This window comes from Pempheris klunzingeri, chromosome 10, assembly GCF_042242105.1.
Source record: "Pempheris klunzingeri isolate RE-2024b chromosome 10, fPemKlu1.hap1, whole genome shotgun sequence".
Classification (NCBI taxonomy): domain Eukaryota; kingdom Metazoa; phylum Chordata; class Actinopteri; order Acropomatiformes; family Pempheridae; genus Pempheris; species Pempheris klunzingeri.
In genome coordinates, this window is record NC_092021.1 from 3,893,073 (window position 1) to 4,037,251 (window position 144,179).

The following is a 144,179-nucleotide window of genomic DNA, read 5'->3' on the forward strand; positions in this document are numbered from 1 at the left end:
GCTTTTAGCTTTAACCCCCCCCCCCCCCGGACACCCGCACACTTGTCCCTGTGTTCGTGTGAAAGGTGACAACAGACCAACACTGGCGACGCTGGAGCCGCGTGAAGCCCCGTTTCCGCCAAAGTGCTGAACGAAACTCCCATGAATGGAACACTTCCCCGAAGCAGTGTGACAGTGTGTGACAGCGGTGACGTGCTGCTCTCTCTCCCCCCCTCTCCCCCCTCTCTCCCCTCTCTCTCCTCCTCTCTGCTCGGCCGCGGGTTCCTTGAAGCTGCAGACGTTTCTGCGCAGGACGGAGTTTCGTTTCGGCGGACTCTCCCTCCCCCCTCCCTCCCCCCTCTGTTGGTAAACGGTACCAGGAAACACACACACACACACACACACACACACACACACACACACACGGACAGACAGTTCAGAAGTGAAACACTCAGCTGGATCAGCTGAAGTGACACAGGAGCCTTTCGGATAAACATGTCCGCCGCCACCTGTGTCTTCGTCCTGCTCTCTACACTGTGCGGATCCACAGGTAAAGCCTGTCTGTCTGTCTGTCTGTCTGTCTGTCTGCCTGTCTGTTAATCATTGAAGTGAGTGTGGGGTTCATCAGAGGAGGAAGTGTCTTACCTGTTAGCTGGACAGGCTACCTCAGCCCACAGACAGTCAGTAGGACTTCACTCCTGGACCGGATTCACACGGAACGAAGAAAAGGCGACGTGTTGAGAGAGAGACAGCTTGTGAGAGAGAGACAGCTTCTGAGAGAGAGACAGAGAGTCAGAGAGAAATAAACAGAGATCGCCAGGTTACTTCTAGAAGTTCCTTAGGAGTTGAGCAGAAGTACAGCTGGACCTGTTGATGGTGCTTGGAGATGTTCCTCCTCCCTCTGAAGGACTGAAGGACTGAAGGACTGTCCAGCTGTGACCTGGATCACTGAGGACCATCACAGACAAACTTCTAGAAGGGTTCAAAGTGATATTCTGAAGATGAAAGAGTGAAACAGTGATGGTCATAGTAGTAGATGTACAGGTGGATTTAACCCTTGGATGGGTAGTTCGGCTCATTTTGATGAGTCTGAGTTTGAAAAAATAAAGACCATGAAAACGGATGAACGCCATACAGGGGTTAGTACTGATATGAGTTTATTCAGAGGAAAAGCTTGAAGTGCTCAGATAGTTTATGGTCTTCTCTGTTCAGGAGTGTATCCTACCAACTTATTAGTGCGGTACTTCAGCCATAATACTAACTTTGCGTTCTGTTTGGATTTGGGCTGTGCAGTGGTGTCAGGACTCCTCCACAGGCCCACAAATGTCCACTTGACCTCCTATAACATGGATCTGGTGCTGAAGTGGGGAGCACCTGAAGGGGCAGCCAGCAGCGTGGTCTACACCGCAGAGTACAGGTGAGTCACCACTGAGCTCAGTCAGTCAGTGTGTGATGGTGGAGAGCTTCATTTGGAGATCATGCATTGTCAGTTAGGTTTATCAGTGTGTCTACAGCATATCAGAAAATAATGAAAATCACTATTCTCAAAGCTTGAAACACTGATTTTCATATGCGGGTGGCTTGTTTTGTCCAACCTGCGGCCTGAAACCCAAGTTACTATCATAAGATCAGCAGAAAACCAGCAGATGAAAACTGAAAGAGCTGAAACCAGAGAATTTTGGTCATTTTAGCGTCAAACATGAGGCACAGCTTATTAAACCGACTCAGTGGAGGTCAGCATTCATTAAAAGTCACTAAACAATTCATCTTCTTTTAGAAGTAAGACTGAGTTTGGAGAGCTACATACAGCAGTAACTAACAGTGAAAAGTTCTAACTTTGTACACACACACACACACACACACACAGTATGACTTCACACAGCTATAAGCTAAACCACGTTGTAGGTAGGCTGCCATCACTGCCAGATTCCAGATTCCACTATTCTGACAAACACAGTTGCTGAATTTGCATATGAGTAAAGTATGTCCTCCACCTCCTGGTACCGTTAAATGACTCTGTGGTGCTGTGATCAGGCCGCTTACAAGCAAAACCTAATTTTCATCTGCCACTGTTGCTACATGGTGGACATCAGCAAACACATGGTAATCACTGGAGAAGGGTTTGTGTTTAAAAGTGGTTGATGTGGTCTCAGAGCTTCCTGTTTGGATTGAGGGTTTGGGTTTAACAGATTCCAGATTTTATCAGGAGCATAATTTAACTAACTGCCAAACAAGTAAGGCAAATTAGCAGTACTTGCAGAGAACCCCCCCCCCCCACCACCACCAGTGACACTTCCCTCTTCTCAACAACAATACGAGTGGTGTTGTGTAAAAGCACCCTCTCTCATGGGGAAGAGGACTGACACACCCAGTGTACTGTGACTGAGCACATGTCAACATTACACTGTTTGAGCTTACAACTTTGAGCTTAGTTTCATTTACTTCTCCATGTTAACTGTAAAGTTCTAACTTGTGCTGTGTGAACTGGGGTAACATCAGCAAGGATGTTATATTGATTAAATATTATAGTTGTATAATCCATGTAATAATAATAATAATAATAATAATAATACATTTTATTTTTAGGGCACCTTTCAAAGCTCACAAGGTCGCTGTACAGAATACAAATAAAACATATAATATAATAGATAGAAATGGCATGATGTGTATATATTCAATTCAAATACAATGATGTTATTATGTTGTTGTTATTTACCTAAAGCAACAGGCATGACCAATTTCTGTCAAATGTGATTTATTTTAGAATGCGTTTTGGTTAGAAGGTTAAAGGATAGCACCGGCACTACGGCTGTAATGAGGCCCTGTGGTGCAGCTGCTCACAATACAGAAGTCAGTACAATACTGACTACTGGCCGCTGCTATCGACAGACTTAGATTGTGATACGAGGTGTGCGAGAACATTATGGATTGGATCCATACAGAGATCAACCCATAGATCTTTTTTGTTCAACCACAAACAGCCATTACATTCCTCTTTTCAAAGCAACCACACTCTATTGACAGAAACCGTAATTTCAGGAGGTAGAACTCGGCAGTTGCCGGTCTAACGTTGCCTTGATCGGTTAGTTAGTTTGTGTTATTGTGTGGTGCACAAAAACTCAGTCGGATCCAAACTAACCCTTTAAAACGCCAAAGCCACACAATAACATAAAGGAACTACTGTAGGTAATACACTGACTGTGGATAAACACCTCACACAGCTCAACCTCAAATAATCCAAAGTATCCCTTCAAGGTTCTAAGATGTGTTAAGGTATAAAGTAGTAATAATGTGTTTACAGCACAAACAATGCAACGTTAAAGAAGTAGAAGAAAATATTTTAAGCAGAATTTCTAAGATTTATTAATGTGTCAGAACAGTATCTATTAAAAGACTCACAGATACACATAATGGAACATGAAAGGTTTTTTCCGTTGCCTTTCAGTCTGTCATCAAAAACACGCCTGAAACTGAAATCACATACATAACACGAGTCCTGTGTTCTGTTCGCAGAAGCACCGTGTCAAACTACAGAGCGGGCTGTGTGAACATCTCCCACCTCGAATGTGACTTCAGCCGCCTCAACACCTCCATCAGCCAGTACGGGAAGTATTCAGGCAGAGTGCGGGCGCAGCTGGGGGCAGAGAGCTCCGACTGGGTGGAGAGTAACCAGATTAACTTGGACAAAGACAGTGAGTAGAAACCCTCTGTGTTACGTGGCTTTTTACTGCGAAACAGTGCATGCATGTTCATTTGTAGTGCAAAACTGCACCGTGAAGATTAGCAGCAAATACAGATGATTTTAATTATAGACGAGATCATTTCTTACAGCTGAATATAGACAAAACGGAAACTTAAATGATGTCTAAAGCTGTCACATCTGATGACAAACCCACAGAAAATTAGAAACCCAACCCTGTGGTTCCTCTCTGACTGTTTTAGCCTCCATTGGTTCATTTTTCTAATTTTACCGTCTGCAGCTCAACTGCTCTGCTTTGTTGTCATGGCTTCATTTTCAGCAGCTGTTTTCCGAGTAAAAGCACTGATAAACCTCCTGTGCATGACCTGCCCAGCAGGTACTGGCACAGACAGAGGCGGCCCGGTGAACATAGTGGAGCATTTAGCTGCTTAAGAGCCAGATATTTTTCTCAGGAGTTGGTGGAGAGTGAATGTTGGACTTTGTGGTGGTAAATAGGCAACTGTTGTGTTCACAGCTCACACATATCAATTGTTTAGTTGATCTCCACCAACTTTACACATCAGAGTGTGTTTCCACTGGAAACTAAGCCGCAGCACTACTGCTTATTTGAAGAACGCGTATAAAGCAGCAGATATTTTTCTCAGGAGTGGAGGCCAAAAGCAGAGCAATAAGAGAGTGGCTATTAGGTTAACATTCATCAGATAGATACAACTCCAAATGAATGATAACATTGCTCAGTGATGATATGTCAAATGTGTTGTGATCTTTAGCTTGTTGTAAAATTCTTTGCTAAGTGACAAAAATGAAAGAAATAAATAAAACTGATTAATGCGGCATTAAGTAATTGATAATGAAAACAGTTGTTAACGGTAACCCCACATTCTCATGGCCGCAGTGTGTATCACCTCTTTATAAATAGAGAAATTGCCCTTTTCAGACAGACATCACCTTCCAGATAGAACAGCAACATAAAACAGACTTATTTAGCACTGAGAACTGAACATTAACCGTTAAACAGTAAGCAGTGAGCATTCAACAGAAATCAGTCTGACAGCCAAAGCTATAAACTCTCTAAACTAGTGAATTAATTGGGATTCAACTGGCAAAACAGAGCTAATTGTGTGGATGTGGCAAAAGAGAGTTAGGTGATCAGAATTACCGGAGAACAAGGACAATCAATAACCAATTTATGAGGGATGAGATTTATTACCACAGGCATTAGGGCCTGATAACTAATAATGTCATAAAGATTTTGATTAATTTCAAAGCTTTACTGACACTCTTAATCGATATAGGCAGTTGTCATTTATTTCGCCTACATTATTGCAGCAATGTTTCAGGGTGAGCAGCTATTTTGGCGAGGCCCTCGGGTGGCTGTCACAGCCTCCCAGCCAGGTGACACCAGCTGGATGCAGTAGTTGTGGCTCAATGACTCAGACAGTGGCGGCTTTGGTAGCTGATGGGCCCTTTCCTCCAGCCTGTGATGGTTTGGGCTCGTGGTAAACTGGTCGTCGGATAACGCTCCGAGCTTCATGTCCGAATAAACTAGTTTAAATGAGCTTAGAAGTGATCTCGCTAACCAAATGAAAACACTTACTGAATTACACAAAGGATTCAACTGAATCAGGTGATTCAAGCGAGTAAGAAAAACTGTGAAAAGAAGAAAAATTAGGAAAGTTAGTGATCAGTCATGAACTTCTGGACAAAAAGAAAGAAAAAATAACTATAATAAATAAGTAATATATTAATAATAAATTCGTCTTCAACATCAGAACTCAACTGTCAGAGTTTAATACTCCATCTTACTAATACTACTAAATAAACTAATGAACAAAAGATTATGGAAACTTTATTAGATTATGTAGCAGGTTAAAGGTCAGATATTATGCAAAATGCACTTTTTAATGTCTTTTCAACGTAAATACATGTCCTCGGTGTGCCTTGAGACTGTCAAACTGTGAGAAAAGACCATCCTCCTACTTTTTTTTCCTGCTCTGCCTTTCACTTAATGTGTGATAACAGGCTGTTTAGATGTCATTAAGGGATCTGTTGAACAAGGGATGCCTTCCAGTCCTACAGCAGGCTGACTGTCCTCCTTGCTGTATGCTTTTGTTTTTTCCTCACTAACACCAGCTCCTGGTAACGCAATTGGCTGAAGGCTGAAAATGGCTGCAGCACCCACGTCATGTAAAATACACTGTTGCCCATAAAGTTGGAATCAAATGTTTTTTACCTCTTCTCATGAAATGATTGTGACAGTGTGATTTATTCTTGATAAATAAAGTGTATATCTTCTCAACATTATTGATCAAACTCTTCCAAACATATCACAGTGAAACTTAAACCACAATGAACCTTTGCAAACTGTGTATTCAGGCTTTAACAAAACTGGGGGTATTGAACAATTATTCCAGCTTTATGTACATTTACATATATTTTAGAAGGAACTCCAAATATAAGTAGGAACTTAAAAGTGAGCATAATATGGAACTTTTAATTTATTTAAATATGTGGAATCCCTGAGACTGTTCGTGTGTTTGTCACTGGATGGCAGTGTTGACACATGGAAAAAATATATTCATGAAAGTTAGATTCTGTAACTCAGTCAATTCTAAACTCAAACAAGAAAACGGAACTACTTATCACGAGAACACATGCAGATTGAACATTGGTTGATTGGGTGACTGAACACAGTCTTAACATTATTAAACTTGAGGCAGAAAAAGGGGGAATGCAGGTATAAAGAGGAGACGTTTAGGGTTTGTGTGTGTGTGTGGATGTAAGGGAGATAGAAAGGGATGCATTTTTTAAGTAAGTGAGAAAAAAGCATTTGAAACTGTTCAAATGAAGACAGTCAGGTAATGTCTGCAGAGTCTCGTGTGTGTCCTTCAGGTTTTTCCCCGTGTAAAAACATTCAAAAACAGAGCCATTCCAGTCTGATGCCAAAGGTTCACTAAGTGTCCAGTGTCCTGTGTGCTAGCTCGTTATCAAAGCAGTGCATCCATCCTGTCAGAGTGGAAACGACCACACTTTGGTTTGGAGGTATCCATTTTTGGGGAACTTTGGTTCAAAGCTCAGTTCAAAAGCCCTGCTGACACTCACACCTAGAAAAGCAGAGTTCTGTCGGGTGCCTGTTCACAACACAGTGGTGAGTGAAACCAGCTCAGAGATATAAAAGAGGGTTGTTCTCACTATATGTCCAGAATAACTGTTGATTCATTGAACACACTGTTCATCTTAACACACATTAGTCAGCTGCTCTCTTTGTGCCTGCATGCTACATTACATTACAGAGATTTTGGCTTTGTTAGCTCTGGAAGAACAGCCCCCCTCCTCACATTCTGAGCGGATGTTTTCCCACTCTTCTCCCTCTCTTCCTCAGCCGTCATCGGTTCACCCAGTGTCTCTCTCTTCTCCAATGGGGCTACTATAGATGTCAGCATTACAGATCCAGTATTCGCGGTCTCTACACTCAGAAATGCTTACAGCATTGCAACTTACAACATCACCTACTGGAAGGATGGCCAGGAGGAAAAGGTAGGATGCATACAGTACTGTGCTAACGTTTAAGGCAGGCGTGAAGAAGTGCTGTAAAGTACAGTGGAGATCGAAAGTTTGGGCACCCCAGATAAAAATTTGTATTAATGTGCATAAAGAAGCCAAGGAAAGATGGAAAAATCTCCAAAAGGCATCAAATTACAGATGAGACATTCGTATAATATGTCAAAAAAAGTTAGATTTTATTTCCATCATTTACACTGTCAAAATAACAGAAAACAAAATAATGGCGTCTGCAAAAGTTTGGGCACCCTGCAGAGTTAATACCTTGTACTGCCCCCTTTGGCAAGTATCACAGCTTGTAAACGCTTTTTGTAGCCAGCCAAGAGTCTTTCAATCCTTGTTTGAGGTATCTTCGCCCATTCTTCCTTACAAAAGTCTTCAAGTTCTTTGAGATTTCTGGGCTGTCTGGCACGCACTGCTCTTTTAAGGTCTATCCATAGATTTTCAATTATGTTGAGGTCAGGAGATTGTGAAGGCCATGGCAAAACCTTCAGTTTACGCCTCTTGATGTAATCCACCGTGGATTTTGAGGTGTGTTTAGGATCATTATCCATTTGTAGAAGCCATCCTCTCTTTAACTTCAGCTTTTTCACAGATGGCATCAAGTTAGCATCCAAAATTTGCTGAAATTTGATTGAATCCATTTTTCCTTCTACTCGTGAAATGTTCCCTGTGCCACTGGCTGCAATACAACCCCAAAGCATGAGTGATCCACCCCCATGCTTAACAGTTGGACAGAGGTTCTTTTCATTGAATTCTGTGCCCTTTCTTCTCCAAACGTACCTTTGCTCATTCCGGCCAAAAAGTTCTATTTTAACCTCATCGGTCCACAGAACTTGTTTCCAAAATGCATCAGGCTTGTCTATATGTTCATTTGCAAACTTCAAACGCTGATTTTTGTGGTGAGGACGTAGAAGAGGCTTTCTTCTGATGACTCTTCCATGAAGACCATATTTGTACAAGTATCTCTTTATAGTGGAATAGTGTACCACAACTCCAGTGTCTGCCAGATCTTTCTGGAGGGATCGTGCAGTCAAACGTGGATTTTGACTTGCTGTTCTCACAATCCTGCAAGCTGTTCTGTCTGATATTTTTCTTGGTCTTCCAGATCTTGCTTTAATTTCCACTGTTCCTGATGACTGCCATTTCTTAATTACATTCCGAACAGAGGATATTGGCATCTGAAAACGCTTTGCTATCTTCTTATAGCCTTCTCCTGCTTTGTGAGCGTCAACTATTTTCAGTTTCAGTGTTCTAGACAACTGCTTAGAAGAACCCATGGTGCTGATTGTTGGGGCAAGGTCAGATGAGTCTGGGCATTTAACACCTTTGAGATTGACATCACCTGGTCTTTCCAGACGATGATTGTGAACAATCCATGACGCTGTCAGGTCTCAGCTTTCCAAAGGGGGCAGTACAAGGTATTAACTCTGCAGGGTGCCCAAACTTTTGCAGACGCCATTATTTTGTTTTCTGTTATTTTGACAGTGTAAATGATGGAAATAAAATCTAACTTTTTTTGACATATTATAAGAATGTCTCATCTGTAATTTGATGCCTTTTGGAGATTTTTCCATCTTTCCTTGGCTTTTTTATGCACATTAATACAAATTTTTACCTGGGGTGCCCAAACTTTCGATCTCCACTGTAAGAATGCTTTCAAAAATATGACATTTTATTGTTTATTTTTATCAATTTATAAAATGCAAAGTGAGCGAACAGAGGAAAAATCTAAATCAAATCAACCTTCAGTGTGACACTTCAAAACAGCTACACTGAAATGAGTGGGGGAAAAATAAGGGATCACCAAAGTTATTCGAATTTGTCAATTTGTCAAAGTGATCGACTGCCCTACAAAAGGTTGACCAGACCACACAACTGACCACTTTTCTATTGCTTCTTATAGGCCACAAGCCTCAGCAACATACAGCAAAATCGGGTGATTCTGAGTGAGCTGGACCTCTGGACGAAGTACTGCGTCAAAGTCCGAATCAACACAGAGAGAAACCACAAAGGCAGCAACCCCAGCAGAACAGTCTGTGAGAGAACCACCAGCAGTAAGCATCTTATTTACATAAGTTCAGTAGTTGGCCCGTTGTAAATCCTTGAGTGCGCCTGTGACTTTCACCACCACCAAAAAGGATTTCATCTACAAGTCGTGTTAACAGAGCAGGAGACATTATCAAGTCTTCAAATCACACACTGTAGCAACCATGTTCCTAGAACCGTTACAACAAAAGACTGACACGAACAGATGGTTAGTCATGCCAGTGGCAGGGCTGGACAGATGGAAATGTCGGCTGGTCAGTCTGTCCATCCATCAAAGTGTTTAAAGAGTAGGAAAAGTGCTGAGAAAAGCAAGACAAAACGAGGTAAAGTTGCAATAAAGTTAAAACAAGAAGACAATGCAAAAAAAAAAATAGAGGAGACGGAAGGATGATCAAAGATGAGGACAGTAAAGGAGAAAAATTAAGATTGCATAAATCAGAATAATAGAATAGTCTATACCAGTGTGTTTAAGAGGTCACTGGTTCTGCGAGCCGACTCGGATGATGTGATGTCATCTGATAAAAGCAGTAAGAAGCCTCACTGCTGCCTTCTGGTTGGAGGCCCTACAAGTGACGTTTGGTTTATGCCAAAAAGAAGGACTTACAGTGATAATACTAATGATAAAATAATAATAAGGCTGTTGTCCAGCATCTGACTACTGTAGGTGCTGGTAGCAGCTCCCCATCCCACCTGAATTAAACTTGGTTCATCATAACAAAAGAATGTGCTCCAAAGAACCTGCTGCACTCCAAAAGTCAGTTTTGTTTATGTAGCTCACAAATTTGCCTCAGAGAGCTTTACGGTATATATAATGTACAACATCCTCTATAATGAGACCTTTGATTCCCACTTCAGGTTCATCCACAGCACGTCATTTCTTTGGTGTTGTTTCTTTGTCATTCATTTCAGCAACACTAAGCTCTGCAGGGACATTTCCTCAGGAGGTCAGCATCACTCGGTACATGATATGGTTGCTCTTGAGTCGAAGCATGGTTTGCTGGTTACCTACTGGCCTTCTCTGCTCCTCCTAAAAGCATGTGTCTAGAATTTGTCATTTGAAAGAGTTTGCCAGTCTAAAAATGGCAAAGTAGGCAATTTTGTTATTGTGTGTGTAGGTAGGAGTAGACGACACATTCAGTTTTGCTGTGACTGATTCTATTGCCAGTGCTGCAGGGCATAACTAAAACCTTCTGATTGTTTTACAGATGAAGGGGTTCCTTGGGTGGCAGCAGTGGTGACGTTTGTCGTCATGGCAATAGCAGTGATTCTGGTGGTGGTCACAGTGGTGTATCGGAAAAGTATATCCCACTTTTTCTGTCCAAAAGATGCACTGCCTCAGCACTTTAAAGAGGTGTGTATGTTAAGATGTGTCTGCGTGGATGTGTGTGTTGTTTATAATGACTAATTCACCTTCTTGGGCCATGTGGCACGAACCTGTGATCCTCTTGTATGTCAACACAATTGGCATCCTCATTTCAACTGTGTGCATCTGTTCATTCATGCAGTATGAGTCCAGGGAGTTTTATCCATGTTTTGGATTCTTTAGCCAGATATGAATGAGTTAATGTATCACAAACCTCATTCAGTTTGCTTCCCCTCTCCCCCTCAGTACCTGCTGGCACCCCCCAACTCATCCATGTACCTAGTCACGTGTAACTCCCAGCCGCCCGAAGAGATCTACCACCAGGTCAGCATCATCGCAGACAACAGGCCAGTGGAGGAAGGGTGCGCTTCAGAGACAGAGGGGACTAGCTTCCACAAACAGTCTGACATTGCAGTGGTGGAGAGATAGGAGGAAGACAGAAGGGCTGAGAAGAGCTGAAGAAGAGCTAATCTATCGGCTGCAAGGACTGTTAGGGATTATCAGCAGGGGAAACTTTAACCACTTTGAGAAACATTGAAATAATTGATTCATCCTTGACTTCAGAGTTCTAATGCAACAAATTCTGGAGTAGTCCTGCGTTATTCCTCACATGTGGTGTTACTGTGAAGTGGCATGTAGGTACAGGATTGATTCCTCATCTAAGTGGAACTATTTTTTTGCTGTACAGACAGACAACTAACGTTGCTCACAGTATTACCACAGACTGTACTCATCTGAAGGAGCATGACACACCCATTTGAGCTGCCCACACTAAAGTATTTATGCTGCTATGGTGCTATAAGATGCACATCTACCATTGACTGTGTATGATTCTCTATTGTTAGTGTGGACTTGAAGACATGCATAATCTGCCATTCAGTGGGCACATTTTGTGAAGCATACATAGTTTCAACTGCATCATTGTGGCAATATGAAGGTTTTCTTAATGAATTTAAATTCAGAATTCAGTAGTGATAGTTGAGAGAAGCTAAAACTGAATGTGTGTTTGTGGTGGTCTCTCACAGGGCTGAGTTAGCCACATACTAGTAGAGTAAGCAAGGCAAGCTAACACAATATCCTGCTCAAAGGTTTACACATTAAGGTTGTACTGAGTTGCATTTAAATAAAGTAATTATTTGAACATGTACCGGTGTATCTCTTATTGTTTGTTCTGGATTTAAGCTGACATGAGACATTCATACTGTCGTACAAAATATGGAATGCAAATAAAGGTCTTGTATTGCAAAAACCGGAGGATCATTGTGAGCAAGTGTCCTGGAATTCAAGAAAGGAAAAACAAGAGATGGACAGTCTTAAGTTTGACCAAACTCAACATGAATAACTGATAAACTATAAAACTAATTGATTTATGCCACTTTGAGGTTTGTAAAGGTTTACACAAGCATGGCTAATATTTAATGGTGAAATAATATTTCCCCTCCATCTGTATTCCTGAAGCTTGAAGATTCTTCTCTCAAAATGTTATAAGACTGCATAAACACTCAAACTCAGACTTGAATAATGACACACCTTCTCATTCAGCGGTTTTCTTTACTTTTATTATTTTCTACATTGTAGATTAATATTGAAGACATTAAATCTACGAAGGAACACACATGAAATGATGTAGTGTTAAATAAACCAGAATATGTGTTATATTTTAGATTCTTTAACGTAGCCACCTTTTGCTCTGATGACAGCTTTGCACTCTCTTGTCATTCTCTCAATCAGCCTCATGAGGACCCTCACCTGGAATGGTTTTCAGTTCACGACTACTGATCTAATCTATATTATGGCAAGAACCACTCAGCTAAGTAAAGAGAAACGACAGCCCATCGTTACTTTCAGACATGACAGTCCGTCAGTCGGGAAAAAGAACTTTGAATAGGAATAGGAACCATAGAAACAGCAGTTACACCTGATGTGTACTTGGACTGTTTTTCTCCAATTGATCTTGCTGAATTGACCTCAATAGTCTCCTCATCTAGACCATCAACATGTCTCCTAGACCCCATTCCTACTGGACTACTTAAAGAGGTCCTGCCCCTAATTAACACGTCCTTACTGGATATGACAAATCAGTCTTTACTAACAGGCTATGTACCGCAGTCCTATAAAGTAGCAGTAATTAAACCTCTCCTGAAAAGGCCTACTCTTGATTCAGGTGTGTTAGCTAACTATAGACCTATATCCAACCTTCCCTTTCTCTCCAAGATCCTGGAGAAAGTTGTAGCTAATCAGCTGTGTAATTTTCTAAACTCTAATAGTCTATTTGAGGATTTTCAGGTTTTAGAGCGAACCACAGCACAGAGACAGCACTGGTGAAGGTTACAAACGACCTCCTTGTGGCGTCAGACAGAGGACTCCTCTCTGTCCTGGTCTTGTTAGACCTGAGTGCTGCTTTCGACACCATTGACCATCACATCCTGTTACAGAGACTGGAGCAGTCCATTGGTATAAAAGGAACTGCATTAAGCTGGTTTAAGTCCTATTTATTAGATCGATTTCAGTTTGTACATATTAATAATGAATCCTCTGTCCACACTAAGGTTAGACATGGAGTTCCACAAGGTTCAGTGCTTGGACCAATACTCTTTATCTTATATATGCTTCCTCTGGGTAATATTATCAGGAAGCACTCATTAATTTCCACTGTTATGCAGATGATACACAATTATATTTATCAATAAAGCCAGATGAACACAATCAGTTGGCTAAACTTCAAATCTGCCTTAAGGACATTAAGTCCTGGATGAGCAGCAACTTTCTGCTGCTAAATTCAGATAAAACTGAAGTTATTTTGCTTGGCCCCAGACACCTCAGAGACAGCTTTTCTACTACCATAACTGCTCTGGACGGCATTAATCTGGCCTCCAGCTCCACTGTGAGGAAACTGGGAGTCTTATTTGATCAGGATTTGTCCTTTAACTCCCACATTAAACAGATTTCTAGAACTGCCTTTTTCCATCTACGTAATATTGCCAAAATCAGGCCCATCATATCCACTGATGATGCAGAAAAATTAGTACATGCATTTGTCACTTCTAGATTGGACTATTGTTACTCATTATTATCAGGCTGCCCCAATAAGTCGTTAAAGACTCTCCAGCTGGTCCAGAACGCTGCTGCTCGTGTTCTGACGAGAACTAAAAGAAGAGGCCACATTTCCCCTGTACTGGCTTCTCTTCATTGGCTTCCAGTAAAATCTAGAATAGAGTTTAAAATCCTTCTCCTCACCTACAAGGCTCTTAAGGGTCAGGCTCCATCATATCTTAAAGAGCTCATAGTACTGTACTACCCCACTAGAGCACTGCGCTCCCAGAATGCAGGTCTACTGGTGGTTCCCAAAGTCGCCAAAAGTAGTGCAGGAGGCAGAGCCTTCAGCTATCAGGCTCCTCTCCTGTGGAACCTCCTTCCAGTTTGGGTTCGGGGGGCAGACACCCTCTCTACATTTAAGAGTAGACTAAAAACCTTCCTTTTTGACAAAGCATATATTTAAGGGCTGGCTCAGGCCTTAGACCAGCCCCTAGTTATGCTGCTATAGGCTTAGACTGCCGGGGGACTCCTATGGTGCACTGAGCTCCTCTATTCTCTATCCTCCTCTTCCTCTCCATCGTTATGTCTCATGTCAGCCAAATGTCTGCCTCTAACTTGCTATCTTCCCCGGAGCGTTTCTGTGCTTTCTCATCTCTCAGGTTCCTGTGGATCCTGTGGATCCTGGTCCTGGTCCTGGCCCTGCTGATGTGGTTCTCTGGTTCCTGTGGGTCCTGGTCCCGGCCCCGCTGATGTGGCTCTCTGGTTCCTGTGGATCCTGGTCCTGGTTCTGCTGATGTGGTTCCCTGGTTCCTATGGATCCTGGTCCTGGTCCCGCTGATGTGGTTCTCCATCAGCCAATGGATGTGTGTCTGTCCAAGGCTCCAGCCTGTCCGTCCTTAGGAGCTGGATCTCTCCTTCACTGTGGTGCTCCCGGAGGTTTTTCTTTTCCCACTGGGTTTTTTGAGTTTTTCCGTCCCGAAGAAGGAGGGTCATAAAGGGCAGGTGATGCCTCGGACTGATCCATTGGCCTCATCGACTGCTGGACTCTTTATTAGATTGTTTGTTCGCTTACACTTGTTTATTTCAGTGAACTTTGTAAAGCAATGTGAGACACTCTGTTGTGATATTGGGCTATACAATTGAATTGAATTGAATTGAATTGAAAATGTTTCCTCAAGTGCAGTCGCTTAAACCAAACACCATGATGAAACTTGCTCTCATGAGAACCGCGACAGGAAAGGAAGACCAAGCCTCACCTCTGCTGCAGAGGATAAGTTCATTCGTAAGTAGTAACCAGCCCCAGAAACCACAAATGAACAGGACCTCAGATTAGAGACCACAGAAATGTCCCACAGACACATCTCAACATCAGCTGTTCAGAGGAGGCTGCATGAATCAGGCCTTCATGGTCAACATGCTGCAAAGATGCTACTACTGAGGAAGAACAACGAGAGGAAGAGAAGAACTGCTTTGGCCAAGAAACACAAGGAATGGACATTAGCCCAGTGGAGATCTGCTTCTTTGGTGTTAAATCCCTACAATGGCTGTTGGGGATGCCACAACAGTTTTTGAATGTTGTATACTAGAGAAATGTGTGTTTGTTTTATGGGTGGCTAAGAAGTTATTCTATCTCTCTGGAGTATTTTATAAATGGGTTTTCTATCTCATTTGTTTAACGCTGTCTTTGTTTTACACATTGAGTTTACCTGTCTGTAAAATGTATTATACACAAAAAAAAAAAAACCTGACCTGTAAAGCATCCTGGAGTAAATGTATGATATTGGGTTATATAAGTCAAATGAACTCGATTGGAATTTAGTCACACGTTACTTCATGTTAAAGACAAATACTTCAAAACTAAGTCATCTAATGCTTTTATGTTCGCTCGAACGGGCTGTTATTTTGAAAGTGCAACCGGAACCCGCATTCCCAAATCACTAGTTGCGTCTCCGGTTGGGTGTCGAGCTGAACCTGGTTGTTCCAGTCGACGACTGAACAGCATGAGCTCCAGTACCTGGAGAAGTATCAACCATGTCCTGTGTTCGTCTGCTCTGCCTTCTCTTCTTGTCTGCGTGCCTCCAAGCCAAAGCTGGTGAGTTATTTTGCTGGCTAACATGCCGACGTCGAGCGTGTCTGTTTCAGACGGGTGTGTAACGTGCAGTTAGCTAACGTTATTTTCACCATTACGTGTCGTCTTGATAGCTCTATGTGAATTTCTCCAAACAGGTACAAGCAGTAACTAGCTATGCTACAGGCCTAACGTTACTACAGGCTGCTAATCTACTGTGATTTGAATTGTATCCAGGAAACCAGGTCTCAGGTCTTAAATAAGCTATTAGCTTATTAGCATGTCATTTTTGTTAGCTAACGTTAGCCTTACAGTAAGAGACAACTTGATGTTCTGACTGGAACAGTTGAACAGATTAGTGTCTAACAGGGAAGCCAGCATCCACTGCTGTGCCATCATTGTGGTGTTATCAGTGGACAATCAAACTCTTAAGTATGAGACCCAAACAGTGTAGCTGCTAACAATCAGCTTATACAGAACATGCAAAGTGCAAATCCAAGATCCTTGTCGTCGGTTGTGCTAAAACAAAAACAGAAAGTAGATTCTCTGTGTGGGCCCTCTGCCAGATCAGATTGATGTTGGCTTAGAGAGAAAAAAAGAATTCAAAATGGAATCGTTTAGGCAACATGAGGGGTGAAAGCATGTGCAGTCAAATGGTGTAAAAATGGCAGTAATTACAATAATCTTTCTGGCATGATTGTGGAAACAAATGTTTTTTTTTATTTATTTTGTGAATAGTAGTAACAGCAGCTGTAACTGAAATGTGTCTGTCCATCTTAGTACATGACCTTTTATCTAAAAGTGTACCCACATTGGCCCCTGAAATGCCCAGAATGCAGCATCAAATGACATTGAATCCCAAGCTAAGTATATTTAGTGCTGAAACAGAATTTGATCACTTTATGAATTTGCCACCTCATATTTGTTAATGCCAGATGTCAGTCCATCTCAGAGATAGTCATCTGGATGTGTCTGCATACTTTGTAATGTGCTGCACAATGCCTCTCACTCATAACGCTTCTGGCACCAAACTCAATTGGTAAATTTTGGGGAAAAAATCTGTTCTAAAACTTCCAAGAAACCCTGTGGTGGGGAAGTTTTGCTTTCACCAGCCACAGGGGCCAGCTAATAAAAGCTTCTGCCCATCCTGTGAGATTGGACTTCAGTCAGTAGATTTTCTGTGGAATATATGCTCAGTCTACAGTAGGGTAAATGTGGCTTAGAAGTATGATTTAGAGCAGGGGGGTCAAACTCAATCAAAGAAAGGACCAAAATTCAAAAAAACGGTCTAAGTCGCGGGCCAAACGGGCTCAACATTTATTGAAGAGCCAAAAAGTGACTATTTTATTATAGTATATAATGTAATAATATATATTTTATTCAGAAATATGAATTTAAACAGCCAAACTTTTCCTCAATAAAATGAATAAAATTTGTAATTATTTTTTTCGTTCTAGCACCGAATGTTTTGTCTCATAGTGTCGTCTTATGTTATATTCTTTTATTAAGATAAGATAAGATATTCCTTTATTTATCCCACAATGGGGAAATTTCAACGCCTACATTACGCCTACATTACGCCTACATCAGCTCCACAAACAAGACCCACAGGTTTACCTCCGATAGACAAGCAGATAAAACTCTGCTGTGAAAGCCCTTTTGTTCAAAGTCCTCTTTTCCTTTAGCCATTTATTTTGGGGGCTAGCTGAAGTGTCACTATAAAAGCGCTGACGGTGCATTGATCCGCTGATCGGATCATTATACCAGTGGGAAGAGGGGCTGCTGCACGGATCTTGACTAGCGCGGCAGCTGTTCAGTGCATTGTGGGATTTGTAGTATGAGAGGTGGGAATGCTATTTACTGGCAGAAGTTTGTTAATAGTCACATGAAATTATCTCGCGTATATAATCGAGTTTGACACCCCTGATTTAGAGGTATGAATTGTTAAGACCTACACCCCATTAAAGCGTGACGGATTCCTTTAATTTCATGAGAAAAAGGCACATCAAGGTGCTGGGTGGAGCAATAGGATGTAAAATAATAATAAAAAGGCATGTTTTCGAGCTTGCCCTCTCTGTTCCTCTATTCAGTATCCTGTGATACAGTCATGACTCCCCCAAGGCTTTCTTCTCCTTTTTCAAAGAATGAAGTTTTATCTGGCCAAGCTCTTCCTGTCCTTGGAGTAAAAATGAAACAGGAGTGATATTAATTGTGCTTGTGTGTTTTGAAGAGGAGGGGGAGTTGGCTTTAGTTGAGCCATTCTTACTTTTTTCACATCTCTTCCAATTCTGAATAGACAAACGTGTGCAGACAGAAGAAAATCCTGCTTTCATGGTTCTTCTATGCTATGTTTGACAAAGTATGGTTACACTATTTACCCATGTCTCGTTTAAACAGAACTCTGTTTGATATACTGTCTTGACCTGAATAGAAGACGCTAAGTTTTCTGGAAGTTAATGTTAAAAGTGTTTTTGAACAGAGGGATCACCACTATAAAACAGGCTGCTACAGAGTGTGTTGCATTATGGGCTGTTTACAGCCTTATTGTTGCTGGGATGGCGAGAGTCAAGTCTGTTCTAGGCCTTCATAGTGTTTTGTTAGGCTACAGGCTCATGTAACATGTTATACTGCTGCAGAGGAAATAAATGCATGAAAGGTCATATTTCACCTTTAGGAGAGAAATGGCTTTGAGGATGAGGACTTTTTTTGGACTAATAATATCTCAGGGAAACTTGACCTTTTTCCACAAACAGGTGTTCAGGTGGCTATCACAGAATAGTGAATGTGTGATTGAACTGTGTTTTTTGTTTGTACTGCTGTACTCAGTTCTCCTTTGCAAAATATCCCTGTGAGATCATCTGATTGAATGGCAAGAAATAGACCACATGAAGTCGTGTGCATCTACTTTACCCCTTGTTGTTTCTCTCACTCGGTCGTCGTTGGGTTTCAGTTTGACGGGGCTTGTTTCACTGTGTGAGTCATTCACTCAAGATGGTGTGCCACACCTTGATAATCTGGGCCAGTGTCTTAGCGCTATAGATACTGTACGTACAGATACAGGCTCAGAAGTTGAATATAATACTGCTTTGCAAATGCCAGCGTCTGAACAATGAGATGTTTTTTTTCAAAAGTAGACACACCACAGATGTCTTGTTTTGCTCGATCAACAGTCCGAAATCCAAAGATACAAGATTCCTTCATTAGTCCCACGGTGGGGAAATTCACTGTGATTTACAATAGTGTAAAACAGAGATAAGAGGCAAATCCTCACATTTAAGGAGCTGGAACAGTTTTTTTGGCATTTCTGCTTGAAAAGTAAATGAAATGATTATTTGATTCTCAAAGTAGTTGTCAATAATCAGCCAAGCCTTTCAGCTCTGTGGCTAAAAAATGTGATTGTGTTTCATTATTAAAAAAATATTTTGGGGGGGTTTGAACTAGTTGTCAGACAAATCAAGACATTTAATGAGGTCACCTTTGGCTGTAGAATATTGTGGTGGGCATTTTTCATTGTTTTGTAATATTTTATAGACAAACCGATCAAGAAAATAATCGGCTATAACAACAAAAAAGATTGTTAGATGCAACCCTCCTTTTTCAGATGGCTGTCTTTTTGTCATTCTATAACGCCAACAGATTGATAGATGATCTCTGTCTTGCACAGGTAGCTAGCTGGTAGCTTGGTAGTTGTTCAGTGTAAGCAATAACTGGTAGGCACTTGTTGCAAACCTTACGCTTAATACCTTTATTAATTATAGGTTTTCGTAGATATTTAGTATAGAAAGATAAATAACAAAAGATTACAGTAAGGAAATGTGAAAAGTACCTAAAGACACGTTTGAAGCATAGACTGTGTGTTTGTGGGACAGTTTCAGAGTCATGTAAAGCCAAGTTTGATTTAGCATGGAATGTTGTATGGGTCATATAAATTGCGCTGTTGCTGAGAAATTGGAATGAGACAGAAATTGTGTAACTCCCATCTGCCAGAATCATGTCCATGGGAGACCCAACATGTTGAGACACAAACTTACAAGAGGAAGCTAAGAGGAGTCATCCTCCTACCCAAAAGTCCCTTTATTACTCCCTCAATTATTTCTTATTTTGTTGCATTAAGTTCTTGGGCAGTAATGCGGGAAGTTGAAACATCTTTCACGTGTGTTTTTCAACACTGTTTTTTGTTACTGAATTGCTTGTGTTAACAATGTTCCGTCAGTATAGATTAGAAAATGTTTTTCACAATTCCCAGTGGCTTTCATAAGCACACTGGTGTCTTAGTCTCTGAAGAGGTTTTTTGTTTTTTGTTTGTTCCACTTTCTTGAGGACACGGTGCTGTATGCTGGAAATGTTGCTTCACCTTCCAGCGTGGTTCATCTTTCTGAAATTCTCATCAAATATTACACAAAGACAAAATTAGCGGACTCTATTTTGTTCTCCTTTTGGTTTTCTAATTGACACTACTAATATTAATGTGCTTGTTTCTTTGTTTCGCTGTCTTTTGGATATTGAGCGCACTCTAGATTCTTCTCTAGACATCTAGAGAAGACATCTAGACATTTTTTTTAAATTGTTGTTTACAAATGTATATCTAAAAAAACATTCAAGGTCATGAATATGTAACTGACCTTTGTTTGAAAGCAACGGCAACAGTTAGATTTGTATTGCTTTGAAACAGATTATCTTGTAATTCAATCTCACAAATATGCAATAAAAGTTCATTTGCCACCAGGTAAGACTGTAAAGCCCCCATTTGGCATTTATAAGCAGTCTATAAACATTTAATAATGATTTACAAACTATTACGCAGTTGTAATCATTGATAATTGGTTATGTATTTGTTAACAACTGTAACACCTTCTGTAGGCTGCTGTGTAAATTATACAGACATTAATAAACCCTTCTGCTCACATTATAGTGCGTTATAAATTGTTATGTGTTGAATAGTGTTAGCGTCACCATTTTTCTCTCACTGCAGGGTACGTTGTTACAATCTCACTTGACATTGTAGTATTGTGTTTTGGCACAATGGTTCTTTTCTGACAGTTTCACATTAACACAAACACTGTGTGTGTTTGTGCTAATTTAACAACTTATGTCATACAAACTTGTTAAAGGATACATCTGGTGATATTCTGCAGACCCAAACCACCAAGTATTGTGCATATCAAAGCTGGATATCTCCCTTTCCTCAGTCCCACACACGCCCTCCTCACTGGAGTGCCAAATGTGGATTAATCAACCGCTAACTTTTTTTTTTTTTAAACTCTAGTTAACAGTTTTAGGAAATGACTGAGCCTTTTAAAAAAGAAACTATGTATTTGTGAGTCATTTTTAGGTATTTAGATTCTTCAGAAAGTATTGTATAAGTATAAGTGCCACAGATGGAAGTCTGAGAGAGACAGATTAACACATTGTTCACTTAAAACCCAAATACAGACTCATTAGATTACAAAAACACACTTATAGGTCAATGTTATATTAATGCAGAGCTCATTTTTGGAGCAAATTGGCCAAATATTTGCTGGTTCCAGCTCTTCAGATGTCAGAATTTGATCCTTTTCTTCATCGTGTACAATAGTGAATTGAGCACACTTGGATTGAATGATAATCATGATAATCATCAGATTAATTTATGGAAAACAATTATTAATTATGAAAATGTGGTTTATTGTGCTTTATTATTGAATACTATAGACATTGTTGTCATGTGACTTTGTTTCAGTTGAAGCAGAGCTGGACACACCTCAGAATGTGGTCGTGGTGAGCCTGAACACCAATTACAAACTGAGCTGGGAGTGGGACCAGAGTGCTGCCAAGAATCACAATGTTACCTTCACCACACAATACATCGCGTAAGTCTTACATACACACAAAAACCAGAAGTTCTGGGGCAGAACAGCAGGTTTGAAGCTCAGAAGGGGGGTGTCTACATTCAGGAGAGGTTTTTGCAACAAATGCGATGTGGCTCAAAGGACGGACACTGTCTACTGCTCCACCACTTTGTTCCAGAGTGAAAAGCCATGCAATTCGCCAACTTCTCCCGTTTCTCACAGGGCAATAGTAATAACATATAGAATGAGAATGTAAATCTTGCTAGCATTTTAAGCCTTCGTCTGAAACATCCTGAAACAAAGAAGTGGTTACAGGTTGACCACGGTAAAGTATTATTAGCATTTAGCACAGTGTTTTTTACATAACACTTGGTGAAATTGTTTCAGTATCAGTACTTTAAACATTGTCGGCACATTTTAACAATACTGTCATGTTTCTGAAAACATGATGGTATTCATCATGTCATTCATGATTCATTCAATCATTTTGGTCATTTTTTGTGATACAGAATCTTCATAGCGTATATAAGTATGTTAAACTGCTGTCTTTCTTTGAATAGTTCAATGCCCCTAACTCAGTAAACCGTTCAAACACCCTGCCTCCAATGGTTGTATTTATTCACCATGACTGGAAGAATCTCAACTTTTAGTAGTTTACAATAAGCATTACAGCCTTACCGAGACAATTGTGTTGCTATAGAAATGTGAGTATTGTTTTTTCTTAAGTCTTGTCTATTAAGTGAGACTGGTGAGAATAGAACTTTTTTTGAGCTCTGGTGGTCTGATGCGGTTTGTCAGGAGTGAAAATGTAATCCAAAGCAACTACAGGAAACGACTTGAAAACAGAAGTCTTTACTGGCAAACACACATGCGTTGATTTATTGCCAGCTGCTCCTCATGCTTGAGGAGTTGAAAGAAACAAAATGAAGTGAAGGCAATCTGCAGTTTTCAGGACTGCAGGATTACAAGAGAGCGATTTTTTTTTTGAGGGAATTCATAATTTCAGAATTTGATAAACTGAGATGGTTTTCCCTTGTGCAATGTTTCAGACTGAATTAGAAATAAATGCACTCATGACAAATTCAGACCAGTTTTTACCATGTAATGAATTAGCATTTCAGAGTTACTCAAAAAGTTGTGTGTATGAATACAGTGGGATTTTATTCTAGATTTCTCAGAGAACCTTATATTTCCTTTTACTCTTTATGTCTACTTATGTCTGTTTTGAGTTGCCATGATTGATGCTTTAGACTTAACTTTTTTCTCGTCCCTACAGGAGGTATAAACTGAAGTCCAAGAAGAACAATCCAAACTGGTTCATGGCATGTGAGAAGACATCACACAGGTCATGTGACCTTACAGCGTTCAACCTGCACTACCTGGGCATCTATGTGATACGTGTACGAGCCAACTTGAACGGGAGTCACTCTGACTGGGTGCTGAAGGAATTCTGCCCTGATAAAGATGGTGAGAGAGAGGAATGAGATGAAGGGCAGGAGTGTGAGGTGACGATGAGAATGAGAGAAGGAGTTCCTCCAAATGTTTTGGCAGACTTACAGGAAAGACGTATATGCAACCCTACGGTAACACGTGATCTCAGGTGGTGCACCACAAACCATCAGAAATGAAACAAACAGGCTTTGAGACACAAAGACGTGCAGCTGAACCAGAAAGTGATATTTGAGTGTGAGCAGCAACAGTGGCCTTTGTGTGTGATCATGCAAGAAGAAGTGATCATCTCCAACATGATCGACCACAGTTTCACCAAGTTTTAGAAAATCACGCAGGAAGACGTAGCTGGAGGAGCACATTAAAACTCACACAACTCACTGCTATTGAGAGGCTTGGATTGATTTTAACGTAGTGAACGGATAACCTAATAACATAATCAGTTAAAAAATATTAGTGTTGCCTATAAGAGTTCTTGTAGAGAGTGTACCAAGAGTATAAAGCAGCAACAATACAGCGTTATCAATGGGACTTGACATATGAGGTTGGGGGTATGATGTTGGGGTCTTTGCCAGTCTACACACACCAAAAGCGGACCATTTTGCTGCAGTAATAGAGCTTGCACCCTGAATAGTGCAAATGCATGGCAGCCCCCGGACAACACTTCAGTATGGGACTGGCAGCCGTATTACATAATGCACACACACACAAACCCCCTTCTTCCAGGGAGAAACATTTGTTGTATTGGTAGGCTAAATATGATATTTTAAGCTTGTGTGTTAATGGTTAATTGGGAACAAGGGTTTTCAAAATGTATTGAAACTGTGCATTATCATTTCTTAACATACTCTTGGCAAGAACCCACACAGTGACATACTTGGATCAGAGAAAAGGTAATGGTATTGGATGCTCATATTGGTGGAATTTCAAGCAACCAGCACAAAGCCGTAAGTCTGAGTGCCCAGACCGTCTGTCTCCACGGCCACCTGCTGTTTTGCTTTATGTAGGTGCAGTAGTGCAACATGTTAACTGGCTGGGTGAGGTGGAGTACAGTATAACAGTACAGGGTGTGGCGATTCTAAAATCATTTAACCATGGTAAATACTGCGTGTGATGTCACTGCACTCTGACAAGGCCTTTCTCCAGTTAGAGGCATTCATATTGCAGCAGGGATGTAATGAGTTGGGTGTAAGGAAAGGGTTTATTACATTATAAAGCAGCCTCGGATAACTCTTACTGCAATAATAATGTTTTGTCAGTGCAGACTGCATCACTGATGTTCCTGCTATAATCACGTTGAACAGGTTTTTCTTATATGTATCTACTGGTCAAAGAATGTTTTTATTAAAACTCTTTACTTTTTAAGCATTATTCAATTATTGCAACACATTTGCTGCAAGTATTTAAATTGCCTTCTCTCGGCTCATCTTCTGAGACCCACCAAAATACACCAAAAACGGTTTTTGTGCTGCAACATTTGAAAGAACCTTCAACCTTTACAGAGTCTACACCATGTGCGCGCCATGATCAGCTGCCATGAAAGACGCATGTTGTACTTAGAGCTAGGATTTGGGTCCAAATCCAAACTTTTAGGAACAAGCAGTCCTACGTCACTCAGTCTCTCTCTACATGGAGCCCAATGACCACCTCTCAAAGGTCAGTGTGGAGGAGTCCACATTATAGTCATACTGAAAAAGGAATGGTGGAGCTTATATCAACCTGAGCTGAATGAGTGAAACCCTATTACTGAGGGGGACCCTCTGTTGAACTATTGATTTGACACTGAATGTTAGTTGTTTTGTTGATTAATCATTTTGTCTACAAAATGTCGGAAAGTAGCAAAAAACGAAAACAAATGTTTGTCATTGTTACTCAATTCCGCAATTATTTTTCAAAGGATGAATTAATAAATCAATCAAAATAATAAAAATTGTGTTGTTGGTAGGCATAAACAACATGTCTGCACCAAAAATGCCCCATATCCATCTATTGCTCAATTATATATGTTGTCTTTCTCCTGCTTCTGCTAGCTTATGTGGGTCCTCCAACCAAAGTGGATCTTTCTCTTGCTGGAAGTTTCCTGGATGTTTTCATCTCTGACCCTCTGACAAGCACCAATGTCTCCATGAAGGACAATCTCCCAGAGCTGTACTACCACATCGTCTACTGGGAAGACACACAGGTAAGGAACGCACCCCTGGAACTTATCCCTCTGACAAACTCCAGGACCACGTGTTGGACCGATGTGAACAGTTTTAAACTTGTTTGATTTTAAGCCAAATACCGGACCAGGACCAGTAATACTGAATTTTACATTCAACTGAGCTGCTCCCCATTGGAACGTAATGAGAGCAGCAATGCAGCAATGGAGGCATGATATTCTCTGCCTTGACATTTTTATGCAGTATTTACACATTGCCTGATCTGTGTGTTTTGGCTCACTCAGCTCTTTCGTTTTCCTCTTTCCGTGGGCAGCACTTACGTGTGCCCGGCCTGTTTTGTTTTTGCACTCAAACACTCCATTTATTGCCTAAACAAACACAATCTTAGGCAAGACCGTCAAAACCAGAAACCAACCTAACCCGACCAGAATATAGAGACTGAAAGCTTTTTTATACCAGCTTTATTTAACATAAATCCCCTTGTTGCTGCGTGTATTAGAGGCTTTTCGTTAAGTGATACCTCTCATACGGATACTTTGTTCACACTTCCTATTTTCTCTTCAGCCTCAAAAGATAGCTGGTGAGACGTCTGGCGCTACAGCAGCCACATAAACAAGTCAAACTCTTGGAAGCAGCCCTGTTAGCAGAGAATTTGGTATCTGTCACATATGTTCAGTAAAAGTGTTGGTTTATTGGGTTTGACTTGTGCCCTAGCAGAGGTGTTTCCTGTCTGTGCTACAAGGCAGCTGATTCTCACATGACAGAGTACACGGTTTCCTGTCTGGTGCTATGATTTCTTTGCCAATTGCTTTTATGTAAAGCAGCATGCAGGTTCATTTAAAAACTGGTTTGACCAGGAAGGTTACTTGAGTATATCCTAAAATAACACAAGGCTGACGCAGGGCTGGCGGGTGTGTCAAATTATTCTGATGAATTTGGATAAATTGTCTGGAAAATGAATATCATCACCTGAATGTGCTTTCAAATGTATTATTGGGAGAGACTAATTATATATAATTATAATTATATATTAATTATTGGAACTTTACTTTGTTGCACAGGGTCAACACAGTACGCTGTCATATCCTCCTTGCAAGTGCATCCCAAATTGTATCCAGTTCACACTTTTAATTGGGGCAATCACATGAGCTTTTATATCGGTGCATGATCAGTTCATTTTACCATCCCCACTACCAGTAGTGACACCTGTCCACTGTGCCATAGTTGTTGTGGTCAGTGACCACCAGCTCCAGGGCTGCTGCTCAGTAGCTGAGCCTGAGTGAATGGTGAAAATACACAACCAGACACCCTTATATCTCCATGTCGGTCTGACTGTGGTACCAGTCATGAAGCTGTTTGTTGAAAGAAGGATTTTTAAAGCACAAAGCAGTTTTTTGCCATCAGACAGAACATTGTCCAGACATTCGTGGGCAGTTTCTAACAGCATGCACAGTTACAAAGTGATTCTAATTGGGATCTGAGTAGACTTGAACTCAGTTTGTGTTAGGACACCAACTAGATCAGGACAGTTTTATCTTGTCAATATGTTGTTTGGGTGTAGAAAAATGCAGAACGTTTAAGTTGAATCAGCAGAAGTGAATAATGTAGTGTAGTGAGTTCCATACCGTCTTAGAAAACAATAGGTGTGGGGAGGCATTATGCTTTCGGGTTGCCCATCTGTCCATTTGTCCCATTGTCGTGAACGCGGTAGCTCAGGAACTCCTTGAGGGAATTTCTCTTAATTTGACCAAGTGAATGCTCACTTGGACTCCGCTGGAGTCCACTGGTGGGAAAATCTCAAGGTCACTGTGACCTTACAAAACATGTTTTTGGCCATAACTCAAGAATTCATGCTAGTCATGACAACATTTCACACAAACAACTAATACAACGGAGTGAGGACATTTTATGTCCAAAAGATCAACGTTGCTGTAACATCATCATTTTCTGTAAACACACATTTCGGGCCGTTATTCAGCGCCTTAACTCAGGAACAGAAGGCAAGACTGTGACACTGACTTGTTGACACTAATCTTGTTTCTGGACAGACATGCAGTTTGACTGGTTGGTGGAGGCATGCAAAGAATTCCTTCAATAATTTCCGCCACATCCTTACAGACATCCCATCAAAGATCCAAACATTGAGTGTAACTGTAGAGTGCTGTCTCGTATATAAATGAAATTCAACGTTGTGTGTTATGTATTATCTCTCCCAATCTCCCTTCAGGCCTTCAGACCCCAGACTTTGAGCACCAGTACTAACATAGTGACCTTGCCAAACATGAAGGCGTGGACCTGGTACTGTGTGACTGTCCAGACACGCTATGACTTCTACAACAAGAGCAGCAGCTTCACTCCACCCCACTGCATGCAGACCGAAGGTAATACATGTCTCAGGACACATTTACACCTGACCACCAACAGTCAGCCTGTCGTCGAGTCAGAAGTGAGTCATGAAGAACATCTTTGTCAATCATGTTTTTTCAGTTGTAATTTATTTTACTGAATAACATTGTTAGAAAGGCTCTGGAGTTTAACGCACCGTTATACTTTCTGTAATGTGCGTCTTAAGTTGTATGTTCCTTTAAGACCGGGGCATTCTGGGAGATGTAGTTTGGGAGCGGCGTAAGCTCCCGTTATGCGAGTTAAGTTTCGTTTTCATGTAGTCCGGTCCGTGTTGATGTTGGCGTGTGAGTTGAAGCGCCAGTGTGCGTTAATTGATAAAAGTAAGTGTCATATCAGTAGTTCATTAACAGACAGGCTCAAGTTGTGTTTGTTGTCAGTCATGACATTATACCTGTAACGTTGTTATCTGTAAGATATGTGTGTCTATGGGCGCCGCCATTATGTTGCGCGATGTAGCCCGATGCTATGTTAGCATGTTGATGGGGCACGTGCATGTGCATTGCACTCATTGTTTGTTTATTCATTTACAGAACCACACAAATGAAGAACAATATATTTGCATATGTAAAGAAGAGCAATACATTTACACACACACTTCAACCTGCCTGTTGTTGTGGCCTGTAATCGCCTGTGCCTGACCTCAATATAAATCATCAATCCAACCCATCCTCTCCGTGTACTGTATCCTGACCGATGCCCCGGGGGCGAATAAAGCATATATAAATCACCATACAGTCCTTTAACCTAAGCTCATCAACATTGTGGTCCTTCGAGCCGGATGCTCTATTTACCCCAGGACAACATGGAGTTTGAAGACCATCGCGGAGCAAGGCCTAAGCGTCAGACACGCCCACCAACCTACTTAGATGACTATGAGGTTAACCTTGGCAGGCACAGGCATGAGGAAGAGTGGTCAGCAGAGGAGGGTGCAGCCAAGATGACCGCCCTCAACTCCTCTCACGTTCCACATATGGACCACCGAAGGAGGGATGCTGCTCGAGATGAGGCGGACCTGTACTACCGAGAGCGGCAGATGTACAGTCCGAAACCCCAGCTAGCCCACCTACAGTATCCAGAGCAGGACCCCAGAGAGAGGATGCGAGGACCACCTTCGCTGCCTCACGTAACCCAGGAAGGCTCTCTAAGAGAGGACCTCAGGGCAATAAAGCGAGAGAGCACCATGCTACGACAGCCACAGCACGACATGCATGCCGAAGTGGAGGGACTTCGTGGTGTTCAGGCTGAACTGAAAAGGCTAGCAGACACAATAACCAGCCTTCAATATGCTCCACCGAATTCCAGCAACCACATCGACGAAGCGCCCGTCTCCAGGGAGGATGGAGAGGACTGGCCAGAACCCCCACCAAGCGTGGACATCGGGGACTATGAGGAGCAGACAGATCAACGGACAATAGATAGATTGGATCAGCTGATGCAGGAGCTACAGCTCATAAAGAACCAAACCAGAGCAGCTAGTCGCAGCAAACCATCGCAAATGAGGCAGAGCAGTCACCGCCCGCTAGGTCATGAATCTCTGTCGCCGAGCAGGGAGCCAGATGACTACAGCCGAGAGCGGTATCCATCCTACGGAGGACGCTACGCACCTCAGCCAGCTCCAACCCCTTTCACGCCTACTGCACAGCCTCTAACACAGATGGCGATGCCCTACGTCTCGGCTTCACCATGGCAGCCTCCGCACCAGTACCAGCCTGTGGCCCAGCATCCACCCCTTAGGCCAACATGCTACTATACAGCTTATGGTCCTCAGCTTCCTCCAAATCCCCATCAGAATGAATACTCACAACCTCTACCTCCACGAGTGCCATCCTATACAGCAGCATATCAGCCGCCTCCACCGGCAAAACCCCCAGGCTACGCACAGCAAGTTGCATCGATGCAGGGACAGAACCAGTGGACCCGTGACCCACCAACTGCATCTGAACAGACTTACAGGGGGCCACGCCCAACATTACCCAACTTCAGCCACAGGGACCCCTGCGAGTGGGCAAGATTGAAGATAGCCCTGGAGAACCTCTTGCCGGTTGAGGGGACTGAGCTGTTCAAGTACCAGATCCTGGTAGACCACCTAAAGCTCGAGGAAGCAAGGTTGATAGCAGATTCCTACCTCAACTCCCCCATGCCCTACCGTGACACCATGTCAGCCCTCAACGAGAAATTCGGTCAACCACACCAAATAGCCCTCAAGAAAATAGCCAGTGTCCTAGACTCACCCGATATTCGCCGTGGTGACACTGCAGCCTTCGAGCGGTTCGCCCTCCACGTGCAGTCACTGGTTGGGTTCCTGAAGACCTTAGGCACTGAAGGGGATGCAGAACTTCGCTGTGGATCCCACGTAGTAAGACTGCTAAGCAAACTACCTCCAGAACAAAGAGCAGACTTCCGTCGATGTACCCTCAGAGAGCCAGGGACCGTCCCCAGCCTGATAGATCTCGCTCAGTGGCTACAGTATGAATCCTGGTGCCAGGACTTCGACGGGCAAACGTCATCCCGAGGGCCGAAAGAGAAGCCAGCTTTCCGATCAGAGAGTCATCAGGGACGAAGGTCCGTTTCTGTCCTCCACGGTGCTAAAGAGAACACCACTACCGGAGGCTTCAAGGGGTTGAAGGGGAGAGCCAAGCCCTACTGCCCCTACTGTGAGAATGAGGAACACTTCCTCAGCCAGTGTACAAAGGTTACAAAGCTGTCGAGAGAGCAACTCACCGAGTGGATAAAGGCAAACGAGGTGCTGGCGCTGCGCAAGGCCCCACCAAGCCGCTCAGTGTGACTTAAAGAAACCCTGCAGTCTGTGCCAAGGTAAACATCTACTGGTTCTGCACGAAGTTAACGACAGATCAGCTAGACCAACAACAAAGGAGGAGAGTTGCTTGGTGAGCTCGACCAACGAGATCCTTTACGTCAACAGGCCACCAGAGGCCACTAGGGTTCTGCTCAAGGTCGTCAGGGTGCTCCTTCGTTACGGCAATCGCACCATAACAACTTACGCCATCCTGGACGACGGGTCAGAGAGGACAATGCTCTTGGCAGCAGGCGCAAAGGAGCTTGGTCTCCAAGGCACACCTGAAGACCTGCATTTAAGGACAATACGGCAGGATGTTCAGACTCTTCGTGGATCTACCGTATCCTTTTATATCTCACCTGCTGATCAACCGAAGACTAGCTTCCTAGTCTCAAGGGCCTACACTTCAACGCGTCTTGGTCTGGCCGATCAGTCCTATCCAGTGGACCGTCTACAGAAGAGGTACTCCCACCTAGTCGGCTTACCCATCAAATCCTTTCAGAACGTCAGACCTCTGGTGCTCATTGGCTCAGATCATCCACACCTGATCACCGCCATAGAGCCAGCCAGACTGGGTCCTCCAGATGGGCCTGCCGCTGTTCGGACCAGATTGGGCTGGACCCTTCAGGGCCCTGCGAGGTTCTTACGGCACCCCCTACGACCTCAGCAGTGCCTGGTGACTTCAGTCTCTCCACAAGCTTCAGAACTTTTTAAGCATGTCGAAAAGCTGTGGCAGCTTGACACTCTCCCATACAGGAGTGAGAAGATGGTAACTAGGTCGAAGCAAGACCAGGCAGCGGTAGGACTGCTGGAAGAAAGGACCATCCGAGTGGAGGTATCAGGAGTCCTGCGCTATGCCACGCCTCTCCTACGCAAAGGAGACATGCCTCGTCTTCAGGCCCCCAAAGAAGCTACCATGCCTAGTCTGCGGAGCACAGAACGGCGGCTAGCTAAAGATCCAGAGCGGGCCAAAGCCTACAGCACAGAGATCCAGAAGTTAGTGGATGCAGACTCCGTCACTAAGTTAAGCACTGAAGACATCAATCAAGGGGGCGAAGAGTGGTACATCCCTCACCACATGGTGAGCCATAACAACAAAAACAGGATTGTATTCAATTGCTCCTACCAGTACAGAGGTCAGAACCTGAACGAATCACTGCTGCCTGGACCCACTCTGGGAGCTTCACTCCTGGGAGTGCTCCTACGCTTCCGGGAACACCCTGTTGCCCTAAGCGCAGACATAAAGGCGATGTTCCATCAAGTCCGGCTCCTCCCCGAAGACCGTTCCCTCCTACGGTTCGTGTGGCGCGACTTGACTAGGGATGACCCTCCAGCAGTGTTCGAGTGGCAGGTTCTACCATTCGGCACCACCTGCAGTCCCTGCTGCGCCACGTATGCCCTGCAGCGCCATGTTGCAGACCATAGTCAGCAAGGGGACAACGTGATGTTCTCTGTCAAGAGGTGCTTCTACGTAGATAACCTCCTGCAGAGTCTGCCGACGCCGGAGGATGCCAGACAGCTGGTAGACAAACTAAGAGGACTCCTAGCATCCGGTGGTTTCGAACTTCGTCAGTGGGCCAGCAACGTTCCCGGAGTTGTGGAACACCTACCAAAGGAGGCCAGATCTGACAGTCTTGAGCTCTGGCTCGCTCAAGACAAAGCTGACTCCCCTGAATCCACCCTAGGACTCAGCTGGCACTGTCAAACCGACACAATAGGCTACAAGCATCGACCTATAGAGTACGGGGTCCCCACAATGCGGAACATCTATAGGGTCCTAGCCAGCCAGTACGACCCCTTGGGGTTCATCGTACCCTACACCACTCGAGCCAAAATGCTGGTCCGACGCCTCTGGGAGAAACAGAGAGACTGGGATGATCCTCTACTCCCCCAAGACCTTCTACAAGCCTGGAACGACTGGATGGAAGAACTACAGTTTCTGCCTCAAGTCACACTGCCACGAGCGTATGTGCCGGTTGCAGTGGACCAGGCCAGTGTCACCCGTGAAGTCTACGTGTTCACTGATGCGTCTGAACAAGCCTATGGTTCTGTGGCGTACTTGAGAACAGAAGACAGTCAAGGCCAAGTCCACTTGTCCTTCCTCCTTGCCAGGTCCAGAGTTGCGCCAAAGCGGCTCCTCTCCATACCCCGACTTGAGCTGTGTGGAGCGGTCACCGGAGCTCAACTGGCCAAGCTCCTGGAGAAAGAGCTTACGCTGAAGGTTGACCAGATCATCATGTGGACAGACTCCACAACAGTGCTTACATGGCTACAGTCGGAGTCCTGCCGGTTCAAGATCTTCGTCGGGACCAGAGTGGCAGAGATACAGGAACTGACTAGCCCACAGGCCTGGCGCTACGTGGATTCAGCTAGGAACCCTGCCGATGACATCACCAGGGGCAAGACCCTGTCAGACCTCGTGAAGCCTAACAGGTGGAGTCAAGGGCCTCCGTTCCTTCTTCAGCCTCCAGAGGGATGGCCTGTCAAGCCCAACAGCGAGCCCGCTGAGGACACCTCTGAGTTTCGGAAGTCTACATTCTGTGGTGTCACCTCTACCACCCTCAGCACGATAGGCACAGAGGTGAAGCAGTATGTTACCTGGAAGGAGCTGTTAGAAGCTACAGTACAGGAGCTGCATGGGGCGGCAGAGCAGACCGGCCCCTGTACAGCAGAAGATTACCGCGAGGCAGAGATTCTCATACTCCAACGAATCCAGCACGAAAGCTTTCCAGATGAGCTACGGCTTCTGAAAGCCGGCAAACCTGTCTCATCCAGCAGCAGATTGCTCACCCTGTCACCTGAGATGGATGAAGAGAACGGGCTCATCCGAGTAGGGGGCAGACTCCGTCGTGCTGTAGACCTTGAGGAGACCGCAGTACATCCTATTGTCTTAGATCCTGGTCACCCATCTACCAAGCTACTAATCCAAGATTTTGACAGTCGCCTGCACCATCCAGGACCAGAAAGGGTGTTTGCTGAGATTCGGCGTTCGTACTGGATCTTACGAGGACGCGAAGCAGTACGTCGTTACCAACACACGTGCGTTGATTGTCGTAGATGGAAGGCCAGACCCTCTGTACCTAAAATGGCAGACCTGCCACCTGCCCGCTTGCGTCTCTTTAAGCCGGCTTTCTTCTCTACAGGGATGGACTGTTTCGGGCCATTTCAAGTTAAAGTGGGAAGGCGTACGGAGAAGAGGTGGGGGATCATATTTAAGTGCCTTACCAGTAGAGGGGTCCACTTAGATCTCCTGAACACCATCGATGCTGATTCCTTCTTGATGGCTCTAAGGCGATTTATCGCCCGCAGAGGGACCCCAGCTGAGCTTTACTCTGATCAGGGAACAAATTTCCGGGCAGGAGAAAGGGAGCTTAGAGAGGCGTTTGCTGCACTGTCCCCAGAACTGCAACAGCAACTTGCTCAACGGAAGATCGGCTTCCACTTCAATCCGCCTGCATCACCCCACTTTGGAGGAGCCTGGGAACGGGAGATCCGTTCTGTGAAGAAGGCCCTATACACTACAGTGGGAGCTCAGCCAGTCCCAGAAGAAGTGCTACGGACTGTGCTGATGGAAGTGGAAGGGATACTTAATTCCAAGCCATTGGGGTACGTCTCATCTAACATCGCTGACCTAGATCCGGTGACACCCAATGTATTGTTGATGGGGCGGCCAGATGGATCCCTACCCCAGATTGTGTATCCAGAGACCGAGCTTTTGAACCGCCGTCGCTGGAGGCATTCTCAGATTTTGGCTGATCATTTCTGGTCCTGTTTCCTGCGGAACTACCTGCCCAGTCTACAGACTCGCCAGAAGTGGCACTCTACACCAGCCGATCTTGCAGAGGGATCCGTCGTGATGATAGTGGACCCTCAGTTGCCTCGGGCTCAGTGGCCAATAGGTCATGTCATTAAGATCCATCTCAGCGCTGATGGTCATGTCCGGTCTGCGGATGTGAGAGTCGGCGATCGTGACTACACCAGACCAGTGGCAAGGCTGGTAGTCCTGCCGGCGGTTCCAACCGGCAACGAAGACGACAGCACAGACATCCACGCCACCCGGCAGTGAGACGCCAAAGGACCGTGCTGCCTTTCTATGGAGTGAATGTATTTCATACATTCGGGGCGGCTGTTAGAAAGGCTCTGGAGTTTAACGCACCGTTATACTTTCTGTAATGTGCGTCTTAAGTTGTATGTTCCTTTAAGACCGGGGCATTCTGGGAGATGTAGTTTGGGAGCGGCGTAAGCTCCCGTTATGCGAGTTAAGTTTCGTTTTCATGTAGTCCGGTCCGTGTTGATGTTGGCGTGTGAGTTGAAGCGCCAGTGTGCGTTAATTGATAAAAGTAAGTGTCATATCAGTAGTTCATTAACAGACAGGCTCAAGTTGTGTTTGTTGTCAGTCATGACATTATACCTGTAACGTTGTTATCTGTAAGATATGTGTGTCTATGGGCGCCGCCATTATGTTGCGCGATGTAGCCCGATGCTATGTTAGCATGTTGATGGGGCACGTGCATGTGCATTGCACTCATTGTTTGTTTATTCATTTACAGAACCACACAAATGAAGAACAATATATTTGCATATGTAAAGAAGAGCAATACATTTACACACACACTTCAACCTGCCTGTTGTTGTGGCCTGTAATCGCCTGTGCCTGACCTCAATATAAATCATCAATCCAACCCATCCTCTCCGTGTACTGTATCCTGACCGATGCCCCGGGGGCGAATAAAGCATATATAAATCACCATACAGTCCTTTAACCTAAGCTCATCAACAAACATCCTGCACTTTCATATTTTAAGGAAATAGCTCTTTAGTTTGTACGCTGTTTTTATACTACTCCATTTTACCTTCCATACAGTTAAGCATAAAAGTTATAGTTGTACATTAAGTATTTCCGACCAATTCTGTCAGTCAAAAGCTGCAAAAAGCAGACAGCGTCTCTGTTATGACCCAGGTCATAATAATACAAAGGTGTTTTTGGATGACTGTTTCTGTTGTGTTTCCTCCCTGCCTGACGGTGGCGCTAAGGTTTATTTTTTGAATGTTATTCAAAGTTCAACATTGTGGAAATCATATTCATTCATTTGGACCTAATGTTTGAGCGGTTGTGTCAGCTCTCCTGTACCATCTGAAGCACATATGTCGCACAGACGTGCAAGATTAATGTTGCTGTACCACAAGCCTGGACCATTATAGTCTGCATGATGTCTAAACAACGTTTCGATTACAAGATAAGTGGATATGCAGAGGGCCAGCACAGTTTCTCCCCAAAATACAGCCTGTCCCCAGTGGCAGCTTTCACACATTGTGTAAGCCTGACCTGGCAGCCCTCGGTTGTAACCATGAGCTCAGCTTCTACGTAGCCATTTCAGGACGCATTACAGTACATATTACAGAACATATACTACTGCTGCATAGATGTCTCATGGGCACGAATGAATCAAAAAGTCAAACGTAATCAAAGCCAGAGAAAGCTCCAGAGTCCTTCCTGCATCAGCATGTGTGTGTGTGGTTTTATAGAGGTGATAATTATAATTATACCGTGTGTGTGTGTGTGTGTGTTCACACTAACAGGTGCTACTCCGTGGTGGCAGATCTTTCTGTACTTCCTGTTGTCTCTGGTGATTTGCTTCCTGGTTATGCTGTTCTCACTCTGCGGCTCTTTTTGGTGCTACAAGAAGGTCAAGTCGACGGTGTACCCCTCCATCCAGCTGCCTCCACAATTCACAGAGGTATGCAGCCACGGCACACCACATATTTATTACAGCTTTGTCTGTGTGCAAGTCTTATAGAGATCATTTATTATTATTCATGATAATAATTATTAATAATTCTATCAATTTTTTTAAAGTCATACCTGCTAAATTTCAGGCGCACTGGTGCAACCAAAGAAAATGTTTTGTTGCTCTTGGCTCTTGGTTGCACCCTGTTTTTTTTTTTTTTTAATAACCTAGCTTTTATTGTCCTAGATCTTTAACGAACCTATAGATACAATTTTCAATTTTCAATTTCAATTTATTTGTATAGCCCGATATCACAACAGTTGTGTTGCTGCGTACAACGGACCAAATCATCTTTTAAATCTTTATATATATATCATTAAAGTTTACACATTTAATTCCACCACAGTGCTTCATCTTAATCTCTCATCCCTCCTTCCCTCCCAAACAGTATCTATGCGACTCTCCTGGATCCGACATTCCTCGCCTCCTCACCTCCGATTCAGAATCGGAGCTCTTATGTGATATGGTGACGGTCTGTCCAGTCTTAGAAATCCATGACCCCCCCCCTGAGGCTCTGGAGCCAGACAGCAGGTGGGTTTAGTCTCTAATGCTACATCAGCTTATGTATATAGAGCACAAGTGCATTTAATCAAATGACTTATCTGTTTGGCTTTCTGTTATTCTACAAGGGTTTCAAGCCACAGTGTACATATAATAATGTGTATATACTTTTTTGGCAGTGTGTAAATGAATAAATACGTTTTGGTCATTATTTTTCCAGTGGTAGACACAGTCGTCAGGACAGCAGCGGCAGTGGAGACTCGGGAGTTTACTCCGCCGGCGGCAGCTCCGGCCTGCAGCAGCCAAACAGCAGTCAATCCGATGCTTTGGCCGAAGGGTCCTGGCAGGGCCCCTTTGACTTGACGCAGATGAAGATGGGGCCCATTGCTCCAGGGCCCAAGAGTCGACTTCTGATGGCAGATGAGGGTATTGTAGATATGTGTGTCTGAGGGCATGCATGCAAAGAGACGTCTGAGAAGATTGGGAAGCGTGGATGATACTAAGGAGACAGAGGTTAATGGAAAGCGCGCCTCTCCTCCAGCTGTTACTGTCAGACACGGAGACAAACGTGTCGTGTCTACTTTCAAAAAGAAAGAACAATGTGGAGAAAACATGAGATGGTGAGTGACGCTGTGATTCATTCAGTGTTTCCAGCTTCCAAGGGTGATGGGTGTTGATGTATCCTTTTTACAGATGGAACTGCTCACCTGGCCTACTTTATGGTGCCTACCAGGAAGTAGGGTCAGTGTATAAAAACGTCTTACATTCTCTTCACCTTGTCTCAAGCCGCCACTGTGAACGCTGCATTCATGCAGTGAGTGGTTGGCAGGTTGCCTTAACCTGACAACAAGTATTTTAATGAGTCAACATAATTAGCTTATTAGGTAGCATTAAATAAATCTAAAAGCAGGTGAAGTCAGAGTGTATGATTGATACCAACAGCTGATGCACTGTTCTCAAAGTACCTCTGCAGCTGCAGAGAAGTAAGGAGCATGAATGAAGTAAACATCTTTTTCAGCTCCACTAAACTGCAGTTTTAGTGTCCGTAGAAGTGTACGTAGCTTTTGTATCTAAAAATCGAAGCCAGTGCATCAGTAACTTCTTCTGCAGGGGTCATAAAACCAAGATGGTGGTTTTGAAATGACCCAAGCAGGGATTTCTGTTGATACCCAACAGACAGATCCTCCATTTTAAGCAGTTCTGTGTTGTGTTCCTGTGTGTGAAACAAAATTACTAAAGGAGGAAGAGGTTTATTTCTGTCCTTTCTGGCTTTTTCTATTTCTCATCTAATTGCAAAGATATAGATAGATAAGATATAGCACCTTTCTAGTCATTTCAATTTCCATCACATCCTCATTCACACATCATTCATTCAGGAGGAATCTTTTTCACTCACATTCACACACTGAAGCCGTGCTTCAGGAACAAGTTGGGGTTCAGTGTCTCGGCCAAGGACTTCCTCATTCTGACTCATAGGAGCCGGGGATCGAACCAACTACCGTTTTTCGACTGATGGACGACCCACTCTACCTCTGAGCCACAGCCGTCACTATTAGTGGTCACTATCATGTAGGCAAAGTCTCTGTTTGTTGTGTGCATGTTGAAGAAGCTCATATTGATGTAGTCGTATTTGAGTACATTTATGATTCTTATAGAATCTTGATGCCATATTAGTTTGTTCTTATGCAATATTTTATTTGTATCAAAGATATTTTCCTCATTTGCATTTGAGCCACATGATTTTGACCCCTGTCTTTCATGCTTCGAAGGAGAAAGTTACTTGTGTCCCTCACAGTTGTACATACAGCTGCAGTTATTCTTGTACAGTATGTTCACATCTTACTTTTAAAGCACATTTATCTAAATCACCTATTCTGTGACTTCACCTATAGACTATAAGGAAGCAAAGCAAACCTATTTTGTGAATGGAGAGGGCTGTCTCTGCTCTGTGTACTTGTATAGTCTACTTCCATCCATGTCATCTGCTTCAGAGCAACAAACATGGATCGCCTCATCCTGAATCTGCAACGCAAGGACGTATGGGTGACATCTTTAGGCAGCAAGTGTTGGAGTGGGTCTACAGAAACCAGATCAGTATGTAGAACGTGATGGGAAGATGTCAACTACACAATATGAGTTTATGGTCATTTTGAGATTTCAAAGACCTTAAAAATATAAAAACAGCCTTCCAAAAGCTTGTAGAAATCTGTTTAACTTCCTGAAACTTGATTTAGTTTGGCTTCACGAACCTACAGTTTCCAGTCTGCATTGCCTCATTATGTTGCTCATCACTGTCTGTTGTAACGTCTGCTGAAATCGTATATATAAGCATATTGTGAATCGGCGTGCTGGTGAAGTGCGTGTGCACAAAGCCGTGGTGATGTCTGTGTTTCTGCTCTCACATCCACCAACTACTGCATCTGCAGCACCTGTGTCGACGGACAGTCATTCAGTGAAATAAATCACTTCTAATGCCAAACCTTGGTGTCAAAGTGTGGCTTTGAGTGTGGCTTCTCATCCACCCACACACACACACACACACACACACACTCACACTGAGCCCCACACTGTACACTGTTTAACGTGGCACATTGATCCCAGAGTTAGTACAAATCTTTGTAGCCATTGGCTGTAGTACACAAGTCTGGGCCAGAGACATTTTTCTCTTATCCCTGGTGGATGTTCTTACTCTGTCTCAACCATTATAGTCGGTGTTGACCAAATATAGTTGGATCTTTCAAAGAGGCAACAAAACAAGCAGCCTCATTTTATACCTGCAGCTTAATGGATGTAAAAATGACTTAAAACTTTCACTGTTAGACTTTAACATCTGAGCATAATTCATCTATATATATTTTTTTATTCTGTTTTCTGCTCCTGTCACATTTCAGACTTTTCTAAATCCTACAGACTTTACAGAGCAATTTGTTATATTGCAGTTAAATCTCCCGGAAACACACAGACTACAGTATGAACATTGTTTGGTCAATTTATCAATAGAAGCAATTAATATTTAATAGAATCAGTATATTTATGTTAACAATGACTGTAAATGACTGTAGGATGTGAAACCAACAGAGAATTACCACCACACCTGCAGTTCCTCTCATCTCTAGATTTCCCAATGAATGCTAAATTTACAGGTCTTACTTCCCTATTATGGTTTAGTCACTTAGATACTTGTTTTGAAAGATGTGTCTCTGAGATATCTACCCCCACCCCAGAACAATGGAAGTTTGTGTTGCTCACTACATTGGAAAATGACTTGAAAGCAGCTTCCTTTCTTTGCAGAACAGATGTATCCATTACGATGGACAATCCACAGTTTTCATTGGCATTACTTTCTACTAAAGCAATAGCTCCTACAGAAATTTGAGAAACGTAAAAAGACATGTTGCAAAAGCAGCACATTACAAACTACATCTTTTATCTGCTGTGAGCACCACAAACTATATTCCACCTCCATAGGTATTTTCCACAGCAGATATTTGAACCTGAGTTCAAAGTTGGAAGTAAAAGGTGTCACTAAAAACAAAATGTGGTGGAAGCAGAAAATCTCACTCAGATATTTCAAAAGCTGGACAAGCAAAAGCAAAACTACTGTACTTGCATGGCTGGATACCATGAACCACAAGTGGGAAGTACAAAAATGAGTCTGTCATCTGTTTCCATGTCATAGGCAGGTACATAGTAGAGTTACAAGGAATGTTATTTTATATGCACTAAGCCGTGAGCCTCCTCACATACAGAGGACTGTTCGTGCATTCCTTTTGTTTCATAGTTTCTGAAGGATTGAGCAGAAGACTCACTGCACTGTGCTGTAGTGTGCTGTAGTGTACTGTAGTGTAGTGCATTATGCTGGACTGCCCTAGACTGCACTGTAAGCCATGATGAAAGTAAAATGAAAGCACCAGAAGGTCCACTGAAGTCAGGGAAGTGACCAGAGGTGGTGGGAAGCGTCGACTGTCAGTGAAGAAACGTCCCGTGAACTCATGGAGAACAGTGTGCACCACCTTCTCTCTCCTGAACCCGTGGTGTGGGTTTCAGCATCCACTCGTTTTGAGAAGGAGCTCCAGTCCACTCTCATTTTATAACGTGTCTCATCGACTGCTGGACTCTTTATTAGATTGTTTGTTCGCTTACACTTGTTTATTTCAGTGAACTTTGTAAAGCACTGTGAGACACTCTGTTGTGATATTGGGCTATACAAATACATTGAATTGAATTGAATAAAGCCAACTTTGCCTTTTATAATATGACTATTTGTATGATATGGCAGCCGGCCTACTTTTACTGTGCTCCATTATTAGTATTGCTGTGAGGAACATAACACGATTGTTAACAAGTAACAAGTGTAATAATTGGTCAACTATTAACCTTCCCCATCCAAAGGAGGTGACATAACACTCTATAGCTAAGGGACAATCTGATATGCCAGCAGTCTGTTAGGTAGAAGTCAGAGCAGACGTCAGAGCTCCTGATTCTACTGATGGTAAATGTCGCCCTCTGCTGTGAAAGTGGGCTCCTTACTTTTTTCAATGTTAACTTTTTCCTGAATGCATTATTTATTATGGAAAGTGTCTTAGATAACGCTGTTAAGAATTGGCACTATATAAATAAAGATTGATTGATTGATTGATTGATTCTATGGGTCATAAACAGCAAAAAAAAAAAGCTGTTACAGCAACACAAAGCGTCATATCATTGAAGTGCTGTCCTGTATCCCGGAAGGCTGATCTTATAGAACACAAAGCGAGAGGCCCATGATGTTGTTTTTTTTAAATTCAAATTAACATGCCTATTTGCTGTGAAAATGTCAATAAACCTGAGATACGTCACAAATGCATATTTTAGTTTTGAGTTTACAATTTGCATATCAAAAGGTGTGTATACAGGATGATTTCATGTTGATTGTTTTAGGTTGTCTTCTATATTTGACATTTCTTTTTTTCAGAGAGTTTGTATTCTTCACTTTTGGAATTTTATTTCACAGATTTTTTTACTTATGAATCGATCAATCAATCTTCATATAGAAAATCTTATCTCTTATCTTTTTCATATAGACCAATCTCTTTAATCAAGAGAGATGCAATTTTGAATTGAACAATTGTAAGGATTCTAGAACCCCCAAACCAGCAAACCCTAGGCGACAATGGCAAGGAAAAACTCCCCTTTGACAGGAAGAAGCTTTCTGTCTGGGGCTGTGTTGGGTGTTGGGTGTGGGTGGGGGAGAGAGAGAGAGAGAGAGGGAGAAATTGAAAATGTTACTGAAAGCTATGAATTAATGATGAACACACGTTTGCTCAGAAAGTTGTCCTCTCATCATTTTAACTGTAAAAATCTTCTTTTTGACATCACAACTGTAAAACACAATGTAGGCCTAATGGTTTGCCATCCATTGCATTTATACACCCAGAGAACAAAGGAGTATTCCATTCTGATGATGCTTAGGCCTTGTGCTATTCCTAAGAAATGTCCAGTGTCACTACGTCTGTCTAGACTGCTCACATGCTTCTTTTAGCTCAAGACAAGTCGGCAAAATCTCGGAGAAGTGATAAAATGTATGTTTGATAATGATGTCATGACGGTGCTTGTTTAGAATATATTTACACTAATTACATGCTCGCTTTTTTCCAGTTTCTTGAAGCTTTTGATGAAGCTTGCGAGAAGCGTTCATTTTGTAAATCTGAGACAGCTGAGCCGAGCGTTAGCCATCTAAACATAACAGAATTATTAAAGCCATCACAGTGCCACAACCATTAAAGCCTTTAAAGGACCACTCCGTGTAAGCGACATGAACTACTCATTTTTCCTCACACACCTCCAAATGAGTGTGACTGCCATGAAGACTTTAGAGCAAGTCGAGTCAATCAATGTCCGTGGCTGGAGGAACACCAGATATCTATTTAAGAGCAAATCCAATAATAACACTTAAAAACACACCTCCAATTGATTGCGCCTGAATGAGCAATTTGCTTAAACTTATCCATAGTAGAACAAGAGTAAGACTGTTCCATAAACCCCAGTAGCACATCTGTTGCATAGACAAGGCTTTAAAATGTGTTTGAGGCCTAATCTCACATTCATTTCGACTAATTTGATAACTTTTATTTGACAACGCCTTTGACTTTTGTTGAGCCTCTTCCCAAAAACAAAATGCAACTTCAGTCATTCATCTCATTTAGACTGGAATACTTTACATCCCTCAAGATTAAAAAAGTCTACAAGATTGAAATATGGTCAAAAGAGAAATACACTCCCCTCCAAAAGTATTGGAACAGTGAGGCCAGTTCCTTTACTTTTGCTGTAGACTGAAAACATTTGGGTTTGACATCAGAAGATGAATATGAGACAAGAGATCAACATTTCAGCTTTTATTTCCAGGTATTTACATCTGGATCTGATACACAACTTAGAAGATAACATTATTTGTAACAGAACACCAAATTTTTAGACGAGCAAAAGTATTGGAACAGATAGACTTAAAATACATTAACGTGAAGAGACTTAATATTTAGTTGCAAATCCTTTGCTTGCAATAACTGCATCAAGCCTGTGACCCATTGACATCACCAAACTTTTGCATTCTGCTTTTGTGATGCTTTTCCAGGCTTTCACCGCAGCCTCTTTCAGTTGTGGTTTGTTTTGTGGGTTTACTCCCTTCAGTCTGCTCTTTAGCAGGTAAAATGCTCTACAGGGTTGAAGTCTGGAGATTGACTTGGCCAGTCTAAAACCTTCCACTTCTTGCCCCTGATGAACTCCTGTATTGTTTTGGCAGTGTGTTTTGAATCATTATCTTGCTGCACCATGAAGGATCTCCCAATCAGTTTGGTTGTATCTTTCTTTATATTGGCAGACAAAATGTTTCTGTAGACTTCTGAGTTCATTTTGCTGCTGCCATCATGTGTTACATCATCAATGAAGATGAATGAGCCCGTCCCAGAAGAAGCCATGCAAGCCCAAGCCATGACATTACCTCCACTGTGTTTCACAGATGAGCTTGTATGTTTGGGATCATGAGCAGATCCTTTCTTTCTCCTAACTTTAGTCTTTCCATCACTTTGGTAAAGGTTCATCTTTGTCTCATCAGTCCATAAAACTTTGTCCCAGAATTTTTAGGCTTGTCTCTGGACTTTTTGGCAAATTCCAGCCTGGCCTTCCTATTCTTCTTGCTAATGAGTGGTTTGCATCTTCTGGTGTGGCCTCTGTACTTTTGTTCCTGAAGTCTTCTGCGAACAGTGGACTGTGACACCTTCTCTCCTGCTCTCTGGAGGTTGATGCTGATGTCACCAACAGTTGTTTTAGGGTCTTTCTTTAGCTCTCACAATGTCTCTGTCATCAACTGCTGCTGTTTTCCTTGGTCTACCCGTTCGACGTCTGCTACTTAGTACACCAGTGGTTTCTTTCTTCTTCAGGACATTCCAAATGGTTGTACTGGCTATGGCCAATGTTTGTGCAATGACTGTGATTGATTTTCCATCTTCTCTCAGCTTCACAATTGCTTGTTTTTCACCCATGGACAGCTCTCTGGTTTTCTTGTTGGTTACGCCTCTAACTATAAATGCAGTCTGCACAGGCAAAACCCAAATCTGAAGCTGAACGTAGACATTCAGCGCTATTTATTGTTTGAATAATCAATGTAACAGGACACACTAGGGCAACAAAACACACCTGTCAGTCACATGTTCCAATACTTTTGCTCACATGAAAAATGGGTGGGTTCAAACAAAAGGTGCTAACTTCTAAGTTGTGTATCAGATCCAGATGTAAATACCTGGAAATAAAAGCTGAAATGTTGATCTCTTGTCTCATATTCATCTTTTGATGTCAAACCCAAATGTTTTCAGTCTACAGCAAAAATAAAGGAATTGGCCTCACTGTTCCAATACTTTTGGAGGGGAGTGTATAATGTGCGTGTTTGTCTAATAACTGCATATTTGGAAACTGAACAATCCATTCGATCCATCCAAGAGTGGTGTGAATAAGAGCATCTGTGGACCCACAGCACGTTCAGGTGGATGGGCTAGAGCGGTGGGAAACCAGCGGGCACAGGCTCACTACAACTGTAGAAGAAGAAAAACGTCGACTGGTGAAACACATCTCCATTTCTGCTGCAACATGCAGAGCATCAGAGCTCAGTGCAATGGGCAAACTGTACTCAAAGACGTGCCTCATTTGATGCTCTCATGGTGCACCGCAGGCATCAGATTTGAAATGCCAACACCACAGAACCAGCAGTTTTGGGAAAAGGTTGCTATTTTTACGCAGACAGACACATTTGTGCTTTATTATGCCATTCATTTTCTATACATCTCTACATGAGTAACCTATGAGGGTACATGAGACCGGAGGACAGATGTGCAGGCTGCTGTTACTTGGCAGAACACTGCTAAAGCCACTGGGGAGCCAGCCATCTCATTTCATCTTTTAGTTCTTCTTCCAGGTGGGTGAAAATCACAGTAAGATCACCTACTCATAACTCTATACTATGGTAATAAATTGCAGTTGTTAGTTTTATGTAGCAAGTTAAGTTTTTATGACCAGCAGATTTCAATAAAAGTTGATCACAGATGATGATAAGGGGTTGGCCTGTGCTATTAATGTAACTACCAAGGGTTCAAGCTCTCATTTTTCTTTTACTATCTGACATGTGACAAAACAGCAGTTCAGCTCTTTAGGTAGAGGTAGAGGTTTTGGCCACGGTAGTTGTTTTAGTTTAGCGTTGCAGAATTTCAATAGTATTGCACAGAGTTTTAAGCGAAGATACCAGAGCTAACTTCAGCTGTCGCGTGTTGCCATAGTAAGGCAGTCAGGAGGCTAACTAAAGGAATGAAATGATGTCTAGGATAAATGAAAACCATAGAATTAGGTTGGCCTATGTTGTAAAACCTATAGCACAGAGTACATTGTTTTGATAATTGTCCACTAGATCCTCATTTGATGCTCTAGAATCACACCGAGGTGGGAGAAGGGACATGAAGGCAGTTTGACGCGCCTCATGGTGCACTTCAAAACACGTGTCAGACACTAATTGAGCAACCAATTGAGCATGGTTGACATGCCTGAGTATTGTTGCTGATCGTGTGCATCCATTTGTGGCCACAGTCAGCCCATCTCCTTATGACTAATGCGCGGAGAAACATAATACATACATGGCATAATTAAGCAATTACCATCCAATCGTGCACTGTGGCATGGGTGCTGCTGAGCAGGCCCAGTTGATTCTGATTTTGTATCAAGAGGGCTGATTGTTGAGACACGAATGGCCAAAGGTTCATTCACAAAGACTGCTCAGATGGCTCAACAGGAACAGTGCAAAGTGACCTGATGTGCATTCAGATCTATGGGACACACATCAGTAGATAAGGTCAGAAAATGAAGTCAGCTGCGCATGATTGCATTGCTTGTGCATTGGTGTGATATGTAAGGAAAAGCAGAGGAGCAACTCCTTCTCAAGTGACTGAGAATGTCGACGTAGGACATGATTAGACAGCAACAACAGTCCACTGTCCATGACATAGAGTGTGGTATTACAGTGAATGGTCTAAGGTAAGTAGTCTGTATTTGTATAGCGCCTTTCTAGTCATTTCGACCACTCAATGTGCTTTCACCCATTCACAGAGGAGTCTAAGCTGGAGGCTGCAGTGAATCTCATTACAAAAATGAATGAATGAACCATGAAGTTCAGTGGTGCAAAACCTAAAGGCACTGATCAAAAAAGATGCAGAAAAAAGTGATATGGTGAGAGGACTCATCCTTCACACTAAAAGGACAGTACAGGCCTGAATGCTTGAAAAATGTGGGTCCACTTGTCCCCTCAGGGGGGAGGGTCACACCAAATCGATACCAAGCTCTGAAGGATCAAACATTTCTATGCTAATGCCCCCATCTGTGCCCCCAGTGTCAGGCACCTGGGGTCACTGAATGGTTTAATGAGTATGAAACTGATGCGAATCATATGGTACGGCCTTCGCAGTCACCAGGTGTCAACTCAACAGAACACCTAGTGGAGATTTTTGGGCGATTTGTCTAAACATTCTAAGATACTGATACAGTTTTTTTTTATTTGCTAAAATTGTGTACATCATGATGATGATGATTATTATTATTACTACTACTACTACTATTATTTCATATGTAATACAGCAGGGGGCATTTCAGAAGCAGAAGACACTTATCTCAAAGAATATAGGAACCGTGAAGAGACTGTAGCGACTACTGGAGACAAAAGTTGTTAGTCGCTGAGAGGCTGAGGTTGGGCTGTTTGCTGCTTGTCTGTCACGCTTTCCAAAAAGGATTCGCTGAGATCAAATGATACGTTTAACAAAGTTTATTTAAGAAATAGACCATCTTCCAGAGGTACAGTTTAATTACCAGGATTATTGTTAACATTACAATGGGTGGAGCGAAATAACCAATCCAGAGTCATAATTGCTTCAGCAGCAGTTGATTACATGACATTGGAAGAGCTTGCTCCCCCTCCCTCTACGCTGCTGCTCCCTCGGTTCTGTCTCCAAAGCCCTTCCCCACAGAGGAGGCTGGAGGAGGTCATGCACATGTGAGCGAACCATGGCAACCAAAGATACCAGGTGTACAATGGTGTCCATAATGGTACACAATGGTATAAATGCAGATAACAAGCCATCCTTGGAGCTTTGGGTCACAGGCTGATGGCTGCCGAACTCCCTGCTGTCCTCCTGAAATTTCAAAAGCCCATTCACTATATTCATTAGGAAAAGGCTTGTAACACTGCTGTTTATGATTGTGCTTTTTAAATTACAAGGTTATTCCACATACACTCCCCTCCAAAAGTATTGGAACAGTGAGGCCAATTCCTTTATTTTTGCTGTAGACTGAAAACATTTGGGTTTGACATCAAAAGATGAATATGGGACAAGAGATCAACATTTCAGCTTTTATTTCCAGGTATTTACATCTGGATCTGATACACAACTTAGAAGATAGCATTATTTGTAACGGAACACCAAATTTTTAGACGAACAAAAGTATTGGAACAGATAGACTTAAAATACATTAACGTGAAAAGACTTAATATTTAGTTGCAAATCCTTTGCTTGCAATAACTGCATCAAGCCTGTGACCCATTGACATCACCAAACTTTTGCATTCTGCTTTTGTGATGCTTTTCCAGGCTTTCACCGCAGCCTCTTTCAGTTGTGGTTTGTTTTGGGGGGTTTCTCCCTTCAGTCTGCTCTTTAGCAGGTAAAATGCATGCTCTATAGGGTTGAAGTCTGGAGATTGACTTGGTCAGTCTAAAACCTTCCACTTCTTGCCCCTGATGAACTCCTTTGTTGTTTTGGCAGTGTGTTTTGAATCATTATCTTGTTGCACCATGAAGGATCTCCCAATCAGTTTGGTTGCATTGAATGAGTTTGAGATTTTTCCTTTAATTAGTTGATCATGGTTATGATCATAATAAAACACAGGACAACGATTTTAGGCAAATAAAAATCAATGGGGAATCACCTAGGTGAAATGATAAGATAATAATAATAAAGAATAAAGAATAAAGAATAATAATCTGCATGTAGCCTAAATATAGGAATACTAATGTTCCTTTGACAGTGAACACAAAAGGGATGATAACCCTTCAGCCATATTCATATTTCAGGTTTGAGGTATATATCTTCATATGGGTATATACTGTATTTTTCAGTTCCGGTAAAATAATTCATTTCGATTTATTTCAACTAGCTAAATATATTATGACTGTCTGAATAGTCTATATTTAATCAGTCTGCTAAAATTACAAGTATGACGACCAATTACACTTTGAATAACATTAACTAATGCTGGAGATGACTAAATCTTACTTTCACTTCTATAAATCAGCTACCCGGATATTCTTGTGTACTGAACGTGGAGAAGAGAAACTGAAATTTAAGTATCGATCAATACTGATACCAACGGTGGTATCGACCTTTCGATATTTTAGATCGATCCACCCACCACTACTTACCTGTCTCATGTACTACTGTTAGGATACACTGGCAGTTTCAGCATAGATATTTTATAGCTTCTATACCAACCTTTAATACCAGGTCCCCATACATTGATTTTTTTCAGCAATTTTATGCATTTATCTATTTTGAAATAAGCCTCTCGATATTGATTACCCATTAACACGAAGAAGTTTAGCTTAGTTTTCTTCTGCCACCAACTGTTCCTCTGCCGTCCAGTAGGGGCGGTGATGCGCCTGTGACCTGCTCTGTCTACCGCGTAGAAGAAGATGTATTTCGGGAAGTTAGTTACTCAAGGGTAAAAAAACCGTCACTTCCCAGAATCTATTCGTTCTACGTAGCATGTATACCTGACAAATATCGCTGCAATGGAGACTACTGTGTTCGGGGACAGGTCAAACCCTTGAAATGACCCAGTCAGAATGCTGTTTCTTCTGCTGTGCATCCAAGCCGCCGTCCCAGGTAATAACCAGTGTGTGTGTGGGTGTGTGTGTGTGTGTGAGACAGAGAGAGAGAGACAGGGACAGAGAGAGAGAGACAGAGACAGACAGAGAAAAGGAAGGGAGATGTCCCATCCTAACACACACAGCCAAGCCACGAGTACTAGAGAGGCGTTTCGTCGTGAAGCGGGCTGCCGAGAAAGAAAGACAGGCTAGAAAGGCCGAGCTAATGTTGCCTTCAGGATCCCTTCATGGTCCTTTCATGTCGCCTTCAAGTTCTCTTCATGTTGCCTTCAAGTTCTCTTCATGTTGCCTTCATGTTCCTCTCATGTTGCCTTCATGATGCCTTCATGGTCCCTTCATGTTGCCTTAAAGTTCTCTTCATGTTCCCTTCATGGTCCCTTCATGTTGCCTTCATGATCCCTTCATATTACTTTCATTTTCCCTTCTTAATGTGGGAGTTGAGCATTATGTAGAACACGATCTAATGCTAGAAAAGACTCACTGAGCTTTGTGGTAAACTCAGCATCAAGTAACGCTTTCAAGAAATGTCAGTAATAATTTCAATAAACTGTCAATACTCGAAGTAGAACTTCACCAGGGTTGCTGCTGCTTTATCTCTGTGTGGTAAAAGGAAACCCATCAGTGTTCGTCTTAAACTGTCTTTCTGAAGTCAGTAAGATCTGTAAAGATCAAACAAGGCAACATTATATATTTGAAATCTCAAGACGACCATCGAACCTCACTGCTTCTGTTCCAGAAAGCAGTTTTCCTACAAACTGCACACTGTGGAAGTACACTGTTTGTAGTGCGGAAATCTGAGGTGAGCATGTTCTAACAGTACTAGTTAAGACTGTTGAGTCAGTGCTCAAAAGTACGCCAACGTAAAGTTGCATCAGAAGAAATGTCACTCCTAATTGCAGTTTGATGACAATACAAAAACTGGAACTTCTCAGTTCTAGTAAGACAAAACACTCTAATGTCTAATATGATAAAACTAAGACAGTGGTTTTTAATTCTTGCATCCCATCAGTACAAGAGACTCACACACACACACACACACACACACACACACACACACACACACAAATAAACCTCAATTATATTTGTATAGCTTTAATGTTAGAAGATGACACAGTGGATTGTCAAACCTAGAAAGAAAAGCATCAAATAGCAGGTGATGGTCATTAATATCATTATTAATTATTATAGTCATTAATAATTATCATTTGCTTCTCTGTCCCAGTGCTGTCTGTGGCACCGCCATCTGCACCACAGAACATCAAGGTTGATAACTGGCTGCTGACATGGACTCCTGGCGAGGAGGAGAGAGATGTCACCTATACCGTCCAGTACCGCAGGTGAGGTCTGATGCTTCTAGCGTGCTCTGCAATCTACAGAAAGAAACCTGAAAGATTCTTAGCTCCCCATCTTGTCTGAGCGTAATAAAGGTTAGAATCATGATGGTCTGATAGAAATCTCCTTTTTCTCTTGTTGCGTCATCAGCCTTGACAAAGATACGTGGGAAAAAGTGTCAGCCTGCGTCCACATATCTTCACTCAGCTGCAATGTCACTTCAGCCAAAGGAAAGGCTGAGGATGACTGTGTTATGTTGCGTGTGCAAGCAGAAAGACACGGGCTGACCTCGGGACAGGTCAAAGCCTGTAGCAGACATGGTAAGAAGGATGGGGCTGATTACTGTGTTCTCACATCGGCAGCAGTGAAGTTCATGCTCATGTCTGTTCTTCACTGTTGCAGTTTGTATGAGATGCTCTAAGTGTGCGCCATGTTTGACGCTGCTGTGTAAAAAAATACCAGTACAAAGAGAAAACCATGAAACACTCATACTGCTACAGTTGTGATAATCAGAGGTTACATGATTGTGAGAAGCCTAACTGTCAGGAAATGACTGATTTCAGCCCTTCAGGCCTCTACAATTTTAGTCACAAAGGTCACGTGATCTCTCTCCTACAGCAGAGACAGAGGGCAGATGGTTTGTCAACACATGTGTCTGCTGTGCTCCCCCAGGTGACACCTGCTCTCCTGAACCCACTCTGACTGCACGGCCAGGCTCCCTGACTGTACATCTGAATAGGAACAACAGTTTCGCTACCAACAATGCGGACCGTGCACAACACAGGATTTACTATGGCAAGGAAGGAGAGCCCCTGGAGGTCAGTCCTGAAACCTGTCCGTTCCGTCAGAGTCAGAAATCGTTTTTATGAAGTGAATAGGAAATACTGGTTTATTTCTGTAAAATCTCTCTCTTCTACAGGAGTATGGAGATACACTCTCCTCCGTGTCCATCTCTGGCCTGCAGGAGGGACAGCGTTACTGTATAAAGGTGCAATATATTTTAAGCACTGTACCCAAGGGAATGCCCAGCTGCATCCAGTGTGAGCTCATCCCTGAGTCAGGTAAGAACACGTTCGTCGTTGCTGCTGCTCTTCAGCCAGCCGCAAACCATGTTTTTGAAACACAAAAGAACCAAATTGACTGTGCCTCTCGTTTTGGCCTTGACTTGACACTTGGCCGAGGTCGGTAACCCAGTCACAGTGAGCATTCATCACCTGCAGCTGCATCTTCTTACAAAGTCTGCCGTTTTTTCTGCTGTTTTTAATGAAGCATCTTGTGTTTTGGATTTGGATGTGCATTATTACCACACAACCTTCAATCAAAAATGAAGCTGACTATATGTCAGAAACAAATCACTGCCTGGAACACAAGTAATCCCTAAAACACACAGTGCTCTTTAGAGAATGATCACCATCGTACAGTGTTTGTGATTTATAGTTGAAGGAATACACTGAAAAGCACTCTAGTGGATCATATACACTATAAGGCTCACAGTGTTGCTCTGAAAATGTAGTAGCAGCTTGTATTCACTGCAAAAAAACCCTTTGCTTTGACGAGGGTGATGAAATGGCTGTTTCTGGTTTAACAAGCAGGACTTTACAGGTCTTAATAATCTGAGCCTGTCAATGGCAAAAACAAGCACTTTCAGTGGACCTACTTTGATCGGGTGCAGTTGTCTCAAGGGACTACGTTGCAGCTAGTAGAGCCTGGCTCAGGTGATTTACTGGACTGTATCCCAAACTTTTTGTACTTACTTGTCATGTCAAACTTAAGTACAAAATAGGGCCCAGGTTTAAAAATGCTGAAGTTATACTCTAAGTGGAATCGGTTACTAACTTTTTCAAAGGTTTTAAGGCTCATGAATCCATTTCAAACGCATGATAAAGAGTTGTAATGGACTGCTTCCATCATTGCCTCTTGTGTGTGTGTGTGTGTGTATTTGTGTTTCTTCACTTTGCATTTCCCTGGAAAAGAGCCACAACAAACAGGCACGGCAGCAGCTGCGGGGGTCGGCGTCGTCCTGCTCGCTCTCATACCGGTGGTAGCGTACATCCTCATCTTCAAGCGAGGGAGAATCAAGGAGTGGCTGCGTCCCCCATATGAAATACCAGAGGACGTAAGCACCAAAACTGCCCTTGACCACACAACCACCAGATCACACTGTACACTCTATACTCTATTGGGTAGTATGTTGGGCACATGCCATTTATTATTGTCATGTGTATATTTCTAGGATGCTAGTTATCAGTGTTACTGACATTCTTCACAAACAATCGCTAAAAACATTCAGTCTGGAGTTTGATTCTTCAGCAGCAATTAAAACACACATCTTTTCACCCAGCCATATGATATATAATGTATATTTTTATTCACAATATGACTTTAATAATCAGCTTCCCATGTCTCTCGCTGTGCATATATAGTAAAAACTGGTCAGCCGATATGAAGGCACAGGGTGATCACAGCCGGCACATGTAAAGTACCAAATTAAGAGATAAACAAGTGCACTTGAAGCAATTCCTTGTTGCTGAAAAGCAAAGATCAGTACGAACACAGCACATGGACCACCAACCTGCCAGCAACTTAAAGTAAAGATGGCTTATGCACAACAGTTCACATGTATTTGTAATGCAAACAGTATCTTCAAGTGTTTGATTGCATAAACTGGACTGTTATCTTATCTCTTAGTTCTTCCTCGAGCCATTTCCTGAGCATTACATCATCTCCACCAGCATCCCCAGCGACGAGCAGTGTGATGTCATTTCCTGCATAAAGCCAAAGGAGTTGGCAGACTGAAGGCAGCCACCCTCTAACTGCTTCTGTACCACACCTCCTCTTTGTAACAAGATCTGCAGATGGAACTATTGGAGACACTCTCACACACACGTTTTGTGCTCTGCTTCTCCTCTGAAGCCAGACTTTTTGCTGAGAGGGATTTAGACTTAACTTGAAGTGAAAACTCTCTAATTTGATCTACATTTAGCATTAAGCGAGGATTTGGTTTAATATGGCTGCAAACATTCAATTTACTTTCAAATTACAGTCATAGCAAACACTGAACACTGCGGTAAATAGGTCTTCACAGGCTAGTGTGTGTGTGTGCTGAGATGAGCTTGCACTGGAAAATTTCTTTTCTCTAAGAATTTGTCTGTTGTATATTTGTGTGTGCCAATGCCAATATTGCTTATTTCTTAAAAACTTCATGACTGTACACTATTTCATCTTTTTATTTGGTGATTTAATCGCATTCCTTCCATTTTTATGCACTTTGTAATAGCACTCACAAATTGTGTGCATTAATCATTAATGAACCAGATCAGCCGCAGCTTAGAACACTTCCAGCATTAATCAGGTTAGGTTTTGTCTGACTGAGTAGTATAGGTTAGTATATATTTAGTATAGTACTGTAGTGCTCATCTTTATTCTCAAATCATGAGACTCTACTACTACTACTCTGGCACCTCTTGGCCTCTTTTTAAATAAATGACTGATGTAAAGACTGACAGCTTTTTCATCGGAACTTCATTACAGGTCAGCCGGTTGGATTAGCATGGCATCTAACATCTTTTTAGAATCGTACTTTTATTTACTCTGGATAATCCACCCAACACTTTTCGTAAACTCTTTGGATGCAGTGAGTGATGCATGAATATCTACAACTGGGGATACGTCAGAGGCTTTTTTTGTACTATTTAGTATCCAGCCAAGCTGGAGACACCACAAAGGCAAAATGTGGTGTTAAAAACACACGTTCACACACCACGTGAACGACAAAACGCTGATACAGACATTTGTTGTGTGGTTTTTCTTTTTTTTATTGCAGCAAATTACACAACATGTATTCAAAATAGCAGCACAGTAACTGGAAAATCAATACAATTCTTAACATGTTTGAAACTAACTTGACTACAAAATGCTTTAAAATCCGCCTTAATATTTATAAAGCTGGCTTCTGATGGGGTCGGCGAGTCCTGCAGATTCATCCGGTCAAACCTCAAGATGACCTCATTCACACACATTAGACGGTTCGTTTCCTGTGAGAAGGGCTGTAAAGTTATTTGTATAATAATCACAATTGTAATTTTAGTCTCCATGTTTTTTTTTTTTTTAAATGGAGTGGCTGCAGTATTGATGCCTAGTTTTTCCTGTGCCCACTGTGTTGCATCAGATAAACTCCAGATGTAATGTGAGTTTAACCCCTCTGATAATGACTGTTATGTGAAACTGATTGTTTACAAAGGACACACAGCTTGTTACAGCTTTGAAATAAAATGATTCCTTTTATACTTGTGAATTTTCTGTGTATATTTCACAAAATCTGTTCAAATGGGACATTAATTAATGTTTGAATAAAGTTGAAGCTGCTTCGATCTAATGTTGAGGTGGTAGACCACTGAGTTAAATGTTGCCAATTCTCCTCTGTGAACTGCTTAGAATAAGTGTGTATGTATGGAACTACACTGTTATTTAGCTGTAAGTGTTATTTCCTTTTTATAGATGGCCATGGGTTTCCTATAAAAAGGAAATAAACGGTCCACTGCAATTGTCCTGACTTGGAGGTCACAGTTGCTCTCTCCCAGTTGCACTAAAACGGGCTTTGACTACACTGCCCAATAAAGAAATGGTACTTTGCTGCTTTTGGACAGCAAAGTGGATGAATATGGTTTGTTCAGAAATCTCCATTGAACACGTTTTATTTATTTTTCAATTTTTAAGCTCTCAACAAGTCATAGAGGCACAGAGAAGCTGGAATGTAACTCTAAATCCCACTTTCTCAGGTTTTTCCAGCTTATTTTTACTCCATGCAAGTCAAAGATTTAGGGTACGAGGGGCAGGGTGTAGGGGTTCTTGTGAGATTACAAAATCATTGCAAATGTCTATGTGTGATAGCAAGGAGTGTAAAGTAGTCCGGTACTTTAATACTGTTACTACAGCAGTCTATTTGACAGCTTCCCAAAATGTATTCTATACTTACATACTTTAGATGGCTACCAGGAAAATCCCCAGTATCAGAATGCTTACATCTTACTTTACAGGACATTTTCTGGTAGGAACAAGAACTAAACACAGACAAAGTACAAGAGGACAAAAGAAACTATTTAGAAACGTACGCCTCATCCTGATGACTAATCTGTCAGCAGGAAACTGACCCTACTGAGAATGAGCCCTATGAAAAGAAACACTCCTGTCTCTCACCTAAAAGACTTTATAATCCAGTGCATGTATTGAACTCTGACATACAAGTATACAAGATGAGCAGCTTAAGTGGAGACAGCAGAATGGGCTTTGTTCCCCTCGTGATGAGTGTACACGCACATCCATCTCCGAATGCATTTCTATCAATAAATTAGCCAAATAAGACATGTGATTTCCTTTTCTAATTCACTACAGTGAAACAACACTGTAACCTCTTAACATGTTTAACAAATGATGACATAAATAAACATTTTAGATACAATCAGAGATACAATAAAATAAAATGGCTCCTCAGTTCTCAATAACAAACAGGGATTCCCTCTTAAAATGCAAACATTTTAAAACCGTTTGAAATGATTTTCTGAGGAACAGCAGATATATACAGTATGAACAAAATGAGTCATTTGCAAATGACTACTACAAATGACTAAACGACAGAACTATTTTTACAACAGGAAAGACTTGTAAGGGTATCCAGAACGAGAAAAAGGTGATACTATAAAACATTTGTGAATTCTTGTGTGTTTGAGGTGGAGCTTCTAACCAGCTTTTTAAATTTAAACTGGTTTCAAGTGGTTACAAAACATGTTTAAAGACTGTGTGTGTGTGTGTGTGTGTGTGTGTGTGTGTGTGTGTGTGTGTGTGTGTGTGTGTGTGTGAGAGTGAGGGAAGCCCTGCTCGGACCGAGCATTAGCATGCGTCTTGGGTTTACACCTGGCATTAAAATGTATCTCCATTTCCATCTTGAGTTTTCAGATCTCACTTCGTCTGTCTGTATGCAAATAGACACGTACATCCTTTGTACAAACATTTATATAAGACTACAGACATTTTCTTTAAAATATTGAAACATTACAAATTAAAAAAATCTATTTAATAGCAATGTCTCCTTTACAATAGAAGACAAAACAGTGGTTGCCTTTTAAAAGTCTGTGTCTGTGCTTGGTGCGACAATATCACAGCACCATGCTTCATCTAATCATTACTGTGTTGTTAATATCACAGCCCAAATCAGGTCCATAACGCTAACATTAAGGACTTAAAATTCCCTCGTCACTTGTACTGATGAATGGGGCTCAGTGCGTGGACGGCTGCTCCACATGCACAGCAGGGCGCAGGTTCTAGAGCTAAACATCTTTCAGTCCTGACAGTAAGTTTAAATTGTCTAAATATTCAGTGGACCTTCAATGTGGCTCAAGATACAAATGCACACACTACTAAAAGAATGTGCTTACATGTGGCCCAGACCACCTCTGAGTGCAGTCTGTGCGATTAGGTCGCAGTGCATCCTGGGTGCGCTCACACCTGTACTGAGAGCTGTCCACATGTGATCGGATCACAAAAAACGCATGTTAATACCAGGTCTGAACAGGGAGAGAGAGGGGGGGGAGAGAGGGAGAGGGAGAGTCAGACAGACCATCTAACCCCATAAATCTTCAGTTCGACCAAACTTGTAGATCAGGGTGCTACAGAGAGGGTGAAACAACAGCAGAACAGGACATCAGGACACAGTGAGCTCTGCAGCACAGACAACAGCTCCGGTGTTTCCCCATCATAAGGGGACTGGGAGGACTTTACACTGTGTCATCAATCAGAGTTCCTTTAATAATCCCCAGGGGGAAACTGCTTTTTGTTACACACAGCTCCAAAAGAATAAACTTCAAACAAAAAGAAACTATTTAATGGTGCTGTGCTGAGTGTTTGGGTACTGCAGTTACTATGACGCAGGTCAAATGTTTCCCCATTTTGTCTTTTTTATTTAGTTTGACTAATAGTGACTTTTACAGTTATAGTGGCTACTTGGTGTCAGTTTCAGGTTTTATGTTTGGTGTAACGGCACAGCTTGTGCTATGACAGTTGCTATGACAGTATTGTGTCATACACACAAGACTTTGCGGCACAACAGTTGGATTGGATTGCATTGGATTTTATAGTAACACCTGGTAAAGTGATAAAATTCTGTAATAATTTATATTTTTGTATTACTATATGAAGCTAAATTATTATTACATTCTCTTATTTTCTTTGAAATACAAGCAATTCTTAGTAGATTCCTTTGTTGAGTGAACAGCATATTTCTACTGTTTACTAGGGATGTGCATTTTAGGCAAAAACCCTTTTCGATAGTCACAGTGAACTATTGAAAGATTACTTAAATTCCGGCACGCACACACACACACACACACACACACACACACACAGTCTCTAGATGCAGCAGGTGCACCTCCCTAAAACTTTGCTACATTGCTGCTCTTATTATCTGCCAGTCTTTCACTTTTCTTGCTGAAGCACGTATTATGTGTGGCACGCTGGACATGAGTGTTTGGATTAAAGCAGACGTTGATTCGATCACCGTCCACGATCTAAGCCTGCTAATGCCGAAGGCTGCTTCAAGCAAATGTGCTGTTGCGAATATCTGCTGAATGAAATGGGACTCAGGCTGCCTGAGCTAACAAAAATCATAGACTGTTTGTGCCCACGTCTACAGAGGCCTGCTTCCATCTCAGCGCACCAGGTCAACCTACTGCTGCCGACGGGCGTGCTACCAGGTGCTGGTAAAAACAAAGCAAAATATGCTTCTTCAAACAAAACGATAGTGGTATAAACTATTCAATGTTTTGTAATCTAACGCATATTCAAAAATCATGACCCATCCCTTCTGTTTACGAAGCAGTCATCTTGACTGGGGGGCTCTTCAGTATGGTGAAATGCTCTCAGAGTATTATAAACCAACAAGCCTTCAAATCCTTCTGTTTCATTGTCTCAGCAGTACCTGAACTACGCAAATCCTATCTTTTGTAAAATGCCGGGCTGTTTTCAGGGCTGTACGTATTCATGTTAAAAAGGCCCCACTGACACCATTCAGCCATCAAATGTCAAATTCCTGTCGACTCCTTCCATTACATTTAAGTCAGAGGATTAGATGAGAGGTTCATCTCTGAACTGGAAAAGCACTTTCATTTCAGCCTATTGTCTGTAGGCAACAGCTCAACAAAGTAATACACCTACAACACAATCAAAAGAGGCACGGCCTGCTTACCTGCTTGGGCATGTTAGAAGCCCACAATTCAAGGAAAAAGGATCAATGAATTCAGCTGGTTTATATATGAGTCACACCCGTTAGGTGTCAATCCACTTCTTGCCCTTTCTCTCCACTTTTTTTGTAGTATGTGAAGCACTTACACGACACAACTTTTCCATGACATAAGCCAATATACAGAACATAAAACATGAGCTGGACTCAAGCTGAAGGCTGTGCAGAGCAACAAAACAAATAGAATAATATTCATCCGGAGATGGGTTCCCTTTAAAATATGGCACAAGATATACATTTGAAAAAGGCCAATACTTTACAGTACGTTCACCCTTTTTATCTGTCCAGTAATTCCCCTGGAGTTCTGCCAACAAAAGGTTGGTCCTGCTAAACTACTCCTATTAACTGGATGATCCTGCATGTACATGTTTTACCAGCTGAGTGACGTAGGTTCGCAGTCCGTGGGCAGCTAGATGGCCTATAATCTAAGATGGCCTATAGAATCTTAACAGCTTTTTTTTGGGTAGCCCTAGTTTATAGATAGGTGATGTTTTAATATTTGACTTCCATATTTGATTTCAGTCCAGTTTCATGTTATACTCACCTAAAAAAGATGAATGCATTCTGAAAGAATACTGCCAGTCCAGGTGCCACTTCTTTCTCTAAAAATTAAACAAATGACAAACAGAATCACAGTCAATAAGACAACAGTAAGCACGACCTTTTGAAACACATGCTTATGCGTTCCTTTAAACTGATGTTCTTTATGTGTGACTGAGCCATAATCAACAGTCTGTGAGCTGAAAATATCTTGTGGGGAAAAGGAAGTCACTTGATTCCAAATGGTTTGGTTCCTCAGCTGTTGTGTTGTGTAACTAATGCAGCGGGTGAGAACTGCCTCGTCCAAAAGTTAACTGTAACACAACTGTTTTAATGTAAACATGGCGTCTATAGTGCAGCTAAAGCTGAGATGGTTCTTGGGCAGTCTATGTTAAACAAATCAAATGGGTGGCTGGTATGGTTTTTTGGACCAAATGCTGTCTCTCCCCAGAGGAATATGTCCTGGTGGTCTTGAGGTTGACGGTTGAGAATAGCAGTTTGTGAAATGCAATTGACAGCTCAATTTTTTTCTATTATTACTCTGCCACTATGCTAATTCATTCACTGCACTCGACTGCTTGTTGTCTTTTGCTCCGTGTTCTTCTTCTTGCCCATGATGGGTGGGCAGCAGAAACACAAACATGGCAAATGGACAACAATTCCATTAGTAGGACAAGAGCCCAACCGGCCAGAGGACGTCAGCCCTAATAAACACCACTCTGATGGGATACTGTGAGCCTCAGTAAAGCCCCAAACATACAGTATACTGAGATTGTATAGTATACTTACTGACTGCAATCAACAATCCAAAAAAATAACAGTTAATGGGATTTGTTACTTATATTATTCTTTCTCTAACTTTGCTTCAAGTGTAAAAATAGCAGGGCTCCACAGCAGCCCAGATCAATCTATCTGCTGCCAACTGGCGTACAATCAGACGCTCACACACATCACATGAAATATTCTAATATTTTTTATGATTTAACGAATATTTGAAAACCATGACCCATCCCTAAAAAGTATGTCAGTCTTCTGTTTACAGTTTTTATGGAGCTGTTTTATACAGAAATTACTTTTTTTTTTTTTTTTTTTTTTTTTTTTTTTTAAAATGCAGCTATTTTTTGTGAATTAAATTACTGATAAAAAAAAATTACTGATAAAATGACACTTCTGTCTTCTGTAGTAATTTATTTTCCCAGTACCAGCAGGTACTTAGTTAACAGCACCATCTACAAACTACAGTGAGCTATGTAAGAAATACATTTACTAACTAACTAACCCGCTTCACAGCGTTGTGCTGGGTCCAAAAGCACAATCCAAAAATGAACCTTATGCTCGCACAACCTTATGCCGTATGCACACTGTATGTGCAACCAGTAAAAAGGTACATTGCACATACTATCTGCATATGTTACATAAGTTCTACAATTGGAGCTCTGCTGTTTTAGCTCATATTTGTTCACTTTAATAAAAATACCTTTTTGCTGAAACTGTTACTATATCCTGACATGGGACAGGTAATCCTTTGGCCCCTCCTAATGTCATCTGCAAGAATCCACCGTGTGTGTGTGTGAGGAAACAACCCATCAGAGCAAGAACAATCTCTAACACAGTGTCAATCACAGCTCATGCACACTTGTTGCACAGCCTCCTCTGTGGGGGAGAGCTTTGGATGCAGAACTGAAGCACATTAGAGAGGGAGGGGGAGGGAGCTGAAATTGTACTTTTAAATTCTGATGCTGGGAACACACTGTTTACTTCAGCAGTGGCCCTGCGTCGCAGGACCTGGCTTTCTTTTCAGCATGCATCTTCACAGGTTAGAGCAGCCACACAGCCTGCGTGAGCAGTGCAGCTCATCTAGAGGTTCCAAGTCTCACCTATTTTTTCCACAACACGTGTGGTTCACAGAAGACACTGTGAAAATGATCTGTTATGACAGAGACATTACAACTTTGGTTTGAGTGTTGCTAGTCGTGTCGTGTGGAAACAATTTTGCTAATGTTAGAAAGTTGGAAAGTTTGAAATAAAAGTGAAGTAGCTGAAGAGAACAAAGAGAAATGAAGAGAGAAACATGCATTCACTCTACCACAGTCCAGCTGTGAGTTCATTTGGCTGCATGTGGACATGTGAAGATGTTTAATGTGAAGATGTGCAAATATTATTAGAGTAACACTCAAATTAACTTAAACTGTTGAATGTTTCTATTCCTTTAAAAATGGCGCATTACTGCCGTCATATAGTGCGGAGCAGTTGATTTTTTTTTGCGGATTATTTGACTGATTTATTATTTGACAGACTGTCCTTTCATTCCGTTTTACTTGCACCATATTCAGAGTTCATACAGACATTAAAAAATGAGTTAGTATTTTTTCAAGGACTTCACTCAAAGCAAACGATTCATTTTCAAATGAATTCTGTGAAGCACTGAAGCTCAAATATTATATATATGTAATTAAAATATATTTATATTGGAGTACAATTTATAAATTGAATGAAACCATTTTTGGCCTATGTAATTGTATACATCAACTTGTCACATTCTTTTTAGGCCTATAAATCAGCATATTAACAAATAATGAAAACAAAAACAGTAGTAAAAAGAGAATAAAATAAAATCTGCAGATTAATCACTAATAAAAATACTTGGTAGTTTGAAGTAAAGGCAACAGAACAGTTAAAACAGTGGTGGGCCGTCAGGGCCAGCAAGGCCTTCTCTGCTGGCCTAAACTCAGAATCACTGACTTACGTTTTAATATTTTCCCATTAATCTTTTTAGATTATTCCTAATCGTCTATGCTCTTCATTTCATAGCGCGTCTCTGTGTCTCTGGGCTGGGGGGCTTCCAGCAGTGTATGTCTATGTTAGAGCTTTTATCCAATCATATTTCAGCCATCATGTGTTGCCAGGGTCAAAGAAGGCCTGAGGCCTTCAGAATCTAAAGTGCAGGCGCCCGCAGCTTAAAATACATCACAATGAAACTGTTGCTTTAACCAATCAGATTTCGAGTTGGTGACCCCAGGGCCATCTAGCAGACGGAAATAGCAGTGTCTGCATTTTTCTTTACAAGCTCAAACATTTAGTGGAAAAACTGAAAAATGCTTGAAGATTTAGCTTTCCTGTGAATCACTGAACTAATATTTAGCTGTATAACCACTGTTTCTGAGAACTGCTTCACATATGTGTTGCATGGAGTCAACCAACTTCTGGCACCTGTGAACAGGTATTCCAGCCCAGGACGACTGGACTACATTCCACAATTCCTCTGCATTTCTTGGTTTTGCCTCAGAAACAGCATTTTTGATGTCACCCCACAAGTTTTCTATTGGATTCAGGTCCGGGGATTGGGCTGGCCACTCCATTACGTTAATCTTGTTGGTCTGGAACCAAGATGCTGCTTGTTTACTGGTGTGATTGGAGGCCAGTCAATGTGTTCTTTGGCAAATTGTAACCTCTTCAGCACGTCGTTTTTGCAACAATGGGACTTTGCGGGGGCTTCTTGCCGGTAGCTTGGCTTCATATAGGTGTCTTCTAATTGTTACAGTACTCAGGTAACTTTGGACTTTCTTTGATCTCCCTGGAGCTGATCATTGGCTGAGTCTTTGCCATTTTGGCTGTTCTTCCATCCATTCGAATGGTAGTTTTCCCTTTTCTTCCACGTCTTTCTGGTTTTGGTTGCCATTTTAAAGCATTTGAGATAATTTTAGCCGAGCGGCAAATCATTTTCTGCACTTCTTTATATGTTCCCCTCTCCAATCAACTTTTTAATTAAAGTACCCCAACTTGCTCCTGAAGCATGGCTTCAGTGTGTGAATAAGTATGAAAGAATAGTCTCCTCCAAATTCCATTCCTCCTGTATGAATGATGTGTGAATGGGTGAATGAGGATGTCATGTAAAGCGCTTTGAGTAGTTGAAATAACTAGAAAGGTGCTACACAAATACAGACCATTTACCATTCTTCTGAACAATGAACGACCCATTTTACTCTGATTTTCAGAGATAAATGCACTATAACCAGCATGTACAACATTTGCTGCCTTTGTCCTTAAAACGGGCCACCTGTCTGACACCTGTTTTTTCACAGAATGAATGATCTCACTAATTGAACTCCACACTGCTATTATTTTGAACACGCCCCTTTTAATTAATGATTCAATAACACAGAATCAGGAGCATGCATGTCATGACTGTTGGGTCTGTTGGTTTTCTATTACTCTACTACACCTACTAGTAAATTATTTGCCATGTAGAAATATAATTTTTACCCAAAACAGTGATTGATCTGGTTAGTGATGTGCGACTGCTATTATATTGAACACAACTGTACATCTCTGGCTAAGTTTCTGTGTCTGGTAAGAATCCAGCAATCTCTGTTCTTTCTCCTCGAGAGATTTTCTGAAGCTAATAAATCTCACTCCACAGTACCTTGGATGAGAGGACCACTCTGCCTCTGTGAATGCTTTTTCACTCTCCCTTTCCAAGTGTTCAATTTCTGTTTCATGTACTGTCGCTCCTCTTCTCAGCACTCCTCATCACACCTCTCATTTTGTTTTGAATCATCTGAGGTGTATGTCTCCTCTTTTTTTTCTCAACAGAACAAGGAGGGTTTTCACAACTTGCCACACACTGTTGTACTGTTCATTATCTTTAATTTTTCACCACCAGGAAGGTGTCAAGGCACTTCAAACTGACCTATTTCTAGCACCTTCCTCTTGGAGGAAAGATCAGCATTGCTTTAGAGCAAGAACCTTTTTAGCTCGCGAGCATTTACATTTTCTCTCACAGGTTTCGGGAAAGGCTGCGATCAGCTGCAGCTGCACAGAGACAGCTGGTCAAAGAAATGTTGACTGGATTGGACTTTTCAGAATCCTTTCATTTCTTAACAAGGCTTTCATTTGATAGCCCTTACTGAAGGCAAACTCAATGTAGACAGATAGGCAGGCTGGCTGACAGCGCTGCAGCCATGTATGTATGGACAGCACACAGATGCCAGCTGCAGTAGTTCAGTGTGGTAGCTGCCACATACAGGTAGAGGTAGGCAGCAAAGGCATCTTTGTCATTGGTTGAGAATTAAGCAAGGTAAAAGGGTCACTAAGAGACTCTGTAACCTGTGATTTTAGTGCTGTGCTCATCACACTATTAAGCATCTTAATCCAACCAAGGGTCACGAATGGGACCAATTTGAAATCTTGAATATGCTCCACTGTTCTTATGAAGGTGGTGATATGAGGGAGCATCTCTAAATCTCTCGTGTCAGCATCAATATTTTCCACCCTCCCAATGTGGACAGAATTTCGTTGGGAACACTCATGAACAAGTGATCGTGCAATGGGGTCGCAGGCGCTCCCGTCAGCAAAAAAAAGGGTTAAAGCCAGGAAAGAATTGACTGGGAGAGTGCTGCAGAGTGGCATGAGATGGTGACACAAGAATTAAAACAAAAAACCTGAGTGATTCCTGATTCCGAGCAATTTCATTATGACTTGAGGAGCAAAACTTTGTTCAAAATAGATGGCATTCTATGTATGTAATTTGAATTTCAACATGTTTTAAGCACTTTTTTAAAAAAGGAGCTATTTTCAGGGTATTTCAGTGCTTGATTTTTTCTACTCAAAACCCAAGCACTTCAACTCTGTGAGTAGTTTATGTTGGTACATACAGTGCCCTCAGAACGCATTCAGATCCTTCACTTCGTTCACATTTTATCAGGTTTCAGTCTTGTGCTAAAATTGTTTCAATTTTATTTTTCCCTCATCAATCCACACTCAATACCCCATAATGACAGAGTGAAGGAGGTTCAGTGGAAGGGATGGTGGAGAGGACAGGGTTGAGGGAAAGCTGAACGGACGGTACCAAGATATTCATAATTAAAACTGGGTCCAGAGCGCTCAGGAGCTCAGACTGGGATGAACGTTCAGCAGCACAATGACCAGAAACACACAGCAAAGACAGCGCAGGAGTGACTTAGAGACAATGGTCCAATTGAACATTTCTGGAGAGACCTGAAATGACTGTCCACTAGCAGTGCTGGTAGGCTGTCTGCATGCTAAATTGTCTTTTGTAAGATAGTGTTCTAAGCAAATACCAGTTTGGATATGTATTCATTTGACAACGTTCAGTGTTGTATGTATAAGTCAGAACACTGTAAGTATGAAATGTCCGTCACTGTTGGAATCATCCAGAAAGATTATTTTTGAAATATAACATATTTGGCAAGTACACAAGTATCAGTGTAGTAAAACAGGGACGGAGACACATGATGAAGGAAAAATGAGTCTGTAGAAAAATATGGTGTTCAGGTGGACGGACACTCACTCTGCACCACGTAGGCACCAAACAGGATCCAGATGGAGGCGATGAGTGAGCCGAACATCATCATGAAGCCGATAAACAACCATAGACGAGCTCCTGAATGGACAAGGACATGCAAATCACTGTCCATAGCTCACTAGTAACTCAACAGTTATACAATTCAATTCATGATAGTTGTCTCGCATAAGTTTATGAGCAGGATGTTAGAAATAATGATTCCACTCAGGGCACCAACTGTTAAATCAGAAGCTGGCCTGAGGTGGGGACGTGGACAGGGACATTTTGAAGAGCAATGCTTCATTAACAAAGCAACAGTGCTGTGTGTAGGGTTGGGTTGGCCTGTTCGGTCCACAGGTGGAAATCTAAATAACTTTGATTTTATGCAGACCAACTGAATTGGCATTTGTCTTTTAACTTTTCTTGCTTTAATAATAAGCGATATGGCAATGTGATTAAAACAATATTATGTTTGTTTAGGCTATAAACACATCCACCAGTGTCTGTGCACTGATCTTTTTACCATCTGTCTTATGTACACAGTCCGGTCCACTAACAGATTTTGCCAGATAAAAACCCAAAAACGAACAAACAAGCAGACAACCGAAGACACAGAGCACCGTACAAGGGTTTATAAAATCCCAAATTGTTATCCAACTGGACTCTAGATACTGTGTAACTTTATACATGACAGACTTCAATGCTAATGAGCCTCCAAAGCTAAAAACCAAGTGCAGCTGGGCAGACCAGATACCCGGCTGCTTCACAACCCTGCTGATTGCCTCATGTGGGCGTTATATTTACTCCTGAAGTTCAACATAATTTTTTATTTTGATGTTAAAGTTAAAAGTGAAGAAAGGTTAAGCTGAATGGTTATTCAGTTGTCCTGATTGTGGTGCCACTGCTTTCTCATTCATGGCCGCTCATTATGTTCCACTGAGCAGCAGCTGAGTCAACTAGTGGTGAAGTCTAAGACAAAATACACACACACATAAACCAAGAAACACACCTGTCCTCCCAAGGCAGCCCTCTCCATATGTGTCTCCTCTGACCTGGCCATTAGAAACAGCATTTATCCTGGAAATAAAGACACAATCGACAGTTGTACACTGGCAGCTGTTGTCCATGTTCCATGCCACCTGCCTGACCATGACATGAAAATGCCAGGAACCTCTTCTTTTTATTATCCATGTTATTATTACCATTACCTATTATATCTTTTACTAAACACATTTTTAGGCCTTTTTGAGGTGCAAAACCTCACAACACTTTGCACCCATGCTTGAGGGTGTGGTACATTAGCTCAAGTCCACCTTTAAATTACATGTAGATGTATAAAATTTGGTAGGCATGTGTAACATCTCAAGACTTAAAAAAATAACAGGAGTGCTAATCTAGAATTGTATCTGACCAATAGCTGACCTTCATGAACCAACTATCAAAGCAGAAATAACTTTCATAAAAAAAATATCTTTTTACCATATTGCTGCATACTGTCATTGTATTCTGACAGGGCAGGTAATCAGCTTCCCTTAAAGACAACACGCACAGAGAAGGAGCTATTCTGCTCCTCTGCTCTTTGTAATCACACATAGAGCTGATCGTGAACAATAACCTCATGAATTTGTAATGTATGGCATCCACCCCCACCTCTCTGTGTCTCTGTCTACCCAGGGCTTCTGCAGAAGGCTGGCTCACTTTTTCCATAAGGTGGGGTTTCTTTTTACATATGCAGTACAGTTGTTGTTCTATTTAGAGTTTGATGTTACCGGGGTGTCCATTTTCATGCTGCACTGCGTCCAGGAATTGAACCACGTGCACTCAGTTTCTCACTCCATCTCTGATAATTTCTCAAGACAAACAGATCTACAACCTTGTCTAGCACTTACATGAAGAAAGCTATAGTGGAGAAGACACCGCATGTGTGGAATGCATGATTCATCTCATCCTGGGTTGGATACGTCACTGCTGCATCAATCATGATCCACCAGCCAGTGAAGAACTGGGAAAAGAGAGAATATAGTGTTTGAGGTTTGACATTTGAGGCATCAGAATACATGAGATGCGGTTCCCTAAGCTGACTCTCTTATATTCAATGCTGGGGGGGGGCCTCGGGGAGAAGAGGGAGCACCGGGAACAGGGGACACAAATGGCACAGTCCTTATGATCACATCAACAGACGTGGAGGAAGAAACTATTTTACATATCCCAAGGTATTGGGGGGCACTGTACTGAACCAATTTACAATATTTACACATTTCTTCATTTATTTTTAAATGTATAGTTCTCCTGAATCTGCCTCATCTACCACTAATTTCCTGTACATGAAAAGATTGGAAAGTCCCCATAAAACAAATAGAACATGAAACAAAGGATAGCAATTCAGCTGTTCTTGAGAAACTCAACAAGAAGTTGGGTACCTTCCACATATGGCATGCTGGCAAAGTTTCATTTCACACATTGCGGAATAAACAGAAATTAGCTACATTTGATGTCATCGCTTTAAGCTGCGGACATGACGGTCAGTATGTTTTGTACATTACATTTACTAATAAAAAATGAGGAGAGATAAAAAAGGTTTGCAGAGTGTGTATTCTGAACAACTAGGAACTAGATATATACTTATTAAGCTCCCAGTCTGTGTGTGAGCTGTATGTTGCACTAACTTTACCAGCAGACTCCTCATACTTGCTGGATGGCCAGGGAAATAAAATCAATGAATCAATCGACTACCACTGTTGACTTCTTCCCATGGAACTGACGAAAAAACAAAAATGGAGCTTTTCCAAAACGGTTACCGGAGCGTGTACATCTTAAAAAGCTTGATGTTTGTTGTAATTAGTACATCAACAGGTTACATACGAACACTGCTGATTTCTTCCCATGGAGCTGACATGAAAACTATTTTGGTTCAGTACATTTCAGCTGTCAGTCAGCCTGGTGAATGCAGGTCGACCTGCTCTGCAGGAGCTGCTGCTGACAGAAATCCAAATGCAAGCAGCTGTATATGGAAAATGGAGTGAGCGTGGATTAGATGATAGTAATTACTCAAATACAATACGGTAATGCAAATCCATAATACCAGCACTAAGGGGGGCTCAGGGTAGAATTTGACCTGAACAGTCTGGGGAAATTAACCTATAATTATTATTCATGGTGTGCATGTGTTGCATACCTGCTGTAACAATTTGATAAGAGGGAGAGTCAGTCCTTTAAGTCTATCGTCATTACTAAAGGCACAAAAAATACAATTCATTGAAACAAAGCACTGAGGAAATTAGATGAATATGTGCATTTTTGGAATATTTGGATTTTTGTCATGTTGGTGACTTTTCTGACAGAGGCCTTTGGATCACAACAACACTATGGTGAATTAACAACTTCATTTTTGCTTCACAGAAATGACTGTGATAAAGGTTGAACTGGGATCGTCCTGAGGCATTTCTATCTGATGAAGAGCAGCAGAGGATGGAGATGCTGTCAAACTTAGTTTAATTCTAAATGTTAGCAAAAACACTTTCATCCATTTTTTCACTTGGATTCTAAATGAACACTGAACCCTGAGATTCTGTCCGGCTCAACGTACTCAGAGTTGACTGAACAAACTCTGATTAGCTATTCTGGAACCAAAAACTGAGTTCCCCTTATAAGAGTTAGTTAAGTCAGAGTTCAGGTTAGGCTCAGTGTTCGTTAAACCTGCTTTCTGAAACAGAGCCTCGACATCCACTAAGCCAAATGTTTACAAAGGGCCTCTAGCATCATAAAGAAATCCCTCTACTCCTCTTATATTGGGGCGGCTGTGGTTCAGTGGTAGAGTGGGTTGTCCCTCAATCAGAAGGTCGGGGGTTCGATCCCCAGCTCCTATGGGTCAACATGTCGAAGTGAACCCCAACTTGCTCCTGAAGCATGGCTTCAGTGTGTGAATGAGTATGAAAGAATAGTCCTGTATGAATAATGGGTGAATGAGGATGTGATGTAAAGCGCTTTGAGTAGTTGAAATAACTAGAAAGATGTTATACAAATACAGACCATTTATAAACTGTTCTTTCATCTAAAGAATTTTAGCTCTTTTATTACAACCATGCATCCATACAACTGTTATTGTCAAGCTGGTTTTATACTTTTTAGGTCGTTTATGCCCTACAGCTGAAGAAATTATACATCAGTTCAACTGTATTTGTACAGTTGAAATGACAAATTTCTAACTTAAACTAACAGTAACAGCCACTCAACCTCATGATTTTGACAATCTTTCCCTTTACATACACTCACACAGCCACACTCAATATTCCTGCTGCAACACTATTTTTTTGTCTCTGACAAGACGCACTGACCAGAACTCCAGCGACAATAGAGGCCACAGCATTCCTCCTCTCCCCCCAGTCGATGCATTCCCACTCTGGCCAGCGGAAGTTATCCAGGAAGCCAGCCATCTGCAGTCAGTTTTGTGTCCACTCGCTCGTTTTTGGATTCTTCTCTGCACAGACGAACCAGTCCTCCTCCTGACCCTTATGTGTCAAACACCTGCTTCACACCCTGTTCTTCACAGACTGCAGGCTGCTCTGCTTCTGGCTGGGATCAGTCACTCAGTCAAAGTTGCCTGTGGAGGATGCACACATTCATGACTTAAAAACATCTTCTACACACAAGTTTTGACCTTGTGTAGCCGCGGGTTTCCCCGACATTGAAATGAGAAACTGCTGAGCTTCAGGGGGGGGTCTCTCAAGAAATAAATGAACCGCTCATACATGGACTGTCGTATTAAATTTAACTTAATAATTTGGTTATTTATTGTTGGCTTGCTTGGTTGGTTAGGGCAGCATAACTTCTTCTAACCTCTTCTCATATTTCCGTTCGACATTGAGTCAATCTAACAAGCAGTTTCATGTCTTAACTGACTAATCGGTTGATGCTGATGAATGCATTCCACCAAATGAAGCCATTATGACCGGTGTTTCAGGTTAACAAGTGACTATGCTGCAGCTCTTGAAATCAGGAAATCGAATGCGTAGCTGTCCATGTGAATGCCTGTTTGATTAGCTCTCATCACAATGTCCAAACATCTGATCTGATTCCACTTTAGAGCCGGCACTTGTTAAAGATGAGATAAGATAAGATAAACCTTTATTCGTCCCACATTGGGGAAATTGCCGAAACACCGGCACTACTAACGTTAACTCCACTTAGGACCATTCTAAACGTATTCACACACTGAACGCACTTCAAGTGATACATAACTACCAGGTCACTTGTATTCAATCTCAAGAATTGAAGAACGAATGTTATTCAATTAAAGGCGCATACCTGTAGATAAGCATTTAGTGCTATAAGAACTTAGCTGCCACTGAGTTTTCTATTACTACAAACCGAGGAAAGTGAACAGAAAAACGAGAATCCAGTCAATAGCTCAATTACGCTAGCTCTAACGTTAGCCTGACAATACTGTTGCTACCATTAGTAGAGCTCGTAAATAGAAGCGCCATTAAATAAAGATTATCGATCGTCTGCTCTTTGACCCGCACTGTAGGTGGCTTAATAGAAGGAACACACACATGCACACACCTTTCGTGGGTTGAGTTACAGCTATATTAATGCTAACAGTAGCAAACATAGCGTTACTCGTTCAGCTGAATCTGCGGCTAACACTTAGCAAACATCAAGCATGAACGTACTGACGTTCAACTTTGTTATCGTAGGCAACTTAGTTAGTTGTAACGCATCAGGAAATGTTTTGCATGTAGGACTACGTGCCATTGCCCACCTTGTCAAGAGTCCGAGATAGCTTTCAGTTTCCATTGAAAGGCTGATATTTGGTACTTTTTTTCTTCTTCGCCGTCTTCTTCTTCTTCTTCTTTACATTTAATGGCAGTTGGCAACCAACGCAACGGTGCATTACCGCCACCAACGCCTGACCGCCACTGCAAGCATTCGCTCCTAAATCCTAAATCCTAAATCCTTACTCATAATATTTCGAAAACAAAAGTACAACCAAATCCATACGATCAGGTTTTAACCAGTCAGTGATTTTAACACATAAATATATACTGCTTGTATGGTTTTTCCACCAAATAGAATAATTACCTAATTATCTTGTTTAAGTAAATGGCTGCCAGTTCTCTTCCTTGTTTTACCAAGAATCTGAAATCTCAACCACAGATTACGGCCATTTTTCTACTTTCCCAATATCCATTTTTAACTTCCTCACAAAACATCTCTTCATCTTTTCTGAAGGACCTCATAATATGAAAAAAAAAAATCAAATAATCCTATGATGTCTTCTGTATTCAAAAACACGTAGAAGGCTAAATATACTTTGTTAGACTAACTATACGTTCTCAATAGTAATTCTTTGTTGAATTGAGTAATAAGTCTTTCTTCATCTAAATAGCTCTCATTTAATGCCAACTTTCCATAGTTTAAAAGGTACCTTGTGATCTTTTTCACTATTACTAGTGCGAAACGGCAATGTTTGCATTAGTGTTAATCCTGTTTGAGTCTTCTGCATGCACATTAGAACTGACATGACTGATTAGATACACTCTAATTGTTTTATGCTGCTCCATTAATTGATAAGTCGGAACAACATGCCACAAACAGCCTGTCCTTCCTCTGAAAACAACAACAGGGGCCACTGAAAACGCTCATATATGTTATTTTGGGAGTTACTGGAAATCTATTCTGTTGCTGTGGTATGAGGATGTGTTGGCCAATAAATAAAACAATATGTTGCAAATGGAAAAATATTCAAAATATTTTAAAAATCAGCTTTGCTAATGTTAAACAGGGAGGAAAATGCAAATGAGAGGTTAAAAAAAAAACCTAATTAGCAATACAGTATGCATCTCGTTCTTTTTTTTGATAGGAAGATCACATATAATTTGTTTTTCTATTCTACTTATTTCTTACCTTTCAGTACATATTTGTACCATGAGGTGATAGCTTATGCTAATGTAAAAACACATTTTTTAAAAGTGCTGTGAAAACAATTCAATTCAGTTGGCTTTACTGGGATGAAAGTTTTAGAAACAAAGCATCAAAAAATACAAAAAGCAAAATACAATTGTTCAATATGTAATGAGCGGGACATTTTACAGTTGGTTGCTCAGTGCTTTGTTGTGGACAAACTAATAGTAAGTAAAAATGTAAGTAATAAGTGCTACTGAGACTAGCTCAAACATATCATATAAAAATGGTGTTTCTTAATTGCAATTAGTCTTTTCTTATATTTTCTGATCTATCTATCAGTCCAGTGATTCTCCTGAGCCCACTCCACACTTTGGAATGTGCATTTCAGTATCAATGTAAAATGTTAGTCTAAGTCTATTTGAAGGCAATAAAAGCATGAACTTCTTGAGACACATGCTAAGTCAAGGATGATACAGTTTTCCCCACAGATTCTGTTCCACATTTCCATTGTGACAGCAGTATATTGTTGCTACAGTGACCTGCTGATATCGTAGCCCTCATCGCTTTTAAATGCCAATCCAATATGGACTTCCTGCTGGGTAATGATACAATCCATTTTTCAGTCAGACTGGAATAGAAAGGTGATTTTTAAAAAAACATTCCTTTGATGGGGCCCTGTGATTGACGGGCAACCAGTCCAGAGTTCCGCCTCTCGGCCAAAGTCAGCTGGGTTTGGCTCCAGCCCCCTGCGCCCCTTAAGGATAAGCGGTGTAGACAATGGACGGATGGATTTCTTTAATGGAAAAATGACTAATGTGTTTGTGAAAGCTCAAGATCCAAATGAATCACATTCTTTAATTTGGTCACTTGTTTTGAATGACTATGACTCGCTTAAGTCCTTAAATATGCCTGAACTCTGTGACATTCGTGACTGTTTTACAATAACATTGTCTTTCTCTCTTCAGTTTCATGATTCGTGAAGTAATGTAGGACAGAAGGGACTGTGAAAAAATCAGTTTAGTGGGGAGGTGGGCTGAACCTTTTGTTTCACTTTTTAAAAAGCAAGTCTGCTCCCTTGAATTTCTTCACAGAACATACATTTTGACAATGTGCACCAATATGGGTCAGAGTTATACCAAATGTATAGCACAAGCTGTCAGATGTGTATAAAACATCTTTTAAAGTTAAAGCTGAAAGAAAATACGAGCATGATGCAGGAAAATGAACACCCTCTGCTGCTTTCCCAAAATAGTTACGCTATCCTCATTTCAGCAACAGAAAAATCACACAACCCTCCCCCATGTCTAAACCCCTTCCCCCGTGGTAATATGTGCATGGATAATAGAATCCATGCAGACCCCAAAGGTTAAGAGTTCTGAGTTGCTCCTGTCTACAAATATTGACTGAGCTGGTATTGATCACAGGACCAACAAAATATACAGATGCATTTATAAAAGACGGGAAGACGGCCTCTGGTAAATTCCACTCGTACAGATTGACTTCTCTGTCCTTTTGTCAGAGCAGAAGGGGTGGGTCAGGTTCGTCAGGGGAGGGCTCAGCTTGTTATTGAGGAAGAGATCCAGTTGCAGATGACAGCAACAGTGCTACCACAGATAAAAACAGCTTTGCTCCTGATACAACACTGAGGCTACACTTTTAATCTGGGCCCACAAATCTACAAAGCTGAGAGAAATGGTGTGACTGATCATCAACGGTGAGTCCTCGCTGTTTTCAAATCCACAGTTTTGGCATTTTGTGTTTAAATCAGTAATGCCAAAACTGATTGCGCTGGGACTTGAGTTAAAGATCTAATAGCAAAAACACATTCAAAATATTGATTATAGCAAAATATTGTTTGGTTCTGCTTTGTGAAGTATCAGAATACTTTACTAAAGCAGAGTTACCTACGCTGTGTGGCAAGTAAAAGCAACAGATGACGGAGAGGAATGCTTTCGTTGGTTGTCAGAGTGACTCAGCATTTTTCCGTCAGTGAGTAAAGGCTTTCTTATCCTGGGTTGCCAAAGGTCAGTCAAATCTCATGAGCAAGACAGAGAGACAACAACATTTTATGACAGTGTTTTGTGTGTGTGTGTGTGTGTGTGTGTGTGTGTGTGTGTGTGTGTGTGCTGCTGCTCCAGAGAGCTTTTGGCTCTGGGAATTTCGATTATTTATTCATTTTATCCCGTGAACGTTTCTGTTGTTCTTCTCCAATGTTCGGGGGTTTGTGAATGCCAAACATAAAAGTCAGGGAAACATCATTTCAGTGCAACTTCAATACATTTTTTAAATTTCTTATTTATTTCTAACCCCATAATAAAGTATACTGCACTGGAACAGGTTTTGTGAGTTTGACCATCATGGCTTTGCTTTGGTCCAGCCATAAAGCGGCGAGAAGGGGCACATGGCTAAGCAGCAACAATACACACTGTACACAGTAAGATGGTTGTGGTTAAAAACAGAATTTAAAAATGGCTTTACAGTAATCTATTTCCATGGACTGTGACCAATCTGAGTTTGATGAGACCATGCGTGGCTTCCCTGAAAAAATAGACCACACATGTATTTTTAGCGGAGCAGAGCAGAGAGCAGCTTCTGAGACTCCTCTAAAACACATCGTGGCACACATGGCAGAATCACAAGCACTTAATTAGAGAGGCCGTGATCAGCTCCAGCCTACCTGCTTTACTCCGTTTACTCAACAAATTATATTTTTTCATTATTTTGCACTGGCCTGCACAAATGAAAAATAACTTGTACTGTGAGGAATTTATAACAAACACTAAATGAAGGCTTGTGTGCTTTCCAGCAATAACAAAAAAAACTTTGAACACACAGAAACCATCTTGGACCATCTTACAAACTCAAAGCATGTGAGATTTTCTCACCCTCTCAAGTATTCCTGAACCAAAACCCAACTACAAAGATTAAAGAGTTAATTAAAAGTTAAACCTTCGCTGGACACTGTAAACCTTTTATTGGCTACATCATATCAGTACACCATCAACTAAACATTCCAGACTGCTCATTGCCGCAAGTTCCAGCATTTTCAACAGAAAGAATTCAAAGGAAATAAACTCGTCCTCAGTGACCAGTTTCCACATCATAGTGAATGGACACCACAAAGTCCTGAACCCCAGAGCAGAGAGAAAATAACAAGCAAGCAACCAAACTAAATAGTGACGGTCAACTCTTCCACATTCCTAAGATAACACCGTGTCCTCATCCTACTGTATGAATACATTGTTACACACCAATGATATCATGTATTCTTTTGATGCACATGCTGCGATAAAGAAAAGAATACATCCATATACTGTATGTCACACTTGTATAAACTGTATAATATACTGACTAATTAATGACCACCATGTCAAATCAAACTTCTTAAAGTGAAAGTTTTGTTCTTCCAACTGCATTTATAATATTTTTCGACGCAGCCATGTCATGTGATCTGCTACGTCAGTACACTTTAACAACAAACATTATTTGGACCACTACAGAAAATTCAGGCGAACATTTAATATTCAGGAATTTACGTTCTACTGACTGACTGATCTGTGTAACAATGTGTCCATAATTGAGCACACTGACCAGACAGGTTGTGTCATATACTAGATATCTTGTCTTGTTTCTTCCTCAACCAGTTCTCTCTTTCTTTCTCCTGCACCTGGGGATAGCTAAGAGCAAAACACCATCCTTTAAACACAGCACACACTGCATCCCTTTGCTTCTCATCATCTGACATGTGGCAGTTGACACCTGCAGCACACACCACATGCACGATCGAATAGCTGAATTACTGTGTTACGAAGTCATCACAAGGAATGTACTCATATTTGATCGGCCAATGCAGGATGACAACACATTGTGTAATAGTAAAAGCTGAGCCAGGTTTCTGGATGACTTTTTTCTGGAGCATTCTAGGTCAGTCAAAGCAATCCAAGAGAGTGGGCAAGCTCTGCAAACACCTCAGACCAACCCAGTCTCACAGAAGCTCAGACATAATGTGGATAATGCTTGTGATGGCACTGCCGTTATGCTGTGTACAGTATTCATATCTTTTTATTTCACACCTTTCTATTACATGTCTATGTCAACTCTTTTTCTGCATGTATTAGTTGAGCAGTAATGTTGCACAAAATGTGAAAATCAAAATCCAACGTGTGGAAAGAAAGGACTTTAACCCCACAGCTCCGTCAGTGCTGGACTGCTGCAGAACTTCTACTGACAGCTTTATGTTTTTCTTTTTCTAGCCTGCAGGTATGTGGTGCAGAAGATCCAGGCTGCAGTGAGAGGCGAGGCGCAGCCGAAGAAAACTAGCACCACAGCATGTAGCCAGGAAAAAGGTGGGTTTATGCCTTGTACTACATCCTACATTACTACAGTGCCAAGTGAGCAGGGAGCACAACACTGCTCAGACATGCAGCACCCTGGAAATTCTGGCAGTAATCTCCACAAATTCACAACTCTCTTCATCAGTAAATGGCTGGCAGTATTTTACATTTTTGCTGTTGTCAACACAGCCCATGAAAAGGCCGAAACCAGCGTGACTCACTTATGTGCTTTCAATAGTTTTTGGATAACAATAGAATTCTATAGCATAGAGGAAGAAAATATCAGGTTTTGGCTCCACAAGCAATACCTGGTAGAATCAGCTGAGAGCTCACTACACACCTCAGCCAAAGTGGTCAGAGGCAAGAAAAGATAAAAAGGACACTTGTCCAAGATATTGTCAAACACATAGTTTGTCTTCTTCCCTAAAGCTTTTTGTTCTGTAAAAGTAAAACATATCCTTGAAAATACAAACAACAAAGAATACATGTAATATCTGTTCTGCTTGTCCAACTACATTTTACTGTAGTAAGCTGTTAGACAGAAGTGACAGTCTGATCTTACATTTTGTTTTATAATACTGTATAATATCATACAGAACTAGCCTAATGTTTTATTATGGTCAGTGGGGTCTGTGTGGGGTCCCATTCTCTTACCGCAGGTTTATCATTAAGTGTTATACCTGAGTGGATCTGAGAGGATCTGGTCTCTCTCCTAGCTCATATATATTGAGTTGGATCTTTGATATCTCAGACAAAAACGGTGGGTGTGTATAGACTGAAACGAATTTCCTGAATTTCCCCATCAGAGTCCAGATCTATCATTTTGGACACACGAAGACCTCTAATGCAGTGCTCCTGAAACAAATTTTCATGTAGGACTTTTTAGACAGAGTTCGCAATGTTGTAATTTCAGCAAGCAAAATAGACCTTTGCTGGTTTTTGTCTACCACTGTCTGAAATTAGACTTATACTTAACTAACAAAGCTGTTAGCCCCTGGCTAAGACAGCTGTTACTGCTGCAATCCTTGCACATTCCAAAGTGGGCTTACCCCGACTTGAGTCCCAGGTTTGTTGGCCCTGCTCCTGAGCTGCGTTAGTCCAGAGTTTGTGGGGTTATCCCCTGAAAATCATTATCATAATCATTATTAGCACAATTACTCGCCTCAGCATGTCATCTGTCTGTTTCTGCCTTTGCAGAGGGGATGGCAGGGATGCAGTATGGCAGGATGAGCGCTGATGAGCCAGCCTTGATCCCCCAGCCAGCACAGACAGTCGATGTGCTGCGGAAGGAAGACTGTGGATCCTGAAAGTAAACCGAGAGCTGGATGGTAGAGTGGAGGGTCCATAATGAGGAGACAAACACACACACATACACACACACACACACACACAGAGTCTTGGACTAGTGAGTGTACTGATAGACACACTGGATTATAATGATCTTCCCACATTAAAATCACCATGGTGATATAATGTTAGTGAGCTGACCATGGGTGGTTCTTTCTAATGAAAGCAGTAATTCCATGTTGTCTTTTTGTTTCTTCATTTGTTTTTCAAATATCACCTTTGCCATGAGATTCATCAGCTCATTCATCATGCTGACATGCAGATTTGTCCGTCTGTGGCTCCCTGACATACATAAACACAGACGCAACCATTTATAAAAACCCAAACACATTGCACGGAACCCCCACCTGTTTCCAGCTCTCAGTTTTCTTTCACGTTCATCCTTCATCCTGTGGAGAGAGCAGTCCGAGTTGGCAGAGAGAATGAAAGCCTGATCTCCAATTCCCCAGCAGAGGAACTGATCAGTCTGGATAACTACTGAAGACTCTGCTAATGAAGCTGTGCCAAGTCATATATTCATAAACTTGTTCTTTTTCTCTGTCACTGTAATACTTAATAAAAAAAGGAACATATTTCTTGTGTTAGTTTTTCTATTCGTGTTCCGCTGCTCTTTAGAGTTCAATTCTCATGCATGTACAAATAGCTAATATAACTAAACACATGCATCTGTAGTGGATATCACTCAAAGAAAATGAAGATCCTGAACGATGAGCGTTGCTTTTTGCTTCGGCTTTACTTTGCCCAAGTCTGAACTGGGATGATAATTCAGGCTGCCACTCTAAAATCAGCCCAGGTCGTCTCCACACTTTAACAACTGATAACATATACTGTAGCCATTTACTGTCTATCACAGTAACACATCCTTAGGTTCATTATTACACTCAAGGCATTTATTTACAACAAAAGAATCCAAAATAAACAGACAAATAAATAATAAATAAATGAATGAGAAATATGTGTAAAGTCATTAGTGTAGGGAATGTACCAATAGAAATGTGTTGTATGGGTGTGCTGGCAAAAATAAAAGGATGGCAGGCTGCTGCTCTGCCTTATGTGCATGTCTTGCACACCAGGCCCAGGTGTATCCCTCAATGCTGATTGAATTTCTATTTCAGTCTGCAACCCTGGAGACAAAGCAAGCAAGCTATAGCAGAGTGAGCAGAGTAGAGGGGGAGTCAACTGCACTTTTAGAATTAAGGCTACAGAAATAAATATTCACATATAATTTTTGTATTGGAGACGATGTTTTCTCAAAGCTCTGACTGGTTTTGTGTCAATCATCGTGAAGCAGTGGTAGCTGTGAGTAACTCTTTTTTGGTTTAACATAGAATCAAGTGCAGTTGTGATATAATAACGTGCTAATGTTTTTTCATACACTAACCCTGTCTGATGCCAATGAATATGTATGTCATTTTCTATTTTTCCTACTCCTATTTTCGCTCCTCCCTGCTCTGCCATGTACTCTCTGAGCCTTCACTGAACGTTATGATGATGTGTGTGTGATAACAGTTGCATATGATGACAGACATCACATCATCAGACTAAAATCAGATGGGTGGGATAGCTTTCTGCAGTTCTGCAGCTGCCCTGTGTTGTTTTCACTTTCATTTACACATTATACTCACCACTGTGAATTCAAGATATGCCATAGGTATAAGACAATGGTAGAAATCAGACTGATCTCACAGAAATATGTGAAAAGAGCACGACCTCTTAACACTGAATTACACAGTGGTGGTATGTAATGTGTTAAAATGACATGCCAGCACAACAGAAACAATGGCAGTGGAAAGGGAGTTATGATTTATTTATTATATCTGTACTCCTACCATGGGTGGGCTGGATGTTTAGCCACAGCTGTCATAAACTGCCTATTGTTGTATATATGGGCATTGCATATCTATAAGCAGTTATTAAAACATTGTCCATTTGTGAATCATCCAACCACTGTTCTGTAGTTGTACTGCCAGTCCAGTCTGTCTGCGCATCTCCCAAATGTTTCCTGAAATCTACCGCCCTCTCCTTGGTATTCAGGAGTTTGGCAAGGAGGCTGTAACTACAAAGCTGTACTCCATCCCCTGTCCGCAGCTGATACACACAACAACTACAGAGTTATCTGACAACTTCAGGATGAAGAAGAAATGTGAGAGGATCCCTGTGGTGCAACAGAAAAACTCATGCATACAGAAACGGGCTCTTAAAATCCAACTTTAACATTTGAGGAAATGGTGTGGTAGTTTTCACAGGTTCTCAGATTATAATGGAATCTGTTCCACTCTTTAATGGCGTGAAAAGAAAAACTTCTTCTCCCCGTGGAGACGACCTTTAAGCTCTGTTTATTTGATTGCAGCAAAGGTCAACAGAACTTTTCAACAGTGGAGTTATTCAGGCGGCTGTGGCTCAGAGGTAGAGTGGGTCGTCCCTCAATCACAAGGTCGGTGGTTAAATCCCCAGCTCCTATGGGTCAGCATGTCGAAGTGTCCTTGGGCAAGACACTGAACCCCAATTTGTGTGAAAGAATAGTCTTCTCTTCCTGTAAATGGGCGAATAAGGATGAAATGTAAAAGTTCTTTGAGTAGTTGAAATAACTAGAAAAACGCTATACAAATACAGACCATTTACCATTTTACACCAAATAAAAAAGAAACTTGAATACAAAGTAGTTTTCATCAAAGTTGCACCTCTGTTTTTTTCAGCTACGAAACAACCAGCATTCACAATCAGGTAGCAAAGAGTAATTATGACCATCAACATATTTCGTATAGATGTAATGTATAAGAGAATATAGAGTGTATTTAGAGGAATGAGAGTAGAAAAGCATTGCTACTTTGGTGGATTTGCATCACAATGCATTGTACCATGTATTATCTTGTACAAAGTGGATTCCTATTTAAAAACAGGTAAAACACATTCTGAATTTAGGAGAAATATGAACCCATGTCATGTCTTATTATTTCTGCTAAAGAACAATTTAATTTGGTGACCATCTGCAATGCCCTGCCCCTCTAGTTACTAATGCTTTCAAGTTTTCCCTTCTCACACAAAACATATGCAATCTACATTTACAATGGTGGCAAATTCACCCCATACATTTTTAGTAGTAAATTGGGTCCTTGATTACAGACACAGGTACACAACAACAGCATCTCAGTCCTAGCTTGGGACCATGAAGGTTGTTGGAAGGTCTCAACTGACAGCTGTCTATAGCAGGTTTTATCGGCTAATTAAGCAAATGTTCGCTCGATGAGTTGGCTGAAAAAGTTGTCTGGTAGAATTGTCATGATTTCTGTTTTTTAAATGAAGCCCCTGTGAAGCAGTTCACTTGATTCACTTGGTGGCTGCATAATATCATACCACCTACAGTATGGGAGATGAAAGTAATAGAAACATCCACCCACTGAAACACAATGAATATACTCTCATTTTGGAAAGGTTCTTCTCTTACACTGTATTCTGGGAACAGGATACATTAGTCTCTACAAACCATAACATACCTCTATCTCCACACACAGGTGGGTAAAGAAGAATGAATCTAGAAAAGGAGACGATATACCTGGCTGAGCTGCATGGAGCTGGAAGGCAGGCATCAAGGCTGCTTGTATTGTGGCTGGAGATGTTATTATCACCAACCTGAGGAAAGTCCTGCTGAGATATCAGCAGCACATCAACAATAATATAGTCAAAGCGGTCTAAGTTATTCAGTGAAGCAGTTATTGTCACTTAGATACGGATGAATTGAGAATTAAGAAATTGTGTACTTTTAACACCTAAGTAGACACGTTAATTGTCCACAGAGGGATGAATAAAGTGGCTCTCTGTTGATTGGTTGTCCTGTCAGCAGCAGACAGATATTATTTAATGGATGGATGGATGTAACGAATGTCAGTTGCCACATTGGTCCAATGAACCACAGAACAGAGAGCAAATAGGGTAAGATGCATAAAATGATTTATGAGTGCTAATGTTGTTTTTGTGCTTTCAGTGGCTCTGAATCATGAAAATGTCCCCATCTCTTGATAGAATGAAGCTATAAATGATATTCAATTGTATTAAGTGTAATAAAAAGGTGAGGTTTGTCCGCTTGATATGACTCATGAAGGAAAATATAGATGTGTGCATAGACGTGACCTTGATCATTGTTTTATAAATCAAAAAAATTCTTGAGGGTTTTCAACCTACTTACAGCTTCACATTTTGCGCATATATGAACTGGTAGATATAACAGATATTTTTGATTGTTCCATCAAAAGCCAGAAAAAGTATATGATTAGGTAGGAGGTCACTGAGGAAAGAAGAGATGGAAACATGAATGAAATGGAAAATTGCTTGAATCTGCTGCAAATTCTATGCATGTTTCGGTGTATTTCTCCTTTCATCACAGTTTTTTCATTGTCTGGACTATTACTGGAGTCTGAACAAAAATGTTTTCTCAGTCTTTGTCTGTCTCTGTCTCACTGATTTATCAGACATACATTTCAAATGCAGTTCACTCTGTTACTTTAATCATGCCCCTGGTAGGGTCTCCCAAGGCAAACAGGTCCTAGGTGACGGGCCAGACTAAGAGCAGTTCAAAAACCCCAATGAACAGAAGAAGAACGAGGACCGTGACGTCGCCCGGTATGGCGCAGCCGGGGCCCCTCCCTGGAGCCAGGCCCGGGGTTGGGGCTTGCATGCGAGTGCCTGATGGCCGGGCCTTTGCCCATGGGGCCCGGCTGGGCCCAGCCCGAATGGACAACGTGGGTCCGACCTCCTGTGGGCCCACCACCCGCAGAGGGAGTCGTAGGGGTCGGGTGCTATGTGGCACGGGTGGCGGTCGAGGCGGAGTGCCCCGACGACCTGGGCCTCGGAGACAGCCTCTGGCTGTAGGGACATGCAATGTCACCTCGGGGGGGAAGGAGCCGGAGCTTGTGCGGGAGGTTGAGAGGTACCGGCTAGATGTAGTCGGGCTCACTTCCACTCACAGCTTGGGCTCTGGAACCCAGCTCCTCGAGAGGGGCTAGACACTCCATTTCTCTGGTGCTGCCCGCGGTGTGCGGCGGCGGGCTGGTGTGGGCTTGCTTATAGCCCCACAGCTCAGCCGCCATGTGTTGTGTTGTGAGTTTACCCCGGTGAACAAGAGGGTCGCGTCCCTGCGCCTTCGGGTCGGGGACAGGTCTCTCACTGTGGTTTCGGCCTATGGGCCGAACAGCAGTGCAGAGTACCCGGCCTTCTTGGAGTCCCTGGGAGGGGTGCTGGATGGTGCGCCGACTGGGGACTCCATTGTTCTACTGGGGGACTTCAACGCCCACGTGGGCAGCGACAGTGAGACCTGGAGGGGCGTGATTGGGAGGAACGGCCTCCCCGATCTGAACCCGAGTGGTGTTCTGTTGTTGGACTTTTGTGCTAGTCACAGATTGTCCCTAACGAACACCATGTTCGAACACAAGGGCGTCCATCGGTGCACGTGGCACCAGGACGTCTTAGGCCAGAGGTTGATGATCGACTTCGTTGTCGTGTCATCTGACCTCCATCCGTGTGTTCTGGACACTCGGGTGAAGAGAGGGGCTGAGCTGTCAACTGATCACCACCTGGTGGTGAGTTGGATCTGCTGGCAGGGGAGGAAGCCGGAGAGACTCGGCAGGCCCAAGCGTATCGTGAGGGTCTGTTGGGAATGTCTGGCGGAACCCGCTGTCGCTGCGGTTTTCAACTCCCACCTCCGGGAGAGCTTCTCACAGATCCCGGGGGAGGCAGGAGATATTGATTCCGAGTGGACCATGTTCTCCACCTCCACTGTCGGCGCGGCCGCTCGGAGCTGTGGCCGTAAGGTCTCTGGTGCCTGTCGTGACGGCAATCCCCGAACCCGGTGGTGGACACTGGAAGTAAGGGATGCCGTCAAGCTGAAGAAGGAGTCCTACCGGGCCTTGTTGGCTCGTGGAACTCCTGAGGCAGCTGACAGGTACCGGCAGGCCAAGCGTGCTGCAGCCCGGGCAGTTGTGGAGGCAAAAACTCCACTGGGGACCGCATGATAGCATCTCTGCTTTTTGTGGTTGATGTTGTCATGTTGGCCTCATCGGGCCGAGACCTCCAGTGTGCACTGGGGCGGTTTGCAGCCGAGTGCGAAACGACTGGGATGAGAATCAGCACCTCCAAGTCCGAGGCCATGGTTCTTGACCGGAAAAAGGTGGTTTACCCTCTCCGGGTCGGTGGAGAGTCCTTGCCTCAAGTGGAGGAGTTCAAGTATCTCGGGGTCTTGTTCACGAGTGGGGGAAGGATGGAGCGTGAGATCGACAGGCGGACCGGGGCAGCGTCTGCAGTAATGCGGTCACTGTATCGGTCCGTCGTGGTGAAGAGGGAGCTGAGCCAAAAGGCAAAGCTCTTGATTTACCGGTCGATCTACGTTCCTACCCTCACCTATGGTCATGAACTTTGGGTCATGACCGAAAGAACGAGATCTCGGATACAAGCGCCCGAAATGAGTTTCGGACTCACCCTTAGAGATAGGGTGAGGAGTTCGACCATCCGGGAGGGGCTTGGAGTAGAGCCGCTGCTCCTCCACATCGAGAGGAGCCAGCTGAGGTGGCTCGGCCATCTGTTTCGGATGCCTCCTGGATTTTCCGGGCATGTCCCACCGGAAGGAGGCCCCGGGGAAGACCCAGGACACGCTGGAGGGACTACGTCTCTCTGCTGGCTTGGAAATGCCTCTGGCTCCCACCGGATAAGCTGGAGGAGGTGTCTGGGGCCCGGGAAGTTTGGGCATCTCTGCTAAAACTGCTGCCCCCGCGACCCGACCCCGGATAAGCGGTTGAAAATGGATGGATTGATGGACTTTAATCAAAATGAAATCAAAAATCAGGTTTCTCTTCCCTCTCCTCTCAATTTGGATTTTTTAACTGAAGAGAAGCCATAATGTGCTTTTTTTTTTTTTTTTTAAGCAATGCAGCTCTTCCTTTCATTTTTCAGACACAAAATCTCTTTGTGTCTATTAGTTACAATGGACACATGTCATTTGTGTGTGTGACACATAAAGAAAGATGAATGGAAAGTGTCTGGGATTGGATGCAGTAATAAAGTCCTGCTCTCAGGTTAGATATGAGGGAAATAAAGACAAAGTAAAAGCAGACAAACACAAAGTGAGCAGAGGAATTCCTGCAGCTTGGGGATAAAAGTATCTGCAGGCTGTTTATGTTCTTTTTTGCAGCTCTTTCCCTCAGAGCCACTTTGTTGTCTTCCCCAAGGACCGAGAAAATGAAAATGTGCTGCTGGTTGGACTGGAATGTGAATCCAGTTGTTTCATAACAGTGTGCGTAAAAGAAATTACAATTCCATGTAAACAGTAGAATATTAATATGACACTATGCCTGTAAAACAATGGATGCATGTTTAAATTGTCCTTTTCCCAATTTTTAAAAGAATTTAGAGGATTCTTCCCAGACCTTGTTACTCATTCTGATGTGATTTTAATTATTGCTGATTTCAGTATAGCCTGAATGAGGCGTTTCATCCTCGAGGTAAAGCCTTCTGGCACAGTTTGTACATGAACGTTTGCACTGCAGTGATAACACCTTAGACTTAATTGTATCATGCTGGAATGTGGTTGGCATTAAAATAAGGACTTTCTTAAGGTTGTGGAAACATTGTGGTTTGGGTTATGGCTAGGGGAAATCTCCAGTGTTCAGCCTTGTTTGATGTATGAAAATCATTTTTAGGTGTGTAATATGTCCTTTTTATAGCAGAAAATCTGACTTGTCATAGTAAGAAAAGAAAAGCACATTTGTTAATAATAATGGCTCTATTCTATTCGAGTGTCTCAGTAATCACAGTGAGACAGTGATCCAGTGTGAACAATACAAGAACCCTGATACTGAAACAGATAAATGGAATTGAGTTATCAGTAGTTTCATTATTTACACCTGTGTTTTTCCTTTTGTTAGTTCCAATAGGTGTACTGATGAGACTGTATGCAAGTGTTTGCTGAACACCCCAGTAAATATGACGTGTGTCAAATCAGACATTTGGCAAAGTCTCATTCAATCACACACCTGTCTGTAAAACGGCCAAATGCAAAGAAAATCTCATCACAGTACATCTCACGCACTAGTGAGGCAGACACACACACACACACACACACACACAATGGATGGTGAGAAAATTCTTTTCAGACATGGTCAAATAAAAACAGATCAGATTCGTGACGCTCAGCATCTCCAGGCAATATTGGAGGGCAAGGTGGAAGACAGGGCTCACACACACACACACACACACACACACACATACACACACACACAGAAAACAATGAGACAGTGACACGAGGAGGAGGTCTCGCAATGATTTATCGTGAGATGTGGAAAGTCTCCCCGGTCTCTTTTCCAGCTTCACACTCGTGTTCTGACGAGAACTAAAAGAAGAGACCACATTTCCCCTGTACTGGCATCTCTTCATTGGCTTCCAGTAAAATCTAGAATAGAGTTTAAAATCCTTCTCCTCACCTACAAGGCTCTTAAGGGTCAGTCTCCATCATATCTTAAAGAGCTCATAGTACCGTACTACCCCACTAGAGCACTGCGCTCCCAGAATGCAGGCCTACTGGTGGTTCCCAAAGTCTCTCAGTTCAGGAGGCAGAGCTTTCAGCTATCAGGCTCCTCTCCTGTGGAACCTCCTTCCAGTTTGGGTTCGGGGGGCAGACACCCTCTCTACATTTAAGAGTAGACTAAATTTAAGGGCTGGCTCAAGCCTTAGACCAGCCCCTAGTTATGCTGCTATAGGCTCAGACTGCCGGGGGACTCCTATGGTGCACTGAGCTCCTCTATTCTCTATCCTCCTCTTCCTCTCCATCGTTATGTCTCACGTCAGCCAAATGTCTGCCTCTAACTTGCTATCTTCCCCGGAGCGTTTCTGTGCTTTCTCATCTCTCAGGTTCCTGTGGATCCTGTGGATCCTGGTCCTGGCCCTGCTGATGTGGTTCTCTGGTTCCTGTGGATCCTGGTCCCGGTCCCGCTGATGTGGTTCTCTGGTTCCTGTGGATCCTGGTCCTGGTTCTGCTGATGTGGTTCCCTGGTTCCTATGGATCCTGGTCCTGGTCCCGCTGATGTGGTTCTCCACCAGCCAATGGATGTGCGTCTGTCCAAGGCTACAGCCTGTCCGTCCTTGGGAGCTGGATCTCTCCTTCATTGTGGTGCTCCCGGAGGTTTCTCTTTTCCCACTGGGTTTTTTGAGTTTTTCCTGCCCGAAGAAGGAGGGTCATAAAGGGCAGGTGATGCCTCGGACTGATCCATTGGCCTCATCGACTGCTGGACTCTTTATTAGATTGTTTGTTCGCTTACACTTGTTTATTTCAGTGAACTTTGTAAAGCACTATGAGACACTCTGTTGTGATATTGGGCTATACAAATAAAATTGAATTGAATTGAATTGAATTGAATCCACTGTCTCACAGCTCTCTGGTCCTATCCCCACAATCATTGCCACAGTCTACCGACCTCCTAAGCCGAACAAGGACTTTTTAACTGAATTCTCCATATTCCTCACCCATCTTACCACACTCTCTCCCAATGTAATCTTGCTGGGAGACTTCAACATTCACATGGACATCAGTAGCAATCCTCTAACCCGGGACTTTGCATCCTATCTGGACAGTTTTGGTTTACAACAATACTCCACTTTCCCTACACACTCCAAAGGCCACACCCTGGACTTAATATGCTGCTCTGGTTTGACTACTGCTGACTGCAAGGCAGATGCTGTCCCCTTCTCGGATCATATGCTGCTTTCCTTCAGCGTAAGCCTCAAACTCTCCAGGACAATTCCCCCACGCACCATCTCCTTCCGGAATATAAAAAACATTCAGATTAATACTCTCACTGCTAGTATTGACTCCCTCCCCAGTGCTGACTGTTTTTGCACCCCGGACAACTTGGTCTCCCACTACAACAGCAGCCTCCAAAATCTCCTAGATAACCTGGCCCCCCTCAAAACCAGATCTGTCACCTTCACCCGATCTTCACCGTGGTTCACTCCCTCTCTCCGACAGCTTAAAACCAAAGGACGCCGACTTGAACGTGGACATGTACAACAACCATCTATCCCATTATAAAAACTGTATTTCACAAGCCAAATCCACTTACTACTCTGGTCTGATCAGCTGTAATGAAGGAGACACCAAGGCTTTATTCTCCTTACTCAGAAACATCACTCAACCCCGATTCACTTCCTCCACACATGTATACAACTGCTTCCTGTATTAACCTCATTTCCTTCTTCTCAGACAAAATCACTATCATCCATCAGCAACTTATTCCTACCATGCCTGCAAGTTCGCCCTCCTTTCCCCCTGTTGTTCCTCCTTCACAGTCACTCTCAGTATTCACCCTACCCTCTGTCTCTGAAATTATGGAACTTCTCAAGAACCTCTACCTGCCGACTTGACCCCCTTCCTACTGCTCTTGTTAAAGCTGCAGCTCCCTCTCTGGCCCCCCTCATCAAACACATAACCCACTCTTCCCTCACCACTGGAATTGTCCCCTCACCCCTTAAAATGGCTGCTGTCACCCCCACACTCAAGAAACCTGGTGCTGATCCGAACAACTACAATAATCTCCGTCCTATTTCCAATCTTCCATTCCTCTCCAAAATCCTTGAAAAAACTGTTGCTTCTCATCTTCATTCTCATCTGTCACACAATAACCTCTACGAACAGTTTCAATCTGGTTTCCGCCTCCTTCACTCCACCGAAACAGCCTTACTTAAAATAACCAATGATCTCCTCTTTGCTGCTGATTCTGGTCTGTTATCCATCCTCATCTTACTTGATCAGAGTGCGGCCTTTGACACCATCTCCCACACCATCCTCCTGGACAGACGTCACACTATTGGCATCACACAGACACCCCTCACCTGGTTTAAATCCTATCTCTCCGGCCGCACTCAGTTCATTCAGCTCAAATCCTTCACTTCCTACCCAGTCCCTGTCACCACAGGTGTGCCCCAGGGCTCAGTCCTGGGGCCCCTGCTCTTCATCATCTACATCCTCCCTCTTGGCCACATCCTTCGTAAACATAACATTCAGTTCCACTGCTACGCAGATGACACCCAGCTCTACATCTCCACTAAACCCGACTCCATCATCCCACTTTCCCCCCTCACCAACTGCCTCCTTGAAATAAAGCTCTGGTTCACACTAAACTTCCTCAAATTAAACAGTGATAAAACAGAAATGTTACTAATTGGCTCTAGATCCACTCTCAACAAATCCCATAGTATCTCCATTCCATTTGACCACTCCTCCATCCCCCCACCCCTCAGGTGAAGAGTCTGGGTGTCATCCTCGACAGCATACTTTCTTTCACTTCACACATTAACAACATAAGCCTACTTCCACCTCCGTAACATCAACCACCTGCGCCCCTCCCTCACCCCTCATTCCACCGCCATTCTGGTTCACAGCCTAGTCACTTCCCGTCTTGATTACTGTAACTCCCTTCTGTTCGGTCTCCCCCAAAAAACCCTCCATAAGCTTCAACTGGTCCAGAACTCAGCAGCTCATATCATCTCTAGGACACCTTCCACTCATCACATCACACCCGTTCTGCAACAGCTTCACTGGCTCCCCATCACCTATCGCATTCAATATAAAGTTCTGCTTCACACATTCAAAGCCATCCACAGCCTCGCCCCTCCATACCTCTCTGACCTCTCTGACCTCATCCACGTTTCTGCATCTACCCGCAGCCTCTGATCCTCTTCCTCTGTCCATCTCTCTTTTCCCTCTGCTCGCCTTGTCACCGTGGGGGGCTGAGTATTCAGCCGCTCGGCTCCCCAGTTATGGAACTCACTCCCCCCTGACCTCCGTATCACTGACTCCTTACTGCTCTTCAAATCCAGACTCAAAACTCATCTTTTCACACTTTCCTACTCCCTCTGATTCATTTTGCACTGCTACTGTATTTTATTGCTTGTTTTTATACCTGTTTTACACCTGTTTTATCTATTATATTGTATGTTTTATTTGTATTCTGTACGGCGACCTTGTGAGCTTTGACAGGCACCCTAAAAATAAAATGTATTATTATTATAATGTAAGATGACCATAGCTAACTGCAGGTTATACCTTTTATGGAGCAAAATGTTAAATTATCCTCTTTTGTTGTGTTGATTGTTTTTTTTTAGAATTTCTCATTAACAGTCCCACACATTCACACAATGGCAGCTCCACTGGAACAGCTGGGATTAAGAACATTACCTAAAAGAGTAATGTGTAAGATAAAGCCAGAGTTTTAGGTTAAAATATTCAAATGTTGGAGGGCAAGATGGCCCCAGGAGAAAACATCATGCTGTTTGTGAGGAAGCTTGTTGGTCCTTCCAACAGGACGATGATCCCAAGTATACTTCTAAGTTCACCAAGGCTTGGTTTCACAAAAGTACTGGTAGATACTAGAGTGGCTGTCACGACTGACTTGAATCCCACAGAAAATCTGTGGTGGGATTTGAAGAAGGTGGTTGCACCATGCAAACCCAAGAATATTAGAGAGCTGGAGGCTATTGCCCATGAGGAAAGGAACGCTGTCACAACCTGCCTCTGTAAAGTACTAAAGATGCATGTCAAGAAGGGGTTGAATCATTCTGAGACTGTAGCAGTCAATAACCCTTTATAGGGCACTCATTGAAATACTTAGAAATTCAAAATTTCAATCCTAGACCATTACTGGTGGTCATTACAAGACTTTTTTACTTTTGTGAACTTTTCAAAAACTTTCCAATGTTATGGTGAAAATCAAGGTCAGTGAAGTTACCATTTCTGGTTTCTTGCCAGTCTGTCATGTAGCCTGATTGTCGCTGATTGGCTTGGAGAAATCTTGTAGTTCTACTGCCTCGTGCTGAGGCAGTAGAACTACAATACACCAATACACCTAATTAGCAATGGGGTTAGAATAATTTTGAGTGCAACTGTATTTATGATAATTTTTTTGTTGTTGTGAAACTGGTCAGAACAAGTCACCTGGAGGTAGGAGGCACTGAAATGAAGATCGCCCTATTCTAGAGTGAGGGAAAAGTGGAGAAACAAAATGATTGCTTATTTAGCTAAATTATATGCACTTAAAGCAAAAGAGGTCTTAATCTCAATAAAACTGCCTGAAATTAAGATTAAATAAAATTTGTGAAATTTAACTGTTAGTCCCACATCTTTCAGGACCTTTGGAAGATGAATTACTACCAAGTCGGGTATTTTCACTCTCTCTCTCTCTCTCTCTCTCTCTCTCTCTCTCTCTCTCTCACATGCAGACTTGTTTGAGTTGTTCATTGAATACAGCTGAAAAATTTAAATTTTGCTAATACACCTCATTTGCAATTGGGGTGCAACTGTTTGTATATGTATATGTTTACGTTGATGTATATTTGTAATATAAATATAGGTAATTACATTTAAGTATTTGAATGTATATGTTTGTCATGTTTTTTGATTGATTATGTCAGAGGTGCTTTCACACATTTCCTGATAAGGCTGCAAAGGCACTTCATCTTCAGATAATGAGAGAGATGGCTTTCTGTTAGCATACATTACCCAGTATATATATATGAGATTCTTCAGGCTCCAGGCTGAACATGTCACTGGTAATCCCTCTTCACACTATGACCCCTCTGCTTTCCTCAGTCACTTCAAAGCCCTCACACTCAGCACTGTAAAGGACACAATTTTCAAACCCTTAATCAAGACCTCTAAATGTCAAGTCTGTCAAATTTCTGACCAAGGTTTTTAATAGTGTTGGTCCCACCAATTTATCTTTTGTAAATAGCTCTCTGTTCACTGGCTGTGCTTCCTTCTGCCCATAGCACCCATTGTTAGATTAGATTAGATTAGATTAGATTCAACTTTATTGTCATTACACCTGTACAGTACAAGGCAATGAAATGCAGTTTGGCATCTAACCAGAAGTGCAATTAGTAGCAAGTGCAAAGATATATGGAAAGTATGTACAGAATATACAGAGTGAGGATGTTTACAGATGATATATACAGATTAGTGCTATGAACATGTGTGCTAGTAAACATAATATATGGTTATATGGATGAATGAATGAATATAGGCATGATATACAGGTTGTATAAATATAATAGACTAGATTAAGGGTGGAATGTACATATGATACAGGTGTGTACAGGTTGAGGTGATTTAAATACTATATATATGTTCATATTTACAGATGGGACAGTATATGGTGATGTGTAGGGGCAGGGGGGGCAGGGGGGTCAGCGGGGGGCAGAGTTCAGTTGGGAGACAGCTCTGGGGAAAAAGCTGTTTCTCAGTCTGCTGGTCCTGGTTCGGAAGCTCCTGAAGGGCCTGCCGGAGGGTAAGAGGACAAACAGTTTATGGGCAGGGTGGGAGGAGTCCTTGAGGATGCTGTGAGCTCGACGCAGACAGAGTTTCCTCTGGACGTCCTCAATGGCTGGAAGAGGAGTCCTTGTGATACGTTGGGCAATTTTCACCACCCGCTGTAGCATCTTACGGTCTGCGGCAGAGCAGTTCCCATACGGCCAGATGCTGTACCTCCTCCCTGTAGGCTGTCTCATCGTTGTTGCTGATGAGGCCGATCACCGTTGTGTTGTCCGCAAACTTGATGATGGAGTTGGATCCATGTGCAGGTCTGCAGTCGTGGGTGAAGAGGGAGTAGAGGAATGGGCTCAGCACACAGCCCTGTGGTACGCCTGTGTTGAGTGTGATGGTGGTTGAGCAGGTGTGTCCTGACCTAATATGCTGGGGTCTGTCTGTCAGAAAGTCCCTTATCCAGTAACAGAGGGGGGTGTTGATGCCCAGGTCTCCAAGTTTAGTGATTAACTTGGAGGGGGTGACGGTGTTAAATGCTGAGCTAAAGTCAATGAACAGCATCCGTGCGTAAGTGTTGTTATTGTCCAGATGTGTGAGCACAGAGTGCAGCGCAATGGAGATTGCATCCTCTGTACTCCTGTTGCTGCGGTAGGCAAACTGGTATGGGTCCAGTGTGGGTGGGAGACAGTTCTTCAGATGTGCCAGGACCAGTCGCTCGAAGCACTTCATAACGATGGGTGTGAGTGCCACGGGGCGGTTGTCATAGTGCACTACAACAATGGGTGCTATGGGCATATAGCACCCATAACAATTTTAGACCCATTTCTAAATTACCATTTTTATCAAAGAAATTACAGAAAATGATTCTTGTTGGGTTGATTTCTTTTATGAATAATTCAAATTTAAAACACCTGAAACTGCCCTCTTCAAAGTTACTAATGATCTACAGATGATTCTGGTGTCTGTTTTTCTCACTTCAGCATTTGATACAGTTGATCATTTTAGTCTTGAAAAGTGTGTTTGCATCAGGGATACAGCCCTAAACTGCTTCAAATCTTAATTAACAAAGAGAATATTTTCAATAATGGGTGGTGATGCCTCCTCCTCTGTGGCCCCTCTAACCTGTGGTGTTCCTGCTATTCTGTGTATATGCTGCCACTGGGACATATAATGCATAAATGAAATTCAGTATTATTGTTATTCGGATGACATGCACATTTATCGCACTAAAAAACAGTGAAGTGGGCCCAAGGTGTTTAGGCTAGATAGGGCAGGACCTGCTATTTCACAAAAACACCTTTGCTCCCTCTCCAATGTCAATTCTTCATGTGATATTTTTGAATTGAGGATTCTTTTGTTTCCCAACCAGAAGGTCATCCACACTCCTATTTCTGACAGATTACTGTAACTAAGCCAAAAAACAATTTCACTCCTTCAGCTGATGGAAAACGCTATTAGAAGACTGATCATATCAGCCATGTTTCAGCCTCTCTTCACTGACTCACGATTAAAGGTCACTGAGATCACTTTTTTTTTGCCCCTCAGCTCCACAGCTTCTTACCCAAGGATCTTATAATTCACTTCTTAAAACATATCCATTCAAAAAAGCCTATTATATACTATTATATTATTAATGCTGTCATCACGCTATTTTTCCTTATTAGTTTTATCATTACTGTTATTTTTTTTATCTTTACTAGTGGTCCTGAAATGTTTTTAATCATGTATGATGGGAAAATAATTGTTTCTCATTGAATACGTGGAAGAAAGAAACATGCAAAACAAATACAATTTCAAGCAGTAAAAGATGACACTGATTCAATTCAATTCAATTCAAATTATTTGTATAGCCCAATATCACAACAGAGTTGTCTCACAGTGCTTTACAAAGTTCACTGAAATAAACAAGAAGTGTAAGCAAACAAACAATCTAATAAAGAGTCCAGCAGTCGATGAGGCCAATGGATCAGTCCGAGGCATCACCTGCCCTTTATGACCCTCCTTCTTCGGGAAGGAAAAACTCAAAAAACCCAGTGGGAAAAGAGAAACCTCCGGGAGCACCACAGTGAAGGAGAGATCCAGCTCCCAAGGACGGACAGGCTGTAGCCTTGGACAGACGCACATCCATTGGCTGATGGAGAACCACATCAGCGGGACCAGGACCACGATCCATAGGAACCAGAGAACCACATCAGCAGAACCAGGACCAGGATCCACAGGAACCAGAGAACCACATCAGCAGAACCAGGACCAGGACCCACAGGAACCAGAGAACCACATCAGCAGGGCCAGGACCAGGATCCACAGGATCAACAGGAACCTGAGACATGATCAAAGAACCGACAAAACTTCTCAGAAAAAGCCTTCTCTGTACCCCACAGTGTCTCAGAGTGGATGACTGCACCACTCCAGCATCGCCAACGGCACCCCCACCCTACCCCCACCCCACAACAGCCACTGCCAGGACCTCCGTGTGGTCAGCCTGGTCCACAGCCAGAGAGACAGCCACCAGACTTGACAACACAGGGGACTGTGTCTAACCAAAGTCTAACCAAACTGCAACTGAAAACTAATGAAAATAAAAAATAACAAACTTTTAAGTTAACTAGGTCTGAAAGAATTCTCTGTTGACAGCTGGTCTCAAATGGGACTAGAACCTTAGACTTCTAGTGGAAAGTAATATCATCTTCAAGCGCCTGTGTTTTGTCTTGTGTCATCCTACACATATTGTAGATGTGTAAGGTTTAATGACTCTTTCCAGACAGCTAAACTCGCACTACTCTTTCACTAAAGGTTGTTAGTTGGTTTATTGGGACTGCTCACATACAGTATGTGGCTGTGCATATAGCGAAATTTGTATTACTGTCATTTCCCTGCCTTTTTAGCATTCAAGATCCTTTTTGGGAGGACAGACCACTCTCCAATACCCATGACTGTGAAAATGATATGTTGAGTTATTGTGTCTGCTGTTTTATCTCAGATTCACAGACAGGTGAAAGACACACTTCCTGTTCCCCTTCATCCCATCAATCCAGGGGACTGGGTGGTGATCAGAGACCTGAGGAGGAAGCACTGGAAGTCCAGGTGCTCCTCACAACATACACAGCAGTAAAGGTCGCTGAGAGAGCCACTTGGATCCACGCTAGCCACTGCAGGAAGGTGCCAGGGCTATATGACAACCTTTTGCTCCACCTATCATCAGGTAGAAGAAGTAACTCTCACCCCTGTTCTGACACTCCAACTGTGAGGGAGGAGTGCTGATCGAGCTCTGCTCGCATTCCAAGCTTTAGGGCGACAGACAGTAAGGGGTGATATACTGATTCACCTGTGTGCAACATGGAAAGCAGACAATGTCCTTGGCATCCATTCAGAAATATGTATCCTTGTCTTGACGTGGCAAAGAACCAGGGTTCTAGGCCACTAGGCCAGATTTATAGTTGTTTTATCAGTGCGCAATGGATCGAGAACACTTCTAGATGATGTAATCCTAAAGTTGGGATTGTAGGGACTTTCCAGCCACCAGTTCTCTCCTCATTTTACACCCTTATTTCTTAGCTTCCTTCTGTTGCCTTTTTTAAAAATTATAGTGTTTAATGTAAGTGCACTTGTTTTAACATGGAGCAGATATGTGATACAGTGAGGGTCAATGAGTGAGGGATACACACACAGTTTTACTTCAGTCCAGTGATGAGTACATGTAAAATCATAGTGAGGGGTATATGTATTCAAACCATGGTGAAGAATATAAGTCATAGTCAGAATAATTACTAAAACTTCAATCAACATAACATCCTCCAGCATATATGTAGCTGTTCCAGTGTTTACTCCATTATTCCAATAGTTCCAGTGTTTAAATCAATATGGCAGCGTGCAAACTTCATTTCCTTCAGCACAACACTTGTCTTTTTTTCACTGCAGTCTAGTTAGCAGCCATCATAGTGATCCCCATCCTGTTCACTCAGTCACCACCAAGTGGACGCAACAGGAATGATACTGTGACCCCAACCGCAACCCTTAACAGAACACACAGGGATGTGAAGGAGGAGACAGATCAACTACTGGGCCTGCTGGGAAACACCTGGTATCAACATGCTAATTTCACAGTGCAGCAGTTTTTAGGCCCCGATCATCATTCTTGCGTATCTTGCAATTCCTTCATAACCTCCTTTCTCTCCTTTAACTGGAGAGTGCAAGTGATGTTTGTTTCATCAGTGACCATGGTAGAGCTCTCCAAAGGATCCACGCAACCCACCCGCAAGCGACGCTCAACTCCCCGTGGCAGTTTTGATGACAAGATCTACCTCGACGCCATAGGGGTACCCAGAGGTGTTCCAGATGAGTATAAAGCTAGAAATCAGATTGCAGCAGGATTTGAGTCTGCTATTTGCTGGTGGTGTACTTCTAATAAAAATGTGACTGGATTAATTACATCTATTACAACCAGCAGAGGGTAATTGATTACATGATGCTTTGTCAGGTCTGTCAGAGCAGTTAGCTGCTACATCTCTCATGTAAAATCATCTCTGGCAAAACCGAATGGCATTAGACATGGTTTTGGCTGAAAAAGGTGGTGTTTGTGTTATATTTGGTGATTCTTACTGTACTTTTATCCCTAATAACACCTCCCCGGATGGCTCTAACAAGAGCACTAGAAGGCCTACACACCCTCCGTGAAGAACTGGCAGAACTGGTGTTGACACCTCCCTGACAGGGTGGTTTGACGCCATGTTTGGTAAATGGAAGACATTAATGATGTCTATATTGACCGGACCGTGATGATGCTAACACTCTGTGGCTGCTTAATCATTCCATGTACCAGAGGCCTAGTTGTCAGAGCTATTGATCAATCTGTTTCTGCCCAAATGTTATCTGTGCAAATTAATTATGAGCCTCTAACCGCCAATCATGATGTTTTTATTCAGGATGGTTCCACTCACAAAGATTCTGCTAGTGATAGTTCGGACTCTGAAAATGACAGTATGTAAAATGTTTTGCTTGATCAAACTCACAGGGATGATGTTCTGCAAAAACAGCATTTGGTTTCTACATTACACATATATGATAATGTGTGTGATGACTTGTGTTCTGTTATGTTGTATATATACTTCTTTCTCACCACTCTTTAACCTTGTCCTTGTACAACTAGCTACAGTGTATTGTCCTCTCTGTCTGCTATGCAGCTATGCACATTCCTTGTCTGCAAGGTATCCTGTTGTTGTTAGCAGTCGCCTCTGCTCCCTGAGATCCTCCTTTCTGTATCACATAAAAACTCCTGTGTTACAATAAGATTTTGTCTTACTCTCTGCAGACTGCTATGCACTCTGACCTTCTTTGCAAAGAATAAACCTCAGAAAGACATCCTGTTCCAAAGTCTTATTTCAGTTCTCGCCAATAGAATCATTTCCACATCACGTTTTAACCATGTAACACACTTATGACTTTGTTTTTGACCCTTTCCTCCCAAACAAAGACGCCAGGCAATTTTCCTGATAGAATTTCTAGACATGGGTAAATGGGAACAGTTGAGATGTGCTCTAAAGAACACACTACTGAATTTTCCAGTCCGTCCAATCCTTAAATCCACATCTAACCTATCTGCACCACTCTAAAGTAAAGTTAATAATCTAGAATAGAAAATAAACATAATTCGTCAATATGTGGTTATTGATGATACCTCAAGCAAATATGGCCAGAGATGGCTGACATGTGACATTAAGCACAAAAAAGCTTGCTATGTACATGCTCCTACTGCAAAATGTACACATTACAATAGCCACACATTTTGCTTGTTGCATCACCTATATGAAGATAGTAGCACAATTTCTAAAATCAAATTTAATGCTTTTTAAAATCTCAACAAGAATAATGTAATACCCTTTCTGCAGCAATTTCTGCACACACTGGTTGGTGCTCTTTAAGTCAATTGCAATATTGATATAATTATAGTTTTAATTTAATATAAAGACTTTACATATCTAAACCGGGGTGGATGTGGCTCAGAGGTAGAGTAGGTCGTCCATCAACCAGGAGGTCGCTGATTCGATCCCCGGCTCTTATGAGTCTTATGAGCATGTCCTTGGGCAAGACATTGAACATAGCTTCTGTGTGTGAAAGAATAGATTCCTCCTGGGTGAATGTGTGAATGGAGATATAATGTAAAAGCCCTTTGAGTAGTTGAAATTACTAGAAAGGCGCTATACAAATGCAGACCATTTACAATTTAAACCAAAACGTGATATAGTTATATTTGGTAGCAAATAAGAGTTTTCACTGCCTTAGATTTTATGGGCAGAAACATGGTCAGACGGTTTGGGCTATGCAAGTTTGACTTCACATGTTAACATGTTCTGGAGTGTGTACCTGAAAAATCCAGCACAACAACAACCAACACAACACAAGCACGAGCTGCAGTTTAAGGTTGCAGCTAGTGGGCACTATTACATGAAACAAGAGAAAGTTGAGCCTTTCTGTTTGGGTCCACTTCCGCTCCAAGCAACCACAGCTAACCGCTGTGACGAAGCTCTAGCTGAACACGTCCATATGCATCGGCATATTTATGACACCTCTTAATTCAACACGCACATCCCATCATCTATGCTTTCTTTTTTCTTCCCTCTGTTCAGTAAGTACACCAACACACACATGCACAGATAGACCCCAGGTGATGCTCAGGTGCCTGCCCCTTTTGTCCTTTGACTACATTAGTGCCCTTTTTGCAAGACCAGAAATGAGCCTAACTTTAGAACTTGAATTAAATTGAATTAAATTACTTAATAACTTAATTTACACATTGTATGTCAAAGCTTCATTGTGACTTAATGCACTTGTATGCATTTGATGAGTCATCTATTCTGCCAATCTTCACTTTTCATCCAGTTGTGTGTGCATTATTCACAAAATCACTGGGATTGGCTCCAGCAGCACCACAACCCCGAAGAATAAGCGGTATAGACAGTGGATGGATGGATAGTTTCCCAGGAAGCATGAATAGAAATTATATTTCTGACTGTTAAACAAATACAACAGTTAGAAATTAGGTCTCATAATTTGGTGTGGCAAATCAGAAATGCCAAACAAAAACCGTTCTCATCAATTGTTCCAATGGAAAACAAGTGCAGTCTACCAAGTCAATTCTGAGGCAGAGTAGAGAAGAAAGGAAATAAAGCAGAAGTAGGGCGAAATCCACTCAGCCTCTGGGGGGACTGTGTGAGAACTGGGGGTGAGGATAATGTATCCGCTTGTGTATGCATGATACCATAATACTGGAAATATTATATCAGCAACTGAATACCAAATTTCGACATTCAATCATTACTAAATATTTGATGTTGAAATTTAAATAGCACAGAATTTATTTCACTGAAATGTTTGACTGACTGACTTGACTGATTTCTTACTAATTCTCAATACTGACTTTTAAGTTGAGCTCCTGCAAAAACATTATTTCCAGCAACATTTTAGCATTGGAGAGAATTGTTGTGCCATTCATTCTTTAGTATCTGAATTCAATAATTGATTACCAAACACCTTTTGAATTTTTTTACTTGATTCAAACTATTTGATCTGGTTTAATCTATCTGAGCAACTGAATATAGTTTTTGAATTTTAAGGAGGTGAATTTTTGAAATGAGCAATTTGAAAGTGACTATTAAGAACATGGAGGTTGGCTGCTTTTTCTCAAACAAGTTAAACTATCTAAACAAATAATAAATGTCGATACAACACGCTGCCAACAACATCAATGTCTTGGTGCTCACCTTGAACCCACATCTTTCTGTCTGCCTCTGTTGTCTCTTTTTTAATGGGAGATGTGAGCATATATACCTACACATGTCTACACACACAGGAGGATCTTCTTCTGTGGTACACCACTAAGCTTAGCAATGTTACAATGAATGCTGCCTTCACCAGTTCAAGTGCAAATACAGAAAAGTATGAGCCTGGACTGATTTTAATGGGTGAGTGGGAGTCAAATTTCCCTCTTTTGTACAATGTGGGGACATGTCCCTGTTTCCCTGCAGCAATGGCATGTATGAGTTGCAACGGTGTAATCTCCCCCATCACAGGAAGTAGGATAGTGAACTATGCGTCATGTAATTCTGTAACCATGGCAATAACACAATGTTTTCAGTGTATCCTTGGGAGAAATGAATGCTTTTAAGAGGAAGAACCAATTTATTTCCTCCATGTTACCGAGGAAGAGTGCATCCATTTTCCTGAGTTGACACAGTAAATGTTATTTGATGAAATGTTACTATTGAGCTTCAGAAAGCTGACGGCAACACTGAACTAGCAATGGACACAATACACCGTCACTCCAGTTGCGGTGTGTGATGGTAGCGGCGGAGATGTAAACTCGCTAGTTGCAGAATGTTGCAGACCTTACTCTTTTATCATCCAGCTTCATCATGAGTCTTTGGTGTAAACTCAGACGTATCTGAAGAACATCCTAATGCCACCCTTTCAATAATAAGTCTCTCAATATCTGCCCATCATATTTCCGAGGTAATAACAGGCAGTTAATACTTTTCGTGAAATTACTGATGTGAGATTCATAATTCAAATCAGGGTCTAGAAGCACACAAAGATTTTAATTAAAGGCCAGGCACACTCTACACTCTAAGTTACACTCTACAAGGTTCAGTTGGAAAAATTGCCTCCTTCCTCTGCTCCACAGTCACGTCAAAATACAATAATTACAATGTCAGGTTGCAGGACATTTTAAATGAAGTGCTACTTAATACCAAACTGAGGCAATAGGAGGATGTTGGTGTGAACAGAGATAGCAGCAGTTTTATATTTTACTGATTTTTCTTGAAATTACAACTATGTGTCACAAAGGACAGCTCTGTGTGAATATGGTTGGATGTTATCCAGGCCGTGTAGCTTGTGAATGAGCCACTGATGGTGAAGCATGAATAAGGTTGCTGATGCCAGTGCTGTCAATCAAGCCATGTATTGTGATACTGTAATTGCTAGTTGCAGCACCACAGACATGCTGCCCTGCTAGCATGAATTTGCTTCCTAATCTGAAAGAACGCATGTTTGACAATTCTGGTGTTTTTCATTTCTGCAATTTAACAGAAAGCTAAATGCATAAACAGGACAAATGGAGGCTAGTAGCAGTGCTCCGGCCTCCATAATTCATTTATAAATCCCTGGGTTTCAGTAGATAGATAGATAGATAGATAGATAGATAGATGTTGTAAGTACCAGATCAACAATAAGAATTAGAATTACAAGGTAAATAAATAAGTAAAATAAAGGTAAATAAATAAATAATAAATAAAATTATTGAAGCTGGGAACATGAATAATAGAAAATTGAAAAAAGGTAGTAGTTGGTAATGCACAATCATGTAAGGTACCATAAAATCTAATTTTGCACAAAACAAAATGCTGCCTACAATTCCAATTACCCTGCTAACTACACTGTATATAACATTGTATTTGCTAACTGTAAAGCATCTACAATACGTATTCTAATACTTATTTTGATAGGAAGCTCTGTTTCCAGGGCTTTGTCTGCAGAGCAAGTCCATAGAACAGCCACTCTGGGGCATATGGCAACAAATTCATTTTACTATTTCACAAAAAAAAAAAGTCAATATTAAAATCATATCAAAACTGGTTTTCATGATGAGCTTCAGTGTTAACATACCGCAGATATTATTCCATTTTCTGTCTTGAAGAAATAAAATATTAAAAGTAGAGCAAAATAATTAACAATTAGTTAACTTTGGTATTTTGATCTGTTCAGTTATTTGTCCTAACGCAGTAAAGTTCCTGAATTTGGAACGACAAATAATTTTGTACAATAGGGACAATTGAAAGTAAGAATTTGAAGTGAAGAATGTTTTGATAGTGATATTTAATGCAAAGCGTATTGTGTTAAGGAAGATTTGAAGACCTACAGCATGGAGAGCATTCACTGAACAGATGTTTCAGGCCACTGGATGGTGACTGTAGAGGTCACACAGACTGTTCCAATCATGGATCCCCTTCCTAACTTCCTGGCGTGTCAGGACAGATCATTATACACACAATTTACATTTAGGTGTCTTGACTTTCTTAACATGCAGTACTTTTTTTACTTCTACTCTCTTCATGTTTATTGTTTGTGCCAACATACCAAGGCCAATTCCTTGTATTGTAAAAACTTTCTTCGCAGTAAATCTGTTTCTGATTCAGATTTTGGTAGCGTGGTAAGCAGTGTTTTTAAAAGCTCCTTTTCAGACCCTGAGTGGATACAGTCAGGTCCATAAATATTTGGACATTGACACCATTTTCAGCATTTCGGCTCTACCACAATGGATTTGAAATGAAACAATCAAGATGTGCTTTAAGTGCACACTTTCAGCTTTAATTTGAGGGTATTTACATCCATGACCACAAGTTGTATTTTGTTGTGCAACCTTGTAGCATGGTCTGAATGGTCAGAAGTCGAGTTGGCAGGTTTTGATCTGATCCTCTGAAGAGAACCTGCTCGGGAGCAAGTTAGCACCCAACTTTGTCAGCTTTGTTACCCACTTCAGTGTCTGTTACTGATGCACAAGGCATCCTTCTGCATCAATATTAGATGCTCAGAGCATCACTTCATTCTAAATGGGTCTCGTTTCCAGTTCATCAGATACTGACACAAAGTCACAAAGTCCCACTGTTTGTAACAAGGTTTCCTATGAGAGTTTTTTCTCAGACTTGACAGAACTCACAGAAGACATTATACAACTGTTTTCATTGTCTGAACAGGACTCCTCGTCACTATACAAGTGACTTTTGACATTTGGAAATTTCCCTAATTGGAAATGAACACAGAGATAAGCTAAAATGGTGCATTTATTTTCTTTTTTCATTTATCATATTTAAATTATTTGTGGTCAGTCACCTGCCTGTCCTCACATTTATTCATAAAACAGCATGGCCAACATAGCCTGTTACGCACAATGGAGCACACATTTAACCCTGGAGAACCCAAGAACCCTTTTCTTCTTTGGAAAATTATGAACTATGCATTAAATGACTGCTATAAGTTCACTGAACACCAACATATCCACTTTTTCAATTTTAACCCTTTATTCCCTAATTTAGGATTAGGGCCAAATTTGACCCATTGGGCTTTAGGCGTATCATTTCAAAGAATCACAATAACAAACACTGTCAATGCAAACTATTTTAAACTTAGGAAAATAATCAGTCAACCACACAGCTACATTTAACAATGTTTTTTTTTGCTTTATTTGTTGCATGTTAGAACTGGATTTCAAATGTACAAACACACTTTGGCCAATGGAAACAAGAACACAAGGCCAAAAAACATCATGGGTCTTTGCTTATCAAAAAATCTGTTCTGCTAGAGAGAGGAACTCACACTAGACATTGTGGTAGTCTTTGAAACAATTTCTTTTTTTGTTGATGCAGAGAGGAACTGCACATTTTTCACAGTGCATTTCAGTTTTGAAGTCCTTGCACACAGCACATCAACGGCGATTTACTTATTATATATATTTATATATAAAATACGTAATAAGTTATTATATTATCATAGTTATTATAAGTATTAGTCTCTGGCCCTGTACTACCGAGGTAACTTAGTAAAATATATTACACAAATGAATTTATTTCAAGGCTTTAGCCAAATACAGGACTGTCACCATTCTCCATCTACAAAGTCACTCAAAGAACCAAAGGGTCATTTTTGACCCGACATTTTTTAACCCATACACCCAGAGGGTCATTTTTGGCCCATCGTTTTTTGAACTAGCTCAGAGTTGCTAATTTATCCAAAAAGAATATAAAACGTACTTCTAGGCATTCTGCAAGCTAATACTAAATAGATTAACAAAAAATACACAATTTTACCAACCACTGGTTTGCTGAGAAGACGATTTTGTTTGGGTAGGTTTCCAGCTCAATGAAACAGCATGTGGTCAGTCATCTTGTCACTACCACTCTGGCTCATGTCAGTTCAATATTCATCCACTAAGTGTCTCTATGCAGGGGTCAGAAGTGGCACTCTGGGTTTTTGAAGTTAAATTTGACAATTTCTTTTATGTTTGTTCATTTTGGGTAGCAGCAATTAACAGCGGCCAAATTTGACCCCGTGGGTTCTCCAGGGTTAAGGTAATATTCAGTAATAGTATGTGATATTGGGCCAGCTGATTGTCCCAAACCCAAGCCTTGGTTTTTGTATACGTACTGTTAGATGTACTGTGTGTGTGTGTGTGTGTGTGTGTGTGTGGAAAAGAAAAAACAAAAAATCAACTCTGTAAAAAACAAAGCATAAGCAAACTGTTCATCAGTCAAGTCTTGGAAACTTCAGGCTCCCACAGCACTAAAGTGCAAACGACAAATGACAAAAATCTGTAAGTTGCATTCATACTGATGTCTTAGGAAAGAAAAGGAAAGCATGAATTAATTGTTCTGTAGCCATGAGCTCAGCACTGGAAGAACTGAAGTACTTTTGCTCATACAGCAGTATTTAGTAAAACTGTATTATGTTTCTGTGACTGTGAGTAGTGGTTTGTTGTATCTGTGAACATAATAATTAGATGTCAGCATTTACCATAACTTCTCAAACACTGCCAGGCATTTACTCGAACCAGGATATATTAGTGACAGGTTTTTATTACTTATTTTGACAGTTAATACAAACTCAACATTTCCAAAATGTTTACATATTTTCTTGATAAATGTTGTTTAATGAACATTTTACAGCACTAATTCTGGCAGTACAACACAGTCATGTCCTGATCAGCATTGTTGGTTTCCATTTCACTAATTTCAGTTGTTCCAATTTTTCATTTCATGCTAAGCTGTCAGGTGCAAATCTGCCAGGGTGAGATGGGGTGCCTTGTTGTCGGCCGCACAAAAATGCATTCCATGTTTTCAATCCCAGGTTTTCAGCGTAGGCTACTATATGCTGGTAACAACAATACTCCACTGTGTGTATTTTAGCTGTGAAGTTGTGAGACTACAAAAAATTGGGGGGAAAGTCACACCAAAACCCCTGGAGGGTTGAGCCACGTAGTAAATAAAAGTCTTAAAGCCCTCCTTTATTGGTGTGCTTTTAATGTGGAAAAATCTGCTGAAAGGTTAGGTTTCTTGATGATATCGTATAATTGAGTAACAAAAGCGCCACACTGAGAGTCTATGACATCATGGCGATCACCTATACGGGACACATCTTTTCAGCCCAAAGCCTTACTACGGCATTCACTCACACACTTCAATGGCAACTCAAACAACAACAATTCCCTTCGCTGTTCAAAGTTCTTGGATTAAAACACCAACCAGAAAAAAATTTTATTTTAGGAAAGTTTTACATTCTCTTTTAAGTTTTATATGGAATTTGTTTTCTCCAGTCCTCAGAAGCTGCTCTCTCCAGTCTCCCTCCTCTATCTATCTATCTATCTATCTATCTAGTCATTGTTCAATCAAATCAGCTTAATTTATTCCTCTCAAGAAATTCTGTATTAAAGCTGTAACAATCTGGTTTCAGAACTAAATACAGTGCTGTAAATGTTATAAATGAGATTGTAAATGCTGTTGATAAAGGGGAGAGTTTTATATATTAGTTTTAATTTTGACTACCTGTCTCATTGACAGCAGCATGCAATAAAAAAAATGATCCATATTCCTAATAGTTAACCCATTACCACTCTGAAGGGCATAGTATTGAAAGGGTCTCAAATTAAAATAACTACAGTCATCTCAGTATCTGTCTGGATCAAATTCCACATTGACTCACTTGTCAGCAGGCCACAAAAAAAAAAAAAAAAAGAAAAGAGAAAGCAAATTTTCCTGTGCTTGGTAGGAAATGTATAATTGAGGCCGTCTTCGTGTCTGTTCTGGATAATCACAATGTTATCTATAAGCACACCTCTACCTCCACCCTTACACCACGAGATTCAGTTTGTCACTCTGCTGTAAGATTTATTACTGACAGTTATAACAGTTATTCTACTCATTGTATATTGTATGAAAAGGTTGGCATCTCACAGTAAGATGCAAGAGGCATTGGTTTCTGTTTTATAATTTATAAAGCCCTTAATGGAAACTTGCCATCATATACCACTTCCTTATTAAAATGATCTACAGTCACTATTCCACTCATTTAAGTGATTGGCTAATGCTCCAAGTCCTGTGCACAAACACTCCATTTGTACTGCACACACTTGGTGCATTTTACAACATCTATTAAAACATAACACAATTCTACCAATAGTTCAATTAAAAACTACTTACTCTTCAATGTAACTGTTTTTAATTGTGTTCTACTGTTGTTTGTTTGCTTTGTGTTAATTATTAACTGCATGTATTCATTCTGCTTTGATTGTACATTTGGAATGATTGAAAAAGGTGCCACGCCCTCCAGATTTAAATAAAGGTTCATGAAAAAGAAATGACCAACATCCCAGACAAGTCCTCCACAGTAGGAGAGGGTAAATGGGATGGACTTGTATGGCACAGCATTCACATTCCCACACTGATGGGAGGCTGCCAACGCTGCCATACGTACCTCTGAGCCAAAACTGGCTCCATCATGTGGTCGAAGAACTGGACAAAATGTACATTATGCTGAATTTATCAAGACAACGGGTAAAAAGTGTGTGTTACCATTAACAATGAACATTATGCTGAATGTTAAAGCGGACTTGACTGCTATTAAAACACATAGCATTGCCTGCAGGATCAACATTATGCTGATTTACCATGTGAGCCATTACAATACAGAAAAATTCCACAATACCTCAATGTTTTTACCTGATCTTTATTGGTGCTACCACAAACAACTCAGCCTCAATTTGTTTGTGCTGGCTACTGGCTATTTATTTGAAACTTGGTCATTATTTGGATACCAACATGTATATAAGAGTTTATGAAATTCAGGTTTTCCAAAATACTGTGCTCATCACAAGCCACAATCAGGCCACTCAGCATCCTTGGCTGATGGCGTTCAGGTCAGTGTCAAGAAAGACATCCCCTAGTAAAACAACTTCTAGCAGGCATGTAGCATTGATTTGATCCCACAATGAATTGCTGTTTTCTACACACAGAGAAGCCTTGTAATGGATTAGCTTAGAAGTCTGCAGACTATTTTTGTCCCTGCAATGTAAGATGGTGGCCGAGTTCTTGATTAAGTGGGCTAGAAAGATATCATGATTGTTTACGCTACAGGAAACCATGAAAATCAATCAGAACATTCATTTTGTGGAACAAAAAAACATGTTAGAAATGTGTTTCAGTGGAAAATAAAAACAGTGGTAAAAACCTTTATTTCACCCTGCTCCTGCTGCCAGCAAAGGCAGCTTATTAGGGTTTTCTTTCTCACACTGTGTTGAGGAGTGTTGCAGATCTGCAGCGCTCAGAAAGGGAGCCGCTGAGTGACAGATCAATTTCATTAAGCATCCTTGGCTTGTAGTTTGAATTGACTAGTATCATACCATTAAATGGAAAGCACTGTCTGTCGCTAACTGAATCCATTCTGTGAATTATTTCTCCTTTTCCTTTGCTTCGGTCTTGCTGTGTGTATCAGTTTTCAGTCTGTCCACCCTGCTACACTTGCTCCTCGACCTTGTTGGGATCCATGTCAACAGTAGGGACCACCTGCATAGGCTTGCAGCAACCAGCACAGACATATTTGAGGAAGCAGAGGTAGGCACTGCCAGACACTATGACTGTGATGATGATGATGATGGTGGCGCCGAAGGCTGGCGACACAGCATCTTGCAGGACAGACTTGAGGCCTCCCGTGTTGATCCCACTAGACCCCCTGCTCAGTGGGCTCTCATCAGGTTCACTGGTAGCCTGACCTATAACAGAGAGGAGGTCAACGGTCAAAGTTCAAGTGATTGTTGGGTTACAGCAGCCATGTGTCACCATATGGAAGGGCATCTAAGAGGTGAAATCACTTTTGTGATTGGTGGTTGGTGGTTCCTTCAATCATCATGCTCCGTTTGAATCATGTGCATGGACATGGGAATGTCCAGGTTAACGTTGTTCCGTTGTCCATGCAAACAATATTTCATGCAAATTTATATCACAACCAGGATAAGACTTACAAACAGGACACCAGTGTGCAAGTAAAAATGTTTGTGGTTTGTTGTTGAGGTCCTTGCAAGCTTCTTTCTTCTATTTTTTATTAACCAATCAGAAAAAAAAGTCAGCTTATACATAAACTTGTTTATAGTTACATGTATCAGTATGCATTAGTTGTGTGATTGACATAAAGCTGCTTGTCCCTGTTTGAAGGAGACCACCTAGATCTGTGGTGTCAAACTCATTTTAGTTCAGGGGCCAGCATCAGTGTGTGAATGTGTGTGAAAGAAAAGTCTCCTCCAACGTAGATTCCTCCTGAATGATGTGTGAATGGGTGAATGATGATGTGATGTAAAAGTGCTTTGAGGAGTTGTAATTACTAGAAAGGCACTATACAAATACAGACCATTTTCCATTTACCATTTACATACAGCCCAATTTGATCTCAAGTGGGCCGGACCAGTAAAATCATACCATAATAACCTATAAATAACAACAACTCCAAATTTTTCTCTTTGTTTTAGTGCAATAATGTAAAAGTACATTCTGAAATGTTCACATTTAATTAGCTATCTTTTTAAAAACAGTATGAACGACTTGAAATTTCTTAAGAAAATGAAGTGCAATTTCAACAATATTGTGCCTCACTCACAAAGTCATCCCGCAGGCCGGATGTTTGACACCCCTGATCTAGATGGTTCATTTACTAAAACGTCAAGATGATGAAGAGATGACATAAATTTGATGTGAGAGGAGTAGTTTTAAACTTTGCTATTAGATAACAGACAACAATACATAGTTTGCTGGGAATACTTCTGAGTGTATGAAGACTAAATGTGGAGTCCCACAAGGTTTGGTTTTGGGGCTTAAAGTTTTTATTTTGTATATTAATGACATATGTTAAATGTCAAAGATATTGCAGTCTGTGTTGTTTGTAAATGACACTTTTTTTCAACATGTACATGAGTTCCAGAGCATTCACAGTGTAAGGGGCAGGTCAGACTGGGCTACTTCGACAATCAATTAAAGAGATGTGTTTATATTAAACAAATTCAAAGATATATTTTCCAGTTGTGTTTGATGTTATTTCAGACCAATCACAGCATCACCTCATTTGAGTCAAGATTTGAATTTTATTGGTGAAGATTTCCAATGGAAATGCAAGAAAACTAGACATTTCAATAATTGCTTAAGATTTTTTTTTTTTTAATTTTGTGTTTCATTAGATAGTGACAGGAAACAGTCCCTACGATTGGCTGGCGACCAGTTCAGGGTGTACCCCGCCTCTAGCCCGCAGTCAACTGGGATAGGCTCCTGCTCCCCCCACGACCCTGACAGATAAGCGGTATAGAAAATGGATGGATGGATGGATGACAGGAAACAGGTGAGAGAGAGGGGATGACATGCAGCAAAGGACCTGAGCCAGAGTTGAACCTGGACTGTAAGGATTAAGCCTTAATGATACATTTTGCTGGCAAAGGTTTCCATCACTGGAAGCATGTGTTAGAAACAAATAAAGAACTGCACAAACATGCTACTTCATAAGACCACAGCTTATGTGAGACAGGTGCATGAGGCAGCCAGTCAGGAAATACAGATCAGTAAGCTCAGAATCGTTACTATGTGGGATCTATTATTGACATGATAACATTTTTGGCTATTAATCCGCTCCATCTTAGAGGAGACAATTCATTTGAAACAATAACAGAGTCAGGAAGTGGGATGTTCCTACTGCTCTTTCAATATACCCTACAAAAAGACTTACTGAAAATAATGCAAACCATTCCTCACTACACAACCTACACGTTCCATGACATCCAAAATGAACTAATAGCATTAATGAGTACCTGAATGACAGTCCCTACATTGTTTTATGGTTGTTTTGATGCAATTTGTGGAAAAATGGCCTGGTGTTTTTGAGAGAGCAACAGCACACTACAGGAATTCACTTGACTCAGAGGGCTACATGTTTTGGACTGTGATAAAGTGAAACTTCTCTTGGATTTAACCAGAACCAAGCTCATCAAAGCTGAATACAATGTTGCCCAACAGCTTCCCTGTCCCAGCTGAATGGGAAATGGACTTAAAAGAGTGTTAAAAGTGTTTCAATAGCAGTCAGGTCCACTTTAACATGTGGGGCCTCTACTACCACCTGTGAACTCCATCTCTGCTTCAAAATTGTCTTCAGCGATCAAAGAACCAGTACGCTTCATCCTCACCATATTTTAGAAGAATTTTTATTGTGTCTACTGCATGGTGACATCTGTCTGTAGTTTATTTGTGTGGTGGGGCAACTTGCATAAAATGCTATTGTTTATGACGACCAAGGTGCAGTGTACACAGTGTTACCGTTCATATTGTCATACAAGACGCATCTACCGTGGTGACCATTCTTGGTGTTGGTCATATTGTCGTATTGCTTGTGTGGATGCATCTGCCGTGGTTGATTTGCTTGCACCCTCACAAAAATCAATCTAGTGATATGCTCTGTCCCAGTCTAACATAAAGTCGAGACTTACATTGCAAAAAAAGAGCAGTAGTAATTAGTCATGAAGTCGATTCAAGTCTGAAGTATTGAAACTTAAACATTTAGTGGAGTTACAGATATTAGTTGTGCAGGGCAAATAGCTGTATTGACCACATTATTAGTAGTTATTTCAACTACTCAAAGCACTTTTACATCACATCCTCATTCTCACAGGAGGAACCTAAGTTGGAGGAGACTATTCTTTCACACACATTCACACACTGAAGCTATGGTTCAGGAGCAAGTTGGGGTTCGGTGTCTTGCCCAAAGACTTCAACATGCTGACTCATAGGAACTGGGGATTGAACCACCGACCCTCTGATTGAAGGACGACCCACTCTACCTCTGAGCCACAGCTCAGGTTTGAGTAAGGGGCAGGTGAAATTAGATTTTTATTCTCCGTGCTCCTTTTCAGAGTGCATGGAATGTGCAAATAGAATTATTTTATGATTTGGAATCTTTTTAAATTTCTTTTGGAACTAATAAAAACAAAATGAAATGTTTCACTCACAGAACTGAGGTTAATTAGAGACAGCTGAGCAAATGTAAAACCTTGGTGGAAGTTGCATTAAAGTAAAATATTAAATATTGAAAATTTGTGGATGTCTGGCCGAGGGCACTAAAGTGGTTGGTTAAAATGGTCAAAACACAATCCGAGATAAAAAATAAGTCCATGGCAAGTTGAGCCAAGTTGCATTTTTTTTTTTTTTTAGTCCAGAATTAGTCCCAAATCTAGATAGGAATCGTCAGCTGAGAATATCTAAGCAGCTACACCACACTAATGCACATGTTGAGGCTCCAGTGGTGAGTTTGACACAGCAGTCAAATCAACAGAGCAGAGAGGGAGGTAATTTAGGTAATGCAGTGAAAATCTATATTCCATGGCTGTGCATCCAATTACTGCCTGTGGACCAGGTTGCTGCTGGGTGCCAAATGATGTTAGTCACCTGAAGATGAAACATATACACTTATCTGAGCCCCCCTCTCTACTGTTTCATACGTTTTTCTATGTTTTCTTAACATTTTAAAGATGTTCCGACGTTTTCTGCAGTATATTTAAAGAATGACACCCCTGTGAAAACTCCCTTGTTGGCCTTGTGTCTTGTGTTGTGGCTCAGGGATGTTCTGCTGCAGAGATTGTGCTTCGTGGAGCGACATTGCTCTGTTTGACATGGAGCAAATGTACAAGATGGCAGCTTTTACAATATTCATTATTTATAAAAGATTTAATTTCATATGAATTCATATATGCAGAATTACTTCTGCTCTTGGAATTTTTGGGTTGAGGAATAGCTCAAACATATAATTTCATGTCGTTTTCATGTCAGTGGCAAAACCAGGCCGTGGATTTTTAATTTAGCCCTTTTATGGTACTGGGGGACTTAAAAAGAATGCTCAAAACTTGTACAGCTATCCTGACTTTCAGCCTCTAAAATCATTAAAACACAAAGAGCTGTGGGTCCTACATTTCCCATTATGCAAGTTGATAGTGTCTTTCCTTAGATGACTCACAGAGAACATTTTGACATGTGAAAGTGGAGAATATGTGACACACCCCTGCAACTGAGGTCTCTCTCAAGACAAATTACATGCCTGGAACTGCACCCAACTTAACCTGTCATAAGGATATAAGTGAAAGATTCAAGAGATTTAACGAGCAGTTATCTACATTCCAAATGAGAGCAGCACCAGCAAGCAATCCTGGATGAGTGCAAACTCCCAACTTTAAACCATACAGTCTGCAACAACATGAGAGATGAGATTACATCCTGGCAAACAGATACAATTAAATCGTTGAAAAATGGCAAAAAGAGCTAAATGGGTTTAGCAATGAATTTTATGAAAAACAGAGCCATCTGCTGAAAATGTTTAGGCAGGCATTTGATAATGGAGAGCTTCCAAACACAGTGAAAAAGGCACTATCACTCTCATTTAAAAAAAGAGAGAGACATGGAAGAGTCAGAGTCCTACAGGCAGATATTTTTGCTAAACACAGATTCAAAAATCCGTACAAAGACTTTAGCCATAAGCCTCGTGAAACTGCCAGACTGGATTTATAGCACAAAGACAAATCTTTGCATGCTGAAAAGGCATTTGACCAGGTTGAATGGCCATTTCTACTACTGTTTTTTCTTGGATAAAATTACCTTATAACAACCTCTATGCCAAAATATTGACTAACCAGACACTCTCTCCTGGGAACCAGGAAGGGCCACACCTTAAGTCCCTTGCTCTTTGTGCTAGTCATAGAGCCCTCCACAAACAGCATTCAATAACACTCAGAAATTCATGGCTATAACACAATGCTAGTTCTTCCAAATCAGTACGTGAAGCTTATGAATAGTTGTTCAGTGGGGCCCAATGTCATTTTTACAACCCATAACAGCAAATCGCTCCTTTGCTCCCACAAATTCAGATGGTGTGTTTCTTGCATGGAGAGAAATGCCGGCATCTACTATTAGCGACCTATACCTGGAAGGCACCTCCAGAGAAAATACGCTCTCCCACAGCTGGACCTCTTTAAATATCTTTGAGTTAGGAGTTATGTGTAGATGCTGGGATAGGCTGGGTCTGAAAATGTGATTTCTTGTATGTACAACACTGTGTAACCCTTACCATAATTAACATCAGGCAAAATGGGGCACAGATTGGTTATCAGAGGATATCCGGGACAAAAGTATGACATATATTCATGCATGCTCGATTAATGCAAAACACTGCACTATTCAAAAACATTAAACAGAATGTATCCAGGATCTTCATCAGTAGGATAAATGTAACTGAACATAAGCAACGTCACCTCGCTGTTATGGACAATGGACACAGTTATGTCCCCGTGTGCTGAATTTTTGGATGGGGAAATTAAGACTGCTCTCAAAAATTCTGAGGTAGAGATAAAACCTGACCCAGTATCTATCACCTTGGGAGTATCAGAAGGGGTGAGCAGACTGCAGGTAGCTCACCGACGGCTTATCTTACAGGCTTCTCACTGCTAAAAAGCTCTTGTATTCTGGAAGAAGGAAAAGTGCCCATTGTTAAATTGTGGTTAATTGAGCTGACAGGAATGCTGTATTTAGAGAGAATTAGATTTATTTTCACAAAACAACCATGGGATTTGAGTGTGGATCACCTGGTTCTTATTCTGTTGTTCACTCTGCACTGTGACTTTACATGCTAATAATTTGATGTCTAATTTCCTGTTTGTTTGCTTTAAATTAGGAAGCATGTTTATCTGTACTCTATGTACTGGGATGATATGGCTCTTCATAATAAAAATATTTGAAACAAGAAGAGGAGAGGAGACCATTACAAAATAAATCTGGAGACAAAAAATGTATAGCATGACTACAAAATGAATACATAATAGGGGAAGTGAGAACCAAAACATCAGCATTTAATGTACTTAGAATGTCCTAGAGAGTCTTTTACTAAAACACAAGTAAACAAGAGTAGGAAACGGAAGCAGATCATGACACAGGCATGTCTGCGGCTCACCAAGATGGAGAAATCTGCTCTTTAAGTCCATATGTGGTTTAGTGCTCCAATAGATCTTTCACATGTCATTGCAAGAAAATCACAGGTGTAGCTGACAAGCCATCCATCCATCCATTGCCTATACCAGGCAGAAACCAGTATAGGTCCAGGGTGTACCCCGGACTGATCACCAGTCAATCACAGGGCTGATACAGAGACAGGCAATCATTCACACTCACACTCACACCTACTGGCAATTCAGAGTCACCAGTTAACCTAAACTACATGTCTTTGGACTGTGGGAGGAAACTGGAGTACCAGGAGAAAACCTACGCAAGCGAGGAGAACATGCAAACTCCACACAGAAAGTGTGTGCTGCCACACTAGCGCCAACCAGACTTGACCCTATTCTTAACTAGGCCTGGTCTTAAAGATGCCACAATGGCTGTTGTCAGGCAAGCATGCATTGCTAGGATACATTGTTAACAATCTCCTGTCTTGCTAATTTTGTTTCGAATAATGTCTCATTTGCAGCAATGATATGGAGGATCAGAGGAAACGAACAGGAAACCTCATGGATATCTAAATCCAAAAATGAACAGAGCTGTACAGCTATTGCAAGACCACACTGACTGCCAAGCAGTCGGTTGTTGTGCCGAAACACAAAAACATTGACAAGATTTAAAAGGAAAAAACTGAATTGATTTAAGTCCTGAAATTGGCACATATCTCAGTCAGCTTTGTCAGTCAGATCTGTCCTGATCAACAGTGGACACCCATTTCTGTCTCCCTTCCCTCCATTCACTCCTTCAGCCCGTGATGCAGTCCGTGGTGCTTATCAGGACAGAGCACCAGACTTTAATCCCTTAACTTTTTTGCGTTTACTTTATTCATGACAACCTGCAAAACAAACTGCAGGTTTGGGACGGCTGAAATAGATTACCCCTGCAGAATCAAAATCTCCCAATCAGCTCCTCATCATTATAAACGTCTAATGGGTTGCTCTGTACCTAACTGCTCTGTCCCGTCTCAATTGCTCATTGTAAAGTCAGTGTACGAGACCCTGTTATTACCGTAGAAACGGCTTAGATTTGACTTTATGTCTGCTCCCAACTAGGTGTGAGATTTACATTGGGTCTTAGTGAGAAGAAGGCTTGAGTCCTGTTGGTGCAGCCAGCCCCAGGACAGAAACATTCATGTCTCCATCTACAGGAAATACTCTCCTCCACCATAAACACAACCAGCTAAGTCTCTTGAAACAAAACATACATGAGGGACAATTCCTACGACTAAGGAGATATTGCTCAGAACTGGATGAATTCAAATGCAACACAGAAGAAATTAAATTGTAAATGGTCTGTATTTGTATAGCGTCTTTCTAGTTATTTGAACTACTCAGAGCACTTTTACATGACATCCTCATTCACCCATTCACACATCATTCACTCAGGAGGAATCTAAGTTGGAGGAGACTATTCTTTCACACACATTCACAAACTGAAGCTGCTTCAGGAGCAAGTTGGGCTTCAGTGTCTTGCCCAAAGACACTTTGACATGCTGACTCGTAGCTCAATCGTCCCTCAATCTGAAGGTCGATTGAGGGACGATGACCCACTCTACCTCTGAGCCACAGCCACCCCAGACTAAAATAGTCTATGGAATTCATTTCTGTCCATCCATAACAGAAAAGCCTATAACCATGCTTTAACAGCCACATGATCTGAGTTACTAAAAACCTGAAGTCAAAAAGGATAACCTTCACGAGTGATTTCAATCACTGTCACCAAAAACTCTGGGACATAATTATCACCTTTTCCTGAGGATCTGTGTGTGTGCTGCCTTTCAACTTTGAATTTAAATCAGTTCTAACAGCCCCTTTAAATCTTTCTACCAAACATGTTAAGTCTCATTTAGAAAGTGTACAAAGTGATTTTGCTACTTAACAGGGCTGTTTTGCTACATATTTCTCTGCTAGTTACCTGGCAACTGGTCTCAAGCAAAGCATTGCCTGGCACGATGGCCAATAGTCATTTTCATATATAACATGTTAATTAGTGAGCTTTACACATTGGTACATTTATACATTAGACATTTATATATACATATGTGCCCTTCTCCCCTCCTCCTGATGTTGCTGTCGCTCAGGGTTGCTACATCTATCACCACTGCCTTCTTCTGTAGTAGCGCTGTACCTCTAAGGCTTGAGCAGCGCTCAAGAAGAATTATATGGTCAACCATATTGAGAGCCACACAAGAAATATCAGTATAGAAAATGTAGGGGTTTCTGAGCTAATTTTAAGATCATTAACAACTCTGACAGTGCAATTTCTGTGCTGTGGTTATCTCTAAAACCAGACAGATACAAACGTGGCTGATGGTATACAACCTTCTCAAGTTTTTGTTTGCAGTTCTCGAAATAATTGGATCATGTAATAACATGCTGGACATCTGTGGGGAAGATTCCAGAAGGGAGGGATAAGAATCTTAAGGACATCGTCTGCCTGAATCGTCATTATCTAGCAGAAAACGTTTTGGATGAATTTAGTGGGCATTGGGTCAAGAAACAACCCGAAGCAGCTTGAAGATACATACAGACGCTTACTGTACAGGAGTGTGTGACATCACATAATTTCCACCCTATGTTAGTCCAATCAGCCTGCAAATCAAATAAAGAAAAAAAAACCTTTTACATAGAACAAAGAATACGTAGAAGCTGTACCAGCTAGCTTTAGCTGTAACTCTCTGTAAATATTGGGACACCAACACTATTTCATGTGATGGATGTACTATTCCATCAACAACGACCTGCAATGCTCACCTTCTTCTTTTTGAATTGCCAAAACCAGGCGGCTACTGAGCTCACAGCTTAACCCCCTAGATGGGGATAAAAAGATCCGACTGCCAGAGCTTAAAACTCAAAAGTAGAGTAAGAATGAAATAAGATGATATTACGAACAAATGGAAGCAATATCACAACCCTTTTATTAGACCTGGTACTGTGTGAAAATGAAAGAGAAGACAGAGAAGCTTTGCTACCAGTTTCATCAAGCCACATCTCAGTAAGGAGAATACAATCAAGCCTATGCGTTATGGCACTGAGGCGCGCTATCTTTCAAAAGCTTGCAAAATAAATAGAATTGTGAACTGCGGCAGAGGCAGGCAGGTGTGGCAGAATGACTAAGGTTTTTAAAAGACTGTATTGGAAAGTAAGACCATGCAGTGGCAGGACCTACACTGTTAGAACTCAGTGTAAGAGTGGGAGACATTCTGGTCTCGGCTGAGTCTTGTGCTGGTGAATATCAGAACAACTTAAAAGCCATGAACTAGGTAAAATTAGCAACCAATTACTTGATGTGCTTTCTATTATTGTGTATACCATTTGCTCTGAACAGGCTTGAATTAGTCAAAATAATCCAAATTTGAGATGCTGTCATACCCAGCAGTAATAAATACTAGAAATAATAAAATAGTAGAACAGGGACTTGATTTCCGCATGTATTTTGCTGAAATGTCTACCCATGTTGTCATGCAATCCCATGTGCATTATTAAAATAATGACTGTGGGATGCAAGTCAGTAAAGTTTCTGGATTGCTGCTTACCAGCAGCCAGCAATCAGGCTAGCTCCCCATTTGGAATCAACATAACATGTAACTTTGCAATTTCCTTCAGCACCACCTCCACTCAGCAGCGTAAAAGGCAACAGTGGTTAAGCAGCCAAAGGAGCAAGGAAATTAGACAGCTCCAAATCAGTGATATCTTCCTGGAACTCATAGAGGGGAAGGGAGAGTCTGTTCTTGCCCTTTACTATCGAGGCTCGGGTGGAACAACCGGGAGGTGGGTCAACTGATTTAATGTTTTTTACCTTTTAAATTTGCTGGAAGACTGATGGACTTAGTGTGCTCCAGGAGAACCAGGAGCCAAGGCCAGGCTGCCACTGGGGAAGGACCAAGATGAGCTGCTCTGGTGAACAGGGTTCATTCATCTATATCTATAACACAGGGTTGCAGGGGGGCTGGATCAAATCCCAGCTAACATTGGGAGAGCGGTGTTTTACACTTGGTACCAGAATGTTTGAGTCCGGGTAACAGTCAATCACAGGTCTGAGACATAGAGACAAACAACAGGCAATTTAGAGTTTGAACCCAGTACCTTCACTTAAGTTCACTTCAGTTAGTTACTAGTTTCTGGTTAGGATTTAAATATATTTAACATAGAAACTATAATGCCCAGTTCTGACCAAGTGGTGGAAGATACAGTGGTGTGACTGTGTAACGACTGTGTGGCCACCAACAGCTCACTGGTGACAATTAGACAGCTTATAGAGAGGAAGTAATAGCCCTGACATCTTGTTGCCAGGACCACAACCTCCATCTCCACATCAGCAAAACAGAGGGGTTTATGTGAACTACAGGAAGCGACAGGAAAAAGGACTCGCACCTATGTGTTTACATCTCATTTTCTGATAAATGAGGGGAGTTTTTCTTTGTCATTGTCACCTGGTGCTTGCTCACATGGGGATTCTAGAATTTTGAATTCTTAAATTGTTGGATTTCTTTTAACTCGAGAGTTTTGTCTGATCAATATGAAAAGTGTCTTGAGATAACATTTGCATGTATTTGGTATACATCAGAAATGACAGGGAGATGTGTTTGACTTCTGCTCCTCATGCTGTCTGTAGTCAAAGCTGCTTTTTCTGGAGGTACTACATGTTTTTGATCATGCAATCCAAAGATATTTCCATTTAAAATTAAAAGGCTGACAGAATCACAATGAACAGAAAATATGCCGCTATATTCAGTCACACAACAATTATATTGACTATATAACCTCTCTCTCATTCACTCTTTGTTCATGTGTGATTCATCAACCTGTGAGCTGTCTGGCTGCTTTGGCTAATGGCTGCTAAGCTTTTCAGGCTCTGGCTCTAAGTCTCTATATTCTATTAACTGAGAAAATGACTAAAACTGGAGAAAATCAGTATGAAGACAAACAAAACTGAATCTCACACATTCATGTATCAGTGGAGGCAAACATTGTAATGTAAAACTCCCTGCAACATGTTTTGATAAGTGTAATTAAAACCCACCATGTGGAATAACAACACCTGAGCAAAGCTGCTGCCATTGTGAACACACAGAGGAGCTCCTATGCTAACATGTCACAGTAAAATCACAGTTTAATGGAAGCACATGACTGTAACAGATGGTACAAAACCCATACTAATCATGAATGTATGAGAGATCATCATGTATGATATTATATGTGACCTAAGAATAGGCATAGAATAAGGCGGCTTAATGAGTATGTAAATTATATGAATCATAAGCTCTTGATCACAATCCATTTGAACACTTACTGTATGTTGGAAGTGTTAAGCATCGCTCTCCACTACCATCATCAAAATACCAAATGAGGGAGACAAGCGTACATAAGGAGAGGAAGAAGAGGATGTGCACAGTGATAGGAACGTCAGCTAAGAGGCGAACACGAGGCGCATTTCACACTTACACCAGAGGCAGACCTCACGGCCAGGTTATGAATCAACTGCAGAAGCACAGACTTTCTCTTCTGATTTCAAAACTTAAGAAACTGAAGCCAGATACAGTGTGTTCTTTTTTCCCTTTCACTTTAACGTCTAAAAACGGCGCCCAACACCGAGGCACCTAATGGGATTATTCTGTCATGTGTGAAATAATGTAACTATGCATGTCCTCCTTATTATAAATGCAAATGATTATTTATCAGCATTTTTCAGGCTTGAGGAAATTCAGTGGCTAAACAACAGCATTTGATGATTAATATTGGAACAAATTTGATTTTTAGTATTTCACTGAGGTACTTTTGAGGTACTTGTACTGTACGTGAGGGGCAAATATTGTATTTTTAGTCCACTACATTAATTGAATAACGTTGGTTACTTTGCAGGAGTAAGTTGTGAATATAAAACATAAAAATACAAATAAATTATGACATGTTAGTAGTTAGTAGTAGTAGTAGTAGTAGTAGTAGTAGTAGTAGTAGTAGTATCATGGGTAGTTGTATATGAAGTTCAGCTCCTTTACCAGCTGCAACATTAACATTATTATACACAATAATACAAAATGCATCATATGTAACAACCTCACTCCAGTAACATAATACATATGATTCTGAAATGGAGCTGCATAGTGTGTACTTTAAGCAAGATTTTGAATGCAGGACTTTTACTTCAGAGTATTTCTACAGTGTCATATTGCTACTTTTACCACCACTGTGTTTAAGTACTTCACTAGTACAGACCCATAGTGGCTCCACTGGACAACCCCATTATTTCAGCTGCCTCTGATTTAGACATTAGTCATTTCTGGCAATAATGAACACATAAAAGTTCCTTTCAGACAGGTTAGACTTGAGAGAAAAAAGTACCACGATGCTGATTTCAACAAATATACTGGCTGGAAAATGTTACATTAAATCAGGTTTTCTTTCTACATTTTAGATATGCTGTTGTTAACGAGATCGTCAAAAAGGAAGCAGACTCTTGGTATTGAGGCATCTATTCCCAGTACAAAGACCATACACACCCCAGCCTCAGTCTGTTCACACTGCTGCCATCTGGCAAGAGATACAGAAGTATCTGCTGTCGTACCACCAGACCACAGAGCAGCTTCTTTCTTCAAGCTGTGGGACTCCCTAACTCATCCATCACAATTCACAAGAAATAAATGATATGGAATTTACACTGACATTATCTGTACTGTAAACTTTAAGGCTGTACATTGTTTTATTTTATTTTTAATTTAATTAATTAATTTAATTTTTATATTTAGTGTCCTCTGTGTGGGTGTAGCATGAAGACACTACAACTTACACCTCTAAAATGACAATAATACATGGATACCTGAGACTCAACAACTGTACAATGTACAGTACCAGTCAAAGGTTTAGACACACCTTCTCATTTCATAGTTTTTCTTCATCTTTATTATTTTCTATATTGTAGATTACATTTGTATAATATTGTAACATTATATGTACTAAGTCTGTTTTCTCTCTCTTTTTTACTCCTTAACTCCTGTCAGCATATCAGCCAAGTCTCCTGCAGAACTTGATAATCTCATTGTTATTATTATTAATTTCTCTAGTAGAACTGTCTCTTCCATCATGTCCTCTTTGGCATAATTCATTATTTTCAGCAGGAGGCAAATCATTAATCGGTGTCAATTAACGGAGTTCTACCATTGTCTGGGAGATATAATCAGTGATAGAAAAAATGTTACATATGCTAATCTAAGGGAACATTATAATCCAAATAATGCCTCCCTCTTAATCTAAAAAGAAGTTCCATAAGGGAGTGCCAGTGGTGACAGAGATGGGTTTGGACAATAACTTGTGAGCTATTGCTGGGCAGCACAGTGGTGCGGTGGTTAGCACTGTTGCCTCACAGCAGGAAGGTTCCAGCTTCAAGAGGATGGATGTTATTGCCCATTGTTACAGCTCAACAGATGGTCTCAAAGACATTAAGACAAATTAACACTTTTTTGTTTACTACATAAACCTTTCATAGTTTTGATTACATCTACACCAGTAGATCTATTCAAAAATCACCACATAAAAGTAACAGTATTCATTCAAATATGAATCCTAAGATTTCCTTGATTGCTAAAACAAACTGGACAAGTGATATATTAGTCTTTTCTCTCTCTCTTTTTATGTCTTGGGTCTGAAGAGTAGTGTTGTCCAGCTTCGGAGCAGACTGACCCTCAGTCACACTGACCACAATCAAATACGTCTGTGTCTATTTGCTCTCTTGTGCTTTGTGATGACAGCAGCTGCTGAAGATTGAAGAACTGGTGAGATGGAATCGTAAAACTGCAGGGAGCTCTTGCAGTGTGCAGATCATTTGTTTGAGTCTTGCTTGCCTTGTCCATGTCTGTTAACTACAATTAAAGAATTGGGTTGGAATACTCTGCCTGCATTGTCTAATCAGACAAATACTAGTATCAAGATTACAACATGTCCACCAGAAGAAAACAACACTTTAAACACTAAATTCAATGATAAATATTACATTTTCATTGACTAACATTTACCATCATCATGTGATTTTAAAACTAGCATGATCCAAAATAGATTGTGGGAACCGAAATACTAAAGACACTCTGAAAGATGGTGGTCGATGTAAGACCTTGTGAGTGCAGAAAAAGGAAGTTGATTAAAATAGACCAATTTATTATCTGTCACAGATAGCTATAGAGAGGGTGAGAGAGGTGACGGGAGCAAAAGCAGAGGATGTAGCAGTGCAACTCTTCCTTCTGAGTGGCTACTTGCTACTTGAATTCATTGGCTGGATATGGTTATTACATTTTCATTCTTAGCTGTTCCCCCAACTCCTGTCTTTCCTCTCAGTGTCAGCCTAACACCACTTAGCCTGGGCTCCATCCTCAACCTGTCAACTCAACCAATTAAATTCTTTCTGCCTCCAGAGCAGCTTTGCTCACAGACAATGTTTCGTGAAACAAAAACTCTAGTTTATGCATCTAATATCACTTTCTGGGGAAAGCAGATCAATAATGGATAGCAAGTGAAAAATAAACATGCCCATGAGCAGTTATTCCACACAGAGCAGTAGAGCACACACACACACACACACACACACACACACACACACACACACACACACAGACAGCATCATGATGGCCCTGAATGCTTAAAATTCATTCTTGAGCCATTTCTAACAATAATGGTCTTTACTCTTAAATCATGACAAGATTGGCCAAGAGGCACTACATCTGGACAATGGTGGAAAGTAACTTAATAACTTGAATATTTCTATTTCCTGCTACTTTGTAGCAGCTTAAAAGGGCTGAATGATATGGGACCAATTCAGTGTGTTACTTTTTTCTAAGTTCTATATCATCTGCATTGCTGTATCACGTCCTATACTCTGAGCAACACCACAATATTGGATACAGTCAACATATGAACTGCTCTTTCCTGCAGGCCAGGCCGAGATATCATGATTAAATGAGATGAATTGCTGCATGAATTGATGAGTAACACATCTCTATTTAGTTAAGGAATCTGCCTGTACAGGACTGTTCTTTTAAATCCTGCTCCTACACTCTCCTGATGCATTTCTGACCATTACCATCTGCACTCACAAATGTGTGCATTCCACTCCCACCCCATCCTGCAATGTATGCCTTCCCACCCCCACCCAGCAGGAAAGATGAAGATCACTCCCGGAGAACCTCGATCCCAATGCAGTCCTATATTGCACAAAATGACATCCTCCTCCTCTGTATTTAAAAAAAGATACTCCAATAACTGTCACATTGTCTGATCATTAACACTTTGATTTGATTTTTGGTTAGATGATTGTCCCGTTTCGTCATTATGAGCCTCCGTACCTTGGATGTGTATCCATGGCAACGCCAGTGGACATGCTCAGGTTCAGTCTGTTTCATTCACAGTCATACAGAAGGAGTTGCTTAATGTCTCATCGGTTCGCATAGTGTTTACTCTTAATTAACTAGCCGTTATGTAAGAAGTGTGATCACTGACTCACACATAAAATAACTCATTTCTACAATTTCCAACAGTTTTCATGGTGGAAATCGCACATCTTGTTTTTTGTCGCACAGCAAAGTTCAAACTGTCCATTCTCGCAAAATTTGCATTGGGTCCTACAGGACTCAATGGGTCCCCCTCCCAGTGCAGCTCTCTACCTTCAATCACAATAGAAAATTGCTAATAGATGCCATTATAATCATCATGACATAAAGGTTCCTATACAACACTCAGAATATCAACAACAGACCTGGTGTGAACATTAATATATGAATAATAAACATGATCTCTCATCAGTTACAGTTACAATTCACACAGACTGAAGAAATATAAGAAAGAGCTCATCTCCACACCTGACTCTGGCTCTGCTGCTCTAAACATATTTTGATAACTGGGTAACATGTCAACATGTTGATTTAATTTAGAAATAAAATCTCAACAACCCCCCCTCCCCCTGGACACCAGAGGCCCAGTGTGAACATTCATTTCAATACTATGAAACTTACTGATCTCCCGTCAGTAACGGTACTGTAGCAACATACAAGCTGTGCACGCTGACTACGGCTCTACCACTCTGAAGATACTATGAGGACTCAAAGCATCGTCCGGAACATGTAATGTGTCAACGCGTGGATTGTACCGCCTGAGTAATTTTGCTGCACCACTTTGAATCTGACATCTGCGGTTTATTTCTGTTTAGTGACGCCTGAAGTTGTTCAGAGTCTTCTTGGATCCATAGTCATTCATCCATAGCAATATTCTGTGCACAGGCAGTGGGCATCTATTAGGTGGGCATCTATCTATCCTCTGCTGCTCTTCCTGACGTTTCTTCCATTTTTTCCCATTGAAGGGAAGTTTGTCCTTATCTGAACTTGTCCTGTACATCAGTACAGTATTTGTAAAGCCCCCTGAAGCAAAGTGTGATTTGTTAAATAAAACAATTGACTTCCCTTGGCAGTTAATACATCGCCAAAAGATCTTTTTTTCTTTAATTCAAAGAATAAATAAGACTAAGAGACTACAGCAACGCTAGCAGCTTTGTGGTTGTATGAAAGTAAATCAGCAGGAAAGCATCCAGGCTTATCATGTATGCACTTACTGTGCTTAGCCTTGAGCTGAACTCTTTGTAATCATATGGATATCATATGTGTGTCACATGTTGTTGCTGTATGTATCTGATAATTCTATGGAGACGCTATTGTCCTGTGATCGGTGCTCGAGCTCTAACACCAACTGTAGGAGATGGGTTGTTTATCAAAAGGGGTCCTGTGGAGATAAGCCATAAAAGATGCTTAATGAATGTCTTCAGTCAGACAGATGCTGTTTGCTTCAATTCAGGTTTCTTGTAAATGAGGTTTGTCTCCTTTCATTGTACAATAACATTTTTAATCTTCAACCATCTGTGTTTTGTGCATTATTTCACGTGTTCCACCACAGTTGTGCTTAAACGCAGTGGTGCTTTGACCTAAATCCATGCTACTATGCTTACAATGACAAAGTCAACATGCTGATACTTAGCAGGTGTAAGGTTTACCATGTCCATCGTGTTCGTTTAGTGTGTCACCATAGGTAGATGGAGATAGTCCATTCTCAGTGTATGCTAGCTAGAGGTTTAAAGCGTCCACATCATACTTGTGTTAACTACTTATATTTAAGGTGAGGACGGGGAAACTTCTGTTTAGCAGATGAATGTGAGAACAGAGAATCAAACTCTGCACATGTACATCATTATGCACAGTGAAGCTCAGGTGCTCAGGTGCTCAGGAGTGAAGAAACAGCAGGCTGAAACATTTCGGAGTGGAGGGACGACTTTAAAAAATCACATTACAATCACACTGGCACGAAAAAGTGTCTTGATTTCCGGCTTTAACGCAGAATATAGAGCAGGAGTATTTTTATATTATAGTGTTCATACTTTTACGTAACCAATCTAAATACCTTAGCAAGTGCCTGGCTGACTTACTGACTCTGCACTCAGAGAGCCCTGCTATCAGCATTGGCATTTTGATTTAATAACTAGAGAATGATTATTTATGATATGGGTGGGCAGAGAATTACTAAGATCGTGATTACAAACACCTCAGCCTGCGAGACCATCAGAGTAATTACATCCTACAGGAAAAGACACTGATTTTCATTTGTCACATAGCTTCCATCTGAAGCACTGTGGCTCAGACGCACGTGTTTCCAGTACGCAGATACAGATCTGTTGTAGCCTAGGGGATATCTAGGCTATGTAATTGCTTCTACTCTGCGAGGGAAAAAGCAAGATTAACCTTCATCCTACAACATATTATTATATACGAGGTCTCCAAACCAACCGCTGTACTGTAAGAAATAACCATCACAGCAAAATGTTAACCATCTTTTCTCAAAGCATTATTACTTATGTAATAACTGTTATCTGAAAAAAGGATGAACACTTTTAAAGTTAGAGTTTAGTGCAATCTCTTTGTTATATTTGTATATACTGCATATCTTTTTTATTCTATTTATAACATATTCTACTTATATAGGCACCTGTTGTTTAACTTATCTTTGCACTGTGTTTGCTGCTGCAAATTTGCAAATTTTGAAGTGAAACTGCACTGGTGGAATCGGGTGCATTTGACTAGGGCTTCTCAGGACCCCGATACATTGGTATTTTTAAAAATAACTAATTAGAACAGAAACAGAAAAACAAAGATATGAAGTCTTTCAGAACATACTGATTCACAAAGTCTTGGATAAATTGTAATGATGAGTGAAACACCAGTGAGATGTGACAGAGTAAACCTCTGGGGTCTGCTGATAGTAGGATGAGGGTTAAACTAATGTAATCTGATGATCAACTAGATCAACTCATCTGAGGATGAATATGGACTCAATTAAAGACAGCAGGCTTTCAGCAGTGGGGTGGGGTAAGATGTGAGAGTTGATTAAGCCACAGAGAGGATGGGAAGGCTGATCATACTCACAGCACACAGCTGGTAAAGCCACGAAGAGGAGGACAGTCACCGGGGAGAAAGGCTCTGGCAACATTTTACACCTGGTCCTCTACGGGAGAGCGTTAAAGACAGAATAACTGGCGACGAATGTAGCAAGAAAAGGCATTGTGTCTGTTTAACACAGCAAAAGATTCAGTCTTTAAATGAAACACATGAAGTCCAGCCCGCACTGAGCAGATGAGCGCCTGTAGCCCGACCACAATAACTACAGGAGCCTTGCAGACCGAAGGACTCAAAAAGAACAACGAGCATCATCGTTTCCTCCCTGAACACAGTTTACTTGCAGAGGTCACACATTCATCCCCGGAGAGATACTACAGGAATATAGGAGCATTATAATAACAGCACACACGACATGACCAGAGGAATCTAAAATATAAAAGCTTCCACCAATTCATTATTATTATTAGTGTTATTATTCTTAATATTATTAGTGTTGTTGTTGTTATTATTATATATGACTTATAATATTAATATCATTAGAGAGAGTCATTCATGAATAGAACATTATTTTACGAAGCCTCCCTGGGGACTGTCATGCTGCCTGTAATAGAAGAGCAGGGAAAGTAAACTTTAAGCTCTTTACCTGTTTTCATGTCCTCAGAACCTCTTTGTGTTGTTTCCGTCCGCTGAGGCTGAAACGTGAAGAGGCAGAAGGAGGAGGAGGTCACTCAGGTCCGTCTGCTGCTCCACCGAGACCATCCCACAGACTGAGAGAGAGGAGGAGGCAGCAGCCACCTCTCCATCCTGAGGAGACTGCTGCTGAGCATCCAGGGGAACTGTGGAGAGAGAGGGGGGGGGCGGAGAAAGAGAGAGAGGGAGAGGGAGGGAGGGAGGGAGAGAGAGAGACGAGGGGAGAGAGAGAGAGAGAGAGAAAGAGAAAGAGCAAAATAGAGACAAACAGAGAGGGGGGGAGACTGACAGAGAGAGAGACAGACAAACAGAGAGAGAGAGAGAGAGCGAAATAGAGACAGACAGAGACAAACAGAAAGAGAGACAAACAAACAGACAGACAGAGAGAGAGAGAGAGAGAGAGAGAGACGGGCAGAGACAGACAAACAGAGAGATAAAGAGACGGACAGACAGACAGAAACAAACAGAGAGAGAGACAGGCTGACAGAGAGACAGAGAGAGAGAGAGAGAGGGAGAGAGACAAAGAGAAACAGAGAGAGGGGGGAGGGAGAGACTGACAGAGAGAGAGACAGACAAACAGAGAGAGGGGGGGAGGGAGAGACTGACAGAGAGACAGACAAACAGAGGGAGGGTGGGAGGGAGAGACTGACAGAGAGAGAGAGACAGACAAACAGAGAGAGGGGGGGAGGGAGAGACTGACAGAGAGACAGACAAACAGAGGGAGGGCGGGAGGGAGAGATTGACAGAGAGAGAGAGGGAGAAACAGAGGAAGCGAGAGAGCGAAATAGAGACAGACAGAGACAAACAGAGAGAGAGAGACAGGCTGACAGAGAGAGAGAGAGAGAGAGAGTGAGAGAGAGAGGGGGAGAGAGAGAGGGAGAAACAGAGAGAGAGAGAGAGAGAGAGACAGGGGGGAGAGAGGGAGAGAGAGAAAGGGAGAGACAGAGGGGGGGGGAGAGAGAGAGAGAGAGAGAGGGAGAGAGGGGAAGAGAGGGAGAAACAGACAGAGAGAGAGACAGACAAACAGAGGGAGCGAGAGAGCGAAATAGAGACAGACAGAGACAAGGCTGACAGAGAGAGAGAGAGAGAGAGAGAGGGAGAGAGAGAGAGAGGGAGGGAGAGAGGGAGAGATAAAGAGAGAGTCAACATACTAAGATGGCTTAATTATCTTGCATTTCTGCTTCCAGATTATTTGTTATGTTCTTTGGGATGACAGGAACAAGCTTCTGGCCCTGATCCGCCCTCTTTGTTTCTCTTATTGTGTGGTTGGACTGCTGCTTTTGGAACAGCGACCTCACAATCAAAACTTAACCTGAACTATAAGCTTCATCACAAAGGAAGGTTTTAAGCGTACTCTTAAATGCAGAGAGTGTGACTGCATCCAGGACCCAAACTGGTAGGAAGGTTCCACAGGAGAAGAGCCTGATGATTTCAAGCTCTGCCTTCCATCCTACTTTTCAAGACTCTAGGACCAACAAGTAAGCCTGCTTTCTAGTTGAACAGTGCTCTAGTGGGGTGATAGGACACTGTAAGATCTTATCCTTTATGATAATGCATAGGTGAGGAGAGGGATGTTAAATTCCATTCTAGATTTCACAGGGAACCATCGCAGAGAAGCGAATATGGTGGTGTGATTTGTTTTCCTGATTCTTGTCAGCATACGTGCAGCAGCATTCTGAACCAGCTGGACAGTCTTTAGAGACTTGTTGGGGAAGCCTGATAATAAACAACTGTAGCAATTCAGCCTGGAAGCAGCAATGTGTTGACTAGTCTGCATCTTCCCGAGACAGGATGTGCCTGATTTTTATAATGTTATGTAGGTGAAAACAGGCAGTCCCTGAAATCTGTTTAATTTGGGAGTTAAAGGACAAACATAGTCAAAGATAACTCCCAAATTCCTCACGGTATTGCTGGAGGTCAGGGTTATGCCATTCAGATTAGCTATATGATTAGATAATGTGTTTGTAAGGTGTTTGGGGCCAAGTGCAATAACAGTTTTGTGCAGTTTAGTTGCAGTACATTTGTTGGTCATCCAGCTCTTCATGTCCATAAGGTATGCTTGTTTAGTTTCATCAGCCTTCATTGATGGGTATAATTGGGTATCATCTGCATAGCAATGAAAATGTATGGATGTCTAATTTTTGCTTGCATGGATGATTTATTGTTGATGTATCTGATCAATTGAACTAGGTTAATGTGGTTCCTTTAATGTGGTCAAATGTGGCCAATCTCTTTAATAGGATTTGCTGGTCAAGGATGCCAAAGCACAGAAAGAAGTCCTTTTGTGATCTAGAGGGAAGGTTAGATATAGATCTATAAGAAGTGCTAACTAAAAGTAAGACTTCCTTAAGCTGCCTAGTAGTGATGGGGTCTAAAAGACAGGCCGGTGGTTTAGATGAAGAAGTCACTGACTTACGTTCAGGATGGCCAAAAGGAGAAAAACATTCTAAAAAAGGTGTTTCTAAGGTTACTGTGTTTGAGGAGGAGGAGGTGGTTCATTTAAGAATTTAATCATTAAAGAAGCCTTTGAAGTTGTTTGTACTGATGGCATATCCCCAAAATAAATGATTGATTAATAGATTAATAAAGTGCTATCCTATCTTATATATGGATTATGGAATACATGGATCAGTAGAGTCATGACTCATTGTCAGCCTGGCTAATGTGCTCTATAGTGGTGGTTCTCCACAGGGGGGCCACAGCCCACTAGGGGGCCACAGAGAGCTGCCAGGGGGGCCTCAAGATGGCTGTGAAAAAAAACATTTAACATCTAACTGAACAAATAGTCGATCTGTAGTGCTTTGTATAAAGTAACTGCCTAGCCCAGTAGTAACAAATAAATACATGGATCAAAATGCAGTGTGGGGCCGTAGCATGGCCGGACGCACCACTGAGGTCCCCGTCGTCCGGACCTTGGTATTTAAAGACTTTAACACCAAGATCACGCACAATTTTATTAAACTTTAGCACTTGATGACATTTTTTGATTTAATAATTTTTGGGGGAAATTGTCAAACAAATATACTATTTGTGTTAAGCAAGTGCTAAAATAAAAATTAGTTTGAAAGAAAACACTTTTGTCATCATTGTGGCAAAACACACAGGTGGGAAAGTCTTTGTTGTATGTAAGGGGGACACGGGGGTTGAGAACCATTGCTCTTAAGGATCCCAGGGCTGTTTTTTGTTTGATCATCCTGTATTTTAGAGCGACAGTGCAGTCGAGTGTCATTCGCCGTGAGCCTGCAGCACTGTCAGCAAGATCAAGAATCATTTTGGGAGGGACTAGAGCTAGCATGATAGTCCTCTGCTGTAGTTTGACCTGGCATTGAAGTAAATGCTGATGTTGATCCTTGTATTAAGCTTCAGCAGTATCAGATAGAAATACGTTTAAATACATACAATTTATGATTTTGTGGAAAGATTATCAGCTGTTCAATTTCAATACACATGTGAGTAGATTTATTTACACTCTGAGAGAAGCAACTACAAAAAATAGAACACCAATGGGTGACTTGAATTTACAAGGCCATGGCTTCAACAATAGAAATGTGGAAATACAATGTCAATACTGACATTGTGGTTATTTTATTGCTCTGTCTGGACAGATTTAACAAACTTTAATACCTTCTTTTGTCACCTTGTGGTACTATTGCTCTTGTATTTTGATACTAGTGTTTAATCTAACATCAGTCATCAGGTGTGAGAGAGAAAGGGGTGGGGGTGGTGGTTCACTGGAAATGTTATTTGAAATAAATGTACTCTTGAATAAAAAATAGAATAGAATGCATTCAGCTATGTTGTGTCGCATCCAGTTACGACATCCATCAAAATTGGCATAGCCCTGTAGCTCTGTTTTGGTCCTCACCAACTCCTGAGATAAATATTAATGAATGAATATTCACAGGTGAGCAGTGAGACTGAACAAAGCATTTTGTGAGCTGTGAAAGCAAAACAACGAGCTGAAAGATGCTGAAACGCTCAGTAAAGATAATACAGAGTGGGTTTGTCATCGAGTGACATTTAATGTTAGCAGCTTTAATGACAGTAATTGTTAAAAGACACTAAATGCTAACATTCACCAGCCAAAACATAGTTTCATGCCAACAAGCTAATGTCCCTGTTAAAAATAAATACATAAATTCAAATAAGAACGCAGTAGAAGCAATTATATTTACAGATAGAGACAGCAGCTGGTGGACACCCTCCTGTGAGCAGACAGAGCTTTGTAACAGCAAGATGTCACTTAATCACTGTAACAGAAACAGGAAACAGCAAACCTCAAAGCAATTAGAGAGACAATATTACAATTCAACGCTGATGCAATTTTTGGTCAGAGAGGCATAACATACAAGGCATAATAAATACAATACAAAAGAAAAAAAAGGCAAGCAAAGCCTGAAGAGGGGCTCGGAGGGTTCCTGAGGACTGTGGAATAGGAAAGTAGGGTCAGGGCCATAATAGGCAGATTAGACACAAACAGGATTAAGAATAATGGAAATCTTACGGAAGGGGAATGAGTGGCAGGATCCAAAATGACACAAGAGATAGTGATATGGAATAAAAACACAACCAGGTGGAAACAAACAGTTTTCAGTTCCAGAAAGAGAAAGCGAGGTTGTTGTTCCCTGATGACTACCAGTTATCTGAACATTCTCTGGTCTTACCTCTCCAATCCTACAGACTGCAGACATGAGTCTTTGCATTGCTCTTTGTTTTCTGCCAATTCGTAACATTGGCAATACAGAACATATTAGGAAAAAGAAGATAAATCAGTAACATTTCATTTGGTATTTATTTCTAAACACAAATACAATACATTCTATATTGTTCCAACAATTAATATAATTCACCTGTGAATACGCCCCCCCGCCCTTCTCTGTCCTTCTCTGTCCTCTGCAGTTGTGTTGCTTTCTTTTCTTGGAGAAAAGGGGAGACACTGTATATGGAGTCCATATAGAGAGTCTCCCCTTCTATATAGCACAACGCTGCTGTTAACCTCAGCTCCTCCATTCATTTACCTCTCCTTTTGAGAAATGTCTCAGCGGCGCAAAGATTACATTTTGTAAGAGGAGAGTGAAGAGGCCATTGACTCTGTGTCCTGACGTGGCTGTAATAGATTACTGCCTTTTCATTTCTCCTCTGCTGCCTTGAAGGAGAGCAGACAAATCACATCTATTTGGCAAATCCACTGGAGGTCTGGAGGGCTGAAATGACTCTAGGAAGGTTTGTCATTTATTAATAGCATCTATTTTAGCTGCCACAGAGCCACTTCTGGCAGATTTTAACTCCAAAGCAGAGATCTACCTGATCAAATCAAAGCAGTCATTGTGTCTTGAAGGTCTTTCCATCCACTGCAGCACCAAAACGCCTCACTGATGAGTTATTCATGCTCCTCAACACATCTTATATCCTCTGGATCTTCAAAAATAAACGAGCGCTGACTGTAAAACCTTCAGGCAGTGTGAAACTACCAGCTTATTTTACATTAACATTTAAACACCTCTGTCCCTGGACGGCAGATTAGTTGCAGTGAGCTCAGAGTGAGGATGAGCATGAAAACTACTGTTCACATGTGAACTTGCTTTGATGATTCTGAGCCACCAGCATTTATAAAGTGACAAAATCAAGATATTCTCTGTTGGAGCATAAGCTGCATACATATGAAGCTCCTTTGTCCTTTGGAGTGTGCAGGACTCTGCTCAGGACATTTTATGACTCTGTGGTGGCGCCTGCAGTCCTCTATACAGTGGTCTGCTGGGGAGGAGGGAGCACGGAGAGGGACAGAAAGAGACTGAACAGACTGGAGGGCCGCTTCTGTCCTGGACTGCTCCCTGGACTCCATAGAGGAGGTGGGTGAGAGGAGGACATTAATGAAACTCAAATCCATCATGGACAACCCCTCTCACCCCCTGCACGAGACTGTGGGGGCCCTCAGCAGCTCTTTCAGCAGCAGGCTGAGGCCCCCACCCTGCAAGAAGGAACGCTACCGCAGGTCATTTCTCCCATCAGCCATCAGGCTCTATAACACCAGCATCACTGGCTGATGTTAATATACTGCCTACCATCCATGTCATTCCATTCCTGTCTAAAGTGTAAATATTCTATGGTGTAAATATTTATTTCATTTCATCACAACCATATATTTATATTTATATTTATATTTATATTTATATTTATTTTTGCTATTTTTGTCTTTTCTATTGCTTTGTTTTTTTCACTCTCCCTGTTTATATTGTTGCTGCTGTAACAAGAAAATTTCCCCCTATGGGGGATCAAATAAAGAAAGTCTAAAGTCTAAGTCTCCTACCAATGTGCTATGAAACCATTCACCCCTATTGTGATGTAGTGTGATTCAACACAATACCTTGGGAAGCATCCCTATGCATTTAAGCATGGTACAGAGAGTTTCATTTTATTTCATGGAGTCTTCTTAAACAAACAGCAAATCATCAATTAGTGTGATATTTTCACTTCACATATTTGCAACTCTGTAAGCATCTTATTTAGTTTCTTTTTGACCTATAAAAAATTACTGGACCTTTGACAAACGTGCCTTTTCACAAGTCTATCAATCAATCAATCAATCAATCTTTATTTATAGAGCGCCAGTTCATAACAGCGTTATCTCAAGACGCTTTACATAAAGAGCAGGTCTAGACCAAAAGAGAGAGACCTTTGTAGAAAGAAGGTATTCTATTATTGGCAGTCTTCTGATGGGGCTGGTTGGCACACTTGCACAACATGACTGTAATCACAAATGACCACATTTTAGAAAACATTTCCGTACTTTAAAACATATTATAGAGCCGAGACCTTAACCTTTAATTTGCTGCTGATTAGAATATTCAAACATAAATTATGCAAGAGAAAAAGGACCAGTTCTCCAGCCAACCCTGTTCTCCTTTTCATAATTAATCTCCAGATGCTTCGGTTCAAAATGAGATGAGAATGTCAATTTTAAAGCTGCAGACAGACAGACGGACGGACGGACGGATACAGGTCTGCACACACACACACACACATGTATGGACACATGATCCCCTCTTGGCTTATGCCTGACAGAAATGCTAAATTGGATTTTACTGATGCAAAGATGTTAGGACATCTGTATCACAGCAACCAGGTCTTGGTAGTGAAAAGCTTTTTGAGGGGCCAGAAGTTATCCCAGACATTCTGAGAGTGTTCTATGATGCTCCCTGTACTGAAAGCGATCCTCCCCAGAAAAAACGGAATACATTGCACACAGCAGTACAAAGGCCAGGAGACGTGAGGAGATACATCACAAGAGACGCAAGGCCGAGACATCAACAGACAACAAAGGAGTGTCATAGAGTGGGAAAATACAGGGAAGACATGGACCAACAATGTTAGCAGATACGATACAAGAGAGAGAACTTGAAAGAGAAACAAGAACAACAGAGGAATTCACGAGGCTGTGAAAGATGTCTTCAGATTGAGAGAGCCCAGCATTTAGCCCCTATGGAGCGGAACAGAGCATGATTGGTGTGTTTTGGTATAATCTGATAATGGTTGGTGCCTTCGAATAATTGGTTAATTTTATTCCTAAAATAAACGGATAAATAACTGGTTTATTTAGTTAGATTGTGGTTTGCATGTGCTAATTGTATCCATTTTATGACCAGGACAAGAGAGAGTAGAAGAGAACAGGAGGAGATAGGCTAGATTTTGTCCTCAAATTTAGCCCAGCTGATGTTCTAGCGTTGCATCACTGGTCGAATTTGACGTCACTTCACTTGGTGCTTTGAGCTCAGTCGTGTTAGTCGGCGGTACTGATCCTCCCGCTCACCTTTAGCTATCGGTGTTTTATGCAGCACTTTGAGATTTGCTACTGTAAAGTGCACTATAAATAAAATGCATTATTCTTATCATTAGTTAACATTTACTGCCTACTTGCTGACACTGACAACTAAAGCACCAGACCAAACACACTGTAAAGCCTCTGGCGTTAGCATTAATGTTTCCATACATTTTTGTTTGATGGTGTCCTGAATATGTTACTTTTTTCAACCGCTTGCTTCTTTTAACAAACTCGTTCTTTGCGTTTAGCTGTACAAGCCTGTGTTTGGGTTGGGGGAGCCCTGCATGCTTTACAGGAGAGGATCAGCTTTTTCTATTTTATTTACATATTTTCCATTTTCTTCTTTCTTTTTTTCTCCGTCTTACTTGTTGGACTGGTGATGGCCCAGGATTTGAGTTTCTTTCTTTGGTAACAGTTATGAGGTACCAGTTCATGGCAGCAGCTGCAGGTGCAGGATTGCCTGACCTCTGCCACGTATTGTGACAGCAGCATAATGTGAACAAAACCACTGTTTGTGTGTGTGTGTTAAATAAAAAAGAATGTTTTTTTTCCAAATAAAGCAGCATGTAGATCTGGGGTTTTTTATTTTCTAGGATTAAGTGTAGGAGTGTGTGTGTGTGTGTGCTCTGCCATGTGGTCTAGCTGGTTGAGGCAATAAAGTGAGGAAGTACAGCCCAGATCCATGTTTTTAACTTATAAAAGAGGACCTGCTGGACTACAAGGAGTGACTGAGAAAAACAGGACGATTACTGGGGGCTCTACGATAACTGAGCCAGCTATCCGACTTGGCGTAGCCCTAGACCTGCCTCTCAAAGGATGACACAGATGGTGAGGTGTGTGTGGTTTCTCTCACCCAAGAGAGAGGCGATCCCTAAATGATTATATTACTGCACGTGCTGTGAATGGGCACCAACTAGCACTCATCTTGACACACGTTTACTGCTTATACTTATATACAATCACTATTAAAGAACAGGGACCTACGGAGTTGCGTCTTAACAAAAAGCTGAGTGAATGTTTCTGTGGGTAAAGCATTGTGTACATCTGGAGACTTATTTTAAAGGAAAAAGTGAAGGAGTGTGTGAGATGCTTTCCTGTGCAGTCAGGCTGGTCGAGGCAATAAATGTGTAGAAGTTGGCTTCAGTGTGTTTCCATGTGTTTATTTTATAACTTGTTGAATGTTTAGGTGCACACAAACACTACATTGTGGATGTGCATTCATGTGTTCACAGATTGTGCAAAGTAACTAAAGCTGACAAACGTAGCCAATATTTTCCTCTGAGATACAGCGGAGCATAAAGTAATGGGCCAGAAAACAGAAATACTCAAACAACATTTAAGTACTGCAAACTTGTACCTAAATACAGCACTTGAGTAAATGTACTGCTGACCCATGGTTGTGCTCTTACAGTTTATAGAAAATAACCTACTACTCTGCTTGTGGCAGAGAAACATTTAATTCAATCTTAACATTAATGCAAAACTAGGTTATAAAAATTAAGAGCAATGTTCATCAGCAACCAAAGTCATTGATTCATTCCATGCTGTATCAAAAAGCGGGCAACCAAACCATGTGCACTGGGATGAGCAGTCTTTTTTCTCTACCACAGAAAATGACTTACCTATTACCATTTTTTGATTTTACCCTCTTAAGACATTTGTCTAAGTTTTGCATTAAAATGTCTTGAATTTGAGTCAAAGCATGATATGCCTTATTTTTGCTTTCTCTTTAAAAATATAACGGCATATTTTTCTGACTCTGAAGTATCAAACTCAATCACACAAATGGAAAATTTGATAAAATTGGAAAAAGTGGAATGAGTAACTTTATTGAAAGCATTAAGTCACTACATACTTGTGTATTTCTGTCCAAAACAGTGTTTTAAATCAGTCTATTAAAGAGTTCACAGAGAGCATCACAACTGTATCTACAGTCCATCAGCAGCATGCTGTTAGAAGAAGTCTGCCGCTGAGGGGCGGCGTTTAGATACACTCTTTGGAGTTTTCAAGCTGCTCTTGCTCTTGGGGGTCTTTCTGACTCTGGTGGAGAGAGGCGTGGCCGGAGATTTTAAGACTCCAAACTTGGGTTTCTGCTTTGGGTCAAAGGGCACTCGTGACGAGCCATCTGGACTCACCAGCAGGCTGCGATCGGTCTTCCTAAACTCTGCACCGTGACATGGAAAAAAAAAAATAGTGCAAATAGTGTCATTTTATCGGAGTACTTAAAGAACTGGTCCATAATGGCTCAGCTGAGGTTCATTCTGTGACCGACTTGATTTCCACATCACAAAATGAAAGGGACATTTGAGCAAACTGCATCTGCTAACGGAGATCATGTGACATGACTGAAAGCTCTGCAACAGCTATTAAATGGATTTTGTGGTGGGATATTTAATGGCTGTTCTAAAACCTCACACAGAAGCAGTTCTTTGCCCTAACAAAAACCAAGACAGGTGAGCACGACACAAATGGGTTTTAAGGTCGCTTTCACACTTGTAGTTTGGCTCAGTCTGCCATTTCTGAATTTAAGCAAGCAGTTCTGACCAAACATTAACAAACCAGCTAATCATCGTTTCCTAAACATTCCCAAATGAGTTTTGACAAATCACAACCTTGCGTGTTTAGAATCTCCATTTTAGTGTCTGTTTCTATGTGGACGAGGCCAAAACGTAGAATATTAGTTTTTAATAATATCTGTTTGTGTGGTTGTTTGATCCATTACATCTGATTTTCTGCTACAGTACCAACCCAGCAGACACAAAAACATAGCTGTCTGCCCTGCGTTTGATCAAACTAAAACTAAATCTCTCTTCAAACAAACCAGTGGGTGGGCTCGTCATGGATAAGTCACAATAGATATCCATGCTACAAAGAGGAATGGTTCCTGAGTAAAACACCAACTCTTCTGTCCACAGGGAAAATAAACCTCTGGTTGGTCAACTGCTTTCGTTTTTAACTAACTGTGCCCAACAAGTTAAACTGTTCCCCTCGTTCTCTTTCTTTGGGAGTGTGACAGAACTAGGCTGCAGTGAGTTTGTACACTGGAGATTTGTTTCTTAATATTCAACATTCTTAGTTATTGAGTGGCAATATGAAATTGCATCCAGTTTCTTACCGGCTGTCCTATTATTCTTGAGACCGAAGGTCACCTTCTTGGATTCTGATGTGGGAGTTTGACACTTATGTGGAATAAAAACACAGAAAGAGTCACACACAGTTGCATACAGTGCATTGTTACCATCAGAGAACACCAGGGAGGCACAGGACAGATGTAGTAATAGTTGTGATGTATTATACAAGAGAGACATTTCATGAAGACTTCTTTGGAAATGAAATGAGGAACAATCTGATCAATTTACTGGTGGGACAAAGTCTTTAGCTCAGCCTGACAAGGGCAGGGGCTGAAAAATGTGTCTTTGTATTGTGGCATTCTGGGGAGAGAGGAAATCGATAACAGAACAGCAAAGTGGATCGGCAAATTGCCATGTTTCTTCAGTTCTTTGAACCTACACGTCACTTAAGAGACCAAAACATATCATAAGATTTAGACTTTTATAAAAGATAACAAACTTACCAAATGCCAGATGCAAAATTTACTACCCCAGCAAACCAACAGAATTAAAAATTAATGAAGGATTGAGGCAGAAATGTGTCAATAATCAATAGACTGGGTGCGAACCTGCAACCTGTGTGTGTGTGGACATGCATTACTCATGATATGGGGACAAATCTGTGTGAGTGTGGCCATTTAAATAATGTGCTAATACAATGTTTCTTCATCCAAGTGCAGAGATAACATATATATTACATAGTTGGGTAGAAAAAGTTGCAGGTTTCTCTTTTATTATGATTATATGAGGTTCCAGGACTAACCATTGGTGGGGTTTTTTTTTGCCACCACATCTGGACCCAAGCGGAGACATACTGGTCTACAGGGCACATCGTAGAATTGCAAACTACAGAGGACTGAAGCTGCCAAAGTTAATAAATAAATGGCTCTAATAAATATGCCAATAGATGCACAAATAGGAATAATAAACTGAAGCAAGTAGCTGAAAACAGAACTGGGATCAGTTGAAAATAAAGCTCCAGTTACTGTCTACACATTCACCAGCTCTAAACAGCAGAGTTAAAATAGTAGAACCAGTTCATAGGTTAGTGTGCAGATGGTCTTTGCGTTTGGTCCAGGTTTTGAGATACACCTCAAAAGGTTTTGAACCTTTCATGCTTCGCTGCGACCGTTCATCACGTTTACCTTCTTGCTGGACAGTGGGGTGCTGGGGCCTCCCTTGGTTTTGCAAAAGAGTGGGGTTGGAATTGCAGCATTGCTCTGAAAGGTGATGAAGTCAGACGCTGACCCTGCGGAAGTCTTCCCCTTTTTTTTGGACTTTTTAGTGCTCAAAGGTGTTGATGGTTGACCAACGTCCTGAAATGGAAAATCGGTTTAGAAGTCAATTATGTCTCTGTGTTATCAGATCAAATCTCATTTGAACCATTTCACCTCATTAAACACTCACGCTGCCTAGTTTTGTTGATGTCGACGCAGCCTCCTGCTCATCAGCCTCAAACTCAAACACCACAGGGATCTTCTTCTTCTTCTTCTTGGCCGGTGTCCCAGAAGAAGAGAACACCTCAGTCTGGGTTGATGCCAGCTTCTGAGTCTTTTTCTTCTTTGCTGGCGCTGTCATGGTGATCTCAAACAGCAGTTTCTCAGCATCTGCCACTTGAGGGGCTTCTGCTGCTCCTTCCTCTTCAGTCTTAGATTCTTTCTGATTTGTTTTTCTTCTCTTCCTCAGTGGGGTTATGGTGCTGTCATCGGCAGTAGCTGCAAGTGTTGTATCCCCCTGCTTGCCCTTTTTCTTTGTCTTCTTTATAAGTGGCACTACGGTGGCATCTTGGGTTGGGTCACCCTCTGCTGAATCCTCACAATGTACTGATGGGAGATCTGCTTCTGTGCTCAAACCATTGGACGGTGATTCAACCGCAACCTCCTCGAGATTCTTCTCAGCCGTCAGGTCCTCCTTCTTCTTCTTGGCAGGGGTAGCGGTATCAGTCTTGGGGATCGTATCGTCTACTGACTTCTCCCTACTTACGGGTGTGATCTCTACTTCTGCACTGTCCTTCGATTCAGACACAATTCCATCAGTTTGTAAAGGGGCCTTCAGGCCTTTCTTTTTCTTCCCCTTCTTCTTCCCCGAGGCTGTAGCACTGGCTTCAGAGGACATTTGTGGCTCTGTTCCATCAGGAGTCTGCTGCTCACCTACTGCCTCTGTAACCTCAGCTTTGGGCTCAGAGGTCTCCATCCTCTTCTTCTCCAATTCTTCTGACTGGTCCTTGTCATTTGTGCAGGGTGCTGGTTGGCAGGTTTCTTCTATGACTGTAACTGAGGGCTGTTTCTTTACCTCAGACAGGAGCAGAGTTTCTGACTGACCCTTTGTGGCTGCCTCTGTGACTCTAACAGAAGAGATGGAGCTTTGCACCTGTGCTTCCTTTTCTGAAACCTCTGCTTGTGAACACTCCAGACTTCCTTCAGACTCTTTAGCTGTACTTTGACCTTGAGCGACAGCCTGTTCCTGTTCAGACCTGTCTGCATCTTTCTCACCCACTTGTCCGGTTTTCTTCTTCTTCCTCTTCTTCCTCTTTTTCTTTTTGTTTTCATTATTTGCAGTTAGGTCAGCTTGTTCATGGTCAGCTTTTCCTGTGTCAATGTTTTGCTTGTTGAGTGTGGATGCCTCCTTTTTCTTCCCTGAAGTAGCAGAGAAACAGATCCGTTCATTATTAAATGGAAAGCTTTGCAAGGAGACAAAATGTAGTTCAAAACTTGATTTCTAAAACAAATTTTTTAAAAAACAGACTCAAGGAGAAGATGTAGAACAGTTACAAGTAGTACTATGTTGAGGAGATGGTATAATTGCATTTTCTACTTTGTAACAAAGTAAATAACCCTCCTTAAGTGATTGAAACTTGCGAAGAACACTGCTGCTATATGATGCACATGCAGGCCACGGCTATAATTAAAAACAATTATAGCAGTATACTATATACATACACTACTCACAAAAAGTTAGGGATATTCAGCTTTCAGGTGAAATTTCAGGATGAACCTAAAATGCATTCTAACCTTTCCAGGTGAACTTAATGTGACCTTCTCTAAACCTTTGAATGCACATGTCCAACTGTTCAGTGTTTCAGTACTTTTTGCACAAGTTGCTGTTCTCTAACAAGAAGCTTAACAGCAACATTCACAACAGGTTTGATCCATGAATCCACCAATACATTTCCTGGTTCAGTTAGAATTGGTATTTAAACAGTCCTCCTCATCCTGCTGTTCACATTCTGACATCATGAGACCAAGACGACACCTAACAGTTGATCAGCAGCACCTCAACACTGGAGGCTTCAAACAGGAAGTCCTCAGACGGAGGTGTTCACTGAGCTTAGAGGGTCACAGAGTGTCATCAGGAGGTTGGAACAGTGATACAGAGACTGGAAGAGTCACAGAAAGGAGAGGAGTGGACGTCCTTTGGCCACATCCCAATTTATTGAGACACCGAAATTTTTTTGTTGTGGTATACCCACCACTGTTGTTAGCTTTTCTTTCAATAAATTGTTTAAGATGAATAAAATTACCAGTGCATGCTTCTACTTAAATGCCCTACTTTCATGATACAATATCACTGTAGCATTCACTTTTTACATTTTCCATATATTTCACCTGAAAGTCGAATATCTCTAACTTTTTGTGAGTAGTGTATATATGTATATATCTTATTTTCCAATCCTATAAATGCAAATATAAGACTAAATCATTTCATTAATTAAAATATTCTATTTTACAGCAACAGTAGTAAATAGACAGTACGCTAGGTTAGCACCACTGGTGGAATGTACTTTGCTTGAGTGTTTCCATTTTCTGCAGCTTAGAGCAATAGAGTAAGCCAAGTCTATTGAATACGGCTGTCTCGCTCTAACCAAAATAATCTAATCTGAATTGGCCTCCTTGGCCAAGGCCACTGCTGGAATAATCTCCCCTCTGAGTTCACTGCAGCTGGGACGCTCTTCCCCATCCCACCCCCATCCACCTGGTGCTTGTTGGCTTGTCTGGAACCAGACCAGGGACGTCTCCATGGCAACCGCGGTGCTGGAAATTCTACACTCCCCTTTTCCCCTCCCCTGCTGCAATGTTGTTATTGTCATGTGATGTGCTAAAATTTGTGCTGAGGTTTTTTTTACCGGTCCCACACTGCACTCCACATCAGTACAGTCTGGTGTCGCATGTTTTTTCTCCTCCCCTCTCTCTCCTTCTGTTTTCCTCCCCACTTTCCCCACCACTGTAAAAAATGGAATTTCCCCCCCTGGGGGATCAATAAAGGTGGATTGAATTGAATTGAATTCATACTTCTACTCCACTACACCTCAGAGGTAAATATTGTATGTCCTTACTCTACTACATTTATCGAAAGCATTAGTTCCTTTTTCAGATTAGAGTTTTCATCTCCCTTCTGTCGAGTGCAGACAGCATCAATCATGCCAAAAATGCACTATTGAGGAGCACCGCGAATGTTCCATGCTCCATGCCATTCATTCTCTGTGTGCATTTGTTGACGTTTTACAAGGGGTTGAACTAGAGCTTGGTCATACAGCAATGCTAGCAATGATGTCACATCCATACAGGGTTGTTAGTATACTGCCAAATAAATAAATAATCGATATTGGGAAGAAACAAAATAGTGTCACACAGCAGCAACAAGTGACACACGATATTTTTCGAAGACATGCAGAGGTCAAATACAGTTCAGTCTACAGGGCCACTTATTGCGGAACACTAAGTGAATAAATGATAGAATTTGATGCTTTCTTGCTGATTTACTTTCACATCTGCAGGTATATGGCTTGCCATACTGTACTTAATAGACTGCCTGCCATTTCCTGTGTCCTCGAGGCTCCGTTGTCATTTGCGTCTATTTATGAATGCAACATAGACAAGCTTAGATATGAGGTACACCCAGGGCCTGGAATTAACACTCCCCAACCTGCCAAATGCAGGTAAATTGCTGGCAGTAGAGGGTGAAATCATCAGGCCATCTGCCACTTTGGAGCACAGGGAAAAACAACAGAGAGATGCACCACTGGGCTGAACGGGGATGGCCTGCAGTTTACAGAATAGATAGATGTGTTTGCAGACTGGCAGGTGAACACCTAATAAAGTTGGCCTTCCAACAGCTATGACGACGACGGCAATAATAATAATAATAGGATTTATATAGCGCCATTCAAGAGATCCAAGGACACTTTAAATAGTAGAATACATGCTAGACAACATGTTAAAAGGTTAGCAGACGTGAGTGTCTGCCAGGGGAGCGGAGTCAGGAGGCCTGGGCCATTCAACTCAATTTGAGAAGGCATTTCAGCAGATGTCATGCCAACTTGGACGCCACTTTCCTGCCAGGCTCCAGCTCTTCATACCTGACACACACTCTCTCTCTCTCTCTCTCTCTCTCTCTCTCAGACGTCTGCCATTGTGATGGTCACTTTTGTTCTGGGGGATTTCTACAAGCCACTGAGCATTTGTAAGTGGATCTGTTCTCGTGTTACTGTCATGCTACTGAGAGTCCACTTTGGATGGTTCAGAGGAGAAAATCCTACATCTCCTGTGTATGTCTTCGG

The 144,179-nt window shown here is 41.6% G+C and overlaps 5 protein-coding genes and 1 long non-coding RNA gene across 6 annotated transcripts in view; 4 read left to right on the plus strand and 2 right to left on the minus strand.

The window, feature by feature from the left end:
* Positions 1–397: 397 nt before the first annotated feature.
* On the plus strand, positions 398–11,799 carry LOC139208328 (interleukin-10 receptor subunit beta-like). The gene is made up of 7 exons (XM_070837969.1): positions 398–529; positions 1,273–1,396; positions 3,493–3,671; positions 7,062–7,216; positions 9,147–9,297; positions 10,495–10,640; positions 10,899–11,799. The coding sequence occupies exons 1-7, from the start codon at positions 475–477 to the stop codon at positions 11,079–11,081; spliced, it is 993 nt and encodes a 330-aa protein (XP_070694070.1). The 5' UTR covers positions 398–474; the 3' UTR covers positions 11,082–11,799.
* A 3,877-nt stretch (positions 11,800–15,676) lies between these two features.
* On the plus strand, positions 15,677–39,167 carry il10rb (interleukin 10 receptor, beta). The gene is made up of 8 exons (XM_070838131.1): positions 15,677–15,780; positions 21,476–21,605; positions 22,861–23,051; positions 25,064–25,215; positions 27,423–27,576; positions 35,979–36,136; positions 36,576–36,718; positions 36,909–39,167. Exons 1-8 carry the CDS (start codon positions 15,720–15,722, stop codon positions 37,135–37,137), a joined length of 1,218 nt encoding a protein of 405 aa, XP_070694232.1. The 5' UTR covers positions 15,677–15,719; the 3' UTR covers positions 37,138–39,167.
* Positions 39,168–49,020: 9,853 nt separating this feature from the next.
* On the plus strand, positions 49,021–54,790 carry ifngr2 (interferon gamma receptor 2). The gene is made up of 7 exons (XM_070838596.1): positions 49,021–49,131; positions 50,356–50,470; positions 50,616–50,785; positions 51,138–51,283; positions 51,385–51,526; positions 52,439–52,581; positions 53,154–54,790. The coding sequence occupies exons 1-7, from the start codon at positions 49,092–49,094 to the stop codon at positions 53,259–53,261; spliced, it is 864 nt and encodes a 287-aa protein (XP_070694697.1). The 5' UTR covers positions 49,021–49,091; the 3' UTR covers positions 53,262–54,790.
* Positions 54,791–56,615: 1,825 nt separating this feature from the next.
* Positions 56,616–71,421, minus strand: LOC139208506 (transmembrane protein 50B). Its single transcript, XM_070838211.1, has 7 exons — positions 71,361–71,421; positions 69,934–70,199; positions 67,489–67,601; positions 66,609–66,676; positions 65,606–65,698; positions 59,300–59,357; positions 56,616–57,127 (listed from the first exon to the last, which is right to left on the minus strand). Exons 2-7 carry the CDS (start codon positions 70,030–70,032, stop codon positions 57,082–57,084), a joined length of 477 nt encoding a protein of 158 aa, XP_070694312.1. The 5' UTR covers positions 70,033–70,199; positions 71,361–71,421; the 3' UTR covers positions 56,616–57,081.
* Positions 71,422–74,060: 2,639 nt separating this feature from the next.
* Positions 74,061–78,758, plus strand: LOC139208450 (uncharacterized). Its single transcript, XR_011585183.1, has 3 exons — positions 74,061–74,219; positions 76,759–76,851; positions 78,037–78,758. It is a non-coding gene; the product is annotated as an uncharacterized lncRNA (long non-coding RNA).
* Positions 78,759–137,167: 58,409 nt separating this feature from the next.
* The window catches only part of rrp1 (ribosomal RNA processing 1), a 19,554-nt gene continuing 12,542 nt past the window's right edge, over positions 137,168–144,179 (minus strand). Inside the window, exons 13-16 of the mRNA XM_070838622.1 lie at positions 140,030–141,258; positions 139,768–139,938; positions 138,628–138,691; positions 137,168–137,676 (exon numbers count right to left, since the gene is read on the minus strand). Of these exons, the coding sequence (XP_070694723.1) occupies positions 137,465–137,676; positions 138,628–138,691; positions 139,768–139,938; positions 140,030–141,258 (1,676 nt within the window). The 3' untranslated portion in view covers positions 137,168–137,464. The remainder of the gene's footprint in view (positions 137,677–138,627; positions 138,692–139,767; positions 139,939–140,029; positions 141,259–144,179) is intronic.

Coding starts and splice junctions, on each gene's coding strand:
- LOC139208328 (XM_070837969.1), top strand. CDS start 475: ATGTCCGCCGCCACCTGTGTCTTCGTCCTGCTCTCTACACTGTGCGGA. Junction 530..1,272: donor TACACTGTGCGGATCCACAG/GTAAAGCCTGTC, acceptor TGGGCTGTGCAG/TGGTGTCAGGACTCCTCCAC. Junction 9,298..10,494: donor CTGTGAGAGAACCACCAGCA/GTAAGCATCTTA, acceptor ATTGTTTTACAG/ATGAAGGGGTTCCTTGGGTG.
- il10rb (XM_070838131.1), top strand. CDS start 15,720: ATGTCCTGTGTTCGTCTGCTCTGCCTTCTCTTCTTGTCTGCGTGCCTC. Junction 15,781..21,475: donor GTGCCTCCAAGCCAAAGCTG/GTGAGTTATTTT, acceptor ACTTTGTTTCAG/TTGAAGCAGAGCTGGACACA. Junction 25,216..27,422: donor TCTACTGGGAAGACACACAG/GTAAGGAACGCA, acceptor ATCTCCCTTCAG/GCCTTCAGACCCCAGACTTT.
- ifngr2 (XM_070838596.1), top strand. CDS start 49,092: ATGCTGTTTCTTCTGCTGTGCATCCAAGCCGCCGTCCCAG. Junction 51,284..51,384: donor AGGAAGGAGAGCCCCTGGAG/GTCAGTCCTGAA, acceptor TCTCTTCTACAG/GAGTATGGAGATACACTCTC. Junction 51,527..52,438: donor TGAGCTCATCCCTGAGTCAG/GTAAGAACACGT, acceptor TCCCTGGAAAAG/AGCCACAACAAACAGGCACG.
- LOC139208506 (XM_070838211.1), bottom strand. CDS start 70,032: ATGGCTGGCTTCCTGGATAACTTCCGCTGGCCAGAGTGGGAATGCATC. Junction 65,699..66,608: donor GGGCTGCCTTGGGAGGACAG/GTGTGTTTCTTG, acceptor TTGTCCATTCAG/GAGCTCGTCTATGGTTGTTT. Junction 59,358..65,605: donor TGGTGCCTACGTGGTGCAGA/GTGAGTGTCCGT, acceptor TTTAATTTTTAG/AGAAAGAAGTGGCACCTGGA.